The following is a 135,553-nucleotide window of genomic DNA, read 5'->3' on the forward strand; positions in this document are numbered from 1 at the left end:
TTTTTGTATTGTGTGTATGTACCTATATAATTTTTATTGTTTTTTTTTTTCGTAACATTAGAATTTGCAGATTTTGAGGAAATTGGTCATTATAGTGTACTCTTAATATTAATAGTAAGCATATTGTTGTACTTGTGTTTCTTCTTTAGGTACATAATAAGTGATAACAGTTCCTGTTCTAATGACCAAATGTATAGTTATATTATTAATTTAAATATTGTTTGTAGTATTTAAATATTTCTTATTTCATGTTAATAGGAATGAGACTTATGCTTGGAACATATTCGTTGTTAAATTTCAACATAATTTTAGAAGTTAAACCAGAGTACTGATTATACAATTTGTGCATGACAGTAATAATGAATATTAATTACAGTCATTTTATAAAATATGGTCGCTTGGTTACCATGGTGAGCTATTCCATCTCAAATCGAACAAAATATAGAGAAAATTGACCTTACAATTTCTAAGTACAATGAAACTTTTTTTGTACGTGGAGAACTGTGATACAATACTTTGTGCAAAGTTTGAGGCATCAGAACTTCATAGTGTTTAAATTAAAAATATTTAAATTTATCGTATTTTCATAAAATTAGCAAATTTAAACTGTTGTAGCTCCGAAACCCTTTCACGCAATGATCAAAATCATGGTTTATTTTGATGCTGAGAAATTAAAGTTTATATTGACATATAAACAGATTTTCTTACTTTTTATGGAAATTGAGAAATTTAGATTTTTCCTCATTAAGACGCCTTTGGCTAGAAAAAAATATTTAAAAAATATATAGTTAGATTCTGCATTGAAAGTACAAATAAACACATATTTTTTACTGATGGTATGTTAATAAGAAAGTATTGAAAATGTCAAATAAAGAAAATAAATAGTACGCATGTGAAGTAACCAGCTGACTGTGAGGTGGGAGCTAGCCGAGACAAGCGAGGCCAGGAGACAAACATGTGATGTATCGTCTAGCAGCACATGGCTGTGCTAGCTTTATCACAGGTTTTCATAAACACAGGAGTAAAATGACGCCCAATACTCGCTTATCTTCAGCTCTTGGCCAGTGCTTGCAGCACTGCGACGTTCAAGTCTAGGCGTGTGAAAATAATCTATTCAATATCCTCGAAATTTATTGCCGTACCACTAACCAAACAATGCCGAATCCCTTTTAATAATACAAGGTTTTTTCTCAATATTTTTTTACATTTTTACAAATGGCCAAAAAGCCTAAAAGCAAGTAAAATCAGATTATCTGTCTCTCCGTGTACAATAAAAATAAGAATTACATCTTAACATAACCTACCAAATGTCAGCTTCAAAATAAGCTCTCGTTCAATGTTCTGCAATAAATGGTTCCAGAGTTCTGAGCGCTGAAAGAGGCTTGTTTTTATAAAATACACTAAATTTGTCGCTCAATAATACGAAAACTGTTTGACTTTCGATAGTATATTTTTGAAAATGCACTCCCCTCAGCACCTTGTATAAGTAGGGAAAAAATTAGAGTATAAAAAAAATGCGATTTTTTTACTGATCGATTTCATATGGAATAGCCCATATGGTCATTTCTGTAATGGGATGTCCAGATGCTGACAGAGTAGTAGGTGAAATTAATGACTAGCAGGTTTGGTTTCTTTGTGATCAGAAACTGGTGCTAAGTTTTGCGTAAAGCCATGTCTTTCAAAACAGATTTTTTACTTACCATAAATTTATGACATGCTGGCCTTGCTTCTGTTCTAAAAAAAAGTCACGTTCAATACGTCATATTTGTTAAAAATCCTTCACTCTCAACTGGGTGTGAATTCACGAACTTCTGATTTAATGGAAAACATGGTAACCACTCAACCACTCAGAATGACTTCATAAAACATGTGATATTTTCACGTAGAATATCTTGTTGTTTGGTAAGTGTTTAGATTTCGAATGAGTGAATATGATAATTAATTTAATATAGGTCTACATTATATTCTTAATACAGTAATGCAGTATATTTATTTTACAGAATTTATATCGATTGCTTGCATTTTTTCCAAGTTGAAATGCAGTGTTCGAATCATGGTACTGATGATTAATTTATTCCCATGTTGAAGTAGTTAGGATTTTGATGTCAGTAGCCATGTTTCACGATTTGGATAGCACAGTCCTGTTTTTCTGTTGCATCCAGTTCATTTCAGTAGATTATAGAATGCGATAATGTACACTTAGCGGCAAAAAGAATGGGCCGACTCTTGGTCGATAGAAATGCTAAGTTCTATTGTGCGGTTCACTCGTGTAAACGTAACCCACTGCAAGGCATTGCTGTGGTGTCTCTTCATTGAAAGTCGTCCGTCTATAATGTACTAAAACTTACGAGCAGTGTGTGGCCCAGTGGTAAGAAGTCTGACATCCGTACCAGAGGTTGTGAGTTCGCCTCCCGGTACGGTAAAATTATTATTTTTTATTTTAATTTTTACTTAATTTGTTAGTTTAAATGTGAAGTGGCATTTGTTAATAAACTTCGTTATGCCTGCCTGTGAGCTATTAATAGGTGAGACCTGGCTGTATAAACAAAAATACGTGTTTCACATCCTAAAAAACCGGACGCATATCAAACACAAATAAATAATTAAATTAACAAAAACAAGCAATTTTGTAATATATTAACAAAACAAGGCCTGTGGTGGGGACTAGTATCTCGTCCACAAACCACCTGTGTCAACAACTGCCCTCGTGCGCGGCATGGAGTCCACAAGATTATGGAACAGGTCTAAATTCTTGGCCATCTCCTCCCACGCATCTAGAACTCTGTCCCACAATTCCTCAGGTGTCCGAAAGGGTGGTTGTTCTGCCCAATTAGAGTGTAGGATCCTTTTGACTGCAGCCCGCAAATTTTGAATCGGATTCATATCTGGTGAATTTGGAGGCCAGTCGACTGGGTCGACATCACGCCTCCTCATAAACCATCTTTGAATCCGGTTGGCGGTGTGTGTCGGATGATTATCCTGCTGGAAGAAAAGTGTTCCTTCTGGATATCATTTTCCGTTTTATTAACAGATAGCAGTATTGCTTGAAAGAGAGAGAGAGGTTTATTATTTATTAGAGTTTGGGCATATTCTAAGAGACATCGCCACATAATTATAGCTTTGCGAGACACATATGATGACAAATTTTTAATAAAAAAAAGAAGGTTCGGGGAGATTGGAACCTTGAACTACTACTATCAACTTGTTCAATAGACCAATGCCATAACGACTGTGACTGTAAATATCAGTTCGACATAATATGTGGTTTTCCTGTTCATATTCGCTCCGGTTGATTTTGTATTTATCAATTTTATTATTATTTCACTCTTCAAGGGCCCTGGTGTATCTAGAATCAACCCGCCATTCGATTTTATTACATATTTTAGACTCTTAAACAAAATACAGCAAATTTAAATGGTTTAATTAAGTGTTACCTAGTGAACTACGGCTTTGACGAGACGAGCATGTGCAATGTATGTCTATGGAACTTAGAAATTGTCGTCCGGCCCATTCTTTTTGCCGCTAAGTGTACATCCCTCTGTTAAGGTATTTATTTTAATGCAACACTTTGCTTAAGGTGATTGATTCTTGTATCTCTTCTGATTACAGTTTTTTAACATATATATGATAAACACTTGTTACTAACTTCATATCAGTACTCTATTCTACGCAATTTATATTGCTAATTGCTTAAAAAATGAAGCTGCTAAATTACTTTCGTAACCCAGTGATTGTACAGAAATTCATAGAAACTAAGATTCCCTGTTATTTACTGCATATAAATTGAAATCATTTAATGAAAGTGCTTTTCGATTGCTGGTAAAATTCATGTTCTGGGAATAATAAGTTAATTAAGTAGTAAAGTATCGCTGCAATCGAAAAGTATTGGGAATAAATTTGAATAAGGAACAAAAAAAAGTTTCCTTCCCAGGCAGGATTCGAACGACGAAAGTCTTAGTTACCAGTCTATCGTGCTCTGGAGTGAACAAGGCTTTGAAATCAGCTACAAGAGTTGGTCCGGTTTTTTTGCCACTACTGTACAGTACATTGATAATATTCTGTTTGTCATTACACTGAAGTAATCTATTCACAGCCAGGTATGAGATCACTGCTCGTTTTTTGTATTAATTTTTTTAATTTTCTCCTGTGGAAAAGAAGAGTTTAGCAGTTACCTGTTTAATAGAGAATGTCACTACAAACGACACAGACACTTCCAGTATAATAATTCCCATTTGTTACATATGATAGAGTTATATTACTTTTCGCTGCGTATATAATTAATTATATATTTTGATTAGTTTTCAATACATCTGGATATAATCAGTTACGATATTTTTTGAAATTTTGGTAGCCTGATGGAATTGAATTCCATTTTTGAATTAGAGTCATCTGTAAGGTGAAATTGTTCTTCCTCGTAAGAATGTTCATTAGCAGACTTAAGTTTTAAAACTGACGAGAATATATGTAATAAATTTTGCCTGGAGCCCTGTTTTCATTGAAGAGTTTTCTTTAAATGTTAAAGGTATAGGAGGCAGGAAAATAGAGCTATCATGCTTTCTTGACCTAACAATGAGATGATGTGTTCACCACAATGATCTGGCAATTTTTACTGCTGGGAGAAACAATGTACTCAGTTTTATGGACAGCTGAGTGGACTCTGTAGTCGTTCTGAAAGTTACGGTGAGATAAAATATCCCGACTTCACCCAGGATTTGGCCTGCAGTCTGTCTCTCTCTACCAACAGAGAGCTAACTCATAGTGTTCTTTATGTGCCAGAACCTTTATCTTTACTTCCCATGCAAATAATATTCACCTGCCCTAAATATCAGTTTCCTTGAGCCAGAATAGGATCTGCAAATGTCAGCTCTAATACAAGCATAGCAATTGCTTGACTGCATAGGACGACTGTTCTGTTCAATAACGTGGGAGTCAAGTTTTTTGCACATATTACTTTGGTAATATCAAAATAAATTACAATTATTTTAAATACTTTACATTCTTATTATATGTTAGTGAGAATTGTGTATAATTCGTCATTAGGTATTTTTTCCTCATTAATTTAACCGAATTTTTTACCAGTGTTTAGAAATGTATAAAAGTTACCATACGAAATCATATACCAGTACAACAAATGTTTCTTTTGAGCAAAAAAAGGTGTGCTCTTTTTTTTTTTTTTTTAATAAGATTAACTGCCATAATTGAGTTTCATAGTTTTCTTCCCTGATGCCAGCATAAAGTTCAGTAAAATTTCTAACTGCTTTATTCTCAATCATTACCTATATTACAGAGTAAAGAACAAAATTAATAACAATTTACTGAACTATTTTGAAATATGTCACAGATATTGGCATAAGCATGGGCTGTCTGAAGTAAGTTATATTTTTCCACATTAATATTAACATGTTTTGACCAAGCATCAAAACATGTTAATATTAATGTGGAAGCAGAAGAAGTAAAATAGTAATTATCAACAATAGTATCAGCCATCAGCATAGCTCAGGTGGTAGTGTATTTGTCTGCTGATCTGGAGTTGCACTTGGGTGCAGGTTCGATTCCTGCTTGGGGTGATTATCTGGTTGGATTTTCCCGTAAAGCGAATGTCAGGTAATACAGCGAATCCTCGCCCTCATTTCGCCAAATACCATCTCTCTATCACCAATTCCATCAATGCTAAATAACCCAATAGTTCATACAGTGTCGTTAACTAACCAAGTAAAAAAAAAAAACACTAGTATCATATAATTTTTAGTAAAATAAAAGAACTATTTTCTGTTTTCGACATCATGTAGTCCCACAAAAATGAACGTTATTACGAGTCATTTAAAATGTAGAGCTCTGTAAGTTTGAAATTTCTGTATTTAAAATATAACCTCAAAATATTTTGTTCAAAACATAACCTCAAGTCTTTGTACATTTTTAGTCATAAACTCTGGTATTCGAAATGTTAAGGCCATCTGATATTTTATTAGGATTCGTATAATTGTGATTTCATTATGTCGAAAAAATTGATGTGATCAGTAACTTCTTACATTCAAAATTTTCTCCATGTACCAGGAACAAGTTCTGTCACTCTAGCTATAATAAAATTTTCTGTCAGAAAAACGAAATTTACATTCGAACACACATACTCTACTTAAAGTAACTTCTAACAACTTCTTTTCTCTCTGTTACTAATGTACGATAAATACACTTTTACATCTTTTTCGTAAATGTGCATTTTAATTTACATTTTCATTTTGCATATTATTTATTATTTTATTAAAAAATGTGCCTTAAAATAAATGTTTCTGAATTCTGATACCGGTACGTCCTTTACCTTCCTTCATATTGAGTAAAACATAGACCGAATTCCAAGATGCAGGTGATGGTAACATATCATATTGGAAGTAGAATACAAGTTTTTATTACAGCAATTTGTGTAATTTTGGAAGAAATTTCTTCGAACTTATTTCTCATCCTGGTTGCGAATTATATACATTATGAATGTATTGTTAGAAACTGTTAGGGGACTTTACTATTACTTCTCTTCTTCACTTGCTAAACCCAATGTCTAGGACTGGGAAAAAGTGAGTTTAAAAATATAGAATTTTCTCGTGCTTGCATTAGCTTCTCTAATGAATGTAGTACAAAGTGTGGGTCATGATTTGCATGTTCACTCTTTGATGCATCTGAATGATTTCAACATTTTTTTTATTTACTCTAAACATAAGGATGATGAGTTCGCTTGTAATCAGATATGCATGAATACGTTCTGTTTGTTAGAATAGAATAGTCAAATCAAGAAATTGCCAATAGGTAATTTATGTTTTTGTACAGTTGTATGAATTTGCATCCAGTGGTATATGTTTTATGTCTTACCTTTTCCCTCTTCTCACCTTAACATTTAACATAGATGAGGTCACCCTCAGTAGCGTAGTTGGTAAAGCACTGGCCTTCTATGCTTGAGGTTGCGGGTTCGATCCCGGCCAAGGTCGATGGCATTTAAGTGTGTTTAAATGCGACAGGCTCATGTCAGTAGATTTACTGGCATGTAAAAGAACTCTTGTGGGACAAAATTCCAGCACCAGTAATGCTGATATAACCTCTGCAGTTGCGTCGTACAGTATGGTAGTAATTAAGACGCAAGTATGTTTGTTTATGAAACGAGCGCGAGTTTCATAATTTTCATACGAGCATCTTAATTACCATTATAGGCAAGTTTCATACGACTTTTTATGCACGACCATATTTCTAACTTGAAATTATTCATAAGTATTTATGATATGGTTATGTAAGTGAGGAGCGGAACTGACCTTCTAAATTGTGAGATGTGCGCAGACGCGAAAGTATTGATTTTTTCCGAGGAACGAGTGTCATTGACCTTGATATAATCTAGAGAATAACATGAACATTAGTCTTGATATAACCTGGAAATTGATTTAGAATTGAAAAACGAGATGACAAATTGAATTTATTTGAATATTATTTACAATTAACGCTAATTATTATAGTAACAGAACATAATCTTCTGCGACAGTATTGGATTTCCAGCTTCCGTGACTTTTCGCTAGTTGTCTTTCGATTGCATATCCGAGAATAATCGATACTTACGGTTTTATGATGGTACAATCAGTACAAAGGTGATTTCTCATTGGCTGAACAACTGAATTATAATGAATAGGTGTACTTTAATGAGGTGCATTAAAGGGCTACTACCAGGTGTATAATTACTACATTTCGGCATGGTCGAGCTTAAGCCGTAATTTGAATTTGAATTTGAATTTGAACATAGATGAGTTTTGCGTGCTTGTGCGCACGCACGCACACACACACACACACATGCACACGCACGCATACAGTTTTTTTCCCCCCCACTAAATTGGCAATTCCTTGATTTCCCATGTTAAAAAAATGATTACTTGGATTTGGGTGTAATTCCCAGTTTATCAATTCTTTATCTATTGATTTCAAAATTTACATACCAATGGCTAAGAAGTGATACCTCGTATGTGCAAACATTGTCATTTAGTTTAACTACACTATTATTTAAATTAACTACATTACTATTGTGTTAACAGTTAACTAGTATTTTGTCCTTGAGTAGAAGATCTTACAAAGCAGAAACATATATAAAAAATGTTGTCTATTTTGGGAAATATTAATTTTTAAAACAGTTCTTTGATTCACCTGCAAATTTACATATACGAGGTATCACTTCTTATTCATTGATATGTATTATGGAAATATTGTAAAAAAATTATTACTTGATTGAGAGCAACACCAAGAAATTATTTGTGATCTTCGTTATTAAGTTGTGACTAAAGATTTTATTTATCTTAACATAAAATCGGTTAGGACCTAAAATTATTCCTTTACTTAACACTCTAATAGTTCATCCATATAAATGCTCTAGTTTTGTATACAGTAACAACAATAAGTCATGAAAATCCCTACCCATAACAAAAGAGGCTAAAATCTATCTGAACACATGACACAGTTTGTGAAGGAGTGGTTGCAGGCATCACTGTCTAAATCATTGAGGGGACCGATCTTCCGTATTCCGTGTGTTAAAGATATGCCAGTAAGGCAAATGTGTCATCATTTCATGTGATTTTGGTTCAAAAATTGCTTATGAGAACCATAAAAAATGTATTCAGTTTTGTTTATGACTTCAACATTTCATTATTGTAAATTCTGTAATTTTGGTGTAACTTGGTTCATGGATGAGGTGTGTTTCATTTGAGCAGGTGCTTCAACTCTCAGAATAAGCAAGTATGAGTGGAACAAATATTGGTGTTTCAGTGTGTATTGTCATAGAGGCTAGTTTTTTAATGAACTGTTAACACAGACGTGTACCTCCAAATATTCAGTGAATTTGTAAATCAGGTAGCTAATTATGAACTTAACTCGCGATTGTTTCTAAGAAGATTGTGTGACATGCCACACCTCAAATGAAAGCTTAAGAAAAATTGAAAGATTTCTTGGAAACTGAGTACCAGTAACCTAAAAGAACTTTGGCCGCCAAAGTCCCCAGATTTAACACCACAAAACTTCTTCATTTGGACCATGTCTTGGTTGCCTCTCTCATGTTCGAACATTCCAGGACACTATTGTGGACGCTTTGAAAAAGTATTTGAAAGTTTTGAACATTGACTCTAAAAGTGTTATGTACTACAAGGGACATTTTCAGCATTATCTGTGATGTAGATCTGTTTTACAAGGATCAAGGTCTGTGTGTATAAAGTTTTACTAGAAACCAAAAGTATATTGTGAACTTATTGTGAGTCCACACCTGTGGAGTAACGGTTAGCGCGTCTAGCCGCGAAACCAGGTGACCTGGGTTCGATTCCCAGTTGGGGCAAGTTACCTGGTTGAGGTTTTTTCCGGGGTTTTCCCTCAACCCAATATGAGCAAATGCTGGGTAACTTTCAGTGTTGGACCCCGGACATTTCACCGGCATTATCACCTTCATCTCATTCAGACGCTAAATAACTTAAGCTGTTGATAAAACGTCGTAAAATAACCTACTAAAAATAAAAAAAAAACTTATTGTGGAAAGTTTTTAAGTCTGTAAGGGGCAATCACTCTGCACTAGTTGAGCCTTAGTGGAGGAAATTATCTGTAAAAATTTCCTTAATTTACTTTTTTCTTCAATTGTATCATAATTAGATGTCAGTATATTTTATGCAATATCTTATTTTGTTATATTTGAAGGCAAGTTGCTGAAGTCTGATGTTTGTATGCCACGTGCACCTTGATGATTCTGTACACCTGACAACATTGTGAATTTGTTAGAACTGCACTTCCTTGACTGGAGTCCCTTTCATTACTCACACAGCAGTGTTGTTAGAAAGAAGCACATATGTTGATCTGCAATGGAATCGAGAAACAGAAATTTCCGAGTTTTCTGTCAGGATCGGGAATTGATGCTCGATACATTTCCAATATAAACTAATCAAAAAATTTGTTTCTCGTTTAATTTCCTTTGCCGTGTATTGTGGTTGCATTTTTAATTTCTATTGCATACTTTATCTGTTATTCGACTCAAATAATTTTGAGTTTTATTTACAAAGATATTGCAAATTTATAAACATATACTAGATGTCCAGAATAGTGTGTGTATGTGTATGTGTGCGTGTGGTGAACTGTAATTCATGTTATTAATTTCAAGTGGTTAATCTTTGAGGTGTTTTAAATAGTAAAGTTGAATAAAATTGTGCTTGTTTTTGCTAATTTTTTTCTAAAAAAAATTTAGGAAAGCTGTTCACTAAATTCCCAATATCTTCAGTTAATTTAAGAAAGGAATGAATTCAGATAGTAAATGTTAATTTTGTTCCCCAAATGTACAGAAATTTGATCCGAACAAATGTAAATATTTGTTCCTCAGAGCAGTTATTATAAATTGTACGTAACTGTGACAATGCTGAAGGAGATCGACAGATAAGTAGGGGAGTAGTGGGTACCGGTACAGTGAGACACAAAATATTAAGACATATGTATGCAAGTGAAATTTCAAGTATTTTGAAAATCAAGTGCAACAGAAATATACATTAAAACATGAAGTACAATAATACATAAACAGAAATGTTAATAGATAAAGGACATAATATACAATGTGTGTTTGTCAAAAAAATACAAATGTCTCACTGTTCCCATTCAGGAGGGTACAGTGAGACACCAGTGTCTATTAACGGACATTGAAATGATTTACATTTATTTCAAAAGAAAAGAAAGCTTGCTGTCTCTTTATCTTGCCATGTTCTGTAGACTTATTTAGAATCATTTTGATGTCTGACTTCGAAACCATTGAAACATCTGGAACATTTGGAAAAGTGAATTTTCCATGACTTTTCAAACTTTTTGTCTATTTGACACCACATTTCAACACTTTTCAACAATCGAACGCACCCACACAACAGGCAGCGAAGTTCGAGATGACGCCGAGATCTAGTAGGCTCTGAGGATGGTGTGAAGAAGCACCGAAACAGCTGTAAGCCGCACATGCTTACACAATTAACATGAGTAAGATCGCCATTTAATCAATTATTTTGCTAAAAAATAAAATGAATTTTTGGTGACAACAAAGTTTATAATTATAAGAATTTAATTTAATTCTTTTTTATTTTTTTATACATATTTTTAATTTTGTGAATAATTTTTATTTAAGAAACCATTAAAATGTAATGTATCCATTATTTTAAGCTATAGTTCCTAAATTGGTTACTAGTATGTTCATTTTTAATGTTAGTTACCGGTAAATGTAATATAATTACAGTTTATTTTTGCAAATCATTGGTAAATGGGAACAGTGAGATGTCTCAGGGTACCCTTCAATGGCATTTCTCACTGCTCCCTTTACGCATAGTTCGTTTAAAAATGGCACCATCACTTCAAAATCAAAACAAGAAAGACGAAACTTTGCAAAACATAACGTCAAATACCAAAGTATTAGGTAACAAAACATTCATATTTCTATTTAATTTGTATATCCAATATAACCTTCATTAAACACAAGCCAAAATTTTACTTCTAGAGTGAAAAATTACGGATTATTTTTTCATCACTCACCTTTATAACTAGAATCAAATCGAGTATGAAAATACTGTTACTTTACTCATCCAACATACAACTCCACTGTTACAAACATTTCAACATCAAAATTTACCATCTAATAAAAAATGTCTCACTGTTCTCCCTGTCTCACTGTACCCACTTCTCCCCTACTACAGCTCGCGTGTTTGTTAAGAGTGCTGAAGGAGAGAACAAGAAATATAAGAAATAAATGTAAACAAATAATTGTGTTTCAAGACAGCTCTGGAAATTTTCTTTCTCTTATGTAAGTCTACCGTATAACTATTTAAAAAATTGAAGTGGGAGGCAACTATTTCTGATTGGTTGAAGCAAAGCACTGCTTGCAGCTTCTCTCTACACTTTTAGAACAGAAAAATTAAACAGTACACCATCTGCATTTTTTCTTACTACATTGAAAAGAATCTACATGGCAATGACTTCCCACTCCCCTGTTCAAAGCATGTCCGGTGAAGGGGTTGTTCTGGAACTGTGCAATCGGCTACTGATTAAAATCTTGCAAGATGGTGAAATTCACGGGTTTAAAATTGCAAGTTTTTCTGTAAAACTATCGAAAATACAACAAAATGGTACTTGTCTTCTTTGTTGATCTTTACTAAAGGAATGATCCAACAAATTAATGACATGACTAACACTTTACCCAGTACATGTATATCAGAGGTCTGCATCGGACGTTTTCGCTCGAGCGCCAAGTAGTTCATTGCATAATCCGATAGGTAGCGCACATGCATGATGGGTAAAATTGTCACAAGCGATAAATCCTCGAACGGTATAAGCCGAGTGTTAGACATTCGTTCTTGTTACAGTGATGAACTGTGTAGTAACATCATAGATGTTTATCATTTCAAAAGTTTGCAGTGTTTAACTAACCTCTCCATAGTACAACTACAAAACTTGCTTTAAAATGTAATATAAATGTTGCAGGTAAATGTTTTTTTTTTCCACACAGGAGTCATTTTGTTTTTGCCACATCTGATAGATGTTATTGGATGTAAATGTAATTATTATAAACGGAGAACACAATCACGATAATGCAAGAACTGTATCAAGTTTTCTAGTAATAATAATAATAATAATAATAATAATAATAATAATCTCTAATAATTAGTGTATCAATCTTTGCGTCTGTAACAGTTGTGCAGTATGATTATTCGTTTTATTATATTTTCTGTGACGTTATCTCTGTACTAGTATTGTTATTAATCTACTGCTATATCAATAATATTTTGTAAAACGTTTCTACATTGTCGAAATATATAGGCAGAACACTATGTCTGGACCTATCATATTATATATGTGGTAAATCAAATATTGAATAATTATTAATTAGCAATAATAACTGTATATCGAAGTTTTTCATACTATTTGATTTATAACTTCATGTTCCTGTTTTGGTACGTTCCATTGACTGTTCCATTAAACGTTTGTCATAAACACAGAAAATAAAGCCTTATTTTTACCGTGTGAGCAAAACATATGTGTATCTTATCTGTCACCTTCCATACAAGATAAGACATGTCGGTGAGATGACCTTGTACTGTGCTTCTATTTATTACGAGCATATCACGACTGATCGTATCTCACTCAAGGTGCGACACTCGACCGAGTTCAAGCGAGCGATTTAACTCCAATGCAGCACACTTATGTATATACTGTATATTCCAGAAAGTATTTTATTATAGTCACTTTTGGTTTCTGTTATCACAAAGGAAATCCCTAAAATATTTATCCATACCTCACTTAAATGCATGCACAGACTGTTAACCTTGGCTGAGATCAGTAAACATTTTCCACACCACACTATTGTAGAAGGTTACATGCATGTTGTGGCTATCAAGGTTGAAGTCTGGTACGGTTGTCCACAGTTGTATTAGATTGAAATATTGACGTGAATCTCAAACATTAAAAGCATCTAGGTTTGGGACAATGGACTGAGGAATACAGAACTTTTTTTAATACCTTGCATTCAGACACATTATATTCAAAACATTGATACCTCTCTATTTGACTTATTGTTTCTACACATTTTCTTTAAATTTTTTTACATACAAGCAACATCATTAAAATTGTAAAAGTAAAGTTTCTTGAATAAATTTATTATTTTATATTTAAACTGAAATTAATACATTTACAATATGCTGATCCACAATAAATTCTATAAAAAAGATTTAGTGATAATTTAGGAGGCTCTACTTAATAATTTCTCCCTCCGTCATAGCATCATGGTCTAAGGCAACATGTCTGGATTCACGTCATGGAATGCATGCTGGTTCGAGTCCTCATGGCGGGAGAAATTTTCTCATCAAATTTCGGGCAGTGTATGGGACCAGTGCCCACCCGATGAATTTTGAAGCTACTGTAGGTAGCGAAATCCGGTTCCACAGGAAAGATATAATGGCTGGGAGATCATCGTGCTAACCACGCAATACCTCTATTCTGCTTGGATGATCGTTCACCTCTGCTGAGGCATGTGGATGTGAGGTCAGCAGCCTTGATTCTGCATGGGCTCTCACGCCCGTAATTTGATGGTTACTAAACAAGAGTAGTAGCAGTTGGGTAATGTCTACAGTAATATGGACTTATTTACAACCTTACATAAAAATGTACAAGTATAAAAAATAAGAAATATTTATTTATAATTATTACAAATGTTGAGACAGTGTATAGCCACAATATTTTCTTTTTCATAGATATGGCAATTGCTTTGCATAGCAATATGATGAAGCAATTACATTGAAAAAATTAAAACAAAGAATGCGAATCAATATTTTATGGATATATTATAGTATTTGAATGTATTTAATGGTAATATGCGTTACAAGAGCGGTATGTTGAAGTTTTCATGTTCGAGGAAAAGTTTGAAAAAGCGAAACGTAGTTGAGCTTTTTTAATTTCCAAGAATTCAAAGAAAACATACCGCTTGTGTATCGTACATTATTTTGTGTGAAGATCGTTTATTACATACCTGAAAGAGGAATTTCTAATTAGTTGCAATGAAATCTCCATCTTGGTTTCTGTTCAATGACGGCAAATTTGCAAAACAAAAATATCTATCTTCAACATTGTTGCTTTAAAATGTTTTCTGTGTTTACTATACTCCACCAGGCCGTGATATACGTCTGTCTTTTTTTTCCCCCAGTCTATGATGAGTCTGGAATCTTGTTGATTTTTTCACGGCTTCCTTAATGTTACTTGCATCACGAATGCAGTAACTTTAGTTGAGTTGTAGAGTTTACTTAATTTTTGCAAATATTTAAAAACAATAATTAACAGTGCAATTTAGGTGAAATTGCAGTGGTAAGTTTCCAATTTATAATTATTACTATATTGAACGTCTCTAAAAATAATATGTTAAAAGCCTAAAGCAGTAAAATCAATATGTCACTTAAGCGGTAAGAAGAGGGAAATTGTTATGTGTGTTAGGTTGGGAATACTGAATGTGGAATTTTAGACTTTCCGCGGATTGGTTTTGTGTGGAAACCAAGCAAATACGCACGATCTCGCACAAAATAATTTTTCCGTATGTATTTTCTCTGTTAAAGTTTATTTAATTCTCTTATTGTAAATGTATTAATTTTTTGTACTGGTAAAGTTGAAATAATATTAGAAGTTTCTATATCCAATTTTGAGTCAAATAATAGCCTATACCTGCTAATGTAAAAATTGTATCAAGGAGCTTATTACATTTTCCCTTTTTTATTTTAGTTTATACTATTTATTTATCTATGTGTCTAATTATATGTGGTTTTCAGTAACTTCTGCAATTGATTATGTTGCATGATTTCTATATTTTAATCTCTCATTGTTATTTAATAAGAGTAATGTGAACTTAGTAAGGTTGTAATGTCTGATATTTAAATCCTACCAATACAGTTGTGACCAACTCGTGATCTTTGCTCAAGAGCACTCTTCGCTGCACATGAGTAGTATGTCCCAATGCTTGCAATGCCATCGTTGCTCTTTTTTGCTAATGAGTGCACACAATGCTTCGTAAGAGCAGCTCAGTTGGTCACCACTGCCCTAATACATTGAGATATTGACGAATATAATTTCTTTTGAGAAAATGACGTTGAAAGTATTTAAGCTAACGTAAATTCCGCGAAATTTTTAATTTAAATTTTATGTGTGATGTGGTTAAAAATATATCCCTTTGCCACTAAATTTTAGATGCTTTAACTTACCAGGGATGCACTTAACTCATGTTATTAGAAATGTCACTTGCACCCCTTCGCTTCTGACCCCCTCAATTATAATAAATGTGTATTTAAATTTGATTATAAATAAAAAAAAATCATGTTGAATCTTTCGTACAATACTTTTAACACTTGAATATAGATGTGTAGATGTATTGTGTCCTCAGGTTATTGCAGATCATTCCAAACTCGATACAAAGAACACATTAAAGCAATAACCAGAGGACACAATACATCTACATATGCCGAACACATAACTAATGCTGACTACACATACAATAACATAAATACAGACATGGAAATCCTACACATACAACCCAAAAACCAAAAACTCAACACACTAGAACAATATGAAATATACAGACACACTAAAACACACCCTAATCAAATTCTCAACACACAGATCAATATCAGAACACACACACTATTTGACACAACTTTTCATCACATAAACGCACCCACACAACAGACAGGCGAAGTTGAGATAGCGTCGAGATCTAGTAGGCTCTGAGGATGGTGTTAAGTAGCACCGAAACAGCTGTAAGCCACACATGCTTACATAATTAACATGAGTAAGATCGCCATTTAATCAATTATTTAAAAAAAATTGTCACAAAATTTAGTGATTTTCATGTTGTACACTTCATAGTAATTAATTTCAAAATAATAATAATAATAATAATAATAATAATAATAATAATAATAATAATAATAACCAGAAACTATTCGCAAGGTTTTTCTAATTGAGTGTGAAAGCGGTGTTGATTGAATTATGGCAGCGTACCGGTACAATCTTATGCTTAACTTTTGCTTATAGGTGGAGATGTTCCTCCTGGGCTACACACTAGGCGTGACATTACGCGTAGTGAGACCTGCTGCCTACGGGACAGAGGATTTCATGTGCTCTTATCCTGATTGGAATGAAGGCAACTGGCCTCAAGTTTATCTCATTGCAGAGGATGACCGACATTATAACGTGCTGGTTAACTGAAATGTGACAATATCTTAAATAGTAACAAGAAATCGTCGATATGTGATTGTGAAACGTATCTCCCAAGGTTTGACCTACAAATGCACTGCTGGAAACACAGTTCCTCAAGAGCCTGAATTTCATTATGTCTTTTAATTGGCCACTTATCATGTATATGTTATATAAATACAACGGCAGCCATTAACCAATACCATTGGCTAATTAGCGACATAACGTGTCATGTCTTAGTGCAACTAAAATTTACATCATATATCATATTGATCTGTGAGTATTAAACATTGGGAGATAAAAATCTTGCTCTGTATGTAAAAATGTATTACTGAAATAGATTTAGTTGCATAGAGTTTGTGAACAACTGGAGGTTCCTCTGCTGCTCCTGAAGCAATATGCTGCCGTGCTGTGGTCGTGGCAGGATTTCCTAATCAAACAATTGGATTAAAATTGTTGGCATCTGCATGTGTTTGAATATGAGAAGGCGGTAGTCTCAGTCACAGTATTTATTTTTATGGCCATATTGAGATCAAAAAGTAGAAAGTATGTCTTGAAGCACTTTTGCATTATGTCCAGTATTTTATGTAGATTTGTAGAATTTCTTTTCAGCTGAGAACAGTGAGTTGTGTATAGACTCGTGTTAGGGTGACCGCACATTAACGCTATATCACAGTTGTCGTGTGAATGAATTCCAGAACAATGTTCTAGTCTTTCCTGTTTTGTACAAGTTTTATTTTGTAATGGCACATTTATGTTCGGAATCTTTTCTGTTGCTCTTTGTTCATTTACGTAACATGATGATGATGATGATGATGATATCAATACACTTGTATACAGAACATTGTCAAAATCTTGAACTTAAAAATATTTAAAATTAATAGATTGAAATTATATCCGAAATTAGGCTTCCAGGTTATAATGTCCATAACAAAATGTCCGCAAGTACAAAAGGTCCACAATAAAATGTCCACAAACTAAATAGTCCAACATTTAAAGTCCTACATACAATTTGTACATGGAGTAAAAAAGCCCAACATCTATGTGGTCCACCATATTATAAAGCCCATCATAGGAAAAGGTTTATCATACGAAATCAATTTTTTTTTTCAGCTTTTCACAGTGCATGGGATTGTTTGAGGTTAAGTATTTCCTTTAGTACATTGCCTAAGTGCAAATAAGACTGAAAATACTTACTGCACTATATATAATGAGATAAAAAATTATTCAGCACATTTAAAGCTCACTTGCAATCCTACCTATACAATGTGTGATTTTGAAATCGTCAATATGAATGCTTGTCGACTGGCATTCCATTGGATAGTGGGTGTCTTTTCCATTTCAATCAAGCAATACGGAGAAATATTGTCAACAGGGGTCTAAATTATGGGATTGCCATTTATTCCGCTAAATGACTTGCAATTTGTTTGGGATTTATTAAATGAAAGATTTGTGGACGATCTCTTAGACTTAGTATATTACATTGAAATTACATAATATATTACTGGTTATCTGGCAAGAGGGCGAAGGCGAGCAGTTCCCCATAGATTTTTTCCTGGGACATGGAATGTCTATGAATTAATATTAATGGCAGACAGCGTACGAATAATGTGATTGAAGGATTCCACTCTCAATTCCACCGACTTGTGGTGGCACATCACGTGAATATTTGGCGATTCATTAGCCATTTGCAACAACAGAATCGTAAACAGAGCATTTCGTAACCCAGGTCCTTGGTGGATATACAAATATTAAGCTGCGAGTAAATAAACTGTAGCCTATATCAATAATCAAACGAGAATTTTCAACATTGTCGGTAATTACCAAGATTACAAAGATGGGAATGACATTTCTCGATATCTTAGAACGATATCATACCATTTGAAATTACATAGTGACCCTCAAGATGAACAATAGATGTATCTTTTGTATTGTGTAACATAATTGAAATTACAATAAATTTCTCGGTTCATTCCTTGTCGGACATTTTAGCAAAATGGAGGAATTTATTTGTGGACATTTTAACATGTAGGACATTTTTAAGAAGAGGACTTGCTGACAGTGGACCTTTTCAGGTAAGGGCATTTTTATGGCATGGACGTATTTTCTACGTGGACATTTTCGTAGAGAGGACCTATTGCAAAGTGGACCACATCTCACTTAACCGAAATTAGAAATGCCGGTAACAGAGATTACATTGATCTAGAACTAGCTAGATCAACTGATGCTCCAGCATGTACAATACCTCTTGCTAATGGGGGTACACTGTTCAACCTGCACCTCTTTCTACCATACTACTGTTTTATTAGATTTATTCTTTTTGTTTATTTTTAGAATTTTTTTTTAGGGTTTTTATTTTATGATTGAATTATACAAAAAATTGGGAACAACAAAGAATAACAACATTTAAATAAGGCTAAAATGAATTCTTTAACAGAAAATCACAAATTTAAGTCACACAGAGCTTGTTGTGCACTCAGTTCTGGGCCTCTGACATCTTGTCAACCCACTTGTATGTATGTATGTGGCTATAAAGGAAATAATTGAGCCTGAGTCTGGTAGAGTTCCTTGGTAGCTCAGTCGGTAGAGTGTTGGCGTGCTCAGCCAAAGGTCCCGGGTTCGATACCCGGCCCTGGGACAATTTTTCCCTTGAAATTATCCAAGTCAACTTTACACCCAGATTTGTAAGAATGAAATAACTTCATACTGGTGCCTGATCTGATATGAATTGCTCTGATTTCTTGCACATTATCAGAGCGACGTATTTATTATATAGAGCAGTAAAGAGTTTTATGCATGGTGCTCTTTTCTTAAAAGAGAACATAATGCACACTCTTTACCTTGCCCTCACACAATGTAGGTATAGCTTAGAAATGGTATCATGATGCCTTACTATCAATTACCAGTATTTGATTTGAATGTAATTTTTGACACGGAATTACAAATTTTTAACATGATTGTTTACTGAAAACACTAAGGACAATTGCATGGTTGTTCCTATCATCAATTGACACAAATAAAACACACTTCCAGAACATTTGAAGACTATACAGGAAGTAAAAGTTTGATGAGAGGAATTTAGAACTTCATAATTCAGCCATCTTTGAGTCTATAAAACAGTACTGAAATTTATAACACATACTTGAAGAAGGTAAGATTATTTGTAGGAAAATCTTCGCTATTTACATTCAAAGCTGGCTGATATGTTACATTTCAAACTCCAACCCAAAAAGTTTACTAAATTGACTTCTTACTGTGTGATCTTCATTTCTATATTTTGTAATTTGCTGGAGTCATTTTCTTGTCATTGTACACAAAAGATCACGAACTATATGCAAAGAATCATTAATTTCAAAACTGAGGACATTGCCTGAATACTGGAAAGTAAACAAGATGCTTTGACTAGTTCCGCCAGGAGAATGGGAAAAGTGCAAAGAAAAATTACTTTTATATTCTGTTCAGATAATACAAAATTTTTAAGAATATTGGTTTTTCTAATAAGTACTTTTATTACAGCAAATATCCCTTTTCGTTGGAACTTAACCAAGTTAACGAAATGGGCTACTTTTACCGTTAAGGTTACCTCCCTTCACGAAACAGTAATATTATACTCCACTTTTATACATTTGAGCAACAGAAAGGAGACAGGTTCATATAGAATTCACAATGTTATAGAAGTTGCATTTACAGCAGATGTTCAAAATCTTCTTGAAATTGTAGAAGGATCAGTTAATTTCCTTTTTCTATAGCTGTATAGATTAATTATGGTCACCCTACATGTAGTTCATCATAGTATTCTATTTGTATTATTTCAGTAAATGATTCTCATAGTAGAAATATTACCTCTCTCACATACATTAATGGTGTATAAACGTTTCAATTTATAGAAATTTAGGCATTATCATGGTTTTGTTTTTATATGAAATGAGCCCCTTGTGAGTGTGCAGAATTTTTTTGTGACATGTAGGCCTAGATATTTGTTTGAAGAGAATTACAACCTTTTCATTTATGAGATATAAAATATCTGCACATGTTGATCTAAACGAGGGATTGGAAAGCAATGGTGGATCATTAATGTTTAGGTGAGGGGTTTGGACTTTTTCCATTGCTGGTTGTCACAGTAAAAAATTAAGACACAACGTTTCGAAGGGTGGTTCTCCCTTCGTCTTCAGGTGGAAGGAAGGAGAGAAAGGAAAAAGCCTACTGTTGGGATCATTACGTACAGTTATTCTGTATGACTGATCAATTGATTTCTGGCTTCGGTGGAGATTCTAATTAAGAAAAACCCAAAGTCATTAGCAGTATGTTGGCACTAAACCAAACGGAATATTTGGTTACCCATAGTTGAACAAGACATCAGAAATATTCAATACAAGGGGAAGAATGCTGTCACCAACACCACGTAGACCATCTGGGGTCATCTCCACCATTAGACAACGCAACCTAGTGTTGCAGCTTCGTAGTTAGTAGTTATGTCTGCTACCGCTAGGTGGCAGTAGTAGATTTTATCATGTCCTTGTTACTAGTTTTTTTCCTTTTTTTATCTTCTTTTATTTTCTATCGAGGTATCATAACACTTGTTCACATTTTATTAGTTCCCTGCCCCCTCCTTTTGGGTGTCTTTCATCAATTTTTAGCCACTTCACGCCCATCTTTTTTATTCCGTTTGGTTTAGTGCCAACATACTGCTAATGACTTCGGGTTTTTCTTAATTAGAATCTCCACCGAAGCCAGGAATCAATCGATCAGTCATACAGAATAGCTGTACGTAATGATCCCAACAGTAGGCTTTTTCCTTTCTCTCCTTCCTTCCACCTGAAGACGAAGGGAGAACTACCCTTCGAAACTTTGTGTCGTAATTTTTGATTGTGACAACCAGCAATGGAAAAAGTCCAATCCCCTCACCTAAACATATCTGCACATGTCAGATGCAGGTTAGCAGAGTGCACAAGTAACTAAGCCATTTTATTTTGTAATATTTAATTTTGTAGAATATTAATCTGTACCCTCAGTATTACTTTTTATTGACATTGTCTTGTGTAATTCTAGAAAACTTCCTAATGAGAGAAGAATTATGCACATTACCAAGGCTACAATACAGGAATTTATCACGCAGTTTGTAAGGCAATGCAAAGAGCATAGACCATCTGAGAAGGAGATAAAATAATCTTTTATGCCTTCTTGGCCGTATGGATGGACTTCGCACAAGTTACACAACAGTTTCATTGATTCAGACCAATACCTTTCTTTGTAAAAACTAATTGTATAGCAAGATGTCTATCTTTTTTAATACCGGCATGTAGTTCATGTTAGGATATCGCAGTGATATTATGGGTATTTTTATGAGAGTCCTTGGTTACTGCAGGCATTTAACAATTAACACCATGACAATATAATTAGATTTACCAGCTACTGTCTAGTTCTAAGAAATTGTTCAATGTTGCGACTTATTTTACAGTTACTGTATTGCCTGTAACTCGAAAATATAATTGTGCATTGATTTCTTTAACATTGGTAGCAGTTTCTCTTATTTTTTTTATCATAAAACTGCTTTCCATTGCCTTTACAATTAGTGGTGTTAATAATAATGACATCATTTCCATGTTACACGTGGTAGTCGTGGTATTCAGACTGGATGACTAATTACTAGGTCGGACAATAAAGTAATGAGTCCGCTGAGTTAGCTCTGTGGTAGCATGTCTGCCTCCAGACTAGCCAGCCCGGGTTCGATCCCCAGTGGGGTCAGAAATTTTCATGTACAATTTCTACCTCGGGACTAGGAGAGATGGTGCACAACTACTAATCACTGGATTGTGCACCAATATGCCTGGGTTAAATCTTAAATCTCTCTGCAGTGCATATGAAGAGAAGGCATATGTCACTGTTGGGCCCGGTTTCTTCAACCTTTGTTAAATTATAACAGTGTGTTATTTCATTTTAACTGTAAACTTAACAGTTGAAGCATTTCTTCAACTACTGTTAGTACTAACAGGCTGTTAAAACCTATGTTAATTTAACTGCCCAATTTCATGCAGTTAAATCATTTAACTCTCTGTTAGCATAGAAGTATCCAATATGGCTGGTGCGTTAGATGCTGAACTTATATATCTGCATTATTTAGAAAATGATATCCATGAATACATAAACAGAGCGGATGATTTCTGTGACTTGACAGACCAGAAGTTCATACAAATGTATTGGCTATTTTCTGCCAAGCCTCACTTCTTGCTTTCAACTTACATCCGTTTGTTTGTTTATTCTCATTAATTGGTTTGTACTGGGAGATAATTTCGAGCAGAAGGTTTCTTTCAAAAGAAGAGAAATTAGTCCCACGATTTCTTTTTGTTCCAGTGTTTTGCATTTCATAACAGCAATACCAATACGCCGCTCCACGCTATTGTGATACAGACGAGGAAAGAAGCAGAAATCAAACCTGAGAGAATAGAAAGACTTCTGAGAGAATAGAAAGACTTCTATTCTCTCTGAATCAAACAACGGAAACAAGCGAGAATCGCAATTGTTAGAGTTCAGAAAACAGAAGTGAGCCTATACTTGGTTATAGGTTATGGTTAAACTCTAGAATCTCTGGTCCTAACAGAGAGTTAACAAACAGAATGTTAAAATGTGAAATGTAAAGTCGAAGAAACGTAATATTTTTAACAGCAATTCATACTTTTAACTTACAGTTAATTAACGCTATGTTAGGTGCATTATAACAAAGGTTGAAGAAACCGGGGCTTGATAATGATTCGTCCGTCGGATTGATATGTTAAGCCTAGCGGCCCCCTTGGTGCTATTCGACAGGAGTAGGCTACGTGCCAGCACCGGGTTTTCCCTTCTCCCTTCATCATTATCACTACACCATACACTACACTCACACGAACACTTACACATACACTCACCCCAGCACGCGACATAACTCTCAACAGATACACATCATGTACAGCGTGGCCTGCCGAATTGGTGTGCAATTAGAAAATGGGTCACAGTCCTGCCATCTGTCTGCTATATGCGGAACCTGAATCACTAAAGAGAAGTGGGTAGGCTTGGGTACATACATACAATAAAGTAATGAGACTGATTTTTTCCAACCTCATGAAGCAACCCTACAGCCTCCTACCAGAGATATGTTTGATCTTGGTCCACCTTATACCTGAATTCCAACTGACATCACTCTGCAAGCCGTAGTTGTGGAGTACAGTGGCGTAGCATGAAATTTTGAGCAGGGGAAGCTAACTCAAGTTGTCTTTCATGCAATATGAGAAAACGTATTACAAAAATATAGTCTTAAAATAAATAGTAGTCAATGTCAAGTCAGCAGTCGAAGATTGGTTGGAACCTCGTAACACCAATAAGGCATAACCTCAAATGGTACATAGTAAAATATGATTTCACGGTTTACAAATATCTCTAACAAATAGACACGTATACGTATAACATTCGCTCACTCCCTGTCATACTTAGATAAATCACAATATTAACGGTCAATAGATACAGTATTAGTATCATTACATAATATTTTGAGTGTGTCCTTCATTGACAGCAAGGGAGTCGGTCATTTGTTTTTTAGATCACACTTTTGTTCGCAAGTCAGTCTTGATAATAGAATTGTCCTAAAAAATTCAAGCAAATTGGTGTCAGGAACTGTTATTTCACTCATTATTTATTATATCAGCCACAATGTTCAATTGAACACAACTGACGAAAAGGGATAACTCGGAAATTACTTATTTTCAATGTCAAAGCTAGCTTCTTGTGAGCCTTGCGACCAGGGTAGTTTAGTTAGAAAGGGATGTAAAATCTGCGGGGTGGGTTACACAGAAGAATGAGTGTAAGAAACTAGTCTGCTTGGAAGCTGGTGTGTGCAGGCTTCTTGTTTACTGCTGCATTACGAATCATCCTGGCCTGCTGCATCACAATATTTAACGCGTAAATATAAATTCTATTAAAATTAATAAATAATTTTGTCCATAAACTGCAGGTTTATTATGAAATTATTATTAACTGGGGAAGCTGAGCTTTTTAGCTTACATTGACGCTATGCCACTGGTGGAGTAGCTCCTTGACTAGTAGAGTTGTGTTTGCTCCTCATCTTTATAAAGGAATCGCATAATATTGCGCAACAGTATGCCATCTTGTTTTGTAGGCTTCATTAGGCTTTTGGAAATGAAGTGATGTCAAGAGTGCAAAATTTCTGATGGCATAAAATGTTTGTTGAGGGCAGAAGCAATGTTTAAGGTGAACAACGGAGTGAGCGACCAACAACTGCACTGACAGATGACAACATTGCCAGGATACGTGAAGTTGTACGAACTGTTAGACGATTAAGAGCCAAAATGACAGCTCAAGAATTGAATATGAATCGGGAAACTGTTCGCCTTATTCTAACTGAAGACCTGGTCATGAAAAAATTTGTGCAAAAATTATTCCAAAAATCTCACCGGGCATCAGAGAGATGAATGGAGAAATGTGGCTGTTGATCTTTTTCAGCACTGCTGCAGCCTCCATATTCACCTGGCCTTGCGACTTCTTCTTATTCCCAAAAGGAAAATCAGTTGTGTAAAGACGCCATTTTCAAACAGAAGACGTCTGAAAGGCTGTAACCCAGGCATTAAACAGTGTCTCAAAAGATGAGTTTCACAGCTGCGACCAACAGTGGCACCAAAGTTGGAATAAGTGTGTACAGTCTCAAGGGAACTACTTTGAAAGTGGTCACATTTTAATTGGTTAAAAATGTAAGTAAAAGTGTTTGTTTTAACTATTCTCATTACTTTATTGTCCGACCTCGTATATTGTAAAAGATTTCTTTCAATATTCACTGTTTGAACATTTGACTGTTGTTTTAATTCTGAGTCAAGTTTAGTTTCATAAATTCGTGAAACTACTACAGCAATGTCTAATTTGTTCTTGTAAACAAGAGTAAATGCATAAGAACGAAGTAATATTACAGTTTTAAATATAATTATGTAATAATGAAACTAATTGATTTGCTGGAGGAGGGGGAAGTAAGAAAATGATGCTATGGACTTCAGTTTTGTGTAAAAATATTAGAATTTCTTACATAAGATAAATTTATGATTTTGTTATCAGTTATAAATAATTTATTTCTGTACCAGTGTTTGAAATCTTGTAAGTAGATAATAAATTAGGTTAACATGTTCCTTGGTAAGTAAATAAATTAGACTGGAGATTCTTGTAAAATATACCCGAAGTTTTCACATGGAGATTTGATGACAACCCAGATATGCCTGAAATATTTTTTTGCAATTTTTGTGTATTTTTCAAATCTCATTTAATGCAGTATATAACTGAAGTATTTGTATGGTGTCGAAACATTCTAGTTGTAACTGGTTGAGCTAGAAACAGGTGTCCTTTTAAAAGGACAGTAGGCATATGAGCATACATTCTGAGGAATAATTGTATACTATGCTTACATGACAGGAAACAATGTAATTGTTGTAATTTACAATTATTATTATTGTTATTATTATTAACAAATTATTACGTTGTTATTTTATTATAGTTTCTTTATTATTACTACTAATATTATTCTGAAGAATGATGCATTGTGGCTAAATTCGTTTTAACTCTGGAATGCTTTCGTCATTGAATAGTACCGTATTGCTATTGATACGTAAAAATACGTAATAGGCGAAAAGAGTGTTGAAGTTTCGAGGAGGAGGTTTTATTTGGAGAGAAGTGATGATACAGACAATGAAGCAATTGCTGTGGCAATGTCGAAAGACAGGTTTCAGTTCATTTTCTAAAATCTATATTGTTATGACAATGACAATTTAGATAGAAAATAAGACCTCTTCCGAAAATACTAAATGAAAAACAATAGAAACTTATGTCCGTTCAATACCTCCCTCCAGAAAGTCACCAGTCCTCCACTTGTAAACAGATCTGCTGTGCAAATCTGGCTTTCAGGTATATCTCCCTGTGAAGGAGACTTGAATAATTTCAAAGGAAAAATTGTTCCGGAGCTGGGTATCGGTCCCGGGACCTTTGGCTTAGTGCACCAACGCTCTGCCGACTAGCTACTGAGCAACTACACACGACACTGTCTCAACTTTTCCCTTCATATCCACACACCTCAGTGGGCTGACAAGACGCCAGAAACCCAATTTTGAGTGCACACAAACTCTGTGTGGCATTTGTAGGCTGCATTATAGTGATATGTCTATATTTGAGATGAAATTTCGCCCGTAGCATAATTTTCAAACGTAGATAGCAATTCATGCAGGGAAAATCCACTAAAATTGAAAAAGCGAAACAATTTCAAAATATATGGGGATATGCCTACTGTCCTCTTAAAAGGACACATAAGTTTTCGTCATTGTCATGTCGCAATGAATTTATATTTCGAACGCATTGTGGTTTCACGTTATATTTATGTCTATTAGGAGTCATTTGATATACAACAATTTGTAAAATAAGTCCGAACTCTAAAAATATTTAACATTTTTATCTGATTTGCGTCTCAGATGCCATGGCTGAAATAAACGAACAATTCTCACGTCCACATCTCAAACTCAACGGTGACCAGAACTCTCATTACCAGTCTTAATACACCTAGCAAGCCTCTAATTAAGACCAGTAATAGTGACACCTGTGAAAAAGCAAATGCGTTAACTGTAGAGAGGGTAATTTGAAACATTGACAACTGTCCTTTTAATAGGACAGTAGGCATATCTGGGTTGATGTAATCAAACACTGTGATGAATAGTAAACACAAGATATAATTTCTTTTTGTTTCTTGCAGCATTAAATTGTGTAAGAAATAAATTATATTCACTTAGGTAATTTTTGTTAAAAATGTACAGCAGTAAGGAATAGATACGATACTGATTGCTATCTAGGAAATACTGTATCTGTCACTAATTCCTTTATAACAAACAGTAGTAGGAAAAATTCTCAGATATTGATCATGTCTGTCATATCTTCTTTTAATGAGTACCATAATTAAAGAGAAACTGAATCCATTCACACCTCATGATTCAGGAGAAATTATTTATTTCTTTGAATGTCTCCAGCCATTCAATGTTAAGATAATAAAAAAACTAAAATGATGTAAGAACAAACAGCTGAAAATATTGAAAATGTAATTATGCCTTCAGCTTACTCAAACTGCCAGCTGACATGGACAGTTTTTCCCCACTTTAACGAATGTTACCGTGAAAATTACTAGTTTCAATTGTGATATATAGAACCTAATGCTTGGCAAGTTTGGTTTAATATATTTTTCAATCAATGAACATAGAACATTGGACAGAATTAATAGCATTAAGCCAAATAAGAGCAAGAAACTACCATATCATTAAATGATTTATGTCAGAGATTGTAGATTATATTATAAATTTAATGGAGGGAGGATCCTTCAGTGGGTAATATTGTTTAACAAAAAGACTACATGAGTTTGAATTTATGTTAATTTATTTTGTTTTTGTTAATATAAATTCAGTAATTATTTCAGTGCTTTTCATTATTCACTTTATAATCTCATTTCTACACCCACAAGTTCGAAGAAAGAGACTGATATTTCTTACAGGTACTAAAGAACGTTAAACATTTGCTTCAGCCCTTCTTTTCAGTGAATCACGAACTCTTGCGACCACACCTGGCTGTTGTCGGATTTGCTCACATGCATTGAATACACGCTCCTGTAATATTTGTATGATGTGGATGGGTGTGGCGTTCACCAATGTCTTTAAATATCCCTATAGCCAGAAATCCAAATATGTCAGGTGAGCAGGGAGGCCATGTTATTGGTCCTCCTCGACCAATCCATCGCCCATTAAACCTCCGAGTTAGGTATTGTCGCATGAGACGTAGAAAATGGGTTGGCAGCCTACACCACTGAATACTCTACGTACTAACACAAGTATCCTGGACTTTTGTTTACTACTACATTCTCTGTTTACTTCTGTTGAGGGACGCTATCCACTCTCAAAACATGCATCATTGTTTTGTGTTTTTAAACGAATGACGATCATGGGCCACAATACAGCATGGCTCATATCTCAACAGATATTTGTTTCCGGACACATGCTGTAGGAACTTTTTTTCTAGTTTTGACCTATGCTACCTCCTGTAAAAATATATATTTTTTTAACACCCTGTATAAGAAGGACTTGGGGCTCTGGGCCTTAACAAGTACTCATCTGCGGATGGGACCTGGCTCTGTCAGGGCTGAGGCAGGATAGCCCATCTGTCAGCATCAGATTTACGAATGCCACCTGTCAGAGCTGGACAATCGTCACAGCCTGGTCACGACCTTGAAAAGTCAAGCCAAGAAACACTATGGCTACAGCTAGACTGGAATAACTGCTAGCCCAATATCCCCACGCACCATGTATTAGGATCAGTAATGTACTGTACCAACTTTTGTTTCTGCACAAGTAACTGCTTGGGTTCACGTCTTGGATTTCACTTTATGGCTCTTGGAAACACGGCCAATATGATGAAGAATTCTTTATATTTTATTTAAAACACATCGTAGTAATTCATGTACATTCTGTAACTCTATTGTTAATTAGTGAAAGATCATTAAATTACATAATTGTTCATCCTGATAAGATTATGTAAATAAATAATTGTTTAATCAGTCTCCAACAACAACTTACACAGGTAATCATTACTTGACCCAAGTTAGTGTTTTATCATTTAACAATCTCAACAGTACAAATATAAATTATATAAAATGTTTGTAATTCTTTGTGTTTAATGTTTTTTTATAAGTAATTGATTAACTAGCGGACTTACTCGTGTTAATTATATAAGTTTGTGTGGCTTACAGTTGTTTCGGTGCTTCATCACACCATCCTCAGAGCCTACTAGATCTCGGCGTCATCTCTAATTTCTCTGCCTGTTATGTGGGTGCGTTTGATTGTTGAAAGGTGTTGAAAAGTGGAGTCAAATAGTGTGTGTACTGAAATTGATCTGTGTGTTGAGAATTTTATCGGGGTGTGTTTTAGTGTGTTTGTATATTTCGTATTGTTCTAGTGTGCATACAGAACAGAAAACACACTACAAAGACATCTCAACACACAAAAAACACAAACAAATAAATACGACCACACAGGCGTATACAAACTCACATGTAATAGTTGCGACAATTTCTACATTGGACAGACAGGCAGATCATTCCAAACACGCTACAAAGAACACATTAAAGCAATAACCAGAGGACACAATACATCTACATACACCGATCACATAACCAATGCTAACCATACATACAATAACATAAATGCGGACATGGAAATCCTACACATACAACCCAAGAACCAAAAACTGAACACACTAGAACAATGCAAAATATACAAACACACTAAAACACACCCCGATCGAATTCTCAACACACAGATCAATTTCAGTACACACACACTATTTGACTCCACTTTTCAACGTCTTTCAAAATCAAACACACCCACATAACAGGCAGAGAAGTTCGAGATGACGCCGAGATGTAGTAGTCTCTGAGGATGGTGTGATGAAGCACCAAAACAGCTGTAAGCCGCACAAACTTACATAATTAACACGAGTAAGTCCGCTAGTTAATCAATTACTTATATTCAATGTTAAAAGTAGTGTACGCAAGATTCAAAATGGGTTTTTTTTATGCTTCAAAATCTTCTTGTTCTCAAATTATATCTTCTATTGAGGCTACTCCCATATTATTTTCCTAAGCCAAGTCTGAGGTAAATAAACATTGTACTTGCCGGTGAATATGAAAAATTCAATACTCAGTCTTTGAATGCATTTCACATAAATGCTAGTAAACACAATTCCTATTTGCAGGTGACATTTGAACTATTGAAATCGAATTGAGAATAATTCTGAATATAATTCTTGCATTGATGACGAGTTTAAAATTTCTTGAAATGTTTATGTCTATCTACTTCATTTCATTGTTATCAAGATATGAAGGTAAGAACAAAACCATACATGATCCTGTATCATTGTTACAAGAAAATTTCATTTTAAAAATCAACACTTATTGTTCACTTGTAGGTGTAGATATGATTTGAAAAGTATTATTGCAACTGGCAAAGTATTTTATTATATTTATATACAATGTGATTCACGAGGATTTACCGTCCCTTACAGAGCTTATTTCCGAAGACATTCTGAGCAAAAAATGTCATATAGACATTTGTCCTAATATCAATATTTTCAGAATTACACTAATTTGAAGTTGTTTGTAAAATACCATTATTCTTGAGTTTTAAGGGTAAAAGAATATTACAGATAAAGAATGAACTATTCAGGAGTATTATTTCTTTAATCAGCTAGTATTCTGAAGCTAAAAATATGTTGTGAATCCCATAGTTGCTTCGTACAGAATTTTTTTTTTTTCGATTTTTAACTACAAAATTATATTTTCTTACGCATTTATCACAATAGTTAGAAATCACGCCACTCCTGTAAATTCTTTAAGACTATACATTAGAATGCATAATTAAACTGTAAAGAATCAAGTTCCTAAAGTTGTATGATTTGTAACAATTTTTGTGATAAGTGCGTAAGAATGATGTCATTTTTAGTTAAAAATTGAAAAATAGAATCTGTACAAAGCAATTAACAACACATTTTTAGCTTCAGAACACTAGAGTCGACGGCAATTCGGAAGGTGGTTGTCTGCTAGCGTTTGCGTCGAGAGAGACAGATGGAGAGAGCAAGGCAGTGTACAACATTGCCACATCGTACTTCACACACGTGCAATACAAGTAGCACAGGAGAGAATTTAAATGATCAAAGGACAATAATGACCTTAGCCATTGATTACTGTAAGCATGACATCAAACAAACCCTCTTTCCTTCACTAACAATATTCTTTGCACGGTTCTCAATCCCACACCACATGCTTCTGCAGTCGTTTCTTGCATGTTGGCAACGTTGCTGCCAGCATCAAGATGGCCGGCAGCGTTCTGCTCGTTAACGTTTTTAAAATAATTATACACCTTAAACACTATTGTCCGCGCCTGCTTGTGTAATACTTGTCATTTTACGGTCTCTTCTTCTATTTATTTACCTTACATACACACAGTAAATGTTAGTTTTACTTATTCAATGTATTGAAACACTCGCACGTGAACAAACGAACTCGGGAAGTGCTTGTTATAGACTGATTCTGATTGGTTCTACTGTACAAGCTTGTGATGTCACATACCAGAAATGCTACGGCGCATATAGAAGCTAACCGCCTTCCGAAATGCCGTCCAGTCTAGTCAATTAAAGAAATGACACTTCTGAATAGCTCATTCTCTATTTGTAATATTTTTTTACCCTTAAAACTAGAGAAAAAGTATTTTACTAACAACTTCAGATTAATGTAACTTTGAAAATATTGAGATTAGGACAAATGCTTATATGAGATTTTTTGTTCAGAATGTTCGGACGATAAATCCTCGTGAATTACCCTGTATATTTGCACATCTGTACTTGTGGTAGTAGAAAGTTAGTCAACCAAATTAAATTTGAATGATTGGAGAAAATATTGATAAAGTATTACAAATTAAATATAAGGCATCAGAATATTTCAGGAATAATCTTTCCCTGAACCCGAGTAGTATAATTGTATCCAAATTATCTCCAGTATGCACAGTCATTATGTTGACGAAAGTCTACTTGTATGGAAATGTGAAATACGTGTGGTAATATTATAGCAAGTGGAAGTTTCACGTGGTTTACCTGGTGCCTGTCAGAGCTTTCAGCATATGACGCATTTCTCTAGTCTCTAATAGAAAATATGATACGGTAGTGCAAGTGTACAAGTTGCATGACAAATACAAAGTAAGTAAATGAAGATATACTGTACTTGGTCTTTGCACTATACTCAAGGTATAGTCTATTTTTAAACGTAATGAGTAAATGAAAATTTGAAAAGTACAGGTTGAATGTATATATGCTATAAAGTGAAAAATATTCCATTCTATTTAATTTGTTCTGTATATATGTTAGCACAAATCCATCACAGACACTTAGAGCTGAATGTCGAAGAATAATCAGTAGCACAACTGTTAAGGGATCTGTGCAACCTAGTCTAATATTTTGCTGAATGTAGTTAATAAAACATTTACTGGTTTCTTCTTGTATTAAAATACTGAAAGGTTGCATGTGAATGTAATTAATCGTGAAAAAAATTTCCATATGAGCCTTAACCATTTAAAGCTGATTTTGTAACAGAAAACATATAATTTTCCCAGGATACATTGTAAGTTATAATAGTACATTATGCAACGAGCCTATAATGATAGTAATTAAGACGCGAGTATGTTTATGAAACTCGCTTGCGCTCGTTTCATAATTTTCATACGAGCGTCTTAATTACCATTATAGGCAAGTTTCATACGACTTTTTATGCTCGACCATATTTCTAACTTAAAATTATTCAGAAGTATTCATTTTATTTGTATCTGACAGAAGATCGGAAGTGACCTTGTTCATAGCTCTTAAATTGTGAGATGTGCGCAGACGCGAAAGTATTGATTTTTTTCCGAGGAACAATAATGTCATTGACCTTGATGTAATGTAACATGAACTAATTTTGATATAACCTGGAAATTGATTTAGAATTGAAAAACGAGATGACAAATTGAATTTATTTGAATATTATTTACAATTAACGCTAATTATTATAGTAACAGAACATAACCTTCTGCGACAGTATTGGATTTCCAGCCTCTGTGACGTTTCCCTCGTTGTCTTTTGATTGCATATCCGAGGATAATCGAAAACCTGAACTTTAATGAATAGGTGTACTTTAATGACATGCATTAAAGGACTGCTACCAGATGTATAATTACTACATTTCGGCATGGTCGAGCATAAATAATTTTATAGAGTAACTCTTACATAACTATCTTAATTTATCACTTGTAAGAATATTCGGTGAATGATTTGTTGCGACAAATGTGCATTAAAGAATAAATGTGTTAATTCTTTAGTTCTAAATACACATTAAGTTGTCAGAATGGAATTTGTATATACATAACGATCTGTCTAGGTGGTAATATTTATAGAGTGCCTCCTGAAATGCAGACTATATGATCTCTACCCAAAGTTGTCCAACTTGTCCAGTGAATTATGTGATTTATTAATGTCTTAAGTGCAATTTCCAAATCAGATTTGCATCGGATAAGTAAGAGAACGCAGAAAAACTCAGGAGATTAACACAGTAATCAGTGATTATATTTATTTTTATTGAATTTAAATATTTATAATTATGCAGCACTTGTTATAAAAATTATTTATATTGTTTCAGACGCTTCTAGTGCCTTCGTTTACAAATTGTCATTAATAAACATATTCCATATAATTTTTTACATTTAATTTACACCAGAACATATTTTACAAATCCTGGCAACAAATGATTACAGTTAATATTTGTGGAAATCTTGTCAAATAAACATGGGGCAAAATAATTTCCCTAGCTCGCATACAATTACCCAGTCTTAATATTTTAAAAATTATAGTGTTAATAGTTTGTTTTTCTTTCAATCAATGTGAAATTGGATTCAAGCTACCAGTCCCCTCAAAGTAATTGTATTTTTAGTACAAGTTCCTATTACAACTGGTTCTTGAAGCCGTGAGAAATTATTTTTTCCCCATTGCCAACCTCAAATTGAATATAGACAAATAACACACAAAATTACGTAAAACTGTGGCCATGTAACTGCAGTATATGTAACAATAAATTTTCTTGAATAAACGTTGTTACTTTTTCTATTGTTAAGATGCCAACAAGTATACATAATCACATAGTCATGTAATGTAGTGACTGCAATAAAACAATTAAATTGGATTAAAATTGTCGATGTTAATTCCAATTAAGGGAGATAGTAGGAAATATTTGTGATGTAGCCCATTTCTTTAGTAGAAAACAGAAATCTCAGGTATGTACAGTTACCCTTAAAAGGAATGAGACGACTCTTGGTCGTCGGAAGTTAAAGTTCTACAGCGCGGTTCACTCGATATCAACGTAATGATACGTAACATGACAAATACAACAAGAATTGTTACGAGGACCACAACAAGGATAAGGGCCAGAATAAGGATCACGAAGAAGATAGCCATTTAAGGCCACGATTTCACAGCATAGCTCGAGTCACAAAATATCACTGCTTCTCTGTACCGAATGGCAAATGCCTGCTATGGGATCTACATTCTGGACTGTTGCTGTCACTGTCTTGTCTCGGTAGCTCATATAGTAGCGTGTCAGTTCCACTGTGTAACCGACACGTCTCGTGTTCGATCCCAGGTAAAACTTTTTTTTTTATTGAGGTGTAATTAATTTCTTCAGAGTTCCTCGACTGTCTAATTTGTCGGAAAATATGGAATAATTTATGCCCAATTTCTGGATCTTACAAGTGGACTGAATCTCGTCAATAAAAAAATAAATCTTACTTGGAAGTTAAAAGTTTTTCTTCCTCAAACAAAAATTATAAGAAACAAAAAGAGACCTGTTAACTTAAAATCTTGTCCACATGCCAGCAGCTTCTGTTACAGCTCTAAGTCAATCCGTCATGGATGTCACCGAGATTGTGGAATAAGTTCTGATCCCCGGCGAGATCTTCCCAGTTGTCAACAACTTGATTCCACATATGCGTTGGTGGGCATAGATGGCTATTCTTCTCTTTTTCAATTCCACCCATAAATTTTCGATGACCTTCAAATTAGGTGACTTCAGAGGCCAATTAATGATTTCGATCTCGGGTCTCCTTTGAAACCATCTTTGAATGCTTGCGGCATAGTGCACGGGATGGTTATCCTGCTGGAACAGCAATGTTCTTTCGGGAAAATGTTCTCGGATGGAAGGAAGGAATATATTTTCCAGAATGTGCTCGTAAGTTCCCGCATTAAACTGGCCATTGATGCGTTCTATAACGCCAGGTCCATCGTAAGACATCCACCCTCAACACGATATGCTAAAGCGCCCCGATCTTTCACGTCGGTGCACATAGCGCTGATCATGTCGGAGACCATCCTCACGATAGACACGGACTGGACCTTCGTAATCACTCGAGATGGTTGTTTCCTCGGAGAAAATTACATTTCTCCAATCGAAATCCACTCGATTGGTAGCGAAGGCAAGATGGTCGACAGCTTGTGCTGCCCCCAATATTTCCATTTGCGCAGCCTTCCGGCTCCTAATACCGCAGTTCCTCAACCTGCTGATCACAGTCTGTGAAGAACCGGGAAGGTTAGATGCTGCTCTTATTTCGTTAGCAGTCCAAAAGGGGTCCTGTCGAACTGTCTCGAATAAGAGAGCATCCTCTTCCAATGAAGAAATCCGCCTAAGGACTCTAAACCTTTGTAAAAATTTGTCTGTGTGGCTTAGGAATATTTTTTAATTTAATTTTAATTGTTAGTTTTTAATATATATGCATTTACATTGTATATGTGTGTATATAAATGCATTCATTAGATTAACGTTTATAATATAATAACTTGTAATTTTGTATTGTCTGTGATCATTAACACTTAATCTGAGGACTTGGTAAAACTCTATTTCAACGTTACTTAGCTATTTCAATGTTATTTAGATAAAAAAAATCGTTGATGTAGACTAAGAATCGAACTCGCTCTCTTCTACACAACATGTGTCTTAGCGTTTGAGCTATTGAAACGGCACGAAAGTTTTGCTTTCTGTGCGGAGTGTCGATCTAGTCATGAAGGTTCATTGTCGATTTAACTACACGATTTATGTATATATTTATCTTTTATTTACGTAATATTACCATATTTTTTGCAGTTTTTGAAGTGAATTTTGGAACGATGCTAGTAACAAACCAAATAGCCTGAATTTAAGTAACTCAGTATTCGTTATCTTGTGTATCAGTGCTCTGGTCTTCGATCATGCGCAGTGTCTTACATCTGAGACTTAGGAATATTCAATCGTATCATCCTTTTCCAGGGAAACTGTACATGTAGCTTCTGTCATACAGACTAAGTAATGAATGCTAAAAATTGCAGAAAGTACATTCTTAAAGATGGAACTCGGATGGAGTCTTACAAAGAATAAAATGGACACTGTAAATAAAACTTACAAAATTTATGCAAAACCAATAATTTCTTACGGGACAGAATCACTAGTAACAACTAAAGATGCTACAACGAACAAACTATAAATAATCCAAAACAGAATACATAATACTTACAAAAGGTTTTAAAGAATCCGGAGGTTCATTGCCATAAACCTGTCATCGGTCCCTATCCTGAGCAAGATTAATTCAGTCCCTAGCATCATATCCCAACTCCCTCAAATCAATTTTAATATTATCCTCCCATCTACATCTCGGCCTCCTCAAAGGCCTTTTTGCCTCAGGTCTTCCAACTAACAGTCTATATGCATTTCTGAATTCACCCATACGTGCTATATGCCCTGGCCATCTCAAATATCTGGATTTAATGTTTCTAATTATGTTAGGTGAAGAATACAATGTGTGCAGTTCTGTGTTGTGTAACTTTCTCCATTCTCCTGTAACTTCATTCCTCTTAATCCCAAATATTTTCCTAAGCACCTTTCATCTTCCATCTAGGGACCTTCAAATCATCTGTACCTCCATCAGCATGAGGTTCTGTCTCTTCCCTAGAGTTGGCACTGATATTCCATCTGCAGTTGACAGCAGAAATATTTTTTAGCAGATTAGCCAGTGAATAGGGATTGCTGTTCCACCATTCAGGGGTGCTCGATTACATGACCTCTAGCATTTAAAAGTGGAATCAAATGCGAATTTAGCACAAGCGCATAAAAAGAGAGAGCAGGGGATATGAGTCCAAAAGTTACCACTGCAAATAGAATGGGAATGGAAAGCCTTCATTAATTTCAATTTCATTTATCATCTTCAATAGTTTCAGGTCGACAGAAAGATGCAGCAGGATGTAGTATCGTGACTTGCATACAGATGGCATCGATCTGAGGAAGCTGCAAAAGTCCCATAGATGGAAGGGCTTTCATAGCTGACTCCATTGGAACTGGGTGATCTGTAGCTGAATTGATAGATGATACCAAATAGTAAATCATGATATGTACAGGAACGCAATCTTTAAGTCAGTACAAAATGCAGCAGGATGTAGTATGGTGACGTGCATATATATATATATATATATCACTGATCTGAGGGAAGCTATAGAAGTCCCATGGAGATGGAGGGACTTTCATAGCACACACTATTGGAATGGGTGATGTGTAACTGAATCGATAGATGGCACCAAATAGTGAATCACCATACGTACAGGAATGACACAGTTCATTTCAATGTGCAGATCTTCACCAGCCATCGCCTCCTCATCCCATCCCGTGATCATTTTGATTACATTTCCGTCCCCCTCGCGTATGTGGTACCTAAGAGGTTACGTCCATTTTCGGCTTTCCCCTTCAAAATTTTCTAGCAATCCTTCAGTGGAGAAGCATAAACCGGAGTGAGACTAGTGGCCAACAGGCTTGGAGCTCACATATTTATTTTGTTACAGCTCCCCGACCCCTTGCAAGGACGCGTTTTGCGTACCTTTTAAATTTGTCCTCCCAATTCTCCTCTCTTTTTTTTTTCGACTATTTCCTTATCCAACTGCTCTGAAGATGACCACAACACAGCGGTCGAAACGTCAGCTATTAACACCAAGACAATGCGGTAGAAGCCCTGAAGCTTATCCACACACCATGTACACCAGCTGCGGAAGCCTACGCGAACAAGTAGTTTTATAGTTAATTTTGAAAGAGACATCTTCTCACCTTTGAAACTGTTTTTGAATTCCCTATTGTAGTGTTTTAAACTTCAGACAAAAGAGCATTCATTTTGTGTGAGTGTCGCAATGGTTTAAATTTTGTTATTTTTGTTGGTATAGTAAAGTGGCTTTGATATTCTTTCATCTCATTAAAATAAATTATAAATTTAAAATTTTGGTCACAAAGAAGGATAAAATCTATAGCCATGCCATACTGGTACTTTTCTAATATTTTAAGAGGATAAAAACCTGTACTATTTACTAGTCTGAATTCTTAGTGGGGGTAAATCTTACCCTCTTACCTCCCATTTTTGTGCCACTGCTCAACACTCAACTGAATTTCAACACACATCCTGTTCGGCAAAATACAGAGTGATTCAAAAGTCGCGCGACATAGGACATGACATCTCCGTTATTAAAAAATAGTTTCAAATAAATGTTTTAGATATTGATACGTGTAGTTCATGTGCAAAATTTAAAGAAAACAGTATGAGCCATTTTTGAGAAAATTGCAACAAATATGTTCGCGTTTCAAGTAAAGTACCAGTTTGGTTAGGGAGAACACATCCAAACCTTAGGTGCCACATCTCTGGAGGGTACAAAACTTAAATTAGAAATGTGGTTTCGGTCGCGTGCAGTAATTAATAAATTGTGTTATGTCTGTTATTTGTCTATGGTAGCAAGTGTCAAGTCCACACCTGTGGAGTAACGGTCAGCGCGTCTGGCTGCAAAACCAGGTGGCCAGGGTTCGAATCCCGGTCGGGACAAGTTACCTGGTTGAGGTTTTTTCCGGGGTTTTCTCTCAACCCAATATGAGCAAATGCTGGGTAACTTTCGGTGCTGGACCCCGGACACATTTCGCCGGCATTATCACCTTCATTTCATTCAGACGCTAAATAACCTAGATGTTGATACAGCGTCGTAAAATAACCCAATAAAATAAAAAAGTGTCAGACAGTGTTGCCAATTAGACGGAAATTCCGTCAAAACTGACGAACTTCAATGTAGCGGACGGGAAAGGAATGGTTTTGACGAGTGACGGATTTTCTGGCGGAATCGTCTTTTGTCTCTATTACCTGCTGTCATTTTTAATTGCTTAATTTTTGGGGGAGCGTAGACCATCCCAGGACATCAACTGCAGAACTAGAGGCAGATGTTGTGGAATAATTATTATTTTAATGAAGATTGGTAAGGAAGTTGCGATTTTGCTTTTATTTGTATATAGATATATTGAGTAAGTCTTATTTATTATTTTTTTGACGAATTCTGACCCATTTCCAGGTGTTAGACTGACGGCGATTCAATTTATGTGTTGGCAAGACTGGTGCCAAATCTTGCCACTAGATGTCAGCTTGGTTGAGAAATGTTATGTACTTGGTTTCTATGGCAACAGCGTTGTTCAAAGCAGAAGAAAATATGAATTTATTGAACAATTAGTATTTTTATTCAAGTTTTCAAGGTTTAAATTAAAGACGTTTTATAGTGCTTTAAATATACGTAAGTACCGGTGAAGAGTTCTCTATTGAGAGATTACATGAAGACTTTCCACGGTTAGAGCGGGAAGCGTATGATATAAACAAAGTTTTCGGTATGATGGACGAATTTTCAATAACAAGAACAAAAATGTGGCTATTCTCTAGAAAAGCTACATTGATGGAGGCACAACTGTCTTTGTTTCAATGGTTTTCGTGAGATGTATAGGAACCTATTGTGATAAAGAGACGTAATTCTTCAGAAAAGCTACACCCGAGAAAGGCATAATTTTCTTTTAATTCACTGGCTTCTTCTCTGTAGAGGGTCAATTAAAGTCGTTTGGGATAAATTTCAGAACACGGATTTCTTTCTTTCCCACTTATTTCAAAATTCCAACCTTGTGCACACAAAATAAATTATTGGCACTGAAAAGTGCCTTTTCGTAAGCATGATGATGCGCATTCGACAAACGCATACAAATCTGCTCTTTTTAATTTTTAAGATATAATTGTCAGTGAGGAATCCGTAAACTGAAATTATCCCCCTTTCGTCGGCCATGTTGTGACGTCAGAATCGTTTGTCAAACTTGACGAAAATTAAGCGATGTCCTATAATAAAAGGATAAACTCCAGAACACGGACTGCACCCTTTCCCTCTTACTTCAAAATTCCAACCTTGTGCACACAAAATAAATTATTGGCACTGAATAGTGCCTTTTCGTAAATATAATGATGCGCATTTGACAAACGCAGACAAATCTGCTCTCTTTAGTATTTTAAGACATAATTTGGTAGGTTCAGTGCTTCATTTAGTGTAGTTAAACAATAACTTAACAGCAAAATCAATCTTTACAGCATGTACTACTAAATTGCGTGATAGATACCAAATGATCAGAAAATAGTCAGACTTCCATTACTTCCACCATCTAGGGTGGCTGTTGCTAAGTCTGAATTTCTCCAAGCTTACATATCGCATTTATATTGAAAGTGAATGAGCTGTTATGTAAAATAATATTATTTATGGATTTTTTTTTTTCAGGAGATCAACATGGACAAAGAATTAAAATTTCAGTCTGCAATTACGCCGAAAGAAACAGACTCGAAAATAAAGAAGCGAAAAAGGTGTAAGTAATCTGAACACTTAGTAAATTTGTAGTACCAGAAAAAATAATTGGCTGAATCTTGGAGGTTGTTTCATGTCACGAATCACACAATAGCATTCATAAGGAGATCGATATGCTGCTTAGAAGCATGGCCTTTTATCGTGCCTCAATATCTTAGACAGCTCACCGTTTGCCTGTCATGTGGAAAGGAGCAGGTTTGAGCCTCTGGTAGACATGTAGTGCGCTATGTTGTAAAACTTCTAAATTTAGAACGCTATCCTTTCTGAACTTCAAAATGGTGCTTCAGCAGCAGGATTTTGTGTTGAGAAAATTTGGGGGAGGGGGGGGGGGTTGCGCGGCAGCGTCACGGTTGAGGAATTATGCATCAAACCGAAAGTTCGCGGGTTCGATGCACTTTGACCCTGGGACTGAGGTTTATTCACCCTCTTAACAGGGGGTCTTTCCTTGGGAAGTAAATGTGGTGGGCATGTAGGACTGACATTGAATAGATGAGAGCCTTAACCTTCCACTATCCTGTAGGTCTCCATGTCCTATAATGGGATGAATTTACGAGTAATATGTCTGTAATAGAATTTGTATTTTCCTGCCAACGTTTTCAAGAATACTGGCTCTAGTCTTAGCACTTACGGCAATTATTATGTAGTAAGCATCGGCCAAGGCACCTTCCCATAATAATTGAGGTCCATGACACATAAATTACCAAATATATGTCTAGGCCTTCATACATATTAATTGAAAGGTAAATCTTTACAATAGCGTTACTGAAGCAAGGCAGACAGCAAGAAAGGGCATATTCTTAGACAGTTGTGAGTATATGCTAGGGATACCAAAAGTCTAAACTAATCTAACCTGTTACAGATTCGTATATGAAAGTCATATCAAAATCCTAATCTAACCTAACCTGTCACAAATTCGTATATGCAAGGCATACAAAAGCCTAAACTAATCTGTCACAGATTACTACACCTCTCCCCAGCCTCCATTTTCACAGCAACTCTACTCTACTAGAAGCCAAGGATGTAAATACATTTGTACCTTAACATGGTAACGCAATAGTGGAGAAATCCCAATTACATTTTCAATGTTTTCTTACGACTGGCATATTGTCACCCTCTTTACACTCTAATGGGAATGTATGTACCCTGAACCTCTAATGTGGGAAGATGGCGGTTTTCCCTCTGCTTACTACACAGTTACCGGTACCGCAATTTTATAATCAAGGTAAGACTTCATGTATTGGGAAATTTGCTTTAGATAAAATCATTAAAGATCGTAACAGTTTATTGCATATATGTCAAAAGGTGTATTAAACTGGTGTCGATAAATTAAATTAACATCATAGTGGCCCGACTTCGAATCCCAGTCAGTGCAAGTTACCTGGTTGAGGTTTTTTCTGGGGATTTTCCTCAACCCAATATGAGCAAATGCTGAGTTATTATCAGTGCTGGACCCTGGACTCATTTCATCGGCATTATCACCATTTCATTCAGATTTTGATACAACATCGTAAAATAACCCACTAAAAAATATGTACTACTTACCCACTTTTTCTCTCATTGCAAGCCATCTTTTGAAGACAGGTTTAAACATTATTTTGAAGAGATGTAGTGATGCAGTAAGTTAACATCTGTCATTAAATTTCGAAAATGTTATTTGAACTATGTCTTAGAACCCATTGTTGCAGTGTTCATAATTATAGATTGTTGAAAAACTAAAAATGTGATCAGTATGAAAACCTGCCAGTGGGCATTAATGGGTTAAGAAAGGTAGTTTAATTCAGTTTATCAGATTTAAGTATAAGGAAAAGTTTCGCCTTTATATGCCACGAAAGTGCATGGTGAACGTGGAGGTAGAGCCCTCACTTTCATGACCTCGGTGCTGGAATGAGGTGGTATGGTTGGCACCGACCATCCTTTACCCACAGGAAAGACCCAGTATTCAATTTCACAGGAGACTGAGTGGGTCTGAGTGGGTCTGATAACGAGAAAATTCCTGCTACTACCTGGGATTTAACCTGGTACCTTTCTATCTGTAGTCACTTGTTCTACCAACTGAGCTACCTAGCAACTATGAATTTAAAAATACTTTCTTTAATTTCATGATATTTTCTATATCTCTAATCTTATTATGACTTTATCATATTACATTTGTGATGATTATCTGACAACAGTTAAAGTTTTTGCACAAATGTTACTAAATACGAGGCGCGTCCATAAAGTAACTTTCCCACTCATCACACAGCTAGCAAACCATATGTTGCGTGAAGCGACTGCGTGCACGTGATAGAGTAATGTCCTAGCATGGCACATGCACTAGCGGAACTTCCCGAGTGCTCTCAGTAGCTTCGTTGCATTGGTTGAAGATGAACGTTCTTATTCCAGCTCCCGCCAAGTGTGAAGTGCAGTCAGTGGTAAAGTTTTTGAATGCACAGGGCATGCCGTGCGTTTTTTTTAAAGCGCTTCATGCCTTTGCTGCAGCAAAATGAGGGTCGAAAAAAAAACGTAAGTAGGTCAACTGACTGCAAAATGGTGGACAATTAATATTGGCTTCTATTACTGCAGTAATAATTTAACCTTAAAAGAACCGAACATGTTAAATAGTTTCGACTTCCATGATAATGACATAGAATTATTATTACTAGACGATTTTAACAATAATAAACACAGCAAAAGACCAAAACATGCATTCCGCCATGATGGATCATGCAGCAAACTCGTAAAGCGAAGTTTTGATTTGCTGCAGGTTGCTACAGCACTGCTGCAGCGATGGTGAAGCAAATGTAATAAAAGAACGGTCTTGCTGCAGCGCTTTACGTCTTGCTTAAAAAAAATGCACGGATAGCGCTGACTGAAATTGATTGTCAGCTGTGCCAGGTCTATGGGCCTAACGTCATGAGCAAGCAGATGGTGCATTACTCCACAAGGTCATCTGTGATGATGGTTGGCCTCCCACTGCGCTCCTCCTCATTCAAATTTTAGCGTCCTGCTAAAAATTGTCTACAGCAGCAACACATGATCTGCTTGCCCATAGACCTGGCACAGCTGACGATCAATTTCAATCGGCGCTATGCCCTGTGCATTCAAAAAGTTATCACTGACTGCACTTCACACTCAGCGGCAGCTGGAATAGGAACATTCATCTTCAACCATTGCAACGAAGCTACTGAGAGCACTCGGGAAGATTCGCTAGCGCATGCGCCATGCCAGGACATTACTCTATCACGTGCATGCAGTCGCTTCACGCAACATATGATTTGCTAGCTGTGGGACGAGTGGGAAAGTTAATTAATGGACGCGCCTCGTATCAGCATCATAGGTTTAATTCTATTCGGTTTTTTCAGAGTTAAATGTTGTATTATTATTTACAGCTGAAGCACAAATTGAACAGTGGGAGTCCATACGAAGGCAGAGCACAATAATTGAAGACAAGGAAATCAACATCAGTGGAGTTGTACGTGTTACTCTATCTACAGAGACGCAGAGACTCTTGGGATGCGAGATTGGTAAACAGGTTTCATCAGAAAAGGCCTGGATCTCCATAAAAAAGGAACAAGTTGAAGCGTATTTAACAATAAAGGGCGTGATGTCTGAAATCCACAATTATAAAGATTATTTGATGGTAAGTTACATCGAATACAGAACTCTGTGAAAATATCTTATTCAGTGAAACGTTCATGTGGACTATTAATAGGCTATATTATAAATTATTTTATGCTCGACCATGCCAAACTGTAATTATACACCTGGTAGCAGTCCTTTAATGCATGTCATTAAAGTACACCTACTCATTAAATTACAGGTCTTCAGCCAGTCACAAGTCAGCTTTGTACCGTTATATTGATTATTCTCGGATATGCAATCGACAGACAATTAGCGAAAAGTCACGGAGGCTGGAAATCCAATACTTTCGCAGAAGGTTATGTTCTGTTACTATAATAATTAGCATTAATTGTAAATAATATTCAAATAAATTCAATTTGTCATCTCGTTTTTCAATTCTAAATCAATTTCCAGGTTATATCAGACTAATGTTCATTCTTATTCTGTGCCAAGGTCAATGACATTCGGCCTCGGAAAAAAATCAATACTTTTGCGTCTGCGGACATCTCACAATTCAGGTCAGTTCGCACATAACCATAAAAAGACCTAATTTTCAATACTTTCGAGTTAGAAATATGGTCGAGCATAAAAAGTCGTATGAAACTTGCCTATAATGGTAATTAAGACGCTCGTATGAAAATTATGAAACGAGCGCAAGCGAGTTTCATAAACAATCATACTTGCGTCTTAATTACTACCATTATAGGCTCATTGCATAATGTACTATTATGATGTGATGGTAGGCCATTTCACATACCATGTTTTTCCATTGTAAGAGATTAATAATATTGTCTAGGCGTTTGTGTTCTTCTGCTGTTATGTAGTTCATAATGCACTGGTATTTTTACGTAATGTCAATAATTAATCGAAGTGTTTTTTTCATTTCAATTCAATTCAATTTATTAAGCCATTAAACATACAGTGATAGGCTTCGTCACAAAAAAAAAACATACTGTACATTTGAAAATACACATATAATTGAAAACAGTAATTAGAATGAAAACACAAAACATTTTGAAACTCTAACATTAATGAAAACACTTCACTCTTATGCAATAATTGTAACTAATCTAAATAACTTTATTTATTAAAAAAACAATTTCGTATGAATTTATGTTAAGAAACTCATCTACAGAGTAGAAAGGATTAATTAAAAGCCAATTATAAAATCTAGCTTTGAAACTATTGGTTGGTAACTTATAATATTGACTGGGAAGCTTATTATGTAATTTCATCCCCATGACAGAAAACTTTGTACCAGTTTTTACTAGTTTTATGTAAACTACAGTATGGAATATTAATTTGTTCACTATTTCTAATTTCATGATCATGTATGTTGGCTATTAATGAGTAATTGTCTATATTTTGTCGAGTGTAAAGGACTAGGTCGTATATATATAAATTTATGACAGTTAATATCTGTGATTGTTTGAAAAGAGGTCGACAATGTTCAAGATAGTTTGATTGACATAGAATTCTAATGGCTTTCTTTTGCAAAATCAAGACACTCCCAATTTTGCTACCATTTCCCTAGAAAATTAAGGCATACCTAATTATCGACTGAAAGAACAAAAAGTAGGCACATCTTAAATAATTTTGAGAAACACAAGTCACTAATTTCTTTAATAAATATATAACTCTTGATAATTTTGTGCATATATATTCGATATGTTTTTCCGGTGTTAAACTGGAGTCTATAAAAAGTCCTAGAAATTTGGTATAATTTTGTATGTTGTCCTTTTTATTACATGATTTAGGGTAAAAGTTATATTGATAGTTTTTTCTTGATTAAGCAAAAAACCATTAGATTCAAACCATAAAGCCATCTGTGATAGAATATCGTTGGTTAGATTATGTAATTCATTCAGAGTAGAGCTAGAACATAAGAATGTAGTGTCATCAGCATACATAATTGTTATAGCTTTAATGAATTTAGGAAGGTCATTTATTGCTACTAAGAATTGATGTGGTCCCAATTTCCTATGAGAACTATAAGCAAAACCCACAGAATGGGTAACAGTGAAATGTCTCATTTAGGTGAACAGTGGGTCTATTTACAAATCTGTACTGTCTAATCTCAGTAGATAGATGACTAACCACGCTGTTACTTCTGGTTATTCAGTGAATGGTATCCATCAAAATACTAGCTTATACTTAGTTTTCTAGTATCTAATTTACTACAGATGAAAACTATACTAACCCTCAACTCAGTTTATCACTTGAAAGAACACTTTCCTTAAAAGAAGTGAACTGGTTTTATTTTTTCTCATTCATTACCTATTTTTGAACTCATCCACAGGAACCTTCCTTCTTTCACTGGTCTTCCCATTTGCTCTTGAAATCGGTAACTCTTTATTTCGGACAGTGACCTCAAAATCAGTATATCACTACAGTCTACTATATAGTCACGAAGCTTGGGGTGATGTTTTGCATTTCTCACGATAGTTGCTAGCCGCTTGGAGCGCTGTGAGTACTAGGAACAATAGACCGTGTCGTGATCTAATACAGGACGTAAAGCAGACCATGTGACTCGCTTAACCCGATCACAAAGGGCGGCGTTTCAACCATATAAATTAATTCGAATGCATAGAGTAACATATATTTCTCTAAAATGTAGTGTAATTGCATTAATAAAATTTAAAACAATGATTAGGAGACACTTCAGACATAATTCCTTGCGAGTTAAGATGTAATATTATTTTTGGTGCGAAAATTACGTTGTTCGTATGTGTAATACCTGCCTTTATTTCGATTAAATATTGCGAAATTCTTGTACATTGCTTTATGCACGATTCAGTATTTTTCAGTTGCACCGCAAGAATATTTAGATATGTTGAAATTATAGGTTATGTTTACTGTCCCAGTTGCCCATTTCTGTCTAATTTTAGTGGTCTCCAATGCCCTGCCATTACAAATGTATGTTATGTCATATGGAAAGTATAGGTTATATTTACTATATTTAACTTATATTCCTATATTTGCAATTATACATTATAATTAAACATAATGTCATGTATGACACCCGTCATATTCTATTTGTCTGCATTTTAATACTACAATTGAGTACTGAATTATTGTATTTATCTACTACCTAAGAGACGAAGTAACACAATCGTACGTACACTAATTTCATAGGAGTGGTATGGTAAATTTTCTGTCTACAGTTAAGGAAGGTAGATGTGCTAAATTAAAATCACAATATAAATTCGTTTTTATTGAACCTCAAAATATCTTCCATTCTAAACTTAAAATGTTGATGCGAACAGATTATGTTAATGCATAAAATTATCTTCACATTAAAATAACACAGTTTTGTAATTATTTCTGCAACATATTATGCAACAAGAAGTAAATGGAACTTATGGACACATTACACTAAATAAAACTTAGCAATGATATGCAATAAAGTTATAATATAATATTTCACTGAGCTACATACACTGAAATAGAAAACCCGAACATACAATATGGCCTGGTCTAGATCGAAAAGGCATTGACTGTGCCGTATTTCGCTTTGTTGTGAAAAGTTGTGTAAACTGTGAAATGTTCGTTATCGGTTGTAATAACTGTAAATGGCTAAAATACAATAATTTGAATAATAATATGGGACAAGGAGACGTTTGTGGTATTGTAAATATTGTAAGAAAAAGAGGTAAGATTTATCCTTCTTCCGAAAAATCCAGGAAGGTGAGTTTATAAAATATAATATATACTTTATGAAAATAATATATAAACCTTATATATTTCACATTTTAATATTGGAAGGAAGGTGTTAATTTTTTCAAAAGAATACGACATCGAAAGTACAATACATTTTATCGTCTGCTGGGGAAAGGGTCTGTGATGAGGCGATAGTAGCGATCCTGGTGGTGAGCAACTATCTATGGATGCATATTTCAACTGTCTATGTTTGCATATTTAGTAAGTATTAAGCTTCGTGACTGTATATACTAGACTGTGATATCACAGTGTCTTCAGAAACACAAGTAGCACACATTTGTAATGTTCAGGTTATTGATGCAATTAGTTACCTTATATAAACAATAGAGTTTGGGGTAACCAGTTATAATAAACCCAACAGAATAGGCGACCCCTTTGGTGGTCATACCTGTCTGTCCTTATAATGGAACCTGTAAATAATTTCGAAATATTGGACGTGTTGAGTTCTAAGAAGTAGTGAAAGTCTATTTCTGATCACATTCACCATAAGAGTACAAAATCCCGTATTAATGTAATTGTGTATTTTTAGGAATTTTCAGGTAAAGAAATATTAGTGGGATATATTTTCACTGCCGAAAAGCCAAATCAGTTCTACATCTCCATTACGGAAGATGCCAGGAAATCACTACTTGAAATGATTGAGAGAGATAAAGCTGAACAAGAAAGGAGGGTGTATAACTTCTTGTACAAAAGTCCAAAGGAATGGATGTCATTGGGTAGTGAGAAATTCGTTGAAGATAACAAACCCAAATATGGAAGGCCTTTAGTAAGTATAAGTACAGTATCAGTTGTGAAATATGAAGCCTTCTATTCACCATTACTTGGGATGTGTGTCTGTTATTGTTATATCCACAGAAATATTTTTGAGATCGTGAATGAAAGAGTATCTTTTGTATCACTAGGGAAGTTTCACATTGCTACTATTTTTAGATAATAGAAGAATTATATTATATAAAACTTCTCTCTTAACTAAGTCAAATGCCTTTTTGAAATCCATGAATAGCTGATGTACTGTGCCCTTATATTCCCATTTTTTCTCCCAATATGTCTCGAATATAAAAAAAGTCTGATCAGTAGTCAACCTACTACGTCTGAAATCACATTGATGATCCCTAATAATTTCATCTACATATGGAGTTAATCTTCTCAAAAGAATATTGGACAGAATTTTGTATGATGCCAATAAAAGTGATATTTCTCGAAAGTTAATACAGTTAATCTTTTCCCCCTTCTTAAAGTTAGGTACAATTGTGGATTCCTTCCATTGTTCTTGTAAAACTTTCTTTTCCAAATAGCAAGTACAAGCTGAATAAATATGTATACATTTTGTGTGTGCGTGCATGCGTGCGTTTTTTTTAGATGGGCAGGGCATGTAGCACTTATGGGTGAATCCAGAAATGCATCTAGAGTGTTAGTTGAGAGGCCATAGGGGGAAAAAGACCTTTGGGGAGGCCAAGACGTACATGAAGGGATAATATTAAAATGGATTTGAGAGAGGTGGGATATGATTGTTGAGACTGGATTAATCTTCCTCAGGATAGGGACTGATGGCGGGCTTATTGTATTGTATTGTATTTATTAACATTCCATGGTATTCATACATTGCTTACAGCTAGAATATGAAACAAGTCAATAAACTTAATACTATTATAAAGTCGTAATTTATAGTTACAGTCTAGATGAAATATATACAGACGAGATTTACAATATAGTCTGCTAGTAGAACACAAAAGTTTTAGTATCAATTTCATGAAGTGTTATTGAATGTCATGAATTCACCTACAGAATAGAAGGTGTGAAAAATTAGGTACTTCTTTAATTTGGCCCTAAATAATTTTATGTTTTGAGTTTCATTTTTTATATCGATAGGGAGGCTATTAAAAATTTTTACTGCCATATAACGCACTTCTTTTTGATAGCATGATAGACTTGCCGATGGAGTATGAAAGTCATTTTTTTGACGTGTATTTATGCTATGAACTGTTGAATTAGTTACAAAGTTTTCACGATTACTTACGAGGAAGATTATTAATGAAAAGATATACTGACAAGCCATGGGGATTATTTGTAGTTTTTTGAAAATATTCCTACACGATTCCCTGGATTTGCAACCTACTATTATTCCAGTTACTCTTTTTTTGTAATAGAAATATGCTGTTACTATCTGTGGAATTTCCCCAGAATATTATTCCAAAGCTCATTACCGAGTGGAAGTATGCAAAGTATATTGTTTTTAAGGTATTGATATTTACTATCTTTTGCATAGATCTAATGTCAAAACAAGCTGAATTTAGTTTGGGGGTAATTTCTTTAATATGATTTTTCCAATTTAACACATTATCGATTTTTAAGCCAAGAAATTTGGTTGTTGTTGTTTCTAATAGGGATCTATTATTAATTATTGCGCTAGAAATTTGCGACGTTGAATTTGGAATTTGTGAGGGCGACACTGAACCTCTGGATTCCTTAAAAGCCATAAGTAATTAAGTGTATACCTACAGTATGTTATACAAAAGTCACTCGATAAATTGGGAAAGCAGTATTGTTTGTTTTAAGGACAAAAGTAGGCATAACAAATTAATTTCTTTGGAAGAGTAATCACATTCTACCATGAAATAATATAAAGAGATTATTTATGTTATGGTGATCTTGGTTATAAACATCAGTTTATTTTCTTTCAGCTTGAAACTCAAACATTTGTTCCAGTTAATCGCCTGAATCTACCAAAGGAACTGCAAGATCGAAATGTAGGCGATGTGAAAGGTTGTTATACATACTTCGATCCAAGAAGATATAACTATGTGACAGTGACAAGGAGAAGAGTAGATGTTGCAGTTCAGGTAACAAGAGAAATTTTATTAATATTCTAGTAACATGATTGATGTTGTTTTTTAGTCAACTGTCCGAAGATAGGTTTGAACCTGACAAGTGATACCAAGAAGGCACCACTTATGAGGGAACTAGGCCAGGAGATAATGGGGTAGTGTGGCCAGTTCCTTTCCCCCTCCATTGCCTACATCACCGACTAGCTACATATTACAGTAGTCAGACTTCAGATGCATACAAACAATTGTTCTTCCTCTGACATATCTTTACGACAGATATACTGCCTGATAATAGATATATAATTATGTATATTTGTATGTGTGTGTGTGTGTGTATATATATATGAGGTGGTGTTACAGACTTTCAGGGATGATGGCGAAGGGCACATGTATCAATTTTTGAGATAAGGAACCATGGTCCAGAAATGACTGAGTTGATAGTTATAAGCAAAAATAATTGTGTAGAAATGAAATAATTTTATTTCTCTGTACACTTATTTATGTGAATTTATCTGTACATCTTACACATACTGTATTCATCTGACGTTGTTTACATTGTCTGCTTACAGTATTCCAAATTTTTCTCCTCTAAAAAGCATTGTTACCATAACAGATATATTCTGCAGGACCAAAAAATTGACCATTTACTTAGAAATGAATCCAATTAAATCTATTTAATTTTGTGTTAACTGGTTGAAATTTTGACGCATCCATTGATGTTAAAGTGTTCGTGATAGCTATCTCGAAATATCTGAAGTTTTTCCTTCAAATGTTTTAGGCGATTCCAGAAGAGAATGTCTCAATAGCTCAGACTGATCCAGCACTTCCATCACCTGTTTGGACGCAATACGAATATCACGTGGATGCTCAGAAGGAAATCGAGGATGAAGAATTAGCAAGAAATATGTGACAATTCCTGCAAGACATTTCAGGAAGGTAATTAACTAACAAGTTAATTTATATCTAATGAATGGGAGACATTATGTAGTATAGCTTTATGCATTAGGTCTTCTTTAGTTGCCGAGGCTTCCAAGACGTTAAGTCCATTGAAACCATGTCCATATGACTTCTGTCCTCTACCATTTTTTGTCCACTTTCATTTATGTCCACATTTTATGTGCGTCCATTTGTTTGGGTCCATGACTGTTATGTCTATTTTTATTCAAGTCCACCTTCATTTATGTCCACTTTTATTTAAGTCAGTTCCTTTTGTATCACTGGAAGATATTCAGGCTGTTTTCGATAGCCTTATAGATAATATTGAGCCATATATGTTGGATTTAGCATTGTACATGGAAAGAACTTATATCCGAGGAACATCTATCTGTTCGAGGAAGAAGAAGAGCAATGCCACCTAGATTCCCACCTGAAATATGGAATACTTATAGTCAGGTTCTGGCAGGACAACATCGAACAACTAACATAGTCAAGGACTGGCACAATCGCTTTCAGAAACACATCGTGACACATCACGTGTCGGTCTGGAAATTCATGGAATTTATCAAGAAAAACCAAAGGAATAATGAAATTATAATAATCCAACTGCTTGGCAGGCATTTGAATGTGCGACACCCTATTAAAAGATCGTACCTACAAAATTTAAGTCGAGTAGATGATATTGTTTGGAATTGAAACCACTACAATGAAGAAGGACAATCAGAACTTACCTCAAAGCTATCAATTATCATCTGAAGCTGTATGAAGATGAACAGGCAGAAGAGATTGAGTAGGGAATTGAAGTAAATTTGTAGATGGACATAATGTATTGTACAATCATGTAGTGGACGTAAAAATGTGGACATAAAATTTGTGCAATTGGACTAAAATAAAGTGGACATACACTTCATAGGACATATATTTATGGACTTTTATGTAATGGACATAGTAAAATGGACATTATAAAAAGGACCTAACATCTGTGTTTTGTTGCCGAGTGGTCAAGTTTCGTGATGGCTAGTGGCAGTTGTGTTACTGTGAAAAGTGTGTGCTGGGTCTTGTGGAAAAATAAGAGTCGCAGTTCCGTTGAAAGGGATTAATCTTCTGTTAGAATTATGAATTAATTATTTTTCGCTGATTTTTTCAGATCTTCAGTGACATTTTTTTCCAGAAATGTCCTTTAAATGATCAATTGAGGCGGTAGCCGGAAAATGGGCCCATAGGTCTATAGGCCCTTTTTCGGGAGAACATTTAATTCGATTCTCTGTTTTAAAATCTACTTGCTTACGTAGTTTCGTTTCAATATCTTGTAAACAGAGGGAAGAGTAGCTAATTGAATGAACCCCTCACACACTTGCGTAGTTGTGGAACTCTGAAGATGATTCTTAAAGTGAGTGTGAGTCCATCCAGGACGTGTATTAAAATGTAAACTTTGAAGTGAGTGTAAGTCCATTCTAGATTAATACTAAATAACCTGTAATTTGTATTCTGTACCCATCAGATATTCTTGGTTTTCACATACTCGGTACAATTTGTGATGTAATGTTGTGTATATCAATTCTCGATGCCCGTGCGTCCTACTTTAAACAGTTCAAACCTACCCGCGCAAATGAGAGTCGCTGCTTTCTCTCTCTCTCAGAAAGCAGGTTGGCTCGCTTTTTCCCTCTTGTGAGGGAGAAAGCAAAGATCGCGCGGCGACGAGTCACGTTGGCAGTATAGATATCCCCAGGCACTGTGACGTCAACGGCGTCCTCAACCACCATTGTTCCGAGGGGTATAAATATGGCTTGGACACAAGGCCAGGCCACTCGTTCACCAGATGGCAAAGAGGTAGCTCTAACGCATCCTCCGTCACTGGCAGCAGTCTTCCAACCAGGCTTACGCTATGATTGTCTTTTGTTCGGACGTGTCTACACACGGCCACCACTCCGGGAACAGGGAGCCAAGCTGCGCCCCTGTCTCCTGGATACTTTCCTACACCAGCCGAATCTTCCTCATTTCTTACGTATTCTAAACTTATTTTATTCTCGTCTCGCTACTAGTCTCATCACTACCTCCAACCCATCCACTTCTCTTCCTGACTTCGACTCCCCACTTATCCCGGCTTGTTCATAAACCACAGTCCTCTCCTGAACTCCCCCCCCCCTCTAGTGTCGGTAAGTCGCATAGTACGCTGTGTTGATCCTCCGAATGCTAGGGGCCACCATTCCTCCCCCTCTTGGAGTCGGTAAGTCGCATAGTACGCTGTGTTGATCCTCCGAATCCAAAGGGGTGTGTTCTCGAACGTCGATAAGTCGCACAGTACGCTGTGTTTGATCCTTCGACCTAGAGAATCAACCATCATCCCGATTCCATCTCTCTCGTTATCCTGCCCACCCCACAACACACATGAAAGCAAGCCGATTTTCCCCAGGCACTCCCGTTACCCCTACCTCCCTTTCATTCAAGTCGTACTGTACTATTACCCCTCATAACTCTCCTCGCATCGAAGCCTCAAGGACGAATTTCTAAACTATAAATTTCTATCACGACTCTCCCGTTACCCCTACCACAGGACTAGGAGGAACCACAGTTATACTTTCTTTGTTAGCTATTTCTGTAATAAACAAATGTTACTTTAAAACAGTCTTTCCTTTAAACTTCACCACAGTTCCTTATTATTACCCCCACCCACAAGCGACAGCCATCTTGTCACGTCACTCCCGTTTCCCCTCCCCACCTCGACAACACGTCGGAGAGGAACGACCACGGAGACCGGCGTACGACAGTAACTATGAGATATATGTAAGAAATATAATTTTACTAAAATGATTTTAAACTTGTAAACCTCTGTAATGTGCGCTGTTCAATGCTGATGTTTAACTTCTGCTAAAATATAATCATGTTGAAAGTATTTTGATAACATAAACTTGTTCTCTGGAAAAAGGGCCTATAAAATGCTCCAATAAAATGTATATACAGTATTTATAACGCTATTAAAGTCAGAATGCATTATTTAACACAAACTTGTAGACAAATATTATTGTAACAGTATGTAAATTGTTATTTTGATAAAAGTGCATTCAAATCCCAATTACATAAAAATAAATCTTTCAATCTTTGTTTTCTCACAACATGACTTTTGCTTATGGGCCCTTTTTCCAGCTACTGCCTCAATTAGTCTGTTGTGAACTTCAATTACTTCTATATTTATCTATTATAGTAGTGGGTGGTGAAGTATTGTGGTTTATTGAGTTAATAAACGTCTTCTAACTTTTCCGTTTGTATTTAGAGATCACTTTCGTTAATTTTGCTGATTCTTTATTTATTCTGTCTTGTATGGATTTGTTGCTTCAGTTTTCGCGAGCTAATCATTGCTGCTTTCTAATTTTGGTCAGTTCCTCATTCCACCATATATTCATTTGTTTTAAGGACCAGATACTTTCGCTGCCTCTATGATAATTTGTGTGACTGATCCTGCAATGTTGTCAAGCTGCTGTAAAAATTTTTGTATTGCAGTAGAAACGTAAAACTCTTGCAGGCAAAGAAGAAACTTGTGACAGATCTTAACATATATTTTTGTTAACTCCTTTTCATCTGCTCCCCAGATTCTAAGTTATAACAACAAGGGTGCATAAAATGTCATTGCTTAAAAAAGGTTGAAATAGGATAAAACTTAGAATGTTAACAATAATACCTATATTTAAAGAAGTAAGGTTACGTATTGACAGGAATTAATCATTGGGAACTTATATTAGAGGGAAAGAATGTGAGAGAAGCAAGAGCATCATATAGTAATGTCATGAGACATATGTTCGTAAGAATTACAAGTATCAGATACAAATGTGTTTGCAAAATACGTAACGGAATAGTAGCATGATGACTGCATTTACAAGAATATCAGCTCTGGAGTGTTGATACAATTAACTTTAAAACATATTGAAACACAGTTGATTACATTGCTTCATGCATTTAAGGGAAGACAAAATGTTTGCAACAGATAGTGCCTTGTAGTCTGAAAATAAATACAGTAAAAACTCACTTATTACACTATCCCGTGTAATACGCTTTTTTGCCTGGTCCCTGCACATTTCATATATAACGCCTTTATAAAATACCCTGTTGCGCTCAAGTCCTGCATAATACACTGTTTTTGTGGTATATTTTCAATGTAATTTTCAGCAATGTACTGTAGTAGCGATGAAACATTGAACTCACTGGTGCCATAACCTGAAAAGTATTAGTATTCAATCCTTTACCTGCACATTTAAACCTTCATACTTCATACCTTAGTATACCCCACCCTCTTGTTATGCTCTCTTATTCGACTCCTTATCTGCGTGGTTAAAGCCTATGTACAGTTACAATACCTCATCCTCTTGTTAACCCGCTCTCTCAAACAGCATTCCTCACTCGGCCGTAATAAAATTCTGGAAATTTTTGCTGGGCAGTTTGTTGTCCTTTTGTGTATTGAAGTGTCTGTGAATGTGATTACAATGAGTGTTAAACAAAAAGCCGTTTCTGTGTCGGAAAAATATTAAATCTTACGAAAGTAGGATGAGAACAGTACTCTTACTCAGAAACAACTCTCTGATGCATTAGGAATCCCATCATCGACATTAAGAACGATAATAAGAAATCGCGACTGAATCACTACAGCTGCGAAGTCGGGAGGATGTAATTGCAGAAACTGAAGTGTGGTAAACATGAGGACTTGGAGTACACGCACATGACAAACAACTATAAATGGCTTTTTTTTTTTCGAAAGAATTAAGTACAGTACTTATTGTAAATGTCTTTGACATACAGTACAGTAATTACATAATGGAGTAATACTGTATTACCTTTCATGAATCATGTATTTCAATAAAGAAAAATGCTAATAGATACTGTATATAAGTCAAAATTAGTATACCCGCCTAATACGCGGTCCCGGTTAATACGCGTTTTACACCCGGTCCCTTGAAGAGCATCTTATCGGGGTTTTACTGTACGTGAAATTCAGATTGGGGTAGGTTAATGTGGAAAACTATTTGGAAATTTTGAAAAAAAGAAAACAAAGCGAAATGGTGGGGATGTAAAAAAACCACGAAGGTAAACTGACGTACTTACGGAGCAGATGCAGAGGATGTGTATGTCCGGAGCTGTAGAGAGACAGGCAACAAATGTTAGCAAATGTGTTTACAAAACGTCTAGGTGACATCAAATTGAAAAGTAGGGGGTGAAGGAAGAGTATTGATATGTTGTGGGTCACGTGTGTGGGGAGATTTCAGATTATAAAGTGGACTAAGTACATTGGGAATTTGCTCGTTCAAAAGAGAAATGCCTGAGCAATGCAAAATTCCTTAGTTATGTGTATACATGCATGTATCGCCATTCATGGGGTGAATGGCCTGTAATGCTTTGTTTATGTTGTAATCTTCATTTCAACTTATTTTAATTTTTTCAGCATGACAGACGTTGTTAAGTACAACAGTGTGTTTGATTTATACAAAGATGACTATTCTAACCTAATCGTAGATAAACAAGCTGAGCAGACACCTAAGCAGATTACATACAGTGAATACCAATCTTTTATGGATGTAAAAAGATGCAAAGGAAAGTTGGTCTCAGCTGCAGCATGGCATCCAATGTGGACAGGTTAGTAATGATGTCCATAACCACCTTCTCTTATATTATAAAATTCATATTATGGATTAGAACATGTCATTATCCAAAAGACTTGGCTTCAATACCTTTTTAGTTTAAGTGGAATCTGTGTGCCAAAAAATTATACAATGAAACATGAATTTTACATTTTGAAGGGACAACTTAAAATGAATACAAAATCAAGGAAATTTAAGTTTACATAAGTTTTGATACTTCACACATTCAAGTAATGTCATATTAACAAAATCTAGATCTATGAATTCCATACAAAAGAAACGAAATGACTTGGAAATGTACTAAAAACTTGCCCAGACATGTTCAGATATTTTTAACAAGAGCCAGAACAGGTCACATTGTCACATAATTGTACCTACACCAATTTCACATTTCTGATAATCCTACTTGTCTGTGGTGTAATAATCATGCTGAAGATCTGGAACACATTCTTCTATACTGTCTATCCATAAACCACAAAAGAAGTAAATTAAAATCATCAGTATCAGTTGCAGAAGACACAGCTCTGCAGTATATATTGACTACACCCCAACTCTGGCTACTAGCAACAGGCATCTATAATGAACACCGATCAAAATACCCCTCATTTCTCATGAAAAACAAAAACTGAATAGACTACAATGGACTATAGTGGACTTTGTTGTCAGCAAACAGCTGGATATTTTAAGAAGATTGATAGAACTATGAATATTTTAACTTGGCAAAATACTGGTTTAGTAATAATTGTAGGTAGGTAAAAGGGGGAGGGGAACTTTTTCTCGATGCCATCTTCAGAAAATATTCCTGAGCTATTGCAATGCTAGCTGCATCTTCTGTATTTAAGGAAACTAACACTGTTTTCTCTTCACTGAATTTCGCATAATACTAGTAATTAGCTAAAGGGGAAAATTATAATGTAATACCACATTCACGAGTAAAATATGCGTTTTTGCATTGAAAGTTTAAAATATGGAATATGAAACACTGGTCAAATTGTCTGTGAAGGTGTGACTTGCAAAGTACAGTATAGCATTTATGCATACTTTCAATTATATAAAAAAAGAACATGCATTTCACGCACAAATCAGGGCTCTAGTATTCATCCATATTGTAATTCAAAGGAGGAATAATATAGGATAGAAAATTAATTTCTGATTGTTTTGTTAATATTTTTTATTTTGAATTTTTATCTCCTAAAAGTTACCTTTTTTGTAGAATGACTCAAATAAGAATGCATCCTCATACAGCATTGCAGTATACAGTAAAACCTCGATAAGATGCACCCACTTATTACGCTATCCCGTGTAATACACCTTTTTTGTTCGGTCCCTGCACATTTCATATATAACGCCTTAATAAATTACCCTGTTTATTGCTCTCAAGTCCTGCATAATACGCTGTTTTGTGGGATATTTTCGATGTAATTTTCAGCAATGTACTGTAACAGCAATGAAACTTCTTGGTCATTGAACTCACTGGTGCCATTAACCTGAAAAGTATTGGTATTCGACCTTTTACCTGCGCATTTAAACCTTCATACTTCATACCTTAGTGTACCCCACCCTCTTGTTACGCACTCTTATTCGACTCCTTACCTGCGCGGTTAAGCCTACATACAGTTACAATACCTCACCCTCTTGCTAAGCCTCTCTCTCAAACAGCATTCCTCACTCGGCTGTAATCAAATTCTGGAATTTTTTGCTGGGCAGTTTTTTGTCCTTTAGTGTATTGAAGTGTCTGTGAATGTGATTATAATGAATTTTAAACAAAAAGTGCTTTCTGTGTCGAAAAAAATTGGAAATGTTACGAAAGTACGATGAGAACAGTACTCTTACTCAGAAACAACTCTCTGATGCATTAGGAATCCCATCATCGACATTAAGAACGGCAATAAAAAAACGCGACTCAATCACTACAGCTGCGACGTCGGGAGGATGTAATCACAGAAACTGAAGTGTAGTAAACATGAGGACTTGGAATACACACACACGGCAAACATCTATAAATGACTTTTTCTTTTTTTCGAAAGAATCAAGTACAGTACTTATTGTAAATGTCCTTGACGTACAGTACAGTAATTACATAATGGAGTAATACTGTATTACCTTTCATGAATTATGTATTTCAATAAAGAAAAATACTAATATATATACTGTATGTAAGTCAAAATTAGTATACCCACCTAATATGCGGTCCCGGTTAATATGCGGTTTACACCCGGTCCCTTGAACAGCGTCTTGTCGGGGTTTTACTGTATATCATATTGTTGAAAATAATTCTAACTGGAAGGTGTAAAATTGAATATAATAATACAATGTTTAATACACAGTACTACAACTCAATTTGTGAAAGATTAGGGTTTCTATTTCATTTTTAATAATTTTCTTTGTGTATCATTAAGCATCGTCATCTCTGTTTATTTAAAGTTTGTGACACCACAGGGATGTTTGGACAGGCTAAGTTGGCATGATTTCTGGCAGGTGTGATGGCATGCGCATATGTTGACCACTCAGATGCCAGCTCTCTTTGTAGTGATGGGAATGCCAGTGACGTAGTTCTGCAAGATGTTTTCTCTACCAATCCTGTGCTCATTTGGAGTTTTGTTGATATGCTTAACCCTAGGGTGAGTATCTGTAGATAAAATTTAAATTTTAGAATTATGTTTCCTTAGAAATAATTTCATTTCATGATGGCAATGAATATCTACCCAGGTAAAAATTTTCTCCTTACAAGTGAAAAAATTCAACTATTCGGTGAAATCCTGATTTACTTCACGGTTGTATTGATGTATGTATGTATTTATTTACACTGCAAGTGGGCAAGCATCTGGTGGCAGTGGTATACACAATATAAACAATACACAATAAAATGATAAGCAATACACAATAAAATTACAATACACAATACAATTATAAAATACACAATACAATTATACAATACACAATACAGTTATATACACAATACAATAAGAATACACAATACAATTTAACACAATAATTACAATTAATAATAAAACATAAAATAACCTAATTTTACAATACAACGTACATATGTATAGGCCCTACATAAGTTTCAATAGTCTTTCACTTTACTCTCATCTCACTCACTGTAGTGGCACTATGACGCATTTCACTGACACTTTAGCACACATTTCACTGACACTATAGAACACATTTCATTGACGCTATAAATTATCACTGATCGGAACTATTCACTGCACTGTAAAACCATAACTTCACTGACTCACCTCGCTTCACTGATACAACAGTTCAAATAAGACAAATAATTACACCCTTATGCATGCTTATAAACAGAACTACATTTAAGCTAAACATTTCTAGTCTAAGGCCCTCTTACACGCTATTTTTAAATAATTTACAATTCAAACGAAGGGAGTAACTCGTCAGGCTAAATAAATACATGTCACCTTAAAAAATTAAATGTTAGATGTCACCTTAATTTTAATTTGCACTTTATACACAACTTTTTAAGTTATTCTTGAATCTCCTAAAGGAAGGACAGCCCTCAGGTAGGTCATTCCAATCATTTATAGTTCTATTTAAAAATGAGAATTTACCTACATCCGTTTTCTGTTTCCTACATTTGATTTTAAAATCATGATCGTTCCTACCATAGTACGTTGGCTTTTCTAACCGAGCTGTTATGTCTACCCATGCTTTCTGACCTAGATGTGCTCTATACAATGATGTTATTCTAGTTTTCCTACGTCTGTTTTCCAAAGTTTCCCATTTAAGTTCTTTTATCGTATCATTTCCATCTTCTCTTTTACCTTTAACAAATTTAGCTGCCCTACTGTAGATAAAATTCTACCATGGACATATATAGGAATAATTATAATTGTCACTGCTGTTAACCACCTCCTTATATCATCATCATCATTATCATCATCTTTTTGTTCATGATTTATCACTCTTATCCAAAGCATAAGGCCTTTGATGAAACAGCACAATCAGACTCTATTTGTAAGGTAGAACCTTAGCTCTCCTATGTCATTTCCTCCTTTCTTGCCTCTTATTCAATGTTCTTTCTTCATGATAGTTCGATTGTAAAGTCAATTAGATTTTCAAGAGAATGTGAATATGATAAATATATTACCATATTTGAAGAGTCCACTGCAAGAATGATGGATGTCACTTTCTTGTCGAAAATGAACCAAAACTGTCAATGCATAGCTTAAGACATATAGAATGTACATAGAGAGTTATATGGCATTAACACTGATAGTCATTGTCCAGTAATGATCGGAAAATCACAGTTAAGCTTTGAGCACTAAGCATTTGAAACTTTCAATTGCTTCTCCTGCAAAATGTATTCCAAATGACATCCATCATTCTTGTATTGAACTCTTCATTTACTAGCGTAATTTCCTCCCTTGACTAATTTTCCAATCCAAGATTTTTAGAACATGTTTTTCAGAAGTTTATTTTCCTCATGTAATTTCCCGCTCTTACATTGAATAAAATTAGACACTCCTTTTCTCATCAAGAGCGTTTTTCGTGAAGATTCCAAGTTTCGAAAAAAATGAGCACAGAAAATCCAATGTCATTATTCATCTCTTCTATAATATAAAATGTGGATGATCAGGATTTGTTCTCTAATGAAAGTAGTGGAGTGTATAGTACCGTACATGCACGTTTAGTTAATTTAATTTTGATACAAATATTTTACGCTCGAAATTAATTACGATACATTATCTGAGATTAGTCAAGGTCAGGCTAGTGGCATTAGAGCTGACATAAAGCAGTACAAGTAAAAGCCACGAAATCTCCATAATTACTGAAATTGTATGTATATTTGTAGGCATATAATGTGAAAAATTCATTTGATTAGTACATGAATTGTTTACTCTTATTTATAACCAGATTATTCTCGATATTTTGTGGTCCTAGCTTAAATTCTCTCTCCCCGACTTTTCACCTCAGAATTTTGAGAAAGAAGGGGAAATTATTGTCGGACCATCGGATCTGTGCCCCTTCAGCGCTGTCGTCGTTCTTGGAAAAGTTAACGCCTGTACTCACTCCATTCCACCATGTTAAACAGCAGGCCACGAACCTTGCCGAATAGGGATGTTGCCAAACTTCCGTCAAACGGTGTCATAAATAACTGGTCCTCCATGCTACAATGTTATTTCTTTCAATCAAAATACATCTTGTATTTCTACATTTTTTAAACCTAAATCCCATGTCTCGAATCACTTTCTGTAGTTTTCTCTCCAACCTTGGAAATTATTACTTTTCAGTAATTTATTCAATGTTGAAACTTCTTTCTGAACAGTATAAAATTCTTGTATCTTTCTTCTTAAAATACATCTGTTCATATCATCTACAATAATTAAAAGTTCCCTTGGTCTGTTCTTCTCTGGTGATTCTAGCTTTTCATCTCCTGCACAGACTCCCTCTCTCCTGATTTTCTTTATTAGGAGTTCTGAACTGTCCATATAAATTACATAAAATGTTGTATTATTAGTATTAGTTAAGTAAATAATTTAAATACATAATCAATTGAAATAAAATAATCCTCACCTGTGATATCAGTTGCTCTTTTCGTTGCCTGATTTATAGGAAACAGATATTGACCTGTTTGTTTCTCTTCATCGCAAAATGCTATTACGTACTTAATAATATTTCTTTCGCCACTCCGTGCTACAGTATTCATGTTGAGGTGACAACACTGGACTGCAAGTGCAAATATTGTAAACTGTCCTGCAAGAAGGCCAAAATTGTGAGTAGTGGGAGACAGAAAGGGAGAGAGATAGAAAAGAGAGAGATAGGAATGCAGGGAGAGAAATGAATTACCGAGGCTGAGAAGGAATTAGGGTTCAGTTCGCATATCTTACGGGGCACAGATCCGATGGTCCGATTATATGTGAGTAAATACAGTACTTTAATTATGAACTTAAAAACTAGGAATGTATTGATATAATTAATGTACGTTTATATTGCTATTGAACAGCATCGGATGATACCTTGATGAAAGTAATTGCATGTTTGAGTAAAGATTTCAAGTTCTGTGTTTTCTCAATATATGTTGTTTTATTAAATTCAGCTGATACTGCGAAGCCCACGTGAAGTTCATGCTCTTCAGTTCTGCCCATTCAATGAGAATCTTCTAGTCGGTGGCTGTAGCAGCGGTCAGGTTGTGGTGTGGGATCTCTGCAATAAATTAAAGCTGGTGGAGGAGAAGATCTCACTTACACCCAATAAGTTGAAATATCGTCTTGCGCTGGTGAGTACAACATGCTTTCACTTTTGTAGAAGTCGAAATCATATCAATAACAGGATCAACATCTCGTAGGCCACTGGCATAGCTCACGTGGCAACACGTTTGTCTGCTGATCTGAGGCTCTGCTTGGGCGTCAGTTCGATTCCCAATTGGTTTATATACCTAATCGAGTTTTTCCCCCAACTGTAAGGCGAATGGCAGGTAATGCCATGACGAATCCTTCAGCCTAATCTTGACAAATACCATCTTGCAATCACCAATCATATTGACTAAATAATCTGGTACTACTTTACAGCATCATTAAATAACTGACTAAAAATTCATCTTATAATCTGTAGGAATGGGCGAAATGAGAAAGCACAGACAGGTCACATGGCTGCTCATCTAATTTGTAATGAAATACATACATACATGTATACATATGATTACATTTTAAATTACATTATAATCTTGGCCTACACTGTCATCATTTCTCACATTCGACAAGTTTTCAGTTTCTCTGAAATGGAAAGGTGTAATATTTTATATATGTTTATGCTCGACCATGCCGAAATGTAGTAATTATACACCTGGTAGCAGTCCTTTAATGCATGTCATTAAAATACACCTATTCATTAAAGTTCAGGTTTTCGATTATTCTCGGATATGCAATCGAAAGACAACGAGGGAAACGTCACGGAGGCTTGAAATCCAATACTGTCGCAGAAGGTTATGTTCTGTTACTATAATAATTAGCGTTAATTGTAAATAATATTCAAATAAATTCAATTTGTCATCTCGTTTTTCAATTCTAAATCAATTTCCAGGTTATATCAAAATTAGTTCATGTTACGTTACATCAAGGTCAATGACATTATTGTTCCACGGAAAAAATCAATACTTTCGCGTCTGCGCACATCTCACAATTCACGAGCTATGAACAAGGTCACTTCCGATCTTCTGTCAGATACAAATAAAATGAATACTTCTGAATAATTTCAAGTTAGAAATATGGTCGAGCATAAAAAGTCGTATGAAACTTGCCTATAATGGTAATTAAGACGCTCGTATGAAAATTATGAAACTCTCTTGCGCTCATTTCATAAACAAACATACTCGCGTCTTAATTACTATCATTATAGGCTCGTTGCATAATGTACTATTAAATAGTGAATTTACACATAGTAGAAATGTATGGAATGGAATGGAATTTAACTGAGGGGGGCACGGATGGCCCAGCACTGCGACCTATTGAGATCTATTGCGCTAACCCTTATATGGAATGAGTTGGATGCCACAGATCCCCTACGCACACCGCCCTAACCACATGACTCCCTTAACGACCGGTCCCTACAGCTGACAGAATCAATATACCATTCCTGCTTCGGAAAATTCCCCCAAGGCCCCCCTGTCGGTCCAAGGTGAAACTTCTCCCCCAAGTTCCTCGGGTGCCATTGCAGAAACCATCCAACATCACTGAACTACATTCCACGGAGGCCGGTCGAGAGAGTCAGCAGCTTCGGGAGGCCGCTGGTAGAGTGATCTGAAAACCAGAAACGGAATGATGATGATGAAAGGATCATGGGGGAGAAAAGGAAGTGGCGAAGATGAGTGGAGTTCCGATCACCTGATAAAGTTACCTTATATTCATCCATAGGAATAAGGGAAAAACCCTGAAAAAACACCCAGGCAACTCGTCCTGACCGGGAGTCGAACCCGGGACCACTGGGTTCGGAGTTAGGCTTGCTAACCACTCAGCCACAACGGTGGACTAGTAGAAATGTAACTGTACTCTGTAGTTGTTGTTTATGAAGATAATTTGCTTCAGACAAATGGTTACATAATGTTTGTGTTTTCAGCACAGTTTGATGGGATGGATCAAACCCAGTACAAGACACAAATACGTGAATCCTGTGGTAGTATCATCACTTGAATTTTCCATGAGAGGATGTGTTACTGATATAAAGTGGCTTTCACCACACTTTGAGGTATGTGGATATTGTTTACTGTTTGACAAATGAATGTTTCTGCATAAATCATTCACATGAAGATTCGTTCCCTGTGGACTTGTTTTCCTTCTGTTTGTCATTTCACCATCATACATAATTAATTCATGTTGTGTGATCCTGTAATGATTTTGACCTCCATCAAATACCAGCTACTTCTCTCTTCCCTTAGTGTTTTGCCTATTCATATTGTAACCGAATACCCATTAGCTAAGACTGGAATTTTTGGTGACTTGAAATTTATTAACATTATAGCTTACTCAATTTTTTTTCCATTCGATGGTTGTGTGCTAATGAATATCGCTACATACAACCCCCTCAAGTTGTGGAACTTCGAAATAAATTGCAAAAAGAAATTGTCCTGAAAAAAACTCAGCTTTCCAAACTATTTTCGATAATCGATTGTTTTCATTTGATAGTAGTAGCATGGATGAATATACAATAGGATGCGAAACTTACTGAGTGTCCCGTAACACATACTAGAGGCGCTGTTGTAGAAATTGACCTTGCTGCCACCTGTTGGGGGGGGGAGGGGCATTATTACATCTAGCAGCGCACCAAGTAGCGAAAAGAGTAATTACTCCATTAATTTAGCAGCGCACCTAGTGACGAAAATGTTAAACTGTGCAGAAAGTATTCCCTCCCACCCTCATCGATGTTCAAAACTAACCCAATTTAAAATAAAACATTTACAGTTTTATTCCTCACAGCATCTTCTACTGAAAATTCTTACCGGGGCCAACAGGAAGATAAAAGAGACGATCTATTTTACACTACCCAATTAAAATATAACCAGACAGAGACAAAAATGAAGCAAAAGGTTAGATAATTGGGATTGTATTCGTTGGGTATTTATTGTACAGCGCAATGGAAACGTCTGCAAGAACTACTTAGATAGTTCAATTTATTATATTACTATTACTTCACAATACATTCAACAACACTATTTTTACAACGTCCATAAACATCACAGTTTAACATACACTGCTTATACACACACGTATCACTTTATGTTCACTCATTAGCAAGTTTCTGTCTGCCATCTCGCCTCCTCGAGCAATATCTCGAACGGATAAATAGAGAACTCTGGGTAATGTACCCAACACGTAGTTCTAATGTTCACCACCTACAACGTGGGGCGCTGCTTATCTTATTTCTGCCCCCCCCCCCGCCGCCAGATGGTGCTGACCACAGTTTCGCATCCTATTATATATTTATCCATGGTAGTAGATCTCATTATAACAAGATCTCATTATACCAATTTACTCATTATACCCTACCACAAGACATCTTTATATTCTTCATCCTATACAGTTTCAGTTGCTAGAAATTGGAACTCGCTTCCGAGTGATATAAGGGGTTGTTGGACAATAGCTTCATTTAGGTCAAAATTACATAAATTCTTACTTAACAGATGAATTGCTGATTAATATTTGTTACTTATAATGAAACTAACATCTGTCCATTCTTATTATTATTATCTTTAATTTCTCTAAATAGATTTACAAAACCTCTAATGGCAATTACATTAATATTCTCATTATAGAAATAGAAATATATATATTCTCCCTGTAACATAGTCCTAGTAAGCTTATATTAAATTAATTTTCATCATTTTACTAGCTATCTCAGATATTAAATTAATTATAATTCATTGAATTAAATTAGCTCATAAATTAAGTTACTACTTTACCTTATAGATTTATCTAAATTTAAATAAATGTGTAGTGAAGATTATTGCTGGAGAACCTTTTAAGTGTAGTGAAAATATTTGTAATTTAAATTTATGTATTGTATTGGTTAAGGCTGGTTGAGTGGAAGAGAAGGCCTTATGGCCTTAACTCTGCCAGCGAAAATAAAACATTATTATTATTATTATTATTATTATTATTATTATTATTATTATTATTATTATTATTATTATTAGATTCAGGGCTACCATTCTGATGTGATGAATGATAGTACTACTAATGAATTTTGTAATTATTTTGTGTAATTACATTTTTATAATTTTTGGTTGAGTGGAACAAAATGCCTTGTTTTCCAGATAAAATAAAGCATATTCTTCTTATCTGCATCATGTAACTGTACACTTTATGTTTAATTTGGGAATAATTGCATGCTTTACCCATCAGAAAAGGGTGATTTACTGTATCATCAACTTGTGTAATATTTCAGAGTTCATCAAAACATTTGTGATTCCTTAAACAGTAAGAATCTTCTTCATATGTGGAAATCAGATTTTATTGTTCCAAAATACGTTGATTCCGGGTTTTACGGCATAATATACCAGGAGTGTAGAAGTGGAGACGAAATATATTTTAATTAAACTAAAGAAATAGCCGCCATCTTGACTTGTATAGCATTGTAGTGGGCAAACCTCTTCGGCTCCCTCAGCAAGGTAGTGTAAAACATCAGTGACTCCTCCTCCCAGTGGCGGCTCCTGCGTATTTCTTAAGAGGACGAAAGAAGGTAACAGGACGAAATGACACTTTCTTGAACGAAACATGCTACAAATTAGCCTACATGCATACATGTAAGACCAGGTAGTATTGGGGTTGGCCTTCCCTTCTGTATAGCAATAACCTGTTCTTGTAAACTGAGTTTCCCAAATTTTCCAAAATATATAATGTTTTCATTTCCATTCATTGTTGAATAATTGCACAAATTAACATTTACAAGGAAATTCACCTCGCAGCATTTTTCGAGCACACTACAGCATCAAACGTGTTGGAAGAGACTATAACTACTAACACGTAATCGGAACCGCGGAAATGGAAATGGGAAATAATCTGAAGAAAGCGAGAACACTGCACCCACCCACGTGATCTGTGTTGCCACATGTACATTTTACAAGTTCAGTATCACATGCTTTTGAAGAATATCAGTTCTTGTAAAGTCATACTACCATTATTGTTCAAAGTTGCCGGTGGCCAATTTTTTATGTTAGAAATAATGTAGTTTGGGGTACCTACTTTCAATTTCAAATATATTTGTACAAAACTGACAATTTGGCTGTTGCCCTGTCTAGTACACAATGAATGGAAGTGAATTTCAGGGGTCAAAAAGTTCTGTGATACTAAAGTAGAACTACTTCCTCTTTGTTTTATATAAACCAGACTTGCTTGCTTTTTGCTTTTGAGGGTTTCTCCACTATTTAGCGGTTACCCTGTATTCCCATTCGCCAATCTTCCCGGTCAAGCCATTCATCTCCTTCCAGAGACCTGTCACTCATCAATCTATGGATCTGTCCTCTCCAGGTTGTTCTTGGCCTACCCCGCTTCCTTCTACCATGAGGTGACCATTCCAAAAGAGTTTTAGGCCACCTACTTTCCTCCATTCTTCTGACATGTCCATACCATTGAAGAGTTCGTCTCTCAATTCTGTCCATCACTGTCTCCTCCATATCCATCATCCGTCTCACTTCTTCATTTCTCCTTCTTTCTAATCTGGAAACTCTGGCACTACGTCGTATTCCGTCCATTTCCACTGCCAAAATCTTAGATTTTTTACTTTCTACCAACGTCCACCCCTCTGCGCCATATGTCATTATACTTTCCACAACCGCCGTCAAAATCCTCTTCTTGGTGTCATTCAATATCGTCCTGCTCCACAGTACTCCATTCAGCATCCTTATGGCTTTTCTTGCTTGCACCAATCTACTATCTATTTCGGAGTTACAACTCCCTAAATCATCAATATATGACCCCAAATATTTAAATTTTTGAACAGCTCTAATAGTTCCTTGGTGTAAGGAGATGTCTCTTCCGTTTCCACCTACTACAAGATATTCAGTTTTTTTCATATTTACTTTCAATCCACCTGCTTCAAATGAATCCAGGAGTTTTCTCATCATATATTTCACATCCTCACGAGATTGAGCCATTATCACTTGATCATCTGCAAATATTAATGAATGTATTGTGCCACCTTGAACCGGTATTCCCATTCCTCCACAAGACTGATTCCATTGTTCTAATATTTGTTGTATATATATTTTAAAAAGAGTAGGAGACATGCTACAACCTTGCCTCAGTCCTTTATTCGTTCTGAATGGTGTAGACAATCTCTTCCCCACTTTAATAGATGCCTGACACTGCTGGTACATCCGTCGGATGAGAGAAATAATTGGTAAATCAATACCAATACCCTCCATTGCATCCCAAAGTTTGATAATAGGCACTGAGTCATAGGCCTTTTCTAAATCAACAAATATTAAATGAATTTCTTGACCCTTTGCATATGATTTTTCAGTTATCTGTCTCAGACTAAAAATGTGATCCATACATGATTTTCCTTTAGTGAAGCCTGCTTGATCCTCCGACATTTTCCCTTCTATAATGTGTTCAAGCCTGTTTGTAATAATACTACTAAAAACTCTACTAATAGACGACATGACACTAATTCCTCTGTAATTTCCAGGATCTTTACGGTTTCCTTTCTTATATATAGGTGTTATATATGACATACACCAATCCTTTGGTATCTCATCACCTTCCAAAATCTGATTAAACAATTTACAAATGAGTCTTTTCAGTAACGGGGGTCCATATTTCCACAATTCTGTCATTACTTCACAGGGACCACTGGCTTTACCATTCTTTGCTTTTTTTAATGCTTGATTCACTTCTTCCTGTAAAATAGGTTCCATATATGACGATGTATTATTAGTAAACCTAGAGACTTGCTGTTCCATTCTTCTCTCAACTAATAGATTTTCAAAATGTTTCTCCCATTGCTCCATACTGACAAGATTTAGGGCTGGTGATGGATTATTAGTTGTCCTCATCCTCCTTATAGCTCTCCATGCCTCTGCAGATCTTCTGTATCCTAATGAATGATCAATTTCAGCACACACCTTTTCCCATGATTCTTCTTTACACTTTATTATAACCTTCTTTACTTGTTTCTTACACTCTCTATAGTTTTTTAAATCTTCTTCTCTCTTCGAGTTTAACCACTGATGATACAGTCTCTTTTTTTCCTTAATAATTTCCAGTGCTTCTATAGTCATCCATTCTGTCCTTCGTCCACTCTTTTCCTCCTTTCCCAAAACTTCCTCAGCTACTCCTTTAACACATTGTTTTAAAAAAGAATATAGATTTTCAGCATTCCAGTCCTCTTCTACTGCTTTTAGCCTATCGTTTATCCTTTCATGATATAAATATCTTACACTGTCCTCCTGTAATAAATGTACCATATATCTGGTATCATTTACGGAATTCATTTCTTTATTTGTCTGAATTTCATTTGTAGTTTTAGCTTTTCTTGGAAACGCAATTTTAGAGACAACAATATGATGATCCGACTCACATTCTAACTTCCTTCGTACTCTAACATCTTGTACTTTAATTAACCGTTGCTGTCTAACTATAACATAGTCTATAATAGACTTCAAATTCCGGGAAGGGTTTATCCAGGTATATTTATGAATATCTTTATGCTTAAATTTTGTATTCATAATAACACATTCTTGTTCCTTACAGAATTCAATCAACCTTTTACCATTATCATTTTCTGTGTCATCTCCCCAGTTTCCAACAACGTCATCATTAATTTTCCTGCCGACACGTCCATTAAAGTCTCCCATTAACAAGAGCTCATGTCCATCCAGGCATTCATCAACTACCTCCCTCAAATCATCATAAAAAGCTCTTTTCTCATCACCTGAAGCATCATTGTTAGGAGCATATACACCTATTACATCCACCATAGATTCATAAATGCGTATAGTTATGTGAATTATCCTGTCACTTATCTCTTTCCAATCAATTATTCCTGATTTCCATTTTTTCTTTATGAGGACAGCCACCCCAGATTTAGCCCTTTCCGATTTTGGTACACCACTCCAAAAATGGATGTAGTTCCCAATCAATTCTTGCCCTTTTCCTTTTTTCTTTGTCTCATTTAGGATTACAATATCCATTTCTAAAGAGTCTATCTCTTTAACTACTTCTACTAATTTTCCACTTATTCCTTGTACATTCCAAGTTCCACATGCCAAAGTCCATTTACGTAGCCAGAGTCTGTGCCTGTTAATCTGTCCGGGTATCATTCTCTTGGGAAACGTAATCATATAATTTAAGGTGAATAGGTGATTGGCCTCTTGCACCCGATTCTAGAATTAAAGCGTCCAGAACCGCCTCCCTGTTGTTCTGGGGATTAGTTAAGGTATTTCCCCCCTAATAAAAAACTGTTATGGTTATACCGCCAATACTCGGTCCCTGATGAGACTTTGTCACTGCAATGCAGGTCCACCCTCCGCGACGAGAACGCGCTCATCAGGAATTATCTAGGTGTGTAGAGTTACAGACTAGCCCCCTCTACACCCTAGACCGACTTTAACTTTCAAATATCCTTGAAAGTTTCAAACCATGAATAGTAGCCTATATAAAATGCAATGAATAATATTTTTGATTCATAATTAAAAAAAAAAAATTTATATGGTGTCTTTCATAGCGTTGCATTAAAACTGTTTTTATTGTGCCTCCTTCTAGATGTGTGTTAGTCTGGTTGAATGCAAGATCGTTAGATGGCAGCGGTAGCGAGCTTGCTGCACGACCAGTCGGTTTCTATTTCCAGCCCATGCGCTGATTCAGAGGAGGATCTCCTCCCTCTCCGTTCATTTACTCGCTTTAAAACTCTGCTTCTTTCTCTGGCCGCTAGTGCACTGTTGTCTATGTGTGTTAACTGCAGTAAAGGAGGAATGGATTGACTTTCCTCCACACAAACAATCTCGCATCTTTCTCACAGTTTTCTAGCAGCACATGAGCGCACATCGTTTAAAACTCGATCAACCGAGGTTTTCTTATAGCTGTGAACTTAAAAATTATCGAATCTTCCTTGAATTTCAAAGCACTTGTTAGAAATAAATATAAAGTAATTACATAATTAAAATAGGACATCTGCCCTAGGGAACATTCGTGTTTGATAGAAGGATAAATAGTTTAATATGTTACTTAATTTAAATTGTTTCTAAGTAATTAAATGCGATCATTTTGGTCCAGAGACCACTCATTTGGTCCAATGATAATTCCTTTAACATATTTCTTATTTGTTATTACATGCAAATAATTAAAATATGATCATTTGGTTCAGAGAACATCCGTTTTTGATGCAACGATAATCTGTTTAACATTTTTCTAACTTAGTCTTGAATGCATCTTTAATAAATCACTCCAAATTAATAGAGTGGATTGTGTACGAAGATAATTTTTGTGTGCGTAAAGATCTATTTTCATCTTACCTCATTCCTTATATGTAGTGTTACATCCATCTAGAGAAACTACAAATTTCAGATAGTGAAGGAATTATCCAAATTAGCTTCTGAGATTACTTCATACAAACAGACAAATTTAATATTCTCTGTGTATTAATATTGATAAACGTCAAGGCCGCCTTAAATAGACGGAGTCATTTGTTTTAATTTCATTATAGCCATCGATGTCTTTCCTGCAATAACTCCTTTGTGACATATCGATTTTCAGATTTTTGCTCTATTAAATAACATAAATAGTTATACAACAAATAATACAATCTCCTATATGTAATTATATTTCTTTCTTTCGAAAATGTAAGAAGTCACGATCTCCTATGTACCACTGCCATAGAATGAATAAATCTGTTTTTTCTTCCTACTGAAAAATTTTATATTTTGCACATAGGAATTACGGAACAACGACACTATAATCCGAGGCGGCGTTGAAAATGTATTGTATTGTTATTTTAAAACTCTTGTATATCCTTAAATATCAGTCCTATCAAAATTTTGCCTGGAATAAAACATATCGGAAATAATGTTTAAAGAAACTTTTGTTATGTAACATTTATCACAAAAATCAATAATAAGCGAGATATTTCGGTTTATTTAATTCAGGCCCGCTTATAACCCCCCTTTCAAATAAAGTATTTTGAATGCCATACAGCCTAAAATCTAAGTTACAACGAACTTAATTTATATCCCAGTTTTCATCAAAATCCGTTCAGCCATTATCACGTGAAAAGGTAACAAACATCCAGACAGACAGATAGACAGACTTAAATATCAGTCCTATCAAAATTTTGCCTGGAATCAAACTTATCGGAAATCATTTTTAAAGAAACTTTTGTTATGTAACATTTTTCACAAAAGTCAATAATAAGCGAGATATTTCGGTTTATTTAATTCAGGCCCCCTTATAACCCCCCTTTTAAATAAAGTATTTTGAATGCCATATAGCCTAAAATCTAAGTTATAACGAACTTAATTTATGTTCCAATTTTCATCGAAACCCATTCAGCCATTATTGCGTGAAAAGGTAACAGACAGACATACAAACAAAAATTTCAAAAAAGCGATTTTCGGTTTCAGGATGATTAATTATACATGTTAACATCAATTATTTTTGGAAAATCGAAAATTACCAGAAAAATTTCGCTTACAGATTTATTATTAGTATAGATTTACTTTCAAAAGAAGAAAAATGTGAGGAGGACGTTCCTCCCTTCCCTCTCACGAGGAACCGCCACTGCCTCCTCCTCACAGCATCTGTCTTTTATGGCAAAATTTTGGAAAAAACGTTGGACTTATACACGAGTAATTAGAATGAGAGAAACACAGTTAATTACAGTGTAAAACAGAGTATGTGCAGCGTGTTTATATTAAAACATTATAGGAAATAAAATGTTACTTGCAATGCTTTTCCGTTTAGCTATTCAATTGTGTTAGCTATGTGATGTTCATAAGACAGAGGTTTTACCTTTGTTATTTGAACACTCAATTGTACCAAGCTATAAGGTCTGATAATAGTAGCGAAGAAGATGTATAAGAATAAGATCTAACTTTGAAATTGTGCTCCAATTACTTTGTCTTCAGATTTCTCGTCTTGGCAAGTATCATCCACTGAAAGCAAATCGACTCACAGCATTGCAGTTTCTTACCTCTTCTGTAGATGGCACAGTTTGTGTGTGGGACCTAAATGCAAGAGGACATAGAACAGCTGGGACGTCACAACCTGTCAAGAGTAGAAGAAAAAGAAAGACACTTTTCAAACACTCTGAAAGTGAATATGTTTCATCATTTAAACAACTGTCTGTATTCAAGCCACATTACAAGGTAATTCCTTAATGCGCAGTATTGTTTTGTTCATTTCTGGTTAGAAATGTAACTTTTATGTAAAGTACCAGAAAAAATAATGAGCCGCTTGAATATTCTAAGTCCCAGATACAAAACACTGCACAAGCACAGAAACTTCGGAGTACATATACACAAGCTATTGCTAACAGAGTTATTCAAATTCCTTCCATTTGAATTGTTGTGTCGTAATTAATTGTGAAAAGATGCGGAGAAAATGAATTGCTATAAATATTATTTGGATATATGTATAGTTTTTTTTATTGGACATTCCCATTTTTTGTTTGTGGGAAAAATTCAAATACCTGGGAGCAACAGTAACAAATATAAATGATACTCAGGAGGAAATTAAACACAGAATAAATATGGGAAATGCGTGTTATTATTCGGTTGAGAAGCTTTTATCATCCAGTCTGCTGTCAAAAAATCTGAAAGTTAGAATTTATAAAACAGTTATATTACCGGTTGTTCTTTATGGTTGTGAAACTTGGACTCTCACTTTGAGAGAGGAACATAGGTTAAGGGTGTTTGAGAATAAGGTTCTTAGGAAAATATTTGGGGCTAAGAGGGATGAAGTTAGAGGAGAATGGAGGAAGTTACAGAACACAGAACTGCACGCATTGTATTCTTCACCTGACATAATTAGGAATATTAAATCCAGATGTTTGAGATGGGCAGGGCATGTAGCACGTATGGGCGAATCCAGAAATGCATATTAGTTGGAAGGCCGGAGGGAAAAAGACCTTTGGGGAGGCCAAGACGTAGATGGGAAGATAATATTAAAATTAATTTGAGGGAGGTGGGATATGATGATAGAGACTGGATTGATCTTGCTCAGGATAGGGACCTATGGCGGGCTTATGGGAGGGCGGCAATGAACCTCCGGGTTCCTTAAAAGCCAGTAAGTAAGTAAGTAAGTAAGTAAGTAAGTAAGTAAGTAAGTAAGTAAGTAAGTAGGCTACTGTTTAAAGTCTGTAATCATTCATAATTTTGGTTTCCAATTTTATGTGAAGTTTCACTATGGAGTAAGCTATTTGTTTAGATCTATGAGATATCCTTGTATGGAAAACTGATTCTGTAGATATGTGACTTTTGGTATGTCATTAGTAGCAATGTCGAAAAATATCCCCATAACATGCCATGACGACATTTGATATAGGAGATCATTCTTGTTTTATTGGCTGTGGAACTCTGAGCAGGAGTGGTCAGTTATAAGTTCACCTCAATTTTATCTCAAGAGAAGAGCTTTAGTTACTTACTTACTTACTTACTGGCTTTTAAGGAACCCGGAGGTTCAATTCCGCCCCCACACAAGCCCACTATTGGTCCCTATCCTGAGCAAGATCAATCCAGTCTCTATCATCATATCCCACCTCCCTCAAATCCATTTTAATATTATCCTCCCATCTACGTCTCGGCCTCCCCAAAGGTCTTTTTCCCTCCAGCCTCCCAACTAACATTCTATATGCATTTCTGGATTCGCCCATACGTGCTACATGCCTTGCCCATCTGAAATGTCTGGATTTAATGTTGAAGAGCTTTAGTTACAATTATTAATTTAAAACTCAGTTCCCAGACGACCTTCAGCTGCTCTAGATATGACAAGTTGTATTTGGGTCATTTGCAGAAGTTGTATAACAAATGACGTCCATCAATTCTTACTCTTCCCATTATTGCATTTATAACAATAGAGTTATAAATTCGTAACAGTGAGTAGTTTCAATACTAATGTAGTAAACGTCACAAGAATTATTTCCTTCATGCGAAATATTTCATGAGAATAAAATAAAATTCTCATAGATACAGCTAAGATGCTGTGTCCATACTAGTTAAGTTTTTAAAATGGAGCATGATTATGTCCAGATAAAGGTTTGTTTAATAATGTGATTGAGGAAAAAATCAAAGAAACATTTGATATTCTGAAAACTTATTCATTTATGTCTGAGTTTATATTTCCTTAAATATTATTGAATAATTACTCTAGTCCAGTAAGTCAGTCAGGTCTGTTACACCATTCTGTTCCTATGAATACACAGTTGAAAAAGAAATCCCACAGATGTCAGCACAAGCCAAGATGATGCACAAAGAGTCATTTTGATTGTACTGCTAGGTTCACCCATTTTGATTTGGCGAGATTGTGTGTCATACTCTTGCTTTATGTTTTAGTCTAAGCGTGCATTTTTACTCTGTCAGATCTGTTTGTGTTGTGTTTTCCACAAATAACAGCATATAAAGTCAAGATCAAGAGGACATAATAGTGCACATGTGCAGTAGTTAAGTTGCTATTTTGAAGATTTTTAAGCAAAAAAAATTTAGATTAGCACATGCTTATGTTTGCTTTGCCATGTCTGTTACCTGCGTTGCTTACGAGATTACACAAGCTGGCACATAGCGCTTGAAAAACGAGTCTGAAGTGGTTCCCTTGTAATGCCAATTCCGCCGCTCGGAGCGCTGTTCTGCCCTAAATGTTCATAGCAGAACACTTAAAATGACATTGACATTTGGGACATTTAAAGGACTCACCATTGCTTATTAAATGCTTCGTACAATATTTTATGGACAATAGACGTAATTTCCAAACTTCTACTCCTCAGTTATATTACAATAAAAGGCTGTCATTCTTGATATTAAAACATATTGATTGACATATTGATTGATTTATTGATATAGTTCACAAGTACAAAACTTAATAATATAACAAAAGATCTATAAACAAATGTAGTTCTACATACTAAATATACAATTTCCTAGACTCATTATTTTATCGCAAATCTCAATAATTTATTGGTTCAAACTTGCACTTACGTCTGGTTTTAGTGCATGTTTAAACCAATCGTGATAACCATTAAGACATTAAACCTTATTTTCTCTGCTCCTTTTCACAATTTAATTGTAATTATTTAGGTCTTATTTTAATAATAACTTATTATTCCAATTAGGTGATCAGATGTCGACATACTGTAAGTCATGAACCTGAATTAGCTGACTCGATACATTCTATATGTAGGTTGTCTTTATTTCTTACAATATTTCCTTGTCAGCAGAAACGTTTGCGTAACTTCAATGAAGACTACCGCATACCTGCTTAAAAAACAAACTTGACAAGTTGCTTACATAATCAACCTCAATTTAGTTTCATTATTGTGTCGCATGTACTCATTATCAATTAATTACTATTATAATGCCTACTAAATTTATTATAAATGCATTATTATTGAAATTAAGACATATTAGTAAAGCAATTTATAAAGTCAAAATTATCTTCTGAACCTTTACTAAATAATATAGCTATCTGAATACATTAATAACTGCCTTAATTCTCTATTTTCAATTTTTATTATTTTAAAACCTTGACGTAATTCTATCTTATTTTCAAAACCTGTCTGCTTATCTAATTTAATTAATAATAAGTGTTTCTAATTTTAGGAAAATTTAGTCTTTGCTGATGCCTAACTCTTAGTAGGTAGTTTCGTTCAGTATCTATAGTTTTGATTGAATCTACTTTATTTCTGATAGAGTTTCTATTTGTCAATTTACCTCTTAATAACTGTTCGTCACTTTCTCCTACTACATCGGTCGGTAACGCACAGTTCCTCCATATTGTACCACTTCCTCTCGCGCACCCCGGACTACCAACGGCATGTGGCATTCTTATAAATTGATCTTCACTTGTGCTGACTTTGCCGGTTGATCCACAATCGCTTCTCCTTGTTGAGTTTTCACTTGCGCGCCTCAGCCTACCCTCACTGGTCGTTCTCTCAGTCTGTGCCTCAGCTCTCCAAACAGCATCTTCACTGGTTCCAGCATCTTCTTCCATACTAGGTTTTCCTTCTTCACTCTTCTTTCTTCTAAAGGGATCTGTGAAAACAGTGTTCTCTAGTTTACTTAGGTATGCTCTAATATCATTCACTCCCGTAAGCTCATCAATTCTTCTATTTGTTATTTCTGATTTCTTCAGCCCACTTGATGAGTTACTATTCTTATTAGTCCTCTCTACGCTTCTAGACTTCCTGTTTCGTGATGCACTTCTTCTGTTTACGTGTGGTGTAGATGATGCTCTATTTCCACAAGTCTCTATTTCCTTATTTCTGTTCTTGTTACCGCAACTGAATAAATCCTCAATGTTTTGATTATTTAAGGACTCTACGTTAACTATGTTTCCGTTTATCTTCATTTTATCTTTAACTAAAGTTGCCCTAAATCCTTTCCCTCGAGCTTCTTTTAATATTGGAATTAACTTCTTTCGTTTCTCTCTAATTTCTTTTGCAAAGTCATTTTGTATGAATATATTTGTGCCTTTGAGTTGATGCGTATTGGCAATGATGTGTTCTTTGATAAAGTAACTGTTCAATTTCACAATAATTGGTCTTTTATTTCCCTTACCTATTCTATACGCGTTATTTATCGCACTTATGTCCAAGTTTAGACTGAAATACTTAGTTAATAATTCTAACACCACGTAACCGGTATCAATTCCTTTTTCATGATTGCACTCTTCAACACCATAAATTGCAATGTTATTAATTCTACTATCATCTTCCCATTTTTTAACTATCGATTTTAACACCACGATATTAAAACATATTACATATAAACTGAGGAACTGTCTGCTCTGTACTTCAGTTCATACACCAAACATTTCCGGAAATAAATTAACTTGACATCTTACATATACGCACACCCTTTTCACCTAATATTATTAATATTGTTATTAAATAAGATATTGCAACTAATTAAGATACTGCATTATCTTTAATTTCCTTGAATTCATAATTAAGCATTTGCAAGAAGGCCTAACTTTTCCCTCTCTTTAAAAAAAAAATACGAACGTCACAATAACTGAGAAGTATAATTATTGCGCGATTTTTTCTTGCAGTGGTGAAAACATTTCTATAGGCCTACTGATTAATCTATTGAGCATAGTAATAGTAAACGCTGTAGTATTTTAGTGCGTGTAAATATATTTTGAATTAGCATTTATTAAATTAGGAAGTTAGCCTGTAATTTGTGTGATTGAAATGGTTTACTGCTGTGTGCCATTGTGCAAATCGAACCAGAATAAAGAATGTTATTTTTCGTTTTATTGTTTTCCACAAGATGAAGGACTAAGAAAGAAGTGGTGTGTAGCCATTTCTCGCGAAGGGGACAAACCAAGGACTCTTTGGACACCAAACAAGAAATCGCGTGTCTGCAGCAGACATTTCAAAGAAGCTGATTTTAGCATTAGCACAACATTAAAACGTTTGCTTCCTAATGTGGTACTATCCGTCTTTGATGATTTTCCAAAACATAAACAAAATGTTTTAAACATAAGTAGACGCAACAAAAGAAGGATAACAGAAGTGGTGAATAACATCCATCCTGCTAAGAAAAATAAACCCAATGTTGAACATAGTACATCAGCTTTCAATGAAGCAAATGTTTCAATTGAAGAAATCTATGAAGCACATAAAAAAACTATGGCCACACAGTGCTCAATTGAAAGTAAAAAAATTCCCAAAGCTGTTACATTACAACGTAAAGAAATTACTAGGACAATTTGGAAACAAAATCAGCTTATTGGAAAACTAAGACAGACAATATGTAATTTAAAAAGCAAGCTCTGGAGTTTACAGAAACAAAAGGAGATGGAAGAACAAGGAATTGAAAAGCAACTTACCAAAATAAAAGAAGCTGCTAAAGAAGGTAGTTTGAAAGCAAGCTTTTTGACTGAACAAATTCAGGCTTTCGGAAAACAAAAGTGTACATTTCATGAAAACACACTGAAAATCTGCATATTGCTATCTAACAGGTCATCTACCGGCTATAGATTACTAAGAAACTTGGGTATTTTACACTTACCCCATCAAAAGACGTTAAAAACTTATATTGGTCACTCAAAAGGAGAAACAGGTGTCACCACTTTGATAAAGGCTCGGCTAATTGCAGAGGAAAAGTCCTTGGAGCATGAAAATGAAAAAGTTGGATCTCTCATTATTGACGAAATGAGTATTAAACCGAAATTGATGTATGACAGAAATTTGGATATGTTGATAGGAATGACAGACACTGAGAAAAATGCTATTGGGATTGAAAATAAGCTGGCCAATAAATTGCTGTGCATTCTGTTCAAGGATCTGTCTACAAAGTGCAGAATACCAGTGTCATTTTATTTTACACACAATTTAACCGGAGATGAGTTGGCAAAATTGACTATGGAAGCCCTAAAAGTAGTGGAAGATATTGGATTTAAAGTAATTAGAATTGTGACGGATAACTGCCAATTTTCGAATATAACTTAGCTGAACAAACTTCAAATAACACTGTAATATGCTTGGCATATTTATAATATTCGTACTCAATCAGTAATGCACAATTAATCGAACTATTTTCACGATACACAATGCTTTGTAATGGTACTATTCATCATTTCTTAGGGCAGCGAGGCGAACCTAGCGGCAGAAATTGTCATGACTCACAGAGACCTACTCTCGATCGTGCTATGCGCCAGCTTGTGTAATCTCGTAAGCAACGGTTACCTGCCAGATCTGTTACTCCGTGTCATGTCTGTTACATCGTTCAAAACAGTGCTGTAAAGCAAGGTGAGTGTACAGTGGCTGATTACTATGGCAGAGACATTGCATTATATTAATACATGCAGAATATGCACTAAATAGTACTTTAATTTTGACGTTCTCAGTCGTCCATTTGTTATACAAATTTTGCAAATGACCCATTTATATTTGTATGTCCTTTATACTGCAGTTCTTGTAGCAGTAGTAATTCCATGTTTCAGGTTTTTTTTTCCGTTTGTATCATGGGTAGTCATTATAGAAGGTTGTATCTACATTTCCCTTGAGAAGCAGCACAGATTTCAGGCCCAATTTTGATGAGTGTATGACCAGCTTTCAATGTATTGATTTTTAAGTAAAATTTAAAGGAATTGGGATATAGGAGATAAAATCGTCAATCTGGACTGTGGAAGAGATTTATGGAGACATGAATGTATTAAAGTTATTTTTATTCCATTATTTCAACAACCCATTTCAAAATAATGTAATCATGGAATACTACACCAAAACTGTTAATAAAATTTCAAATACTACTTCCCCCCCTCCCCAAATGAGGATTAGTAGAGAGACGGATTTTAGAATCAAATTTAGCACTAACTCTGCATTATCCGTGGTGCTACAGCCCATGAAGGGCCTAGACCGACCAGCCAGCTGCTGGCCTCACGCCCACATGTCGAAGCAGAGGTAGACGATCATCCAACAAGAATGGAGGTATCGTGTGGTTAGCACGATGATCCCTCCAGCCGTTATAGCTGGCATTCACTATCGGATTTCGCTACCTATCGTAGCTCCCCAAGTGCACCACGATGCTGGGTGGGCACTGGTCCCATACACTGGCCGAAATTTCATGAGAAAATTTCTTCCCCCGTGAGAACTCGAACCAGCTCGCATTCTGTAACGCGAGTCCTAGGCAGGATGCCTTAGATCGCGACGCCACTGTGCAGGACTAACTCTGCATTAGATACAACAAATATGGTCTAAAAACATTTTTCACTGTTGTTGAGCTTTATTTAAAGGCTGTTTTACATCTTGAAACATGCTACCATTTCTCCAAATGACCCTTTATTTTTATTTAAACTGTGTAATTGAATTTGGATCGCTGGTAATTTTGAATTAACATCAGTTTCTTGCAGAAAACCTTGCTCCTGGTGGATGTATGCCACTCCAGGTGCTTGCAGTGGAAGCATTTCCCATTACTTACAGACTTCAGACACCAATTGACTTCACTAGGAAGCTGAGTGTGACAGAAAGACTTTCGTACAAACCAGGTAATGAATTAATATTTTTATATATAATAGTGAGAAAAAGCAATTAGTAAAGAAATAACATCTAATTTGTAATGATGGGTATCATGCTCTATGAAAAAGAGGTTGCTATGAAGTGAAAGTGAGTGCAAATAGGAATGAGAGAAAATAGAAAGGGTTAAGAGAAGTGAACAAGTGACAGCATAAAATTAGTACTAACATTTGAACGTTGGAACAGTAAATGAATATAAGAGAAAGTTAGGAGAAAAGGTCAAAGAACAAATAGGACAAATAATTCAATATGATAATTTATAGAGATAAATTGAAATTGAGATTTTAGTGAATAGTAGTTAGAGGATAAAGGGGGTGTGAAAGTGGTATAGAATATTAGATATATTAGGATTAAGGAACAACTAGAGAATAGCAAATGAAATGTAGGAGAAATACTGAAGGGGAGTTTGACCAAATAATAAAAAAGGTATATAGTGTAATTGGGAGTATTTATGTAGATGTGTACTGCAAATAATGTGTTATTGTAATAATATGTTAATGGTGGCACTGGATACTGAAATGTGAGGTACACCATTACATGCAAAGAAGTGCTGTGACGAAATATATCATATCTTATCATATATCATATCATATCATATCATATCATATCATATCATATCATATCATATCATATCATATCATATATCATATCAGATCATATCTCATATCATATCTCATATCATATCATATCATATCATATATCATATAATATCATATCATATATCTCATATCATATCATATCATATCATATATCATATCATATTTTTATATATTTTCTTTTGACATTGCAGTTTTCTTCTCAGAAATGATACAAAGTAGTACAAAAATGTTGAGAAGTTGTTACAAAAGGCACTATATAGTAAAATATGAAAATAATGTGCAAATATTATAGGAAATGACCATAATCAGAAATACAATTTAGCTATCTTATGATAAATACACATTCAAATACAGTAATGGTGGTGTGCCACCATGGTGACCTAGTGGTTAGAGGACAGGAGTTATAATCCTGTGGACTTGGGTTCCATCCCTGGTGTACCCCCCATTTATAACTTCTTTTGGGCAAGCCCATAGTTCAGGTAACACAAGAATTTTCTCTGAGAGCTCCTGTTCCTCTGTGGCATCGCAACAAATCTCCATCTCATCTCATCGTGGGTGTAGCATAAACCAGTGATTCTCAACTGGTGGGTCGTGGCCCCCTGAGTGTCTGCAGAGCAGTTAATGGAGGATTGCTAACAATAGTACATTATGCAACGAGCCTGTAATGGTAGTAATTAAGATGCGAGTGTGTTTATGAAACAAGCGCAAGCGAGTTTCATAAGTTTCATACGAGTGTCTTAATTACCATTATAGGCAAGTTTCATACGACTTTTTATGCTCGACCATATTTCTAACTTGAAATTATTCATAAGTATTCATGTTATTCTTATCTGGCTGAGGAGCGGAACTGACCTTGTGCAATACCTGATTTTTTCCGAGAAACAAATGTCGACATTGACCTTGATATAATCTAGAGAGTAAAATAAACATTAATCGTGATATAACCTTGAAATTGAATTACACATTGAAAAACGAAATGACAAATTGAATTTATTTGAATATTATTTACAATTAACGCTAATCATTATAGTAACAGAACTGACTTTATTTCAAATATAGGTGATTTATTGTCCAATTGGCGAAATGAATTTGCGGGAATGTGTTTTGTGAAAGGCTTTGTCTAATCTCGCGCTAGTTGTCTTTCGATTGCATATCTGAGAATAATCGATACTTGTGCTTTCATATTGCTACAATGGTATTTTCTGATGGGTGGAACACCTGAACTTTAATGAATAGGTGTACTTTAATGAGATCCATTAAAGGGCTGCTACCAGGTATATAATTACTACATTTCGGCATGGTTGAGCATAAAATAATAATATTACTATTTAGTTTTTTAAAGCTTTTCTGTGAACATGTAAACATACGACTATTTTGCATTAAATGAAGACATGATTCTATTGTTTCCTTTTTAAAATGATACAGAATTTCATTTATTATTCTGTTCTACATTGCACTCCAGTGTTTCCCAGACTTTGGGATAAGGCCTCACTTTTCCTCACATTATTTTAGTGCGGTCCCCTGGTCTTAGATGTAGAATGTAGAACACAGTAGTATGTAATTTGGCTTATTTTAAGAAAATTGCAATGATCTAAATGGATTAGAATTAGCTCATTTGAATTTTGTTAATGATTGTAGGTGTAGAGGAACTTGTAATGTATTTTAAATTGTTAAGCATGCATGGTATTTTGGAGATTTGAAGTTGCGATCCTCTGAATGAGAGACTGGCTCCTTAAAATGTGGAATTAATAAAAAAGAAATTCATATTTACTAAATGTAAAACTCCTTAATTTGTGAAGCTTGAATTGATGTACAGCGGTACAAAGGAAAGCCACAGAATTGTCCATAATTGAGGGGTGCTCTGCAATAACAAAGTATGTACACATACCTCGGTATAGTTGCCACCAATTGAAATACAAAGCAAATGCACTTATCTTGCTGTTCCATCACATAAGTGGCGAGTATGAAATGTCTTACTACTTATGTACAGCTTATAAAATGACTATGTCACAGTTTCGTTATGTAGACAGTAGAGAATTCTAGTGTCGGTGTTAACATTCAGATGTCACTGAAGGGAGCAAGCAGTACTATCATCATTTTTCGAAGCTGCACATAGGTCAGAAGCACTGGATTCTGAATGTGATGAATCCGAGCTGGAATACTAACTGATGATATAAAATATTCCCTTGTAAAGTGATCAAATCAATGTGAAGAAGACGTTTTGGAAGCAATACTGTAACAATAGTCATAAGGTGGTGCCATTATTTTGGATTTAATTTGATTTTGAGAAGTCACAATTTTTTTCCCCACTACCTAAAAGTACTGGGATATACAAGAAAATACACAAGTTCTATTTTCTTGTATCATGTATACTTAACTTGTATTGTGAAAATAAAGTTCAACTCTTAAATTATTTTATGTTCGTGTATTATATTTTAACCCTTATTACATTTAGCAACCTTAGAAAAAATCTGCAATTTTCTAGTCGACCTGGTTGGCAAGTTGGTATAGCGCTGGCCTTCTATGCCCAAGGTTGCGGGTTCGATCCCGGGCCAGGTCGATGGCATTTAAGTGTGCTTAAATGCGACAGGCTTATGTCAGTAGATTTACTGGCATGTAAAAGAACTCCTGTGGGACAAAATTCCGGCACATCCGGCGACGCTGATATAACCTCTGCAGTTGCGAGCGTCGTTAAATAAAACATAACATTAAGCAATTTTCTAATGCATATGAAATAACAAGGCAAGTGTATCGTATAACTGCAATAACAAGACAAGTTGTATCTTATGACAGCAATAACAAGGTAAGTCGGAGTATTTTTACTGTTAATGTACTGGTTTCTGACAAATAAATAAATATTAATATTATTATTATTATTAAAATAACAAATTCAGTAACGAGATTTTGACGATTAATACATGAATCTTACACATATATACCATCAATAATACTAATTCAAAAACGCAGATTTGCAAAGGTCTTTCTTTGTTAATGAAAACAATGTTACTTTTACTTACTGCCAAAAACCCACTCCTTACACATAACTTGTTATTGCAGAGCATCCCTCAATTGCTGAAAGTGTACGTTTATTTGGTTTATTTGTAGGTATTTAGTATTAAACATTTGCTTGATTAGTACATGAATTGTTTAATATTATTTATGACCAGATTAATTTCGATATTTCATAGTTCTCGCATATTTTTCCCCTTTCCGATTTCCCACCTCCGAATTTTGAGGAGAAAAGAGGGAAAATTACGCGGGTAAATATGGCATATTTTAAATGGGTAAATTTCTGCATGGTTACATAACAAAATTGATAAACAATCATAGGTAATATTTACTAAAAATTGTGCAGAAGTGTTGTTCAATGCAAATCATCAATTCCTCTAAGAAACTGTTCAGTATTTTTAGACATAAAATTAGTGCATAACCTATAACAAAACAACTTTTACAGAGTTTCAGAAACCAAGGGACTCTCCAAAGACTGAGTTATACATTGGAACCCTGGAGGGAGGAGTGGTGCAAGCTACATGGCAAGGTCATGAATTCAATCCTGGGGATGTAGTTAATTCTGAGAGTGAGTACAGTATGTTATTTTTATGTACTGCATTATAGTTTTGACACCTCTATTAATTTCTCTGCAGGAAACTTTGGTGAAAATATTTATTTTTAAGAACGATGTTTTGAAATAAAGCAAATTAGCTACATTTAATCATACGATGAAATATAAATATAATAATAATATAAATAATATATATATAAATAATATATATAATATATATAAAATAATATATAAAATAATATATATAATATAAACAATATATATACATTTAATCATTTTTCACTTCTCCTTCATACATTATGAATATGATATGATATGATATGATATGATATGATATGATATATGATATGATATGATAATATATATGATATGATATAATATGATATATGATATGATATGATATATGATATGATGTGATATGATATATGATATGATATGATATGATATATGATATGAGATATGATACGATACGATACGATATATATTTAATGTCATCAAAAAAATCATACAAGTAATGGTGCACCTTCACATTGCTGTATACAGGTACTCACCATAACTATACTTATATTTACAGACCGTTGTCAAAGCATATACTGGGTGCTCATTTCAAAGTGTGTCATGACGTCACTGTTGTGAGTCAGCGATTTGAAGCGAGTTTCAGCTTTTATGTCAGAGAAGTTGCCTATTAATCAAGGCGTTCAATCTGAACTTGAGAACGTGTACGGTATAACTTGAACGTCGTAGCAACAGATGGCGGTCTGTACGGTCTGTGTGCTACCATAACCTCTTTCGAACTGTGTTTTGCGCGGGCAAGTCGTATGCAGCCTATTTGTTATCATCGGTTGCGTACTGCAACATTCCACAACACAAATCAATGCTCCGTGTCCATGTTGACCGTCGAAGTTAATGTCAACAAATACTGTACGTAAGTAATCGTCTTAACCCTCTCCCCATATCCCGACAGTAAGAAAAAAACACCTCAGTACGTGTTTCCAAACAGTTCACATTCCTGCCACTACCGGCGTTACCGTACGTATCGGAAAGTTCTCTTCTGAATGAACGCTATACATGCTAGGCAACTTCTCTAGCACATAGGTAGTATGCCTCTGCGGAAGTGTAGGAAGATTGAATTCTCTAGGCTCATCGGCTAGCCACATGACGACATACAGTGAGCCATGACACACTTTGAACTGAACACCCAGTACATGATAGTGACGTCCTATGTATTAATCCTTTAGGTACTCTAATTAACTATACCTTAACTATTAGAACTAGAACTTCGTTCTATTGGTATTACAATTACAGCTTTGTCCCTTCATTTGTAACCGCGTAATAACAGACGAATTTTCTCATTTTTTCAGTCAGTATCTGGGGCATCCTATTGACACATATTAGTCTTAACTGTTATTCGTTTTGCAAGTCGATTGTATAATACTACCACCCTAATCTTTATTACAGTTCATTCACATATTTCTAATAAGAATTTCGCGCACATTTCCACACTTTGGATTCTCTCGACCAGATCACGTCCTTCTCTAGTGTTCGCTCCATTCTACCACTCTTTCGATTATTTCATTTGTCCCCCATTCCCTAGCAATATAATTATTTAAGTCCACTTTTTAGCCAATTACAATTTATCACACTTTCACCAATATTGTTATTCCCTTCATCACAATTAACACATAGAGTGAAATTACTTTTTAATCTTCATAAAAAGATCATCTATCTTTCCCGTTTTTTTCTTTGTCTTGTTTAATTCCCTTATTAAGTCATTTTTCCTAAACGATACCTGTTCTAGTAAACCATTTCCTGTCGAAGGTCCCGGGTTCTGGCAGCTTCCCTCTGTTGACGCACTTGACTCCCTCCTTGAAGATTCTTGATAGATCCGATTTCTTCTACCATCTGTAGATTTACTATGCAACATACTCGTAGCTTGGACATCGATCTCGGGTAACAGCTGTTTACATGTTGAACTATTCGCACTCTGCCTACATACGCTGGGTTGCTGACGTTTGCGTCTCTCCTCGTAATCTGCTGATTTCCTCGCATTCTTTCCTCCCGTGTTGTTTCTCTGCTCTGTACTGAAGTCATTGCTCTGCGTTTCTTCTGACCTTCTTGCCTTTAGTATCCAGTTATTGTCTGATTTGAAGTTTCTCTGGCAATAATCTAGATCATAGCTCTTTCCATTAATTGTCAGTTTGTCGAATGCTAACACTGCAAACTGTCCTCTTTTCCTGGCTTCTTTCAAATAAATTATGAATATGAATATGAAACTCTTAATCTCTAAAGACTTCAGTAGAGATTAGCTTCAAATATCGGACAGGGAGCAGGAAGATAACTTTGTTAAATTCTGAGCATTAGATATACATATATAATACAATTTGTAGAGAAAATATAACTCAAGCAAATTATTAAAGATTTTATTAATTTGTCCTACAGAATAATATCTGTAATATTGACAATATTCGAGGAGAAAAATTCGCTCTGGTGCCAGGGATCGAACACGGATCCTTGGTTCTACGTACCAAGCGCTCTGATCACTGAGCTACGCCGAATTCAATCCACAGCATCGGACCGAACTCTCCTCCTTCGTTGTTTCCCTTTGTGGCCTGACTCCGAGTTAGGCATATATGATGACGTTTTATGTCCAAGTCAACTGCCAAGCGAAACATCGAAGGAGGAGAGTTCGGTCTGGTACTGTGGATTGAATTCGGCGTAGCTCAGTGATCAGAGCGCTTGGTACGTAGAACCAAGGACCCGGGTTCGATCCCCGGTGCCGGAGCGAATTTTTCTCCTCAAATATTAATCAAGCAAATTACTTTTGAAGTTTAAATGTAGCCAGTGTTGTAGCTCAGTGGTAGAGCCTGCAGACTGAAGATTTAACTGTCCCTGATTCGAACCATAGTGTCCCCTAATTTCTAGATTAAAATTGCATTTAATTCTTAATTATTTCATATAATTATCAGTAACTTATCAGTGGAACTCGCTTCCGAGTGATGTAAGGGGTTGTTGGACAGTAACTTCATTTAGGTCAAAATTATTTAATTCTTATTTAACAGATTAATTGCTGATTAATATTTGTTACTTATAATGAAACTAACATCTGTCCATTCTTATTATTATCATCATTAATTTCTCTAAATAGATTTACAAAACCTCTCATGGCAATTACATTAATATTCTCATTATAGAAATATATTTTAGATTTATATATATATATATATATATATATATATATATATATATATATATATATTTTTTTTTTTCTCCCTGTAACATAGTCCTAGTAAGCTTATATTAAATTAATTTTCATCATTTTACTAGCTATCTCAAATATTAAATTAATTATAATTGATTGAATTAAATTAGCTCATAAATTAAGTTACTACTTTACCTTGTAGGTTTATCTAAATTTAAATAAATATGTAGTCTACTAGTCGTTAAAACTGAAGAATATTGCTGGAGAACCTTTTAAGTGTAGTGTAAATATTTGTAATTTAAATATGTATTGTATTGATTAAGGCTGGTTGAGTGGAAGAGAAGGCCTTATGGCCTTAACTCTGCCAGCGGAAATGAAATAGTATTATTATTATTATTATTATTATTATTATTATTATTATTATTATTATTATTATTATTATTATTAAAATACAGTAGTTGTAATTAATTTAATTTGTGTTTGTTTCTTAACCAATTACAGTCACTTTTAAAAGTAGGCCTGCTATTACCGTATTTTCTCGAATATCCTGCACCCTCGAATAAGCCACACACCCCACTTTTGAAAGTCAAAAGATAAATAAATAAAATATAATAAATTAAGAAATAAAATAAAAAGAATAAACATAAATTACATAAATGAAACTTTCAACAAATATATTCACGAAAAATTAAAAACAATTTAACACAAATAGAGTTCAGTGAGCAACAAATTTTATCCTGGAACAGAAATCATTTCGAACCCACGCTATGTGCACATCCTGCAACATTAATACCATGTGTCAGTAATTAACTACCTTTATTTTGTATGATACTGTGTTGTTTGCATGTTCCTCAGCATCTTTGATAATTTTAAATAAAGGATCGCAATCTCATAACTTCAGTGGTACTCATTTTCAGAATTTAAAATCTAAGATGCGCGAACTATACATTTATCACACTGAAACTTGATTCCTACACATATACTGCTAATATAAACGCCTTTTAACATTGTTAATAATTGAAATACCTGCGTGGGAAGATAATGACATGTGCTACCACCTTAAGAGTTGTGTGGAAGGAAAATTGGGCATTGTTGCCAACTTCATTTAGAATAAGCTGCCCATCCATATTTTTACTTCTATATTTTGGGGAAAAAAGTGCTCGGAGAATTAGAGAAAATACGATATTTGTACTGCTTTTTTTATCTGTTATGTTTGCCCCCATATTACACCTGGTGGAAAACAATTGACAATCGATGCAAACAGTTGAAAGTCATTGTTAAAAATATTTTTGCACTGGTGTTAGAAGTACTTTTTGCATACTATCATACAGTAGTTAATTATAATGTGTTTGTCTAGCATGGACTGACTGTCTAATTTTTTTTTTTTCTACAAGGATATTTTTGATTGCTAGAAATGATCGTTCAATATTACATGAGGTTACTGGATAAAATTTTAGTGTACAAATTGTGAGCTTGTAAGATCCAGGTTTCAGAAGCCACACTTTGTTGACACAAAACCTTCTTTACTTTGAGAATAGTGCCGTAATCAAGGTTTTTTTGATAGCACCATATCTAGTTTTATCTTGGAAGCCTCAATAATGGGGGCTTGTGAGCAGGAAATGTCTTCTGCTAGGGATTCTACTACTATCAGTAATTTTGCAGGGTGCATCACGAACAAACGAACTCACAAACTGTACACAAAAATAAAACAAAATCACACACTTGACACTCAGACTGCTGATACACCAATTTAGGATAAGTGAAACAGAGGAAGCATATCTAGGGTTCCTGGATTTACACTCAGCTTTTGATGAAGTTCCTAGAGAAGAGATGTGGAAAGCTCTGAGAAAGAAAGAAACCCCTAAGAAAGTGATGAGAGCTATACAGTCGGAATTTCAAAAGGTAGAAGGAGTAATATGTATGGATGGGAAAATGTCAGGTACATTTGACATGAAGAGAGGTATTAAGCAAGGGGACAGTTTAAGCCCACTACTGTTCATCATCTTTATGGATGAAATAATGAAGACATGTAAAGCCAGAACGGATAAATCTGTAGTTGGGATGTGGAAAATGAGACCAGTGGGCCTATATGTACAGGCTTTAGTATATGCAGATGATATTGTGCTCATAACAGATACAGAAAGCAAACTACAAAAGGCAGTGACGGAATGGACGGAAACATTGGCAGAAAGGGGTATGAGAGTTAATATGAAGAAACCTGGCAACGTGATAATTCGAAATTTTCTCGGGCTTCCAGCCAAGTCATAAGTTGGTGATCCACCGACGTTTCGAAGATGTTCATCTTCCTCATCTTCAGGGTTAAATGATATCTGAGGGTACCTAGCTCCTTAATTTATAGTGCCAGAGGGAGTCAGCCAAGGAGCTGTGCGCCGATTGGCTGTTATTAGTGCGGACCGCGGTGAGAATGCGGCCGACATGTCGTCTTGCTTTGTGCTTTCCGGCTGAATGACCTTGGGTCTCACAGTGGGCTCGGCGGACGAGTTCTCATGTGTCCTCCACTGATGACGGCCCGTCATCCGGGTGGTGAGAAATTTAATAGCCGGTGCCCATGCCACGCTTAGTTGGAGACCCGAGTCCCGGTTCAGGTTACCGTGTTCCGCCGCTATGGCCAGGGTTTCTTTTACTCTTCTATCCCAATAGCCCGCACACTTTACCAGGACCTCGGTGTTATTGAAATTAGCCCTATGGCTTTTTTCAATGCAATGTTCAGCCAATCCGGATTTTTCGGGCTGCATTAATCTGATGCTTCTTTGATGTTCTGAAAGACGCGTCGCTATTGTGCTTCCAGTCTGTCCAATGTAAGCCACATCACATTCACACTGGATGCGGTAGATCCCTGGTACTCTGAGGCCTAGATCGTCTTTTACTGATCTGACCTTGTTCCTGAAGCAGCAGCAGCCCATCACGGACTCACTAGAAGCGGAAAAACCAGCCACAGCCTGTCTACCATTCACAGGGAAGTTGTCGGGAAAGATAAGCAGACTGCTCCACAAGCATGGAATAAAAACAATTCACAAACCTCCGCCAAAAATCAGGTTTTTGAGTTATCCTTGATATGAAAGGAAGTTCCAGCCATTGAGTACATTCATCCAAAAAATATGTGGCAACAACCAAAGAATCCAGAATTTTATTTTTTTATTTTACAAATATACAAATTTGGAGGGGGTTATGAAAAACAAATCCTTGAAAATATGGTACAATATATGCACAGTAGTCTATTATATGCAGGAATGCCTGAAATATATATGCAGGAATCACTTTACGTCAACATAGACATACAAAACATGTATAAAAATGTTTGTTTATGACTTTCAATGGGACAGTAAAAATATGCATTTGCTTATGAATTCTGGTCCTATTCATGAGCATAGAAATGCAGAGTGTTGTCAGAGTTTGAGTATTGATTAACTAAACTGTACATGGTGGCATATTTTGACTTATCAAGTTTTACAAAATACTTCATCATCATCATCACCATACAAGGATTAAGCCATAGGCTTGTTCTGGTTTCATGAAAGCTAGAATTGTTAAAATTGTTCAGACCATCTTCTGTGTGGGCGTCCAATATTTCTCTTTCTGTGAGGTCTATAATTTAACAATAGTTTTGGAAATCTTTCTTCTGGCATTCTATCATTATGTTTTTTCCAGGCATTCCTATAATTAACTATTCGATCAGTGAGTTTGAAAATATTTAATTATTTTCTTATATCTTCATTTCGTTTTTTATCTAGTGGAGTATATCCTGCTATATTTCTTAGAAATCTCATCTCTACCGCTTCCAATCTTTGTTCTTGTCTCTTAGTGATCGTCCAACATTTCGATCCAGACATTAATATAGGAACAGCCATTACTTTATAAAATTTCATTTTTGTTTCTTTCCTCGTGTTTTTAAGGGTTCTTTTAATAGTACCACACATCAGATTAAATTTATTTATTTTTTCATTAATATCTTCACTTTTAATATAGGATAAGTTAAAACCTAAATATTTAAAACTATTCACTTGCTCTAAAATTGTATTATCAATTACTATTTTTGCTCTTAAGGAATCATGTCCTTTAAATGCTAAAATTTTAGTTTTATTCTTTGATATTTTAAAATTATAATTGGCACTTATTTCTTCCAATGTAAAAATGGCTCTTTGTAAATCATCTTCAGAACTGGAAATCACTACTTTATCATCGGGAAACAATATTGTATCTAACAATTTATTATTTATACTTGTTCTGTATTTAATTGAATTCTTTAGGAAGTATGTGTATGACTAGCCGAATTAACATGTGTTTATGGTTTGACAGTTTATAAGCATTTATTGCTCTTTCCACTAATTTGACAAATCAAAGTGATGAATAATATTGGAACAATGTGAAAGTCACCACAGGGCCATTGAATGCCCTGGGACACAATAGGAGCAATACAATAATACAAAATCTGCATTCATTGCACATAGCAGAGTTTAAATAATTCAATTAAAGAAGTGATTGTTTTAAAAATAATCTTCGTTCTTTTGTTTATAGTATTGACATACACATCGGTGGGAAATGAACATGACGGCCCAATATCTGCAATTGCACTCTCACCATTTATCAAAGATTTGATTCTCAGTGTTGGAGGAAAAGTGTTTGCAATCTGGAGAAGCAATATAAAGGTAGAGTATTCTAATTTTTTACTTAAAAAGTAATACAGTTTCATGGGATTACAAAAATGTTTGAATTTAATATGTAATTAGTCTCTCATTAAACTTAATGAAATGGTTATGGAGAATGAACTCACATTTTATTCTTGTACTTTGTCTTCTATACATATCAGTTTGTTAGAGTCATAGTTGTTGTTCAGACATGTAAAGAATCTGTGTTAGTAATGTAAGATATTAAGTAGTGTGTTGGAAATAATTTTGCCTTAACTGTAACCTACAGAGTTTTTTCAGCATTTTTCCTCATTTCAGTAACCTTTTCTGAAGTGTAGAAATTATATAGAATTTAAAAAATAAAACAACAAATGTCTCAGGATTCAGGAGGATAACACTGCTCTCTCTCAAATAAATATTGCTCACAGACTTCATATATGCATTTAAAAGTTGCTTCTAGTAAATATGAAGATATATATATATATATATATATATATATATATATATATATATATATATATATATATACAGTGGCAGCTCGTGAACTTGTGGATTGGGAGAACTGCAGTAGATTTTGGTACATACAAATTTCACTTCTTGATAACATTACAAGTAAGTATAGGACAAAATTAAATGCACTAATATCGAAAAACCAAAACTTCCTGACTTAGTTGGGAGATATCTGTGGCATCATTTGCTAATCGCTAAAAAAAACTAATACCATCGATTTCAGTCTGAATTTATGATCGGCAGACACTCAACTTGCAATCTACCAGTTCATTCTGAATTGTTTTAGAATTACCTTTAAACAGTGGCATGTTCCAAATGATTTTTGAGAGGCTCGTTTAGATTACTCACGAACTGTAGCAACCCACGAAATACACCAGGGTTCTTCGAATCGTTTTTTCATCATGTCCCCTAAGGGGAAGTTCATATTGGCCACAAAATTTGATACAATCAATATATTTTTTTAAATTAATTTCATTTTTTTTTTCTCACTTCTTGATTATGTTTGAGAATGTTTGTTCTGTTCGCTTCACTTAATTGCACAGCAATATTAGTTTTGCCTAACATAGCCAATGAAACAACATTTTTCAGGTGAGACTGCGAAGATTCGTGCATTTTGCTTTTTAGGGGCAAATGTCCTAAATGTATCACATCTCTCCTAGTTCATGCAGCGTCACCATCGAAGAAGAGGCAAGGAAACCAGATTTTTCTTTTGTTCACATCCACGTAACCACAAATGCTTAGCGTAAATTTCATTGTTATACTTCCTTACATATATGCACTATTTCGACTAGATGAAGCTTGAGTAGGCTAAGATTTAAGTCAGGTAACGGACGACCCTTTGATTTCACTTCATTACATCAATCTTCTCCGCAAGGGAAAGATGAGAAAAATAAAATTAATATTCTGTAATTCACACACACTCATGCTTGCAAATTGCACTGGTTAAGTTACGGTACTAAGACGTCACACCAAAGCAACACTCGGATATACTGATGGTCAACAATTTTCTAAAACTGGAAAACAAGTCTCTTTCGTATTTTACGTGCTAACTTATATCAAAAGGATTCTACTCGTGTAATCATTTTGAGTTAAGGCAAATATTAGGTTTTGCTGGAGGCTGGATATATACGTAATAATAAGGCAAAAGAGAATATTAATTCCGTTATATTAACTCGATAAGATTCTACAACAATAAGTATGTGAAAAGAACAGAAAAATGTTGTCATTAAGTTTCAAGGGAGTAGAGAATCCATTGACGTAGCATTACAATAGCGGTGTGGGAGGGAAGGAAAGATCTTCCCTTGTAGCCTGGCTCTGCAAGCCACTGCAGCGAAATCTGGGTTTTAAACAGCGACAGTTTCCCTCTGCTTCCCTTCACCTCTCTACCCCCTGACCATCAAGACACACTCTCTTACGAGCTGTCCCACCCTGCAGATCCCAGGACGAGTTTGAATGCAGTGTCAATTCCAATACAGTCGAAGTGCAAAAAAATTATGCATAAGATAATAGTACATATTCCCGGCCAGATGAAATATAAAGCGATTTACCAATAAAAGCTGTAACAATTATTCTACAAATTAAAATAAATATTATTTTTATTTTCCTGTCTAAGTAGGGAGTGCTGCAGCTCTGCAGCTCTTATGGACGGGCCGCCCCTGTGTGTATATATATATATATATATATATATATATATGTGTGTGTGTATAATGTAATCTTCAATTCAGGATGTTCCAGTACTCTGGAGGAGAGCTGGAGTCCAGCTGACAGGTGGAGCATGGTCATTATTTATCCCCAGTATGTTTTTCATCACACGTGCTGATGGTTCAGTTGAAATTTGGAACCTCCTTGAGAAAAGCGACAAACCAGCTATGACACAGAACATCGTTGGAAATGCTCTTACTGGTAAGTTGAATATCTCGTGTTTAATTTCCAAAGAAGGAGCAGAGGTCGTGCAGTGTTGAATCACGAGCATTGTTGCCGAGTGATGGTGACATCACATATCGAAGTCCAGTCCATATTCTGAAATGCCGAGTTAAAATTCATTGTTAGTGTGTGAAGAAGGTTTAGACGAGTGTTTAGCTGAGGTGCATTGAATGCTAAAAGCATAAAGGAATGGTATGACATATTTTTTTTGTTAATAATAATAATAATAATAATAATAATAATAATAATAATAATAATAATAGTAATAATAATAATAATAATAATAATAATAATAATAATAATAATAATAATAATAATAATAATGATTTAGTTAACCTGGCAGAGTTAAGGCCATACGGCCTTCTCTAACACTCAACCAGGAGTAAAAACTGCGTTATAGAAACACTACAAATTTACAAAGTACACACAAAACTGAATAAAATAATAATAATAAAATGTAAACAACAAGTAAGAAGAAATCAGACATAATATATAACATACAGAAAGAAAGAAAAAAGCATAATAAAATGTGAACAGCAGGTCAAAAATAAATGAGGCCTACAAAGTATAAAAAAATAAGACAATTATTGATAATAATAATAATAATAATAATAATAATAATAATAAATAAGAATAGTAATGATAATAATAATGATAATAATAATATTAATAATAGTAATAATAATAATAATAAATAAAATAATAATAACAGGCCTAATAGTAATAATAATACTAATAGTAGTAATACAATCGTGCAGTACAAAGCATACAATGAATACAATATTTTTAAGTATACACAGTAAGGAAAATTATGTTTATATATAGCTCAACTTATCACATTAGAGATATACCATTATCGGAAAATATGAAAACAAAAATATAAAATAAGTTAAATATCACTAGAACATAAAAAAAAGTGTGAATACGTGGAAACATGCAATACAACACTTGTCATAATAGTAAGTTAGTTTGGCAACTCGTCATAAGATAATTTTCTAACTTGGATTTGAAAGATTTCAATGTTCGGCAGCCCTTGACTTCAGGCGGCAGAGAGTTCCAGTGACGAGAGGTAGCAACAGTGAAAGATGAGGAATACAGAGATGATGTGTGAAGTGGAATTTGTAGCGTGTTATCGGGTTGTGATCGAGTATTAATATTATGATAGCGAGAGAGAGTATGAAAACGAGCGAATAAATAATAGGGGGATGAAGTGTGCATAATTCGATATAGGAGCGAAAGTGAGTGCAGATTTCTCCTCTCATGTAACCTAAGCCATGATAACTTCTCGAAAGAAGGTGAGATATGATCATAGTATCGAACATTACAAATGAAGCGGACGCACGCATTATGAACACGCTGTAGTTTCTGGGCGGAATCAATCCTGAGATCACTGAACAAAACGTCGCAATAATCGAAGTGAGGTAGAATGAGTGTCTGTACCAGCGTCTGTTTTAATTTAGATGGATAATGATACAATCTTTTTAGTGAATGGAGAATAGAGAATGCCTTCTTACATGTATATTTAATATGCGTATCCCAACTAAGATTAGATTCGAAATGCACTCCGAGATTTTTTACGGTAAAGCTAAACGGGATGATTGTTTTATCCAGTTTCACAGGTGGAATATTCAGGTCGTTGACTTCAGGAATTAATCTACAGTTCGCGAACAGAATAGCCTGTGATTTACATGCGTTTAGGTTAAGCCCAAATTGTTGAGACCAGGAAGAGATGGAATCAAGATTAATGGAAGTGTGTTTAAGAAACATGGTGGTGTTCTTAAGTTATCAGGGGATCCCGTAGGAAATGTTCGAGCTTCATTTGTTAGGAGCCCCTGTAAGTTTCTGTGGTGAGCTTCTAGAGACCATAAATTCCGACAACAATACTTACTGTTCTAACCTCTCTTCTTAATGAACTGATTTTCACTAGTCCCTGTAACCTAAAAAGAGTTACGAAACGAGATAGTTATGTAATAGCTCTGAGATTATATATGTCTGAATATCAGAAGCATTAGCACTATGTTTGGATTGTTTGTTTTATTAAGGCTTAAGGGGGGAGGATGATGAAATTTATATTATCTTCCATTTTTAAGGTTAGGACTTCATATTCTGTACACTTCATCTCCTTGCTATAAATATTCTTGCACATAATTTCCATTATGATCAGATCAATGGATTTTGACTTATTCAAATTAAAATGTTGCATATTTTCAAAATCTATCTCTTACAAAATTTAAGCTTCATGCATGAATATTTTTACACATCTCTGATATGGTTAGAAAATAACTAAGAATCCAGAATTTTAAATTTGCATGTAAAATGAATATATATATATATATATATATATATATATATATATTAAATAAAGCAACTTCAAAATTTAAACTTTTGTTGTCCACTAAATATATTTTTATTTTTTAATTTCGAAAGTATTTAGTTTATAAAAATAATGCTAATGCGTTTCGTTAACCACAATGTACAGAACATGCAGTAAAAATTTCATCTTCCTAGCATCAAAATTGTAAGAGATTTTATACTTCGAACATGATGAAATATGCTGGGGAAAAAAGTGTGAAACGCAGCTTGTAAATTTTGCATGGAATTCAAATTTAAGAGTGCAGACATTTAAATATGTCGTAATTTTTATGCTTACAAGTGCCCCAGAATACTGAAACTTGCTCAACATATAATGGTACATTATGCAACGAGCCTATAATGATAGTGATTAAGACGCAAGTATGTTTGTTTATGAAACGAGTGCAAGTGAGTTTCATAATTTTCATACGAGCGTGTTAATTACCATTATAGGCAAGTTTCATACGACTTTTTATGCTCGACCATATTTCTAACTTGAAATTATTCAGAAGTATTCATGTTATGGTTATGTAAGTAGGAGTGGAACTGACCTGAATTGTGAGATGTACGCAGACGCGAAAGTATTGACTTTTTCCGAGGAACGAATGTGTCATTGACCTTCATATAATCTAGAGAATAACATGAACATTAGGCTTGATATAACCTGGAGATTGATTCAGAATTGAAAAACGAGATGACAAATTGAATTTATTTGAATATTATTTACAATTAACGCTAATTATTATAGTAACAGAACATAACCTTCTGCAACAATATTGGATTTCCAGCCTCCGTGGCTTTTTGCTAATTGTCTTTCGATTGCATATCCGAGAATAATCGATACTTACGGTTTTATAATGGTACAATCAGTACAAAGGTGATTTCTCATTGGCTGAACAACTGAATTATAATGAATAGGTGTACTTTAATGAGGTGCATTAAAGGGCTACTACCAGGTGTATAATTACTACATTTCGGCATGGTCGAGCATAAATAGATTACTGATTCATTTTACATAAAAAAAGGAAAATGCTATTTTTGATTGAAAATAACCAAAATTTCATCCATCTCCTCCCTTAAGTGCATCCAACAGAAAGGATTTGAGCCATGGTATTTTTAATTATGGATGCTGCTGTAATGAAGGGTCTCATAATTTTTATTTTCGTTTATTTTCAGGTATATATCCCAGTAGATTATGGCCATTTCAGTGTGTCATAGGTCTGACCGACAGCAATGGAAATTTTCGTGTTTTCAATCTACCTCAAGAACATACATTAAATAACCCAAAAAATGTGAGTTTTAAAATATGAATAAACTTTTGCCATGTATGTTGTACCAATTTTTTTTTTTCATTTGAAATATTTAATTGAAGGCAAGTTGAATCCCAGAATCCCATAGGGGCTGAACTCCACTATTTATCGAAATCGAGTTAGATACCATATGCGATTGCATTTATTTCATTATAGGCAAGGTTGTAGTCCGAAACTTTACAGTGCCGGAGCTCTGTATGTTTTTAACCTTTGGGGAAGGTTTGGATGCAAAAAAGAATAAGACAAAGAAAGAAAATAACATAAAGTAAGACTATAAGGAGAATACAAGGCAACACCAATCAATACCTACTGCATTTAGCTTCTGAAGCTCAAGTAAACCGAAATGGTCACTGTAAGGGTGATCATTCTGCGCAATGTAATAAGCTGATATAAATTTCGCTTTTTTGTTTACGGTGGGCTGCACTCGTTTATTCGCCAACATTTTCAATTGATTGCTTTTCAGACATATCAATAATTTTTTGTGCTATATTATCATTGGATTTCTTGTGTTCAGTGATTGTTTTCGTAGTGACTTAAGCTGATCTGATCTGTTCGATTCGCAGTAATTTACTGAATATGAGCGCCATTCATTAGATACAGAAATACACTATTTTTTTTAATGTACCTAATGTAGTTTCTTCATGACACACTTTACAGCCTAGCTTACATTGCTTACAATCAATCCATGGATAAGCTTCTTTTTTCCTTGACCACATATTTTCTTCATTCCATACATTCGGCCACTCACTTTGCAGGCCGACTTTTTGGCTTTCACTATTTTTAAAATTATGGCGTTGAATATTCTTCGCAGTCATACTGGAACTGTATCTTTGACAATAGTATCTCTGGTTGAATTACTAGGTTCCTCAAATAGAAGCAGGCTTGAGATATCACCAATATCAGGAGAGGAAGCTTTTGTAACTCCACTAGTAACAGCAATGGTACGAGAAAAGAAAGAAGTAAATGTTTTTTGTCTATGTTTATTTTGTTACATATTTACTGAAGGGCAATAGATAAAAACAAAAGCTTCAAGTAGGCTTTTAGTCACGTTATAGGCAGTAAATTAACTGTTTAAAATTAACTTCATAAAATAATTTGGAAACAAACACAACACATTTCGGTAACACCATAGACCATAGACAATCGTACAAAGACGTGAAAACTAACGAAATACGAAACGAAAGTGAATTAGGAATGTGATCATTTCGCGCAGGCGTACTAAAGTTTAGATTGGTGGTGGTTCTGTCACTGATTCTTCCTCCATTTCTCACCACATACACCGTCTACGCTTCTAGTGGTTCCGAACTTGTTCCAATTTTCTAAAGGAAGCACATACAATCACTAAATATTCTGACATTAACTAAGATATCGTTAGCTGGGAAAATATTGTGATGTCAAAACAGATTTTAAAATTCCAAATCAGTGCAGGAGCTCCGCTCCACCTTCGAACACAGTGCCGGAGCTTCGCTCTGCTCCGCTCCACCTCCACTACATCCCTACATTGCAGATGATACTCAGGGTCGCATAACCCATTACATGTAGCTTTAGTTTTATTCTGCTGAACACTTATGACTGAGTGAGTGGTCTGTGCTACTTTTGTTTTCATGTGTTTACTGTAAACCAAAGCTAAGTGGAATGGGTTACATGACCTTGAGTATCTGCAGTGTAGGCCTACTACGTATTGTTTACACCAACTTGAAGACAAACCACTTCAAACCACAGGAACCATGCCTCAAGGCTCCAATAACATTCTGTTTATTAACGTTCTGTTTATCAGAATGGCCCACTGTGTTACATTTTTGAAAAGGTCTTGACGAGCGTAATTGAAATACTGAATAATAAATACATATTGCCGTTTGTAATAGCATTTTATTGATAAATAGCTGTTGAATAGTATTTTTCTCGTGATTTCGCAATTTGATAAAAAGTCCGCACTTTTTCACACTTATTCTGCTAGAAAATCATGCTAAATCACCTTACAGATGAAGAAAAATACTTTCTACCCCACAATATAAAAATTTGCGGATTTTGCTAACGCAAAATTTTCAGGTCCATAGTAAAATATCTGATGTTAGAGTCATGACAGAGCAGGAATATCGGGTTTGTAAGAATCTCTTCCTTAAGTATTTAAAAAAAGACAACAGAAAATGAAAAAAAAAAAAAAAAAAAAAAGGAAAGAAAAATCTCTGAGTATTATTAAATATCCGCTCAAAAGAACCCTAATTTATGCCAGGGTTTTAGTTTAGTTATACGGTATATTACGCACACGCGCACGCATGCACGCACATACACACACGCACGCGCGCGCACACACACACACACACACTCACTCACTCGCTCTCTCCCCCCTCCCCCTCTCCCCCACACTCCCCCTCTCCCCCACACTCCCCCTCCACCTCTACCCCTCTCTTCCCCCCCTCCCGCCCTCCCTCCCCCTCAATCTCCCCTCCCTTTTCCCCTCAGTCTCTCCCTCCATCCCCCTCCCCATCTCCGCCTCCCCCTTCCTCCCCCTTCCTCCCTCCCCCTCCCTCCCTCTCACCCTCCCCTCCCCCTCCCCTCTCCCACACGCACGGTAATTTAAAATTGTAACTAGGGAAACATAGGGTCTTATAATCTTGAATTAATAATGCTAATGTAATTTGTAAGTTTGTAAGTAGGAAGGTGTAAGGATTCATAATTTGGAATGGTATTTAACTATAATTTTATTCTCATAATTTTATCACACAAATATTTATTGATTACGCAACTGGTAAATTTGCAGTCTTAAAAATGTAATTATCTAGAAATATCAAAACATGTAATATTACAACCTATGTAATGGGGCATGTTGAAATATATACTGTAAAAAAAACACACACACACACACACGACTTATTTTATGTACACACCGCAATGTGCATGTTTTTATTCTTACTGTTTGTTTCTACCTCGTTCATTTTTTTCTTTAAGTGATCTTTCTTTTTATTCCTAAGTGTATGACTTGCTTCCCGTCTTTCATTGAAATAATTATCTCTGTTCGTTTCTTAGTTACATAATAACCTATGCTCTGCTCAGCTGCAATTTTGATACTATCTCCGATATTTTCCCACACACTATTAACATCTTCTTCTCAACTTCCTCGGAACTTCCTCAGCAGCAAACTTATTTCAAATTTCGACCTGATAATGTTGCTTAGTTCCTCGTCCTTCTGGGATTCAATTAAGATATAAAAAAGTACAGGCTATGTTTATATTAGTCCATGTTGCATTTTAGCACATTTGCATTCAATCACTTTCTACCTTTCTGTGTAATAGGTATATCTTGTGCAAAGTTTTACCGTTAGATGACAGGAGCGTTCCATGTGGCACAGGACTATATTATGTCATATGCTACAGTTCATTACGTTCTCCCACTTGTTGGTTTTTTGTGCGTGTCAAAATTATATTTATAATTATTATGTATAACCTAGTATAATTTAATATACTTCAGTATTTTTTTATCTCATAATCTAATTTAATTTACAATAAATTATAGCGTGAACTTGTATAATACTGGGGTATTCCCTTTAAGAGATAGATGGGGAAATCTGCAGTATGCAGAATATACTCGTAGATACAAGTAAATTGAATGTTCATGAACCTAAATGAGAACTTTGAGAACGAAGTGCACGAATAAAAAAAAGAAAGATATTTTTTTTTATATAGGGAATGGACTATGGGGTTTGAATTCCTCATACTCTTTTCTCTAATTGCAGAAAGAACGAATGAAATTTTTAATAGGATATAATATAATTGCAGTAGTATCAGGAATATTCGTGCATTTTGTAGGTTAATAACATGCAGTTTTGAATACTATGTATGATGATTTTGAAAATTTGAAGTTAAAACACGTTTTCAATAAGTTACATCGACTACATTATTTATAGGCCTATATATGTTTCTTTTTTCACTACGGATTCCCAGTTCATCGAGAGTTTACTGTAGGCCAAGTAGGCCTATCGTTCCATTGCAAAATGCAGTCGTAAACTTCGGAGACTCCTACAAGTACTGCATACAATCTAAGCTAACATATGCATATGTTTTTATAATTATTTTTTTCTTTGTCCTCTTCCAAAATGAAACTGTAGCCAGCAATTCTTTATTTGAAGTAGTTCTTTTTGTTTAATAGGCGCAATTTTATTAGTTATACTTTTTTTAAGGTTGAAAACATATTCAGAATGTATTGGGACCTGATTGAAAGCAGAAAGCTTTCCCTGGTTTTTACATATAGGAACACAGAAAAAAATTGGAATTTTGAGTTATTTTTAAGAGTATTTAATATACTAATACACTACGTACAGCTCAGTTACTTTATGGTGACAGCTCGTCGACGCGAGAGAGGAGAAGGTTCGACTGTGGGAGGGAGACCGACCCGAGACGGAGCGAATGGAGGGAGGGAAATACAGTCATATCAGAAATGAAGTTTCATGTTGCAGCGTCTGCATAATTTTGAGCTCTTGTGACTGTGTTCACTTCATACTCCGGAACAATAGTCACTAATAAACACTAATGTGGAAATACAATGAGCAGCAATCAAATCACTATATTTAACAGTTAATCACAAATTAACAATGAAATATACTCATGCGGAAATACCGGTAATGTTCATCAGTGCTTCACTGTTACCTTTATCATCATCATCATCATCATCATCATCATCATCATCCATGTGAAAGATGGAGCGGCCTTCTTCCCTGTACTTCTTTATTTTCCTCAAATACTGCAAACTTTTGGCCCTAATGCAGTGATGCTCCACCAGAATTTAGCGATTATTTTGTGTTTTCTTTTCTAATGAAATCCTAATTTCATAATAACTTTCCTCAAAGTCGAGATACCTCCCTGAAAGTAGATAGTCTTTCAATTTCAATAATATATTTTTTTAAGTGTGGGCCGCTGTTCTGTGAAATATAGAACTCGTGCTATGGTTTATCTTATGACAGCTTCATTAAAGTTGTCCACAGTTGATTTTGGTGCCGATTATCAATGTCTTTAGTCTCCCTTATTATTTGGCTAACACAGCTCTCACACACAGCGGTAAACTCTGCTACAAGTTTTCCAACATTTATTACGTTTTTTCTTCCGACGCTATCTTCATAAAACGCTACACGTTGTTCACGACTTCTCGCGACTGCGAATGCAGTACCCGACCTTTCAGTTTACTTCTAACAGGCAGCAATTTGATAAACAGAAAATAGCAGTGAATCTAGACACTAAATACTACACACTAAACAATACAAAACAGAAGCACTACAATTATTTAAGTAACTAAATGAAATGTACGTAACAAACACACTAAATTGCAATATACAAGACAGTGGTGGTGTAGTACGTCCTTAGCGTGACTGTACACCCACACTAACGCTCCCGAGATGTGACCGCTAACGCAGCCAGGGGAAGACTAAAATGAACACCCCTTCGAACAAGCAGTGAACTCTCCCAAACCACTGCGTCGCCAGGCCAGAGCTGTCACCATAAAGTAACTGGCCTGTAAATCCTCAATGTTTATATATTGGAAAACAAATGCACACGCAAAGCGCATCCCTCAAAGTACACGTGCGCTATCTATCGGTGCTAGTTCAGGATATCCCTATTGTTTTGGTATTTTTACATTGTTCAGGTCCTGAAAATTTTTATTCATTTTATCTTTTTTTTTTTAAGCAGAAAAAAGCTGTATTGAAGTTTCTTAATCGAGAAATGGAGTGCAAAGAATTTGCTAAAGAAAGACAAAACAAATGGTTGGAATGTAATGCAGAGATGTTACAAGCAAAGAGATTGGCTGCTGAGGAGGAAATGAAGAGAAAAGAAGCAGAAAGAAAAACTAAGCAGAGAATTGAAAGAGTGAAGAAGGAAAGGGAAGAAGAAGAGTTGCAAAAGAAAAGACAGAGGGAAATTAAAAGTTACGAGAAAGAACTAGTATCAAAGAAAAAGTGGGATGCCATGCAGCTGGAGCATTTAACTAATGTTCTTCTAGAAAAAAAACATTTAAATGAAGAAACTCTGGTCATTAAGAAGTTTCCTCTTGACCAGCTTAAAGAGGATGAGAAAAGAAAGAGGCTGAAAGAGAAGAAAGAAATACAGGAGAAACAGAAAAAGTTCATGGAAAGCGTTTTCTTGCTATTTCCAGAAACAATTGATGTAAGTAATAGTTTAGTATTTTAGTAATCATGGCATAAGTTTGGTTGGCTGGTTGCTAATACTAAGATCTTCCTGGTAGTCTGGTAGTGTGTAGAATTTCATTTTATAGTTATGGTAGGCCTACATTTAAGGGGAGAGGATGGTATTTTTAAAAACTTTTTTCCTATTTGGTGTAAAATGTTAATTTTTTTATGTAGAGAGCTCATAGCTGTGGCAACTCAACCAAATAAAAATATTTTGAAAAAAAAAAAAATTTGGGGGGGGGGCATATTTGAAAAAAAATATACCCAATGCAGGATTGTACTAAAACCGATATATCTAAACCGTTTTTAAAAGTAGATTGAAAACGTTTTTTGCAATATATTTGCAAAAGCATCTTCTACAAACTGTCTGTAACAGAATTTTGATATTAGTCCCTATGTTTGTAAAATAAACGATTAAAATTTAATAACAATTTTCTGATTTCCTTTCTTGCAAACAAACGGACGTATTTTTAAAATGAAATCAATTAACAAAATTCTGTTACAGAGAAAAGTTTCCTAATAGTCTAAAGAATGTGTGTTCTAAATTTCATGCATGTATCTGCAATAGTTCAGAAATTATATCCATTTTTGTCTGGCAATGTAGCAAAATAAATGAAGTTACTGGAAACCGATAAAAGCGGGAGTGTGATTTAAAAATCCATAGCGCACGAAGTTTAAAAATGACGTCTCAACATCCGATAAGGGCACAAATACCCACAAAATGTTATGCAATGCATTCCACACATATCAAAGGGTATTTTAAAGAAAAAAAAAATTGAAAATTTAATTTACCGGAAACAACAATGAAAGTGGGCGAGTGATTTAAAAATCCATAACGCAGGAAGTTTAAAAATGGCGACTCAACATCCGATAAGGGCACAAATATCCACAAAATGTTATGCTATGCATTCCACACATATCACAGAGTATTTTAAAGAATTTTTTTTTTTTAATCGGTTAGTGCGTCTAGCCGCGAAACCAGGTGGCCCGGGTTCGATATCCGGTCGGGGCAAGTTACCTGGTTGAGGTTTTTTCCGGGGTTTTCCCTCAACCCAATATGAGCAAATGCTGGGTAACTTTCGGTGTTGGACCCCGGACTCATGTCACCGGCATTATCACCTTCATCTCATTCAGACGCTAAATAACCTAAGCTGTTGATAAAGCATCGTAAAATAACCTACTAAAATAATTAAAAAAAAATTTAATTTACTCATTTTTCACCAAAAAAATACCATCCTCTCCAGGTGGCCTGGGTTCGATTCCCAGTCGGGGCAAGTTACCTGGTTGAGGTTTTTTCCGGGGTTTTCCCTCAACCCAAGATGAGCAAATGCTGGGTAATTTTCGGTGCTGGACCCCGGACTCATTTCACCGCCATTATCACCTTCATCTCATTCAGATGCTAAATAACCTAAGCAGTTGATAAAGCGTCGTAGAATAACATACTAAAATAAAAAACCATCCTCTCCCCTTAAGACACAATTTTTCATTACTTTAAATCATTGGCTGGTTTTGACCTTAGGACCAGATGGGACACAAAAATTGAAATATTAACGAAAATATAATAATTAGGAGATAAAAAAACTCGCCTATATTCTCTGGTTTTGGGGGTCTAACTCATTTGTTGAATGTATTTCCCTTAGTGTAAAGCTTTACTTTATAAATACTTTATACTGCCCTCCAAAAAAAAAAAAAAAAAACCATGACACTCAGTTTTTTTAATAGAAACCACATCTGAATGTGGAAAAATTGAATTTGCTTCTACTATATCTCCTTTCACCTCCAGTATCGAACTACTAATAATGTGCATAAAAATAAATGTTCAAGTTCTGACAAATACTGTAGTTTGTGAGAAAATGAGATCAGAAAAAAAATCAGAAATTTTTACTTCAGGGTTCAGTTATTGTCAACTGAAAGAAAATAATCCTAGTTATTTTATTGTGGGTATCAATCAACTCAGCAGTGTCTGTTTTATGATTGATGAAAGTTTTGTTTGTCTATCTGCTATAGATCTGGAGAAAATTCAGTTTCTTTTGAGGCATGGTAAAACATAGAGAACAGCTGGCAGTCTTAATATAAAATCTAAAAAATTATATTTTGATGGTCAGCTGGAATTTACCTCCCTTAAAGGTTCATTGTTCTTTACCAGGTTTTAAGGGCAAACATGATACCCGTAGTTCAATTGCCATGAACAGTAATAATATATACGAGTAAGGCTCATAACACACTTGCAGAGTTTTCGCCAGCGAGAAATGTGTTGCGAGAAAATTAAAAAATTGATAACATGGATTCAAATGGACCTCCACACACTGGAAGAGATTCTCGTTCGAGGCAAAAACCTCGTGCGAGTTTCTCGCTGGAATCGGTAGCTCAGCGAATTTTCTTGACACATTTATCAAAGATGTTTGACATTTATACTCTTTATGACGATTGAATGTAGAAAAAGGTGACGATGAATTGTATTGTTTTTATTTGAAAATGAGGAAAAATGGCTGATAATTGCAGTCAGAAACTTATCGAGCTTGTACGATGTCACCCTTAGGCATATTTATATGATACACAGGATGAAAACTATAAAAACACGAAACTTAAAGAAGAAATCTGGAGACAAATATCAGATTATCTGAAAATAAATAGGGCTATATTTTATTTAGATGAGATTTAATAGTATTAATTAAACATTTGAAATAATGTATCTATATGTCTTAACAGTTTACATAATTTTAATCAGAACATAGCAAAGAATCCTCTATCATATCATGAATGGCAAAAAAAACTGTGGTCCATTCAACCTGAAATAATGCCTAAACGTATCATCATTCAAATCGAAACCAGTGTCCAAAACTCGCCCTGTGATTTTCAGACATTTCTGGCTTTAATTTTAGGCCTACTTTTTCTTTCATTAATAAAATATGTTCATGTAACTCCATTTCCTCATCATCTGAATACTCAGATTCAACATAGCATTCGTACGTAATTGGTAAAGTACGACAATATACGTACATGTTATATATTTAAGTACGAAAATATACGTAAATATATAACCTATAATATTTCCCCCAACGAGTCTTTACTATAATCAGAAAAATGCTTTCTGCATGAAGGCAGTGCATAGATGATCATAGCGAGGTGTGATCTGTGATAGCGAGAACTTGCCAAGTGTGTGGAGGAAGGCTCTTCACCTCTTTCTCGCAACACATTTCTCGCTGGCAAAAACTCTGCAGGTGTGTTACGGGCCTAACTCAGCTGCTTTTACAAAGCACTCTGTGCACTCAGAGCAAAAAAGAGCAATGTTGGCATTGCAAGCACTGGGACGCTCTCCTCTCACATACTGTTCATCTGTAGCAAAGAGTAATAGAGCACGAGTTTGTCACCATTAGTTTAGTGTCACTGCTGTTAGTCACTCATATTGGAGAAGTTAGAAAATAATGCATTGGAATTATTTGAGTGCGTAGCTATATTATGTTTGATCAGTTTTGTTTGTGTTTAAATATTAAATTTGAGAGAAATGTAACAAATAATTGATTAAATGGCGATCTTACTCGTGTTAATTGTGTAAGCATGTGCGGCTTACAGCTATTTCGGTGCTTCTTCACACCATCCTCAGAGCGCACTAGATCTCAGCATCATCTCGAACTTTTCTGACTGTTGTGTGGGTGTGTTCGATTGTTGAAAAGTGTTGAAATGTGCTAAACTAATGCTAACCACACATACAATAACATAAATACAGACATGGAAATCCTACACATACAACCCAAAAACCAAAAACTCAACACACTAGAACAATATGAAATATACAGACACACTAAAACACACCACACAGATCAATTTCAGAACACACACACTATTTGATACCACTGTACCACCATACCACTATAAATGATTGGAATGACCTACCTGCAGCTTTCTTTGAGGGCTGTCCTTCCTTAAGGAGATTCAAGAATAATTTAAAAAGTTGTGTATAAAGTGCAAATTAAAATTAAGGCGACTTTTAACATTTAATTTTTTAAGGTGACATGTATTTATTTAGCCTGACGAGTATTTCCTTGGTTTGAATTGTAAATTATTTAAAAATAGCGTGTAAGAGGGCCTTAGACTAGAAATGTTAAGTTTAAATGTAGTTGTGTTTATAAGTACAGTATGCATAAGGGTGTAATTATTTCATTTATTTGAACTATTGTATCAGTGAAGCGAGGTGAGTAAGTGAAGTTATGGTTTTACAGTGCAGTGAATAGTTCCGATCAGTGGTAATTTATAGCGTCAATGAAATGTGTTCTATAGTGTCAGTGAAATGTGTGCTAAAGTGTCAGTGAAATGCGTCATAGTGCCACTACAGTGAGTGAGATGAGAGTAAAGTGAAAGACTATTGAAACTTATGTAGGGCTTATACATAATAATGTAGGTTGTAATGTAAAATTAGGTATTTTATTTATGTTTTATTATTATTGTGTTAAATTATATTGTGTATTCTTTTTGTATTTTGTATAAAATTGTAGGCCTATTGTGTATTGTATAATTGTATTGTGTATTGTAATTTTATTGTGTATTGTTTATATTGTGTATACCACTGCCACTGGGTGCATGCCCACTTGCAGTGTAAATAAATACATACATACATACATTTCAACACTTTTCAAAAATCGAACGCACCCACACAACAGGCAGTGAAGTTCGAGATGACGCTGAGATCTAGTAGGCTCTGAGGATGGTGTGAAGAAGCACCGAAACAGCTGTAAGCCGCACATGCTTAAACAATTAACACGAGTAAGATCGCCATTTAATCAATTATTTATATTCAAGTGTTAAAAGTAGTGTACGAAAAATTCAACATGGATTATCAAGAAATGTAATAGTATTTTTTTCTAATTGTGTGCTGCAGGAAGCTGCTAAGAAAGACATGCATATGGACGATGTGCAGAACGATTTGGAGAAAATCATGTCCACATTTACTGAGAATTATAAAGGTTATGAAGAAGCAGCTTTAACATATAAAGATAAGAACGCGTTTGAATGTAAGGTAGATTGGTATCAGCTTCTTGCAGAAGGTAGAGAGCGACGTAATATCGTAGATAAAGGACTGTACAAAGACACTGGTAGAATTGAACGATATAACAAAAGCAAGAATGAGCGTAAATTGGCACAAAAACTTAAACTTGAAGCTTTTCAAGAGAAAGAACTTGAAAAGAAAGCTGAGCCTGGAAAACATGGAATGTCAAAATCGGGTGAATTGAGACATAGAAAAAAGTTGGAAGTAGGACGGAAATCTGGAAAAAGGGTAGTAGATAAAAGTAAAATTGGTTAATAGAATGTTGGTAGAATTTTGTTTTGGGACAGAGAATGTGCTGCAGTATGTTAAAGTTGGCAATTGTGGATAGCCAATGCCCTTTCATACCAGCGGCAGATTTTCAGGGGAGGCAAGGGAGACCGTGCCTCCCCTGATATTTTACCGGAACACAATGTGACAGTTCTAATTCCAGCTGAATTAAGATCATAGACAAGTTACAGCAATTGTCGAACATTTTTCCTTCTATATTAATTTTACTATTCACTACTACTAAGATGTAAGTTACGTCAAGTCGCCACATCCAGTTGGTGATGCCCGCTCGCTATACTATGTGTAGATAGTACAAATAATTCATATTATCGCCGCGCTCTCATGGTTAACATTCGGCACGTCTTTGAGTGGCCTCGTGCATAACATTCGGCAGATCTTTGAAATTTAGTTCAAATTCAAATTTATTTACAATTTACATTTGAAATGAATACATATGAATAGATACCCGAAATGACCATATGCTCGTGCTCGGGTACAGTCCAGTAGTCTACATAAATTTTACAGAGATCAAATAATAATGCTAATGATAGAAATAATAGGAACAATAATAATAATAGATCTAGATTCATTTTCCGGGCTGAGAGGCCGTGGTCTGTTGGTTGGTTTTCTACCAGACGTTTCGTCTGCAACTGCGGCAGACATCTTCAGTGGAGTGGTACGCCTCAGGTATGCCGAGAAGAGTTTTGCGACCTCGGATACCACTCCACGGAAGATGTCTGCCGCAGTTGCAGATGAAACGTCTGGTAGAAAACCAACCAACAGACCACGGCCTCTCAGCCCGGAAAATGAATCTAGATCTATAGACTCCGGCCGTGAAAGCCTACACTACAATAATAATAATAATAATAATAATAATAATAATAATAATAATAATAATAGAAATAATAATAATAGAATAATCGTGACGGAGATGATACAAAGATAGTAATACAAAATAATTAATGATAATAATAATAATAATAATAATAATAATAATAATAATAATAATAATAATAATAATAATAATAATATTGCATTATTGTTTTCAATTTCTTATGTTGCTGCTCCAATCACTTGCCTCAATTTCAATATTGCAACCAATAAGCTGCTTCCATTATTAAATGACACCTACTTGTCTAATCCACGTGGACTAAAACCGAGGTTGCAATGTCTTGTGCTGAGGACGAACATTAAGGTATGTGATTTAAAATTATTATTAAAGAGTTATTGGCGGCCGGGTAGCTCAGTTGGTAGAGCAGCTGGCTATGGACTGAAAGGTCCGGGGTTCGATCCCAGGTGGTGACAGGATTTTTTCTCGTTGCCAAACTTTCAGAATGGTCCCGAGGTTCACTCAGCCTCCTATAAAATTGAGTACCGGGTCTTTCCCGGGGGTAAAAGGTGGTCAGAGCGTGGTGCCGACCACACCACCTCATTCTAGTGCCGAGGTCATGGAAAGCATGGGGCTCTACCTCCATGCCCCCCAAGTGCCTTCATGGCATGTTATGGGGATACCTTTACCTTTTACCTTTACCTTTATTAAAGAGTTATTATTAAGAGCTAAGAATGTCAACGTACTCATATATGAAATAATAATAATAATAATAATAATAATAATAATAATAATAATAATAATAATAATAATAATAATAATAATAATAGCCATTTAACAATATAACAAACTAGTGCTTATTCTTATCGAGGAAGTAGATGTGACAACGTGACGCTTAGAGTGAAACCTACAGAGCAACACTCAGTCGGCAAAATTATGTTTTAAAAGCACACCACAATTATTGTATGATGCCGACATGTTAACCATGAGAGCGCGGCAATAATATCGAAAAATAACAGGTAGTACTGTAACCTGTGTAGTCGACATATAGCAGCCTGCAGTGTCCATGCAAGAGTGGGAGAGAGGAGACAACTACATCACTCTGCTCCCCAGTAAACATGACAACAGCAGTTCAACCAATAAGATGACTGGTTAGCAGAGTGTTTAAATTAACTAGAATGCCTGAGGGGAGCTGAATTTGGAGACGTCCTACCCACCGCTAACAACTGTACTGCTAGTTATGACTGTTTTCGGCTTGTATTGGCGAGATCCCTCGCTTGATTCTTTTGGTTTTAGAAAAACGAATCACGTGTGGTTAATTTTCCCTGCCTGCGTAAAAGTTTTTTTGATGTTGGTAGATTTTTCTCTTGTTTACGGGTATTCCTGTTATTTTTACTTTTGTGTTACGAGATATATTTATTTATACAGTAAGTTATATTAAATACATCGAGAGTTTAGAAACAAATGCAGATTTGTCTCTAGCTTCTTCTAGTAGCAGTTGTTCAATATGTTGTGACCTAATTGATCGGTTTGCAAAGAATTTCGAGTGAATTTGCTGTACAAGTAGGCTGTGTAATATGAATAGTAATGAGCATGCCCTGGATTCTTAGGTTCGTACCAATTTTGTTGCTATCTCATTACTCTCGAAATATTGCTTTTCTTATTCGTTTTATTTAGCAACAAATAACATTCTTAAATTTAATATGACCTAAAAAGACCTAATTCGTAGGTTAAGACTAAAATGTTCTAAAGAGACCTAACTCATATTAGGAGCACTACTTAAATTAGAGGTTTGCAGGTGTAGTAATTTAATAAAGATACAGTGTTGTAAACATAATAGACTATTAATATGTAATAATATTGGTAAATAGTGCTATAAAACATTGCATCATCACCACATGAATCATCAGGCTACTTTTTAGATTTATAATGTTAGGCATATAATAATGGATATTTGAATGTAACTCTATGAGTATTGTAATATATGAACAGTATGTTGTTTATTTCTTTATTTTTCCCGTAAAATCATAAAAATTCTTAAACTTAAGATTTAAAATGCTCAAAAAATCCTAAAACACAGATTGGAAAACCTAATTTTAGTCTCTTAAAACCTATAAATTCTGTGCTTGGTAGTGAGGTATGTCACAGCCCTTATATTTTAATACATTAATGCAAACTGTCATCAGTTATGTCTCAGCCCCCTCAACTTTCAAACTCACCGTCCGCCACTGCTTCATACCTGTCTCTTTCTTCTTAATTTTCTTATTTCTCTTGCTTTCGTAGGGAAGGTCAGACCTGAGCCTAACACGCACTTCCTCCATTCTACTGAGTGTTACAGAGATGATGCCGTCATGGTGTACTGTGCATATCAATGTTTCAGGTCTTACTAGAGATGGTAGATTTTAGCAACTTAAAATTACAAATTCATGACTTTAGAAATCAAATTTAGCATTTTATAGCAATGGTAGAATTCATTATTTTTTAGTATTTTGGGATGGAAAATTTTGTGGAAATTTCGGTGGTAATTAACAGGTGTATTTTCTGCCTTTTCCATTTAAAATTCTTGTAAATAAAAAGTAAGCAAAGGGACACTATAATTACAGTGAAATTATGAACATAAACATGTCCAAAGATATGGACCTGATAATACAAAGAGATCGTGTCTATGACAAACTCTTTTTTTTCTTTCCCAACATGAGCTTTCTTTGCTTTTTTTTCGAGCTCTGAGAAAGTAGCCTGCCGCTTAACCTCATGTTGTTGTTCTATGATTTTTAAATTTAAGTTTCTTTCGCTAGTGCTGTTTTACTCTTTATATGTTTCTCTAATTTGTCTTTTTTTCCAAAGCCAAACTCTTATTACACAATTTTCCTAAGTATTGTTTATTGGTCATTCCACCAGTAATTTTTGTTGATTTGGGAGACAATTTAGGAAGCTGTGACTCACAAATTTGAGTTAGTTTGTTGGCCAGAGCATAGATTTATATTATTGTCGTCGGGAGTGTGACAGAGCCTGATGTCTTCTTTAATTTTCGTAAAATCACGCTTTGGTGCCATGTCAAAATGAGACCATTTAACATGCTTGGTTCTATATACTCGTGTAACATATGTGTTAAAAGTCATAGAGGTGGCAGTAGGATAGCGATATATTTCTAGTAATTAATTTATGGGCAGAAAAAGTAGTCGCATTACTGACTTGCCAGTTCTTAATATGAGGAGAAAGCACAGTGTTACAGATGCTAACATCTATGAAACTAGAGGAATTACTTCTAGAGTATGTACGTATATTACTATTGTTCAAAATAGTGAGATTATTTACACAACATAAGTTATAGAATTGTATACCTCAAGTATCGTTTATTGTACTGTTCCAGGCGCTATGTTTGCTGTTTATATTTTATTACCTTTTAAGGAATATTTTATTACTTTTTAAGATTGCAAATACCTCATGTATATCACTTCCACCTGATGTATACCCAATTGTAGTGTTAATAAATACATCTACGAATCTCCCAGTTACATCTGTTGTTTCATATGACAAAACCCATATTTCCTTATCTGATATAACATCCCTTATGAGAGTCAAAAATTTTTCACAGAAGAGCACAAAATAATGTTTACGCAGTTATTGCACAAGGAAGTTTTGATTTAGTGTAAGTTTCTATAAATGTATTGTGTACTTTGTGACCTGATAGAGTGTAAGAGAAGGCGGTATGGCCTTAACTCTGCCAGTATAAATGATTATTATTATTATTATTATTATTATTATTATTATTATTATTATTATTGTTATTATTATTATTGTTGTTATTATTATTATTGTTATTATTATTATTATTATTATTATTATTATTATTATTATTATTATTATTATTATTATTATTATTATTATTAAAATGACTGCTTTCGAATTTTTGAAACAAAATATTATCTAAGAAATTAATGTTAAGAAAGTCCTTTCATAAGATCTAGTAAATAACAATATACTTCGTAATTATTCCACTACTATTTGTGTGTGTGTGTATGTGTATGTGCACAAGGAAGTTTTGATTTAGTGTAATTTTCTATAAATGTATTGTGTACTTTGTGACCTGATAGAGTGTAAGAGAAGGTGGTATGGCCTTAACTCTGCCAGTATAAATGATTATTATTATTATTATTATTATTATTATTATTATTATTATTATTATTATTATTATTATTATTATTATTATTATTATTATTAAAATGACTGCGTTCGAATTTAAAAAAAAAATTATCTAAGAACTTAATGTTAAGAAAGTCCTTTCATAAGATCTAGTAAATAACATTAATTACTTTGTAATTATTCCACTACTATTTGTGTGTGTTTGTGTGTGTGTGCGTGCGTGCGTGCGCGCGTGTGTGCGCCGAGATGCATAAAACAAAATATAGTTTTTTGTGCTTGAAAGAGTTTTGTCAAATTTCGTGGCCTTGAAATCTGATAGCCTAGGATAGTTTACACTGATGTTCAAGTTCGTACAATAGCAGTTTCAAGTTAAGGGAAGCAATGGGTGAAATTTATATTTTCTACATTTCATAAGCTAGAGACGTGATTTTTTGTGGTTGTTCTTTATGGTTGTGAAACTTGGACTCTCACTTTGAGAGAGGAACATAGGTTAAGGGTGTTTGAAAATAACGTGCTTAGGAAAATATTTGGGGCTAAAAGGGATGAAGTTACAGGAGAATGGAGAAAGTTACACAACACAGAACTGCACACTGTATTCTTCACCTGACATAATTAGGAACATTAAATCCAGACGTTTGAGATGGGCAGGGCATGTAGCACATATGGGCGAATCCAGAAATGCATATAGAGTGTTAGTTGGGAGACCGGAGGGAAAAAGACCTTTGGGGAAGCCAAGACGTAGATGGGAAGATAATATTAAAATGGATTTGAGGGAGGTGGGATATGATGATAGAGACTGCATTGATCTTGCTCAGGATGGGGACCAATGGTGGGCTTATGTGAGGGCGGCAATGAACCTTCGGGTTCCTTAAAAGCCAGTAAGTTAGTAAGTAAGTACTCCTATTGATATCAGTAACGATGTGTTTAAGTTTCATGTTAATAGGATCAGTAGTTTAAAGGTTATTGAAATTATTTTTAAAAAATTTGCATTATTTCAAAATGCAATTTCTCCTCCAAATTTTAAGTATCGTATCTGAAATTCATTTACAACACCTTTGAACTCTTCAGAAAGTTCCTATGTTCTCACATTGTTTAGTGTTACCTTTTGAAAAGAGGAAAAAAAATTATCCTATTAATACTCAAATGTTTAATATTTACAGAGTACATGCACACATTTAATTTTTTTATTAAAAATTATTTCCATACCTTAAAGCGTGCCAACATACCTTTCTTAAGTACAGTTTAGAGAACTTGTAGCAAAAATTTCAGCTTCTTAGCATAACATTTGTGGAAGCCTCAGTAATGTGAATGCAGAGAAGTAGGCTAAAATAAAAAGTGTGGAAAAATGAGTTTAAAAGTGTGCATGCAGTTTAAACTTAAACATAAAGGTCTTGTTAAATGTGTCCAGCTTTGTAGGTAGTGCTTCCTGTCCTCTTGGTAGCTTCTAGAAGTAGCCATTTGGCAGATTTTATTGACTGACGGTAACGCTGCAACTTTTTGTAGCTCAAATCTTCACTTTCACTTGACGAATTCATAGAGCTACTGTTTTAAGGTGCGTACACACTTAGCAAATAAACAACGAACAAACGACAAATGATTGCATTCGTTGATTGAAATCGGTACATGTGTACGTCTCAGCAAAGGCAAACTGATTGTTTGATTTGCCTTCAGAAGTGATCCGTCGCTTGTCGGTACATCAAAGGAAGTTGGTATTCGTTGTGGACGGGATTTGCCACTAGCTTGTAGTTCGTAGCAGAATGCAGCACTTAGTTCAATTTCACTAACAGGATGTCGAAACTGGAGTGGACGGAAGACGCTGTTATAAATCTTATTAATGCATATAGGGAGCAGGAAACTTCATGGAATCCCAAGCATCCTACTTACCACAATAAAGTAAGAAAACATGATGTTTGGGAAGCTATTGGAAAGATGTTCAGCTGCAAGATAGGCGAGTCAAACACGTGCAAAATTTGAAAATTATTTTTGTTTATTTATTTTCAGTGGATACATGTTTTTTGTTTATTGTAGGGAGCAGAAGTCAAAAAGAAAATTGAATCCGTACTGACATCATTCCAGAGGGAAAGACAGGAGTCCACAAAAAGATCTGGAATGGGGAGTGATGAAGTGTACGAGTCAACTTGGTTCGTGTATAAATATATTATGTCGTTCCTTTTGGACAAATTCACGCCCAGAAAAAAACAAAGTTCCAACCTTGTGCACACAAAATAAATTATTGGCACTGAAAAGTGTCTTTTCGTAAGCATGATGCGCATTCGACAAACACAGACAAATCTCTCTTTTTAGTATTTTAAGATAATTATTGTCAGTGAGGTATCCGTGTACTGAAACTTTCCCCTGTCTTGCAGTCGTACCTTAATAAAATCTTCCAATTCCTCAATTATAGCTGTACATACTTCTAGAACAACCCTGGTAATTAACTGTTTCGACACTTTGATTAAATACATTAAACTTGTATACGAATTTCTTGTAGCGAGATATCGAAGTGTTAATGCTAGTCTTTCCTGAGTAGGTATTGCTTCTCGCCGGCCTGTGTCTTTCTTGGAAATTTTTGGCCCTATTTTGCACAGTAATACATATTTCGAAGTCTGTTTCTGAAATGCGACAGAGGTTGTGAAACTGTCCCGATTCCATTCGACGTAAATCATGAAGCAAGTCAGTGCCTCTATATTGATTGCGACTTTCATAGAGTGGCGTCTGCCACCATCGCCTTTTGTTTTTTAACTTTCTTTTTGTTAAACTGCCTATAGTAACAACGGCTGCACTTGCTATAATTATATTTTCGTCTGCCTTTATTGCGGATAATCAGCGAATGTGAATGTTTTCTGACAATTTGCTGATGATTTGTACGTTGCTCCAAACAGCAAACGAACAACGAAGTTTTGCTTCATCATTCGTTCGTTGTTCGTTCGCTAAGTGTGTACGCACCTTTATCTCTAGCAGCCAATCCAGCAGCTTCTTGAAGACTGAGGACAGTTTTTGTGGAACCAGCATTGAATTTGCTCACTGCTAGGTCCACTATCCTCTTCAAACCAAAGGAGTCCTTCGGGCAGTGTCTCCATATGCCACTGTGCAGACTTTCGTTGGCATTTTGTGTTAGACACATTAAACACCTCATAAGCAGCTTGTTTGAGAGGCGTGCCAATGTTGTCTTTATGAGGTCCTGGTTGCTTACCCTGTGCAATTGCCCTCTGATAGAAGAACCAACTTTCTGTTCCAGCAGGGCATTTGCTATACTGGGACCTCTCATCAGTGGAAATGCTGTGAAGCAAAGTAACATACATTCCAGTCTTCATACTCTTCAGCAATATTCAGTAATTTGAGCTTTATAATTTATCGAGTAATGCATTTTCTCTTAAGGCTATGTATGGATCGGTGAAAATAACAAAAAACCATAAAAAATTGAAATTTTTTAAACTCTAAACAATAAAATAATGTTTCAGTTTTCTAAATCTGTGTTTATTTTGGTTCTGTGACAATCTAAAGCCTCCTCAGGATGAATTTAAAAGGACCAGCACATGCGTGGAACTGCAGTCCTTTAAACTGACACTCAGCTGTCATTCTGACAGACTTCTTTCTTCATTCTAACTAATTTTACTTTTCATTCAGTTTATATTTCGCGCTGTTATGTAGGAGAAAAATGTGTGGTAGACCTGTATAGGAAGGAAGGATATCGATAATGTATATCATATACATGCTGTACTTTGATACTCGTTTTCTCGATTTTCCAATTTTCAACATTTTGTAACATTTAAAATACTCTAATGAATGCAGTTTTTCTCCAATCTCAGTGAAATTTTGAACAGAAGTCCACAAAAGCATGTGAAGTAAATTGACACATGTGTTTTCTTCTGCTATTGAAAGTATTCAAATCACCATGTGTTGAGGATGTAATGAGTTTTAAAAAATTGAAAAATTAACAATTAAAAGTGTAAATATATTTTTTCTCAAAAAGTAATTGGACAAATATGAAAAGCATGTGCCATAATTTACATACATCTGAAAGGAATACATTAAATATAAATTTAAAGAAGAATTATGTAAACTTTGAAAATTGGGACAATTATAATTCAGCATTAAAAGGAAAACAACAAAAATTAATTGCAAGTAAGCTAATTGGAATGGTAAAGTGAAAACTTTTGTATTGCATGTCCACATTGTAAGAAATATATGGTTAAAGTTACAGATTAATTGGTGTAAAAATGTAGAAGTTAGAAATTTCACAGATCCATAGCCCTAATACAGTAAAGAGTGATTACATTTAAATATCTAATTAATTTTAATTTTTAATCGATGAAGTTCTAAGCAATTGTCTTCAGATGCCTAATGTATTTGAATTAACTGTTACCTTAGTTACATTTCAATAGGTCTTTTTAACCTGAGATGTTGATACAGCGTCGTAAAATAACCCACTAAAAATAAGTCTTTTACTTAATTACTTACTTACTTAATTACTTACTTGCTTACTTACTGGCTTTTAAGGAACCCGGAGGTTCATTGCCGCCCTCACATAAGCCCGCCATTGGTCCCTATCCTGAGCAAGATTAATCCAGTCTCTATCATCATATCCCACCTCCCTCAAATCCATTTTAATATTATCTTCCCATCTACATCTCGGCCTCCCCAAAGGTCTTTTCCCTTCTGGCCTCCCAACTAACACTCTATATGCATTTCTGGATTCGCCCATACGTGCTACATGCCCTGCCCATCTCAAACGTCTGGATTTTATGTGTCGGGTAGAGTTCCCGGGTAGATCAGTTGGTAGAGCGTTGGTACGTTTAACCAAAGGTCCCGGGTTCGATACCCGGCCCCGGAACAATTTTTCCCTCAAAATTATTCAAATCAACTTTACAGGGAGTTATACCTGAAAGCCTGATTTGCATAATACATGTCACTGTTCGTTAGCAGAAAACCACAATTTAAGTCACACAGAGTTAGTGTGCACTCAATGTTGGTTGCTTGATGGTTGTCAGCCCACTTTGAGGTCTGTGGATATAGAGGGAAAAGTTGGATCGGTGTCGGGTAGAGTTCCCGGGTAGCTCAGTTGGTAGAGCTTTGGTACGTTTAACCAAAGGTCCCGGGTTCGATACCCGGCCCCGGAACAATTTTTCCCTCAAAATTATTCAGTCTGGATTTTATGTTCCTAATTATGTCAGGTGAAGGATACAATGCGTGCAGCTCTGCGTTGTGTAACTTTCTCCATTCTCCTGTAACTTCATCCCTCTTAGCCCCAAATATTTTCCTAAGAACCTTATTCTCAAACACCCTTAATCTCTGTTCCTCTCTCAAAGTGAGAGTCCAAGTTTCACAACCATACAGAACAACCAGTAATATAATTGTTTTATAAATTCTAACTTTCAGATTTTTTGGCAGCAGACTGGATGACAAAATCTTCTCAAGTCTTTTACTATGTATGTTAAATAATTATAATTTAATCATTTATGTACTGTATTTTTATTATTGTAGATCTGGTTGAGTGGAAGAGAAGGCCTCAAGGCCTTAACTTCAGATAAAATGAAAAAAAAAAAGAATGATGATGATGATGATGATGAAGAAGAAGAAGAAGTTGATGATAGTGAGTGATCGTTGAGAACTGATGCAATAATGACGGGAAACGTGAGAGAACCTCACCCAACATAAATTCCACAAATTTGTCAGAATTTGAACCTGGGTTTTTACATACAGAGAGAAGGAAAAGGGATGGAAAGGACAGAAATGTTCGTAGCATGCCTTGAAACGTAGTTTTAAGTAGTAATAATTATTAATTCATGGTGTGCATTTGTTAGAAATGTCGTACTTTTCTGTCCCTCTTTTTCAAATGTCCCCTTTTTTAACGTAATTTACTTTTACCTCACTTAACCCATTATGTTTGTGTATACAGAGTCACATTATTGCTCAAATTGCTTGCAATGCTTCTCTTGTCTTGACGGCCGTTTATGGGAGCTATTTTTCCTTCAGTTCCCTCATCCCCATTTCCAAGCTTCTGTAATTTGCGTCTCTCTTGATAAATGCTCATTATTTCGTAATTGGGTCAGTTTGGGAACCCACAAGCAACTAGCTATGGTGGTTCCCCCCAGTTTGGACCTAGATGACTCGACATTGAATTCCTTTCTTTCTCTTCTTCTTTTGTGCACTTTTCGCTGTTCATCCACCGAATATTTAAACAGATGATGTCGCCGTTTGTTAAAGTGCTGAACTCGAAAATGTCATTAACTGACGAGTGTCATGCCCAGTTATTTACCAATCTGTGTTTTCTCCGATTGCTTTTCCATCGGATTGTTCGTTGTGGAGTTTCATGGAGTTCCATAGTCTTCGTGGGGGAAAAAAAAAAAATGGCAACAATCCTCGTGTTTTCTGCTTCGGTCATGTTTACGATTTTGAAATTTGGGAAAAGAGTTATTGGCAACACGAGTTCCACTTTGGCCGAGATTTATTAAGTCTGGTTCACAATAAACCGGAAACGACAGTCGGAACGAAAACGAAAAAAGTAAAATTGTTAAAATGTATACATTTAAATGTGAGCATTCACAATTAACGGTAAGCTTGCCGGAGCCTGAGATCGGGAACGGAGAGTTGGCCAAGTTTCAACTTTGGCGTTCACGTTTCCGATCACAGCCCACTAGATCCATTCTATTGCCATCTAAAAGCTATTTTGTCGTCGTATATTTTGTAGCAAGAAGACCGTGACATAACCTATGCATTATTTTCTTCTGTGCTGTGCATCATGGAGCAAGTTTTATTTGATGAGATTCTAATATTGAAATCCTCGCATTTACGATAAACGGCGCGCCTCGTATAAAGATGATAAATAAGGAGAATACGTGGCTTTCAATAACTGCATCTTTGAACACCGATCGGAAGTGAATCATATTTTATTACTGTATTGGTTGTATTACACACTACATATTCACGCTTCAATTCAATAACTACTGTTGTGTTCATTTTTGTTCTATTGCAAATGTTTCTTCTCTAATTATTTTACGTTATGATAGGCTTAAAATAGGTTGTGATAATAAAGATGCATTGGCATATTTATAGTACCGTAAAAGGTAAAGGTATCCCCGTAACATGCCATGAAGGCACTTGGGGGGGCATGGAGGTAGAGCCCCATGCTTTCCATGACCTCGGCACTAGAATGAGGTGGTGTGGTCGGTACCACGCTCTGACCGCCTTTTACCCCCGGGAAAGACCCGGTACTCAATTTTGTAGGAGGCTGAGTGAACCTCGGGGCCGTTCTGAAAGTTTGGCAACGAGAAAAATCCTGTACCGTATCTAATGAAATGTTTCAGTTGAAAATTCGAAGTTGGTTAACCTGTGTTTATGTAGGCTGCCTTGTACTCATGAGAGAACGCCATTGGTCAATTATACACAAATAACATCAGAATGCGTAATATCGACTTTACATATCGTTATTGACATACATATCGATATGCATAGTCGTCTACGTTCTCGGTTTATTGTGAATCAAAAATTTTCATATTCACATCCTCTGCTTCTCGTTTTCATTCTGGTTCTCGTTTCCGGTCTAAGACGCTGAACGCCATTGCTGCAGCCATTCCGCTAGCATTGCGCCGAAATTATCACTAGTTAGATTGAAAAGTTTTTGATTTTAAATTTTATTCAAAATTCTATAAACCTGTCTCGTAATTGCGAAAGGCACAATTAAAATAATCGAGGAAATCACTAAAGCTGGAAAGCTTGAACGCACTTTCACTTAATCAATATGCAGAGTGATTCAGTTAAAGCTTGCAAAAATTAAACACGAAACAGTGGATGCTTTAAGGTAAGCGTTCACTAAATCATATCGGACGAATCGCACGGATCGGAAAAAGACTATCTTTGCTGTAATTGTTATGTAACCGCGATCATTACATCGTATCGCACGCATCGCCTCTCGGCAAATCCGTCCACGTTTCTCGGATGAGGAACTTTTCCGATGCGTGCGATCATGGCCTCCTTTAATAAATCAATTTTAATTGGTCAACTGTTACTATTATATTGTGCCATGTTCAGTGTCGCGCCAAAATGGCAGACGAAAAACTTATTTCGCTTGTAGAAAACTGCGAAGAATTATATAATTTTAAGGCGTTCCCATTACAGTAATCAAGTCATTTCTTACATATATATATTATGTAACCAATATTTTTTTTCGTTTCTTCCTCTTCGATTAAGACGCATGAAGCAATTACAAATTCTTATTCGCTAACAGTCATAATTAATAGACCTAACCTCAACTCCTCTGTTTTCAGCAATGTCAATATCGTACGACGTCATGTTTCAAACAGCTGATAGGGGAATCCGATGAGGCGATGAGGTGGAGCCGTTACAGTGAACGCACTGCACTTAAAATATCCGTTGCGTGAGATTCGTACGAGGAGTGCGATACGATGTAGTGAACGCTTACCTTTACAGAGCATTTTGAGATAGGAAGCTTGGGGTCTGCGAAGTCAGATTAAGGAGTTATGAGGTTAAACATGTCTGTCACTATTGCTTACTCTTTCCATATTTGCATTCATTATTTACATTTATTTGCACTTATTGTTTACATTTACTTACAAATGTTATTTACATTTAAAAATTATTTTAATATTTTAAAACACGAATTAACAACGTAGGCCTACTATATTATGTAGATACTGTCATTAACTCTTCGAATGTTATGAAAGGGCCTGTCATTTACTCACATGTTTTCTAATGTGGCATTGTGAATACGATAGATAGAACCAACTTGTGGACGACAAGCCAACAAGCAAAACATGATCGACTGCCTACATGTTAAAAATAAATATAAATTAAACGTAAATAATAAATGAAATTATTAAATGTGGCCGTCATTTCAAGCACTTGTGAGGTACAAAATAAACGTTGTTAAATGAGATTTCTATATGATATGAAAGTAACTTTAAAATGACTCCTCCGTCACTGAATGGTCTGATCTCCAGCCTGTTACGTAGGCGGCCCGGGTTCGGGTCTCGATCAGGTCTAGGCTTTTTCAACAGTAATCACACTAGAGGTTTTGATTTATCTAGAGAAGATCAAAACTCGAGTGGGATTTAATTGACTATTATACGATTAAAAGAAAGTATATAAAGATTAGAAGAAGTAATGTACTCTAATACAATAAAATATTAATTGACTTACTGAAGTTCTATTTCACTAATATTAGCTTTACGAAAACATTTGAACGGAGCCGCCATTTTCAGTTGACTGACTATGCTGTAAACAAATTACGATCGCAAAGCATGTTTTATAGTATCACTCTCTTTTCTATCTTCTCACATAGTACCGTAAAGAATTTGCAGTTTGAAATGTTGGCAGACAAAGAAACAAATAAAGTACTCTAATACAATAAAATAAATATTAATTGACTTACTAAAATTTTATTTCATTAATGTTATCTTCACCAAAATATTTGAACGGACCCGCCATTTTCAGTCGACTATACGGGAAACAAATTAGGATCGCAAAGCATGTTTTATAGTACCGTAAAAAATTTGCAGTTTGAAATGTTGGTAAGCAAAGAAACAAATGCTAGGGTAGTAATAAAAACAAACAAATGCTAGGGAAGCGATAAAATTAAACAAATGATAGGGAAGCGATAAAATTGTGCGATATTTATTTAGTAGGTTATTTTACGACGCTTTATCAACATCTTAGGTTATTTAGCGTCTGAATGAGATGAAAGTGATAATGCCGGTGAAATGAGTCCGGGGTCCAACATCGAAAGTTACCCAGCATTTGTTCATATTGGGTTGAGGAAAAACCCCGGAAAAAACCTCAACCAGGTAACTTGCCCCGACCGGGAATCGAACCCGGGCCACCTGGTTTCGCGGCTAGACGCGCTAACCGTTACTCCACAGGTGTGGACTTGTGCGATAAGCAGCCACGATTGGTTGAAAGATGTCATTTCATATCGTTTTATTGGTCAAAAGTAGTGTGACGTAGTAAAAGTGTAATAGTAACTGAAAAATCTGTAACTGACATTTGTGGCGGACAAGGTGGCAATTGGGGTTTTTCTCGGGGTTCTCCCGTTTTCCCCCATGTTAGGCATTTACATAATTCCGTCACCATTTCTCCATTTCGTCATCATTCCATAGCAATCCTCAATCGCCAGCTGGGCGACGCACGGAGGGGGCTGGCCTAGGGACGAGGGGGGTTGCCTACTCGACACCTGGGTACACAGCGAACCTTAGTGTAGTCAGTCGGTGTGGGTTTGGAAATGCGCCTAGCTTGAGGGTTAGCGCAGTAGACCTTAACAGGTCGCAGTGTCCCCTACCGTAAATTCAATTCAGTTAAAAAAAAAACTTAAAATTGTTTAGTCGACACGTTAAAAAGTGTTAAAATTTATTAAAAAAGGTTATATACCTTGGACAGACGGCCCGTTTGGACGCGAAAAAAAAAATTCAAATTACTAAGAGCATGAACTGATTTTTGGAGGTTTGCCGAACTTTCGAAACCTTTTTGTGTAAATTTGAAAATATGTACAGTAGTAGCAGAAAAACCGGACCGATCCTTGTAGCTGATTTGAGAGCCTTGTTCACTCCAGAGTACGATAGACTGGTAACTAAGACTTTCGTGGTTCGAATCCTCCCTAGGAAGGAAACTTTTTTTGTTCCTTATTCAAATTTATTCCCAATACTTTTCGATTGCTGGTAAAATTCATCTTCTGGGAATAATAAGTTAATTAAGTAGTAAAATATCGCAGCAATCGAAAAGTATTGGGAATAAATTTGAATAAGAAACAAAAAAAGTTTCCTTCCCAGGCAGGATTCGAACCACGAAAGTCTTAGTTACCAGTCTATCGTGCTCTGGAGTGAACAAGGCTCTGAAATCAGCTACAAGGGTCGGTCCGGTTTTTTTGCCACTACTGTACATATCAACTTATGACTCCCACCACTGAATTTAGTAGCAATAAGACACAAATCAAATGCGAATATTTCACACTGCATTATGGTCATGAAGACCTGCGTTTCAATTCTGATAGATCTCCTGGTATTTGTGGTGGAAAAAGCTTCGTGTGAGGACTGTCAGGAATTGAGTATAGTGAGGGTCACATAAGAACAGTTCCTAAACAGCAAATATTGCCATCCTGTCAGTGTTGCCAACTGTTACCACATATCACATGATCCTACGTACTAAATGACTTATTTACTTACCATACAGGTTATTCTAAATAATTAAATAATTTGTAACATATTTTCGTAGGCAAACTATATGGGAAAGGGATCAACATATCAATATTTTGCCTGGCAATAAGAAATTCATTGGTTTGACTAAACAATTGACTCACGAGATCTAACCTAAAAATGCATTTTGTTCGACCTCATCAAATTATTAGTACTAACTCCGAAAACTTACCTGACTCTAGTCTTGAATTATAACTACAACGCAACACAAAATAACTATTATGTATTAATATTAATACTGATATTAATTAATTATTAGTATGTTCAAATTTTACTAGCTTCAAGTAAACGGCTCAGAAATCTAGTACAATTTTAATTTCATGGAACTCCAATACTGACAAATATTGTCGATATTTGTCTCAGCTGCCAACATACCAGTTACAAAATCACTACCAATTGTAGTATTTGTCAGTATCGAAATTCGAAACGAAGTTGGCAAAAGAAAATTCAACCTGAAAACTAGAAAATCACCATAATCCACTAGCATATTTAGTAATGGGGGAAAAATGGTTAGGTTTCACCCTTAGGGTGTGAAGTAAGCTGATCCAGACTATAACCACAGTCTACTATATACAGTCGCGAAGCTTGAGGTGATTTTTGGCAAATCTCGTGATAAAGCGCTCCAAGCGGTTAGCAACTAGAAACAATAGACTGTCCACGGTCGACTTTGGACTGTGTCGTATTTCCATCGAGTGCTCGCTCGTTGCGTATTTCACATTGATGCTTGTGAAATGTTGGTTATTGGTTGTAATGAAAATGTTAATGGCTAAAATACAATAATTGGAATAATAATATTTCACTAGAGATGTAGAAAAATTTAGTTTTAATGAAATTTATTGATCATGTTTTATTTCCAATTCTGGTGGGATTATTATTGCTTTACTTTTTTTTTTTTCAAACGATATGTTTTTAATTATAGCTGTTAATTTTGTTGTTATTTTTATTTGTTACTTTACTAGAGACGTAGAAAAAGTCTGTTAGAATAAAATTTATTGATCACGTTTTATTTCCAATTCTGGTGTGATTACTATTGCTTAACTTTATCCCACTTTGTTAACTACGTAAGCCTACACTACAAGTAGCGGTACACGTAAGCTACTCCATTAGTTCATATTTCCATTATTATTGTTGTAAAGGGAAATGCAAATTAATATTTATTGGTTTCATAGTTAATTATCGCTATAATCTTGAATGAGTGAAGCGATTATAGTAAATTTCAGTTCGTTTTGCACAAACCAAAATAATATTAACCTATTTCTTGCAGGTATCTTCGAGTTTATGGTGGAATTTAATATACTTCATTAAAATAATAAATTAACTTTATGCATTTAATATTTCAATAATGGAAGGAAGGTGTTAATATTTCTAAAAGAACACAACGAAAGTGTAACATATTTTGTCGTCTACTAAGAGAGAGATCTGCGATGATGATGATGATGATGATAATAATAATAATAATAATAATAATAATAATAATAATTTATTTTAGCTGGCAGAGTTAAGGCCGTAAGGCCTTCTCTTCCACTCAACCAGCAAAAAGTGTATATACATATGCATGAACTTACAAAGAATTCAACAATTTGATTTAGATGAGAGTTACATGTATACAAGAGTTATTTGCGAATTAAACAACAAAATACTATGAACTATTAATTAAACACTGAAATAAACTGTGTAGCAGAATTAAACCAAAATACATAGAATGTTAATATATTTCAAAATGATATTAGATAATAGAAAGAGATTATTATGAGACAATTTTGAAAATACAGCACAATCAGGATGATGTCTAAAGAAAAAAGTAACAGTGTAGTCAGTGATAGTTTAAATCAGTATGATTGGAGTGAAATGCTAATAAGGTTATCTTTTAAGCTGTTCTTAAAGGTGTTTGTTGTCTTGCAGCCCCTAATAATTTGTGACAAGGAATTCCATTGACGCGAGGTGGATATTGTAAAAGATGAGGAATAACAAGATGTTCTATGAAGAGGTATATTTAGCGTGCCACAGATAAGTGATCTGGTATTTACGTCGTGGTTAGAGTATAGATAAGAGAAACGAGACGAAAGGTAATTTGGTGTTGAGGTGAGCAGAATTAGAAAGAGTAAAGACAAAGATTGTAAGAGGCGATAGTAGCGATCCTAGTGGTGGGCAACTACCCATGTTTGCATTTTTACTACATATTGAGCTTCGCGACTGTATATAGTAGACTGTGCTATAACAGTGATTGAACTTGAGAAAAAGAATGTTTTCAAAATTATTTGGAAGTACACTACCACGGCGTTCTGATGCAAGACTGAAACCTGATTAAATCCTGGACGGATATAACAAGTTTTGCATTGTTCACCCCTGCGTCTGTGAACGCTGTCGAGAATCAACCCATGCAGGCTGGCCCGGGCGACTAAATGGAAGCTGGAGAAGAGTTATGGGCTCACAACCCACGGGGTGAGCGGCCCAGGCTAGTGGGTGGCCCGGGGAAGCACTGAACCCTCCCTCCGTAGCACAACTCTAGTATCGGTTGTGTGCATAGCCCAGATAACGCAGCATGTCAACCAAATGCTGTACCAAGATTATATATTTATTTTTGTGTTATATATGATGCTAAAGAGCGTATCTTTACCATTATAAAACGGTGTTTCCCGTGGAAGCAATTAAAATAATGTTCCTAATGCCTCTTCTGTATAGACGCCGTCAAGTAATTCGACCCAATATTTTATCCCAGTTGTCACATTACTTTTATGAACAATTAAACTATTTCCTGTTTCACAGGACTCGAAATTGTGTTGCCAGTGAGTAATTCTTTGTTTAAGGACAACTTAGTATCTACCTACATAGACCTACATGGTTTTCTGCACCGGCTATCCTGTTACAAAATGTGGTTGATCTGATTTGGGTTTCCGGTAGGAAATTGGTGATTTATGTTCCTTCCATAGAGAACTTGCCCTTGTTCCTTCATCTTCCTTATCTTGTGTTCTCTTACGCTATGGCTTTGCACCTTGCTCACCATATGGTTAAGGTGTCTCTCTTTGTAGTTATATTGTATTGTACAGGGACATCACTTTATTTTTACCAACATTTTTAACATTAACCTGGCTATACTCGGAAACACTGTCACTCCCTTCCATTACCGGAGTTTGGTGTTACTAGTGCAATATGTAAACAAATCATTTTACTAGCTATAAGAGGAAAGAAATGTAGTGTATTCATTTATGTTACAGGGAAATACGATATTACGATTTTCAGTTTGTTTATAGTACATTATGCAACGAGCCTATAATGATAGTAATTAAGAAAGCGAGTATGGATGTTTATGAAACGAGCGCAAGCGAGTTTCATAATTTTCATACGAGCTTCTTAATTACCATTATAGGCGAGTTTCATACGACTTTTTATGCTCGACCATATTTATAACTTGATATTATTAATTTTATTGTATCTGACCTGGAGCAATGTCCCGTATGTTGTGAGATGTGCGCAGACGCGAAAGTATTGATTTTTTCCGAGGAACAGATGTGCACATTGACCTTGCTAGGCCATAAGAATCTACAGAGATAACATTGAAATAAAATTAGACATTGAAAAACGAGATGACAAATTGAATTTATTTGAATATTATTTACAATTAACGCTAATTATTATAGTAACAGAACATAACCTTCTGCGACAGTATTGGATTTCAGCCTCCGTGACTTTTCGCTAATTCTCTTTCGATTGCATATCCGAGAATAATCGATACTTGCGGTTTTATAACGGTACAAAGCTGACTTGTCATTGGCTGAACACATGTAAGCTGAGTTATCATTGGATGAAGACCTGTACTTTAATGAGTAGGTGTACTTTAATGACATGCATTAAAGGACAGCTACCAGGTGTATAATTAGTACATTTCGGCATGGTCGAGCATAAATACTTTTACGGTATTTTATCAAAATACAGTACAGTAGTAACGATTTTTTTCTACATACTCAACTCTTCAGGCTATTGTATTCATTATATAATGGCTACTTTATTCAGCATATTACCGTACTTTCGGTAACTCTAATCTTGACTTCTGCTCAGTCCACACAGATAAAATTATTCAGTCATGCTACACACCGTACCTGTGCGAAATAAGCAGGGGAGGGTATTTACGGAGATCGCGAAAATGACGACATAATAGATATACAATAGATTTTTACTAATCTTTACGAATTAAGTGATTATGATTAATAATATCCTGATAAAACAATCACGACAAATCGCGAAATAGAGTTCTAATAGTGAAATATGAACACATTCGCGAATTATTATTATTGTGTCGTTTTATAGCGAATTTCATATTTCGAGTTCTTTTTTCGGACTTTTTTCATTTGAATTTGTTATACATTCAATTAGGCTACATTACGTGGTATTCCCGGTGTTCTGATTACATTAGTGAACTGAAAAGACGGAGAATTCAACATTTCACTAATGATTTGAACGTGCTAATTTGAGGGCTGCAAGTTTTTTTCGTTTTTAATGAATGTGTGTTAAATACATTCTCAATGCAACAAATATTGTCTATTGGCCATACCGCATCTTTACCTGAATCCAACGAACCTTTAATGTTAATTATTTGGAAAGTAATATTCATACTGAGTTAATACACCAATTCCAAAATAATTGTATTTTCCAAAATTCCAATTAATATCCGGACAAATCAATCTCCAACAATCTCCGCCGACACCAATATTAAAAAACGCAAATGATAAAATTAATCTCCATAAATACCTGCCCCTGGAAATAAGCTTCAATAATATAGGCTCTTCCTTCTATAGAAAACGCAACCATATTTCTGAAACACACTATACTCTGTACTGTTTACTTCACTGCTAGCAGACCATCCCATCGCACCTCCTCATACTCATCTTCTTTCACAATAGCCCTGCCAAGACTCTGGAATTCGCTACCTGCTAGCATCAGGGACTGTCGAAATAAAATTGAATTCCAACGAAAACTTACTAGGCACTTGGTCAGTAATTGATTACTTGTAAATAGTTTCTTTAATCTATCACAAAATATTTCAATATTCAGTAATTTCATCACTATACAATTTTGTTATTCTAGATTTAATTTGTAATTCAGTAAATATAAAATATTCTTTGTTTCTCTATGATAAATTATCTAGCTTTAATTATTCAGGTAATCTTTTCGTACTTTGATTTTATTGTAATTGTAAATTTAATACTAACTGTAATATTATTTGTAATTGTAATTGTAAATTTAATACTAATTGTAATTTTATTGTTGATATTGTAGTTGGAATCTCCTGGTAGAGGGGCAGAGAAGGCCTGACGGCCTTATCTCTACCAGGTTAAATAAATAAATACTACTACTAAATACTACTACTTCGAATGCAACAGCGGCCGTAAGTTTCTGTGGCTGACGGGAGCAAGAACATTACTGCAAGGGGTAGGAGTCAAGTACATTCAGAAACGCAGGTACAATAAAAATGGAAGTAAAAATAAAGTGATGTCCCGGTATTTATTTACATTCCATGGTATTCGTACATTGCTTTGCAGCTAGAATATGGGACATGTAAAAAAAACTTAACAGTACATAAAGTCTTAATTATAGTCACAGTCACGTTGAAATATATACAGAAGAGTTTAACAATGCAGTTTATTAGTACAACACAAAGGTTTAATATCAATACTTACTTACTTACTTACAAGTGGCTTTTAAGGAACCCGCAGGTTCATTGCCGCGCTCACATAAGCCCGCCATCGGTCCCTATCCTGAGCAAGATTAATCCAGTCTCTATCATCACTGTACGCATGTACGCATGTACGCATGTACGCATGTGGTTTTGGACTACACTGCAACACAGTTCGTTGGTGCAGGAAAGAAAACAGTGTTTGTTTGTGGAAGGTGTTAAGTGTTAAATTAAATCAATTCAATATTGAGTTTAACGTTCCGTGCAGGTATATAGAGGGAAAAATTGTGACCCGATTTGCCCTAAACACTGACCCCATTTATCCTTATACAGAAGGGTAAAAAGGGTCACTGCAGTGAAATATTTCAGTTCATGTACAGACAGTTAGTTTAGAGTAAAAAAGAAACTTTTTTGGCGAAGTAGTACTTACATGTGGCTGTAACTAATGATATGTTATGAGTGCAATATATTATGAAATTAGCCACCGGCGTGGCTCAGTCGGTTAAGGCGCTTGCCTGCCGGTCTGAAGTTGCGTTCGGGCGCGGGTTCGATCCCCGCTTGGGCTGATTACCTGGTTGGGTTTTTTCCGAGGTTTTCCCCAACTGTAATGTGAATGCAATGTAATCTATGGCGAATCCTCGGCCTCATCTCGCCAAATATCATATCGCTATCACCAAACTCATCGACGCTAAATAACCTAGTAGTTGATACAGCGTCGTTAAATAACCCACTAAAAAAAATAAAATATTATGAAATTAACAATAAAATTAAGGATTTGTTACTTTTTGACCCCATTTACCCTTGATTAGCCTATTATTATTTTATTATTAATATTACGAATTGTAATTTATTATTAATTATAATTATTGAGTGTAATTAAAATTACCACTGTCACCGGGTATTTACCCACTTGCAGTCTGAATACACACGCACGCACGCACACACATACAGCGACGTCGTCTCATACAGTACGATTATTTAGTCCTGACAGTCCCCGGCAATGTGCGCCTGGGTCAGGCGAGTCCATTTATTTTCGCCAAGGGATGTTTGGGTTAGTCTCTCGCTTTTCTTTGGAGCGATTGGATGTCATGCGTGAGGTAGAGCGGTATGTTTCTAGTACAATTAAGCTGTACTGCATTCCTTTACCGACCGCTCGCCCTTA

The 135,553-nt window shown here is 35.1% G+C and overlaps 2 protein-coding genes across 8 annotated transcripts in view; both read left to right on the forward strand.

The window, feature by feature from the left end:
- Window positions 1–34,063, forward strand: part of LOC138708143 (serine-rich adhesin for platelets-like) — a 220,709-nt gene extending 186,646 nt beyond the window's left edge. For 4 of the 5 annotated variants that reach the window (XM_069838373.1, XM_069838372.1, XM_069838371.1 and 1 more), the window contains 2 exons: window positions 6,555–6,566; window positions 16,579–34,063. In XM_069838373.1, coding sequence (XP_069694474.1) covers window positions 6,555–6,566; window positions 16,579–16,752 — 186 coding nt within the window. In that variant the 3' untranslated portion in view covers window positions 16,753–34,063. The remainder of the gene's footprint in view (window positions 1–6,554; window positions 6,567–16,578) is intronic. The other variant, XM_069838370.1, reaches the window with a different exon arrangement.
- Window positions 34,064–52,008: 17,945 nt separating this feature from the next.
- LOC138708144 (dynein axonemal intermediate chain 3-like) lies at window positions 52,009–113,277 on the forward strand. 3 transcript variants are annotated; one of them, XM_069838374.1, is made up of 13 exons: window positions 52,009–52,148; window positions 57,577–57,767; window positions 60,251–60,393; window positions 63,837–64,016; window positions 65,852–65,980; window positions 74,853–75,092; window positions 82,785–82,929; window positions 87,011–87,133; window positions 94,854–94,984; window positions 97,198–97,375; window positions 100,925–101,040; window positions 106,737–107,210; window positions 112,110–113,277. In XM_069838374.1, exons 2-13 carry the CDS (start codon window positions 57,578–57,580, stop codon window positions 112,530–112,532), a joined length of 2,472 nt encoding a protein of 823 aa, XP_069694475.1. In that variant the 5' UTR covers window positions 52,009–52,148; window position 57,577; the 3' UTR covers window positions 112,533–113,277. The 3 variants fall into 3 exon arrangements, with proteins under 3 accessions (XP_069694475.1, XP_069694477.1, XP_069694476.1); XM_069838376.1 differs by lacking the exon at window positions 52,009–52,148 and having other exon boundaries at window positions 57,630–57,767; window positions 60,197–60,393; XM_069838375.1 differs by lacking the exon at window positions 52,009–52,148 and having other exon boundaries at window positions 57,631–57,767; window positions 60,212–60,393.
- The last annotated feature ends 22,276 nt before the right edge of the window (window positions 113,278–135,553 follow it).

This window comes from Periplaneta americana, chromosome 10, assembly GCF_040183065.1.
Source record: "Periplaneta americana isolate PAMFEO1 chromosome 10, P.americana_PAMFEO1_priV1, whole genome shotgun sequence".
Lineage (NCBI taxonomy): Eukaryota > Metazoa > Arthropoda > Insecta > Blattodea > Blattidae > Periplaneta > Periplaneta americana.

What these genes read in the sequence shown, in the direction of transcription:
- LOC138708144 (XM_069838374.1), top strand. Translation starts at nt 57,578, where the DNA reads ATGACAGACGTTGTTAAGTACAACAGTGTGTTTGATTTATACAAAGAT. An exon ending in GGCTTTCACCACACTTTGAG is followed by an intron (nt 65,981 to 74,852) that starts GTATGTGGATAT and finishes CTTTGTCTTCAG; the next exon opens with ATTTCTCGTCTTGGCAAGTA. An exon ending in GGATGTAGTTAATTCTGAGA is followed by an intron (nt 87,134 to 94,853) that starts GTGAGTACAGTA and finishes TTTTGTTTATAG; the next exon opens with TATTGACATACACATCGGTG.